Raw genomic sequence first — 121,896 nt, forward strand, 5'->3', positions numbered from 1 at the left:
ACCTGCAATGTAGGAGACATGGGTTCTATCCCTGGGTTGGGAAGATCCCCTGGAGAAGGGAAAGACTACCCACTCCAGTACTCTGGCCTTGAGAATTGCGAAGAGTCAGACACAGCTGAGTGACTTTCACTTACTCTGAACCCAAAGGATGACTTTCGTGCATTCACTCATTCATTTGAAAATGGCTTCTTTGCTTGCCTGCCAGGTACAAGATGCTGAGGGCAATTCACATGTGAAGAAGGCAGCCCTCATGGGGACTGGCATGGCAAATGGTCACTCATTTTTCTCCTCTTTGCACAGGTTTCTGAAACAGCCATGGCAACCGTACCTGAACCCATTAATGAAGTGATGGCTTACTACAGGTCAGTGGGAAAATTGACACCAATTGTGCTAGCAGGGCTTTCCTCTCAAGAATGGATTTTTATATGTGCTTAGAGACCAGATTTGTCTCCCAAACTGCCTCTTACAGTGGCAAGCAGGGTTCCAAGTCAACCTGGTTTAAGGACTGATGTCCCACTGCAAGTCCAGCCGTGGCACCCCTAGGCCACCCAGATCCTGCTTCAGGGGCTTCCTGCAGATGGAAACAGGAAAGAAAGATTCCAAGTGGACAATCCAGGGGACCCCTTGGCAGATTTGGCTTAACTGAGGAGGAAAGCTCAGATTTTCACCAGGCTGGAAGTTAGGTCTCAGGATAAAACAGAGAGCTCAGACAGCAACGGGTACCTGCCCTCTTCCCGTTCTGTCCCATGTATACTACCGTGGCAACTACCTGCTTCAGGCAGCCCTAAGGAACACGTTGTTTGCAGTTTCCTATTGCCCAGCTTCCCAGGTGGCTCAGTGGGTAAAGAATCTGCCTGCAATGCAGGAGATGCAGGAGGCGCAGCAGACATGGGTTCGATCCTTGAGTCCAGAAGATGCCCTGGACAAGGGCATGGCAACACTCCAGTATTCTTGCCTGGAGAATCCCATGGACAGAGGAGCCTGGTGGGCTACAGGATTGCAAAGAGTTGGACACGACTGAAGCAACTTAGCACATATGCATTGATGGTGAAGATTATCATTGAGGAAGAAAAGCTAATCTTGTCCAGGAGATGTAATTGAGCAATTTTTCTGTTTTTATTACAGTGATGAGAATGAGCTGTTATTTGAGGTTGATGGCCCCAAACAGATGAAGGTGAGTCTATGGGCTTTGATCCCAACATGTTGAGGGGCTCTGACAGAGGAAAGACTCAGGGAAGTGTTCTGGGCCGGCTTGTTCCTATGGAATTTTGTGATGGAATGACTTTCTCCTCTTCCAGTGAGACAAATGGAAGCTGGCCACTCCGCAACTCCCACGCCACCAGTGTTTCGCTGAGGCTTGGTGATGCTGGCCATGCTTGCAGAGGCTTTTAGAAGGGGAATTTAAGTAGAGATAGTGCTTGCTGTCTCGTGTTAAGAAGACAGTTCAGGCTTCCAAGCAAATTTAATTCTTCTTTTAGGAGAGGTGTTCAGCTCTAAAAGTGATGAAGCTACATTAATCACTTGAACTGAACCTGACCCAGAGATGATGACCTTGGGAATGAATATGTCCGCCTCCTTTAAGGGTGGGATTGTTTTTTGCTCGCTGAAGTGGAGCTTAAAGACAACAAGTCATGATGTAAACAAAAAGTTGAGTTTGGGAGTTACGAGAAAATTATTCACTTGCCGTTGGATCTTGAGCAAGTCATTTTACCCCTTTGATCCTCGTCTGGATAATAAGGGTCATAAGCAGGATGATGTCCGAGACCCTAGCATCCTGCAATCCTTGGCTGAGATATTACCAGCAGGAGCTAAGTTTATCTCGCAGAGGACTGTTTCTTTGTATGTGTGTGCTCACTCACTCAGTAGTGTCTGACGCTTTGTGACCCAGAGAGTATTGTTGACCCTCCAGCTGTCCCTCCTCTTCTTTAAGTGTAATAGCTTCTATAATCTAATAACTCTCAGGTAGTCTAGCCATCAGCCGAGCTAGCTGGCGCAGTTGTACCAATTAGCAGGAAGCTGTTCTCTCTGATGTTTTTAGTTTGTGACAACCTCCTCCAGCCTTATCAAGCATTCCTGTCTTGTTGAAAGTTCCTTTCTTTAAAGATTTTAAAACTAGCATGGCTGGTTTTCTCCAGCCCTAGATGGAGCCCAGTTTCTCTGTCCAGCCCTCCCTCCCACAGCCTCTTGCAGTATTCTGGCTCTCTCTCATGGGGCCTCTACTCTGGGCAGAATGTCCCTCCCACTCAGCTTTCCTCTGTGTTGTTACAGGTCTCTTGAGCTGTCCTTCAAATTTTTAAACCATTATTATGTCTTGCAAGCAACTTCAGTTAAGGTTTAATGCAGTTAGTTAAACAGTTTCTCTGAATTGAGGAACTATTTCGCAATAGTCACCACTTTTTTGCAGGATGCTTATGAGGAAGCATTTGAGAAAAAGATTGTAGAGAACACTGTTGATTGGGCAGAGGCATATTGAAAATCTAATCATCATGGCCATGAAAAATGAAATACATAACATTGGTGCATTACGCTTCCAAAAAGATAAATAGTGTAAGAAGGTATAAGTTTATGGTTAGGTGGAGCGTGTATAAGAAAAGATAAGGTAAGAATGGATTTATTCTAGAAGAATGTTGTATACTGCATTAGAAAGCTTACATTATGGCTTAGGGTCTGCCTCTCACTGGCCGCTATGTTTTTGGATAAGCCACTTAACCTCTCTGGGTTGCGGAGAGATGAAAGTTTATCTTTAGAAGCTCTGTTATCTCTTCCTTGGGCTTCCCAGGTGGCTCAGTGGTAAAGAATCTGCCCATCAATGCAGGAGATGCAGCGGGTTTGATCCTTGGGTCCAGAAGACTCCCTGGAGGAGAAAATGGCAACCCACTTTAGTATTCTTGCCTGCAGAATCCCATGGATAGAGGAGCCTGGCTACAGGCCACGGGGTCTCTGAGTGTCAGACATGATTGAGTGGCTGAGCATGCATGAATCTCCTTTCTCCTCCTCTCTCGTGTCAAAACGGGAGTCGTCTGGCCCAACCACCTTCCCACACTGACTTCTTTGGTCCCTTCACAGAGCTGCACCCAACACCTGGACCTCGGCTCCATGGGAGATGGAAACATCCAGCTGCAGATTTCTCACCAGCTCTACAACAAAAGCTTCAGGCAGGTAGTGTCGGTCATCGTGGCCATGGAGAAGCTGAGGAGCCGTGCCTACGAACATGTCTTCCGTGATGATGACCTGAGGAGCATCCTTTCATTCATCTTCGAAGAAGGTACCTAATGAGAGCTGAGGGCAGACATGAGATCGCTGGTCATTTCCTTCTCAGAAGCCATAACCCAACAGTCATAACACCCCCGCCTCCCCGCCTGAGGCTGAAACCCTTTAAAAGTAGAGGGCCCAGTAATGAGAGGAAAACAGAGACACCTAGAAACCCAGTTAATCATCTCTTCAGTTGAAACTCGTCTTTTTTTCGTTTTGTCTTCCATCAGATTGATTTGCTCCCTTAAAAGATTTTTTAAGGAATTCTTCCTTAATGAAATAATGATGTAACTGACTAATCATGCTATGCATTTTAAAATTATGGAAGCTTTTCCAGAATTTACAGACCTGCATAAAATGGTACCCAAAATGTTACATTTCAATACACTACTGTATAAAAGCCAACTTGGTGATGGTTTAAGTCTCCTTTTTAGTTGTTGAAACTATTCTTAAAATAGGACCTTGGTAACTACTCATATTTGCAAAGCAGCCAACCATTCTGTATGCTTTCATTTACATTATATCCTGCGAATCTCAGAATGTCCTTGTTGGGCCACATCTGTTGCCACCACCATTTTACATAAGGGATTCCATGGCTCATCCACGGCAAGTAATAGAGCTGAAGTTTGAACCTACATCTTAGGGTGCCAGGCTCAGTGTTCTGACCCACCCCAACTTCTTCTCCACTGATGTAATCAAGCATCAGCTAGGCATGCTCAGATGTCCTCCAAGGAAACAAATTCTGCCTCCCATCATCACCTGGGCATCTCCCTAAACAAGGTTTGTGTTCCACATTTCAGAGCCTGTCATCTTCGAAACATCCTCCGATGAGCTTCTGTGTGATGCAGCCGTGCAGTCAGTAAAATGCAAACTCCAGGACAGAGAGCAAAAATCCCTGGTGCTGGATAGCCCATGTGTGCTGAAGGCTCTCCACCTCCTCTCACAGGAAATGAGCCGAGAAGGTACCTGGGGACTTTGTCTCTTTTCTTGGCCTCCTCATTGCTTACTAATTCTCTACATTTTTGACAGAGCAGACCATTAAGGAAAATGATCCATGGCAGTGAAATTGCATATAATAAAGAACATGCTGGGGCTTCCCAGATGGCTCAATGGTAAAGAATCTGCCTGTCAATGCAGGAGACACAGGTTCAATCCCTGGATCAGGAAGATCCTCTGGAGAAGGAAAATGGAAACCCACTCCAATATTCTTGCCTGGGAAATTCCATGACCTAGAGAGCAATAGTCAAAGGGTTGCAAAGAGTCAGACACGATTTAGCAACTAAATAACAACAATAAAGAAGGACATGCAAATGTTCTGTTTGGATTCTAGTGATGAGACCACATTGAGTCCCTTAGTACGTTCATTTTTCAGCAACAGAGGTGACTCTGAGAAATTAGACTACTCCAGCAAGCCCAGGACCACTGCCCAGCCAAGTCATTTAATGGCAGTGCTTCTGTTAGAAAGAGGTCATTTGATGGACATGACCTAACTGCCTGTGGGTTCTTTCTTCCGGTTGTTGGGGTTTAAACTAGAATGGTGAGGAGATAATTTGTCCCTCCTCATTCCCAACCCTGCCCCCCCACACCCCTAACATCTTTCCCATCCAAAACCAGATGGTTCCTTAGAGGGAAACCTAACTGACAAGCAGGAACTTATATCTCTCTACTGTCACTGGCAACTTTTTTCTTTTTCTTTTTTAACTTTTCTTTATTTTTGGCTGTGTGGTTCTTTGTTGCTGTGAGGGCTTTTCTCTACTTGTGGTGAGCTGGGGCTACTCTCTAGCTGTGGTGCATGGGATTCTCATTGCAGTGACTTCTGTTGCTGTGGAGCATGGGCTCTAGGGTGAGGGGGCTTCAGTAGATGGCTCATGGGCTCTAGAGTACAGTAGGGCTTGGTTGCTCTGCGGCACGTGGGATCTCCCCGGGCCAGAGATCGAGCCCATGTCTCCTGCATTGGCAGGCAGATTCTTTACCATTGAGCCACCAGGGAAGCGCATGTCACTGGCATTGTTTCAAGTCCAGGGGTGGCTCACAGGTTGCAGGAATCTGTCTGGCACTTTGCCACTGTGGCTGAACCCTGTATGCAGGGGTGTAACCAAGGGGGCAGCTGAAAGGAACAGCCAGACTGTTCTCTTCAAAGGGTGCTGACCTTGAAGAGAAGCATCCCTGAGGGAAAGCATCCCGGATCAACCAAGCCAAGACAATCCTGTTTCTTTAGAACAGTGTTGTGAGCGTGACCTTTGGGCCTCTAAGTGAGACAGCTATAACTAAAGAAGACTAAAAATGTATGTCTTTTCTTTGGAACCACTTTTCCGAGCTAAGCTTCTCCTTTCCCAGGTTCTTCCCACTTTCCTGTTTACAGTCCTGAAATAGATCCATGCCCAGTGTCTTTCAGGAGCCCAGCTTTATCTCTTTTCTCAATTTTCACGTTGATCATACTGTTCTGTTCTTGTGGACCAGTCAGGGACATGAGAGCTTTCTCCTATTTTTAAAAATTAGACCCCTGATTTTTCATTGCCACTAGGATGAGTCTTTGAGAAGCCCCCAGACCATTTGAGGGGAAAACCTGTTTCAAGAAACTGAAGCTGCTATGATCTGTGGGATTACCCTATCTGTTAGGCTGTAGGAACCTCAGTGTGGGTTGCCATAGGAACCTCAGTGTCAGTTCCCACAGAGGATGCCATACTGTATGAGTCTTGGGCTTGGGGTTCAGGGATTGGGCTGACCCTGCAGTGCCATATCCCTGACGCAAGACCCCTCTCCTCTACCTAGTGGTGTTCTGCATGAGCTTCGTACAAGGAGAGGAAAGAGACAACAAGATTCCTGTGGCCTTGGGTATCAGGGACAAGAATCTATACCTGTCTTGTGTGAAAAAAGGTGATACACCGACCCTGCAGCTGGAGGTGAGTGAATACCGGGGGCTGAAGGTCCTTCTCAGGCTCTTCTGGGGCATCCCTAGCCATCACTTACTTCAAAGACAACTAACTTTCCCCCTTCCCCAGAACCTCTGGGAGTAGATCTAAATGATAATTTTGCATAAATGGAAATTAATTTAATGTAAGTGTCAAATGCATGTAGCTTTTACTCCCATCACACAAAAAATAAATTATTCTGCAGAATTTCTTCCGTCTTGGCACCCAACAGATTATACATTGTTAGAATTCTTCAATTTGATGGGACTTCCATAGTGGCTCTTGCCTGCCAACGCAAGAGATTCCAATTAGACCTCTGGGTCGGGAAGAACCCCTGGAGTAGGAAATGGCAACTCACTCCAGTATTCTTGCCTGGAAATGCTATGGACAGAGGTGCCTGGTGGGTTACAGTCCATGGGATCGCATAAGAGTTGGACACTTCTGAGTGACTATACAACAACCATCATTTGATAGATGACACTTTGGGGACTTAATCAGTTCAAGGGACCAGTCACTGCCATCTCCACTGCACTCCCAAAATCACACCTCCTCCTCCCACCAGTTTCCCCAGCAAAAATTTCATGTCCAACTTGAAGTCATTCTAGCCAGAGCCATGAGGAAAAACACAGGATAAGTCCCTGGAAACTAGCTACACCTAGAAGCTTTTACCTAATTTTCACTTTTGAAAACATTTCCACCTATATTATACACCCTAGCATTTGATGCGAAGTTTCAGAGAAGGATAAGTGTGTCTTCTGTCACCACACAGAAGGCCAGGGTCACAAAGACAACTCAGGAGTCTGGCTCCCAGACCTGAGCCCTGCTAATCCATTTTTAAACAACCCAGAGAACAACTTTGTCCTGACCAGGGTAGAATGTCTTTTCCCTTTCCTTCTTAAAGATGTTAATTTCTGTTTTGCTGCAGGAAGTAGACCCCAAAGTCTACCCCAAGAGGAATATGGAAAAGCGATTCGTCTTCTACAAGACAGAAATCAAGAACACAGTTGAATTTGAGTCTGTCCTGTACCCTAACTGGTACATCAGCACTTCTCAAATCGAAGAAAAGCCCGTCTTCCTGGGACGTTTTAGAGGTGGCCAGGATATAACTGACTTCAGAATGGAAACCCTCTCTCCCTAAAGAAAGCCATACGCAGGGAGTCCACGTGGGCTGAATAACCCCGAGGACTGGCAGAAGGGAAGGGAAGAACACAGCCGCAGCCTGAACCTCACTGTTGTGTGATCCATGCCCAACTGCCTCCCCTGCATTAGTGCTTAGAGATCTCCCCACCAGCCGGGAGGAACAATCCCCTCCTCCCAGTGCCTATCCTCGGACCCCAGCCACTGAGCCACCCCTCTCTCACTTCTACTCACTCAAAGCCAGCCTGGCAAAGACCATGGCACACTAGAAGAAATCCCCTGTCCTTTGCACCCAGCTTCTGATGAGCAATTGCTTAACTATTTATTTATTTATTGATGGGTTAGTCTATTTAATTTAGTTCCAGGGGGCCAAGAAGCAGCCACATCTGTGAAAAATCCTAGCCTTCAATAACTATGGAACCAATTTCCTTTGGGTTAGTGCGCCATCCTTCTGTCAAGTCCTTTCACCAAGCCTGAAAGCATACAAGCTCAGATTATTTAAACAGAATTATTTATGAATAGGGAAGAATTATCAGATTGTTCAATGATTCTGAAATAAATTTCACTGAAAACAAATGTTTTTTCCACATGGTCATTGACTTGTCTCAGATCTGATGTAGAAGAGTAAAGATGAATGGAGTCATGAGTGTTCCCCTTGGGGAGTTAGAAACCCACTCCTCATCATGGAATGCAAAGCGCTTAGCAACATCACTGGCCAGCAAAGACCAGCTTGAACACCCTTCCCTTTCTCTTCTGTTATTCAACAAAAGTATATATGGTACACAAGTTTCCTCTGAAAATCAGGATCAGCTAAAGTATTATAGGGAGTAAGGGCTGGTGGTAACAGCTGCCAAGTGTTTCTCTATTCATTTATTCAACAAACACATCTTAAGCCAGTGTTATGTCCTAGGGGCTGGAGTACAGAAACCAGAAAGGTAAGGCATTCCTAGTTAGATAGGGAGTGAGTGAGTGAAGTCGCTCAGTCGTGTCCGACTCTTTGCGACCCCATGAACTGTAGCCTACCAGGCTCATCCATCCATGGGATTTTCCAGGCAAGAATACTGGAGTGGGTTGCCATTTCCTTTTCCAGGAGATCTTCCCTACCCAGGGATTGAACCCAGGTCTCCCGCATTGTAGGCAGACGCTTTACCGTCTGAGCCACCAGGGAAGGTGGATTTTTAAAAATAAGACAGCGTTTAACAAGTAGAGTCATGACAACGTATGAAAGGAGCAGCTAAGAGGGGTGACAAGACTTGCTCTGGAGACTGAGGGTCAAGTTCAGCAATGTTTGAATCAGGCCTAAAAGCATGAGCAAGAGTTCCCCACACAAAGAAAAGGAGAGAGTAGCCTAGATAGATGGACCAGTATGAACACAGGCATGGAGGATGAAAGAATGAATAGGGCCAAGAGGAAACTTTCAGGATTGCAGAAGTCACCAGTCAAAAGACAAAAACAACCCAGGGGAGAAAAAAGGAATTATAATCTCAGACAAAGAGATAATTTGCTTAATATATAGAGTTCCCACAAAACAGTAGAAAAAAAGCAATCATGAAAATCCACCAAAACAACAGGCAGAAATTTAATAAAACAGTATATTAATAGGTTGTCCTCTGAAAAGGAAATACCATTTGATCTTGGACAGAGTAAAAGATGCTCCATATTACTTAGAATAAAGTTGAATTAACAGCACTTTGAGATTACACTCTTCTATCAGATTAGCAAATACCAAAAGTTTAACATCACACCCCGTTGGGAAGACGGAGGAAATGCTCACTCCTGAACATTACAGTGCATGTATGAGGAGAATAAATGGGTTCAACTCCTACAGAGGAAAATTTGATAGTAATTACGAACATTACAAATACACATCCACCTATGGCCCAGCAATTTCACTTTTGGGGGTGTATCCTATCCTACAAACAGACATACAGTCATGTGCAATAATGATCAAAATGATTCATTGTGCATCACTTGTAACAGCAAAAGATGAGAAACAACTCAAGTTTCTATCAAAGAAGACTGGCTAAATAAATTGTGAGACATTCATAGAATGAATTATGGGACATTTGTAGAATGAATTATGGGAATCCTCTCCAAGATATTGTGAAAACTAAAATAGAACAAGAGGCAGTGTTTATAGTGTCCTAGCTTTTATGTGGACTTCCCTAAGAGCTCAGTCATTAAAGAGTCTGCCTACAATGCAGGAGACCTGAGTTCAGTTCCTAGGTTGGGGAGATCCCCTGGAAAAGGAAATGGCAACCCACTCCATTATTCTTGCCTGGAGAATCCCGTGGACAGAGAAGCCTGGCAGGCTACAGTCTATGGGGTCACAAGAGTCAGACACGACTGAGCAACTAAGAACACAGCTTTTAGGTAACAAAAGGCAGAAAAAAAATTATAAGGCAATCCTCCAGTGTATAGCACATGGAGTTCTGCTCAATGTTATGCGACAGCCTGGATGAAAGGGGAGTTTGGGGGAGAGTGGATATATGTATATGTATGGCTGAGTCCGTTTGCTGTCCACCTGAAACTGTCACAACGTTGTTAATCAGCTATACCCCAATACAAAATAAAAAGTTTAAAAAGAAATAAGGCAGTCCCTTCCAATGTCTTTTATCTGATTTCAAGAACTCTGGAAGATATATAGCAAATTTAAAAAGTAATCATGAGGGGCTGGGGAATAAGATACAAGGGGATAAGGGTGGGGACAGGATATTTCTCTCAATACTTTTTATATTGTTTGATTTTTGAATATATTAGCTACTCAAAATAGTACTAAGTTTTTAAAGCCTTCTATCAAAACAAAAAAGAGGGGAATGGCATATGACTTAGTTGGGGAAAAACAATGTGCCGATCCTCAGGGGCTCGCTCCCAACACCCTCTCCTCCTTCACAGTTCTCCAAGCCAGGGCGCAAGATGTGGATGGAACTAGACCCTGCAACTCAGCAAAGCCTCTCTCCCAGCTCAGTCTGCTGCCTAACTGCAGTGCAGAGGCTAGGATGGCTGTTAGGAGCAGGCATCTAAGTGGTACCCATCCGCAACATGGAATAGGACTCCTGGGAGGCAGGAGGCTGCTTTGGGGGAGAAAGCAGAGGTCCCCCCTGGGAGCCCCAGCAGTGGTATTGTTCCCTTTCCCTGGTTCAACTCCACTCTCAGGCCCCAAAGAGAGGACATGCCAGCAAGAAAACTGACAAACTGTGAAGGCGTCTCACTCATCTGTGTGTAGGCGCTCAGTCGCTTCAGTTGTGTCTGACTCTTTGCGGCCCCATGGACTATAGCGCACCAGGCTCCCCTGTCCATGGGATTCTCCAGGCGAGAATGCTGCAGTGGGTTGCCATGGCTTCTTCAGGGGTCTTCCCGACCCAGGGATCGAACCCAAGTCTCCTGTGTCTCTTGCATTGCAGGCAGATATTTTTTTTTAGTGCTTGAGCCATCTGCAAATCATCTATGTAAGAGTAAATTGGTACAGCCATTTTGGAGAGAAAATTGATAGTGTCTAATTTATTTTTTTTAATATTTATTTTCACATTTGTCCGTGCCAGGTCTTAGTTGCAGCATGCAGGATCTTGGAACTTCACTGTGGCATGCAGGATCTTTAGTTGTGGCACGCAGACTAGTTCCCTGACCAGGGATCAAAGCTGATCTCCTACATTGGGAGCGTGGAGTCTCAGCCAGTGGACCACCAGGGAAGTCCTGACAGTGCCTAATTGATTTTTAACATAACTTACTGTTCCACTACTGGGTGTCTTCCCTAAAGAAGCAAATTTAAGGACTTTTACTTTAGAATTGTTCAGGAAAAAGTAAACTGGAAACAAGCTAAACACCCTTTGTTAGAAAAAATCTTAAAACACAGCAAATTAAAAAGAAGAAAAGAGCACTGAAAAGAGAGAGATCCAGGTGAATCATTGTGTGTAAAAATCAGACTGCAGAACTCTAAGAACAGAATGAGATCATTCACATAAAAGAAAAAATAAACACTGCCCATCCAAAATATATAATCTGGACTTCCCTGGTGGCCCAGTGGCTAAGACTCCATGCTCCCAATGCAGGGGACCCCAGTTTGATCCCTGGTCAGGGAACTAGATTCTACATGCCTCAACTAAATATCATGCATGTGGAAACTAAAAATAAAGATCCTGCATGCCACAATGAAGATCAGAGATCCAAAATCCCTGGTGCCACAACTAAGACCCAGAACAGCCAAACAAATAAATAAATAAATTTTTTTTGAAAAAAAAAAAAAAAAAAAAAGTAAAATGCCTAACCATGAGATTCTAAGAGTATGGAAGGCAGAGAGCCCTGGAGAGTACAGACCAGACTGAAAATAGTGGGATGGGGTTGGGAGGGGGTCATCAATAGGAAGTTCAACTTTATTCATAACGTTTGAATTTTTTCAAAGAGGAATATATTCATGAATTATACAAATATATATACATATGTACTTACATTTTAATATTTTTCATTAAGATATTATAATTGTGTTTCAATTCCTGGACCTGAGACAAAGACTAAAATAGAGCCTCCAAGGGCTGTTCTATTTCTGGTTTGTGGCCAAGTTATTTCCCAAAACCAGCTTTCCTCCTCTGCACTGAGGTGCCCTTATCCTGGAAAAGAAAAATGGCCTATTTTCTGTGTGTATCATTCCATGCCTTCTTTTTTTGTTTGTTGTTCTTAATTAATTTTTTTGGAGTATAGTTGCGTTACAATGTTGTGACAGTTTCTACTGTACAGCAGTAGCCCCTTCCTTTTGGACTTTCTTCCCATTCAAGTCACCCAGACCACTGAATAGAGCTCCCTGTGCTATACAGTATGTTCTCATCAGTTATTTATCTTATACATAGTATCAATGGGGTGTAAATGAGAATCCCAACCTCCCAATCCCCCTTGATGCCCATACCTTGCTTCTCTACATACGTGTCCCTGTTTCTGCTTTGCAAATAAGATCATCTATACTATTTTTCTAGATTCTACATGTATGTGTAAAAGATAGAGGCATCCCAGTATTCACAGCCGCATTATTTACAATAGCAAGGACAGGGAAGCAACCCAAGTGTCCACCAACAGATGAATGGATAAAAAAGACACGGTATATGTATACAATGGAACGTTACTCAGCCATAAAAGGAACAAAATTGAAGACCTGGATGGACCCACATAGAGCGTGTCATACAGAGTTAAGTAAGTCAGAAAGAGGAAAACAAATGAAAATAGTCTGTTGGAAAGGAAAGGGAAAGGGTCAGGGGGTTTTAGTGAGGAGAGCTAACCCTCCCATTCACCATGAACTCAACCGGAAATACAACCGGAAGTAGGAAGTCTCTCCAATGAACTGGGAATTCAATTTGTCTGCCCCTCCAGCAGGTTGCACTCTCCAACACCACAGCTCCAACTATCTTTCAGGGAGATCCTATCTAGGTACTTGAAGAGTAGGGGGCCAGTACTTGGGGATTTTGATTTGATGTACTGGATTCTGTGTCAAGTCAACATAGGGTTAGGGCGTGGCTCATCCCGTAAGCTTAGCCTGCAGTAAGCAGGTGGCGGAAGATAAATGATACAATGGTGGATGGGAGCATGTCCGGTCTGAAAGACAGGTTAGGGGTGGGTGACTGCGCCAGCATCCCGGTCAGAGGGACAAGGGTAAGCCTGTGTGCCTTCGAGTAGACCTCCTCCACACCCATTCCCCACTCCCTGGTACCACCTTGCTGAAGTACTCAGAACCATCTGGTTGAACTGGACACCTGGGTGAGGATGATCTAGAGAACTGGTGAGATGCCCGCCCAGGGGTGTGGGACCACAGTCAGAGCCTCCTCCCAATTCCTATCACATCCCACCCACACCCTGGCTCCTAAATGGGCAGTGTGGAAGCAAGCCAAGTGACGTCCATGGGAAGTCCAGAAGTACTGCTTTTCTTATTTGCAGAAGCATGACTGTTTGCTTACACCGGTAATCATGAAAATTCACATCCCTCTCTGAGAGCAGGTCATAAAACCATGAAATGCAGGACATGGACAAGGAAAAGTAAGACTGGGAGGTACAAGGAAGGTGCCAGGGGCCTGGGACTCAGGGTATCACTGCCTCAGAGAACAATTTCCCTTCTGGAAACTGGGGCAGCTAGAGACAGAGGGGCCCAGGTGGGCTGAGACAGGAAGGAACCTCTGGAAACCAAAGTGTGAGTTATGATTGTTATTTGAGTCTGTTAAACTCAGACTTCAAGTCTTGAGTTTCCCCACAGGCTGTTTGAAAGGGCCAATGCTTCTCTTTCTCTCCAGCCCCTCACCTCCAGCCCCTGTGCCCCCATCCCACCAGCCCTGGGAGACAAAAGGTATGAAAACTTTCATCTGCCAGGGATCATACAGAAGTAACATGGGAAGTGAAGGTCACTCCAGCATCCTTCCCACCGTTCATGGGGCTGTTGCCCTGGTGCTGTGTTGCCTGGGCTGGTTGAACGATGCCAAGAGTGACAGCAGCTCATGTCAGCGTGTCAGGTGATGGCAGTGACAGCACTTATTCAAGTTCCGCTGCACAGTGATGAGGAGAAGGCTGAAGTGGGGGCCGGGGGCCACTCTGACCTCTGGCTTCTTTTCGTTCTCTGTAATGATGGGGGTGGAAGGGAGGTTGGGTCATCGGCTCTAGCATCTACACCAGTGATAGGAAAATAGCAAAGCTTTTTTAGGATAGAGAATAAAGGGTGGGTGCAATGAGAGGTGCCATTTTATGGGAGGTGGCTTGAGCAGAGATGTAAGAGGATCCCAATCTTGCAAAGATTTGGGGGGACAGCATGCCAAGGGGAGAGGACCAAGGGGAGCTGTAAATCAGTTTGGCATGAATGAGGTGTAGAGGAGGAAAAAACTTTCCTCTACCATTCTAGGGTCTTTTGAGCTGGTCCAGTAATGAAATTGACAAAAGACATCAAAAAGAGAAAAAAAAAAATCAAATTTAACTTCACACATCCAAGAGCCTCAAAGGTATATAGCTCAAAGAAGTGACCAAAGCAGGCAACTTTTATACCTGTAAGACAAAGAAAATTTGAGAAAATTTGACAAAACAGAGAGGATTTTGCTTGTGGCAGCAGACTATTGAAGTAACGAAGCTCATTTGTTTATACAACTTTCTTGGCCTTGAATTCCTTATCTCATATTCCCTATGTCTGACATCCTTCTGATGTAGGTAGGGTATCTTTCCGTGATAGATGTATTTCTGGCATTCATGGGGGCAGAGGAGGGTCAGAGCCTTCTTCTTACACTGTTTCCAAAGTAACTTTATTTCAAAAGAATCAGTACGCTTAAGTAACATACTTGAAGGTGGCCTGCTTTGAATCCCATTAAAGTAAGGTCATGTGACTGAAGCAGAAAAGGCAAAGGAGAGAGAGCTGGAGGATGTCCCTCGTGGCTCAGTAGTAAAGACTCTGCCTGCCAATGCAGGAGACACTGATTCGATCCCTGGCCCAGGAAGATCCTGCACGCCTCAGAGCCATCAAGCCCCTACTGCACTATTGAGCCTGTGCTCCAGAGCCGGGGAACTGCAACTACTGAGCCCACATCCACAACTACTGAAGCCCATGTGCCCCAGAGCCCATGGTCCGCAACAAGCCCGCACAGCACAACTAGAGAGTAGCCCCGGATTGCCACAACTAGAGAAAAGCCCTCGAGCCAGTGAAGACCGAGCACCATCAAAAATACATAAATAAATGAAATTATAAAAATAGAGAGAGAGAGAGCTGGAGAGGAGGACAGGAAGGCAGGCCAGGGCCAGGCCTCTGTGTAAGGAGGCAAAGGAGAGAGAGCCTTAGCATGTTACACAAAGCATCCTACACCCCCGGAAGGGATGACATCATAGAGGCTTTATCACTCTTGCTGTCATGTGAAGAATGGACCCTGGGGACAGAGGAGAGGATGTTAAGAGTGGAAGCAGAAAGACAAGTTGGGAGGCTGTGGCCATGAATTACAGAGGAGATAATGTTACCTTGGACTAGGGTAAAAGCAGAGAAGGTGGGAAGGGATGTGTTCTGGCGTAGTGACTACAGAACTGGCGGATGGAGTAAATGTGGGAGGTGAGGGAAAGAGTAATCAAGGGGAACTCGCAGATCTGAAAGCTGGTTAAGTGGGCAAGTGGGGGTATCTAATGGAAATGGGGAAGACTTGGGAAGGAACAAATGGTATGTCGAGGGGAGGGGTGGTCCAGAAGTCTTGTTTTGTCCAAGTTTCATTTGAGGAGTGAAAACTTCATTTCATATGAGACTTCTATGAGAATATAAAATGGGAATACTCCTTGATATTCAGATTCAGAAATAACTGGCATGTAAAGGTATGAAATGCCGGGGGTCTCATGAGAATAGCTACTAAGAGTATGTAGCTATAAAAGAGAGAGTGGGCAAAGACTGAGCCAGAGGCACTCGAAGAGAGGTGGAAAGGGAGAAATGGAGCCTTCAAAGAGAAGTATTAACTCCAATCCAGACAGGAGGCAAGATTCTATCTATTTACATTGGGTGAGGGAGAGATGAAAACAGTTAAGATAAAAACTGCATAAGGATGCCATTTGAAAGATGGCCATGGGGCTTAGATATGAAATCAACTCACAGCTCAAAAGCTTGATTTGAAGGCTTCCCATTGAGGAGGAGAAAAGACTGAGGGAAGAGAAAAATCAGGAAAAGGAAGAGAATGACAGGAGAAAAATGATTAAAGGAGGGGTCCACCAAATCCAAGGATGCTGACAGGTTGAGTACATGAGGACCTGGGCACTGGATTCAGTGAGAAAGAGGTGGTGTGTGGCCACAACACAAGAGGATAAGACTTCTCTGGTGGCTCAGTGGTCAAGAATCCCCCTGCCAATGCAGGGGACTCAGGTTCAATCCCTGCTCCAGGAAGATACCTCATGCCAAGGAGCAGCTAAGCCCGTGTACCACAACTACTGAGCCTGTGCTCCAGAGCTCAAGTACCACAACTACTGAAGCCTGTGTGTCCTAGAGTCTGTGCTCTGCAACAAGAGAAGCCACAGCAATGAGAACCTGCACACCGCAATGAAGAGTAGCCCCTACTCACCATAACCAGAGAAAACCTGCACGCAGCAGTGAAGACCCAGTGCAACCATAAATAAATAAGTAAATAAATTTTTCTTTTATTTTAGAAAAAAGCAAGGGCAAAGCTGAGGACATGGCAACCCACTCCTGTATTCTTGCCTGGAAAATTCCATGGACAGAGGAGCCTGGCAGGCTACCGTCCATGGGGTCACAAAGAGTTGGCCACAACTGAGTGACTGAGCACATTCAATAGAAGGCGAGCAAGTGAAGCCAGTGAGTAGGCGAGGCTCCTCTCAGTGGTTCTGCTGTGAAATAAAAGTGCGAGTGAGAAGGCCAGACAGATGCCGAGGCAGCTGGAGGGGGCTATGGGCTCCAAAACGATTTTTATGTTTAAGGAAAGAGCTGTTATAACACACAGGGAGATTTATATGAGTCAGTCAGTAGAGGGGAGAGAGAAAGGAGAATCACAGGAGCCAAAACCTTCAGTAGCTCACAGAGGAGGTGATGCTTGGCGCAGGTGTGTAGGCATATACATGGGTACAGCAGCAGGTAGGTCAGTCATTCCTAGGATAGAAATACGAAGCAGCTCTTTCCTGCCTTCTGAATGAGACAGCTCAGAGTGCTCAGTGATACCAGCTGTCAAGGTCCTTGTGGTCATTAGTCCTATACAGTCTGGGTTCTCCTCTCCTGGTTCCCTAAGCAGGACTATTTCACTGCCTCACTCTTACTCTCAGATCCAGCAGGCTGAGCTGCCCCGACTATGTATGTATGTTCTACTGGAGTCTCCTCTGCCAAGCCCCAAACACTATGGTGCTTTACTGTCAACCCTTTTGGGCTTCCCTGATGGCTCAGATGGAGAAGGCAATGGCACCCCACTCCAGTACTCTTGCCTGGAAAATCCCATGGACGGAGGAGCCTGGTGGGCTGTAGTCCATGGGGTCACTAAGAGTCGGGCACAACTGAGTAACTTCACTTTCGCTGTTCACTTTCATGCGTTGGAGAAGGAAATGGCAACCCACTCCACTATTCTTGCCTGGAGAATCCCAGGGAAGGGGGGAGCCTCGTGGGCTGCCGTCTATGGGGTTGCACAGAGTCAGACACGACTGAAGTGACCTAGGAGCAGCAGCAGCAGATGGCTCAGATGGTAAAGAATCTGCCCACAATGCAGGAGGCCCAGGTTCGATCCCTGGGTCAGGAAGGTCCCCTGGAGGAGGAAATGGCTACCTACTCTAGTATTCTTGCCTGAAAAATCCCATGGACAGAGGAGCCTGGGGGACTATGTTCCATGGGATCACAGAGTCAGACACGACTGAGTGACTAACGCTTTCACACTTTCACCTCCTTTAAGCTCGTACCAACTTCTAGAAGGCCCTGAAAGTCATCTCCTCTTTATTCATTATTACATGACTACTGTCAACAGTGACTTTCACAGGCAAAGGCATGAGAATGCTGAAATGTTATGTGTATGAGTATTAAAGTTCCCGTTAATCAATACAATGAGTACAGAATCTCAGTCTTCAACGAACACTTGGCGAAAAATTCAGGTAGTAAAGAAAGCTGCAACTGATAAAGCAATGAGAGATATTAACTACAATCCAAACAACAGGCAAGATTCTATCTCTACACAAGAGGTGGGGAAAAGATGAAAAACTGTTAAGATAAAAATTGCGTAAGGGTACCCTTTGAAAGACATCCATGGGGCTTAGTTGTGAAATCAATTCACAGCTAAAAAGTCTGATCCGAAGGCTTGCCACTGACTCAGCAGCCTGACTCCAACACTAAGGGTTGACTGAGTGTGTTACATTGTGGTTTGCGTCAAGAGTTATCCAAGAAGAGGTCACTAACTGGCTCAGATTTTCAAGTCAATGGTCCAAATCAAATTCCTAAATCTTTCACCCAGGAACCTCAGGGTCAGAATCTTCGACCTACACACCATCTAAGACAGTTAATCTATGATCTGTGCCCCTCTGTTAAGTGGCTTAACAACACTGAGAAAGTACTTAAAAAAAAAAGTGTAGAACTGATGATATAAATAAGACCCGTTGTTTTGTCACCTTGGTATTAAGTTTAGAAATAAGTTTTAAGATTCTCCTGGTAAACTATTTTTGTTATTTAATGTGCCCAAAACCATTAAAAAATTGAAACATTAAAGAATTTGAAATATTAATTTTGCCATTCCAGTTTGAAATGTGTAATTGATATTATGCTTCTGATTTTAATTTGAAAGATAGAAAATTTGATTATGTTTGTAAAAAGTGTTTGAATTTTTAGAACTTGGTTTACTACTTTTTGTTTTCTTTTTCTTTCTTTTTTTTTTTTTTTTGAGTTATAGAAATTGCTTCAGTGTTTAGAAATACTTTACTCACTAGATTTCTAAATCTGCCCCTGGCAGATTTTTGAAGTGTTTGAAAGAATCACTTACTAAATTTGTAGGTATATTAAATCTGTAGTTTAAAATATTTAAGGAAAACACAATTTACTATGCTAAAATAAAAGCTAAATATTTATTGAGATTTAATATTTTAAGCAGTGAAATAACTGTCTATTAATTTTAAAAATGAGAGTTATTTTCTCATTGCTCTATCAAAAATTAGCCTTATAAATAGAATAGCAAGACTTTTAATTTGAACTTATTAAGAAAAATCTTGGTTTTTAAATTTATGATGGGTATGCTGCTGCTGCTGCTGCTAAGTTGCTTCAGTCATGTCCGACTCTGTGCGACCCCATAGACAGCAACCCACGAGGCTCCCCCCTCCCTGGGATTCTCCAGGCAAGAACACTGGAGTGAGTTTCCATTTCCTTCTCCAATGCATGAAAGTGAAAAGTGAAAGTGAAGTCGCTCAGTCCTGTCCAACTTGTAGCGACCCCACGGACTGCAGCCCACCAGGCTCCTCCATCCATGGGATTTTCCAGGCAAGAGTACTGGAGTGGGTTGCCATTGCCTTCTCTGATAATGGGTATAGTTCACAGCAAATTTAGGCTCAAATAAATGCTTTTTCTAAGCACACAAATAGCTCCTTTTTTATTATTATTATTTATCTGGCTGCACTGGGTCTTAGTTGTGGCATGTGGGATCTAATTCTGTGACTAGGGATCCAACACGGGTCCCCTGCATTCAGAGTCTTAGCCACTGGACCACCAGGGAAGTTCCCACACAAGAACTCTCAAACCTTAAGAAAAAAAAACAAAAGAGTTAACTGACATCACAGGAAGTCACCCCACAAAGAGAAGCTGGTCCCCAGTGGTCTTCAGGATGCTGTGCTTCTTCTTTCTTCCCAACTTGTTAACAGCTTGAATGTTTCATTCTCACTGGCCCCGTTGAATCTCAAATGATGGGCAACTCTGCTGCCTAGTCTCAGGGCTGAGTCCCAGTAGGGAAAGCATCCACCCAACACACACACACACACACACACACACACACACACACACACACACATTTTGGCCACAAAAAGCAATTTTCAAGTAATTCAGATTTTTGGCTTATTTCCACAAACCCCATGAAAAGTTTCCATAGCCCAAGCATCACTTCTTCTTTTTCTTCCCCTCAAGATTGTTTTTGATGTGGGCCATTCTTAAAGTTTTTATTGAATTTATTACAATATTGCTTCTATTTTATGTTTTTGTATGTTGATTGTAGATCTTGTGGGATCTTAGCTCATCTACCAGGGATTGAACCCACACCCCCTTCATTGAAGGCCAAGTCTCAACCACTGGACTGCCAAGAAGTCCCTGAGTACCATTTCTTAGAATGTCCCTATCTCTTCCATCCATTTCCTTCACAGCTGCCTCCACCCTTTCTCTTACAAGCTCTCTGTTAAAATCTCTACCACATATCCTAGACGCCTTCTCTTTACCAACTGACATCATTAAAGTCTAAACAACTCGACTTACTAAGGCAGAAGTGTCCATTTAAGGCAGGCATAGAGTAAAACATTATGTTGAGAAAAGTTATCCAATGGGGAAAAGACAAAAAACTATTTGCACCTTTTCAGCATCTAACTAGCATGCCTAAAAGGCACGGCTGCTGCTGCTGCTGCTAAGTCGCTTCAGTCATATCCAATTCTGTGCGACCCCATAGATGGCAGCCCACTAGGCTCCCCCGCTTCTGGGATTCTCCAGGCAAGAATACTGGAGTGGGTTGTCATTTCCTTCTCCAATGCATGAAAGTGAAAAGTCAATGTGAAGTCGCTCAGTCATGTCCGACTCTTAGCAACCCCATGGACTACAGCCTATCAGGCTCCTCTGCCCATGGGATTTTCCAGGCAAGAGTACTGGAGTAGGGTGCCATTGCCTTCTCCCTAAAAGGCACCAGATGTTCTAAATATTTTTATTTTCTAGAAGAGTACAGATAGCAAATCTTTTATGCCTGAGAGTCATAGCATCTCCATCACAACTGGTCAACACCATTGCTTTGGCATAAAACCTATAACAAATGGACAGGCTGTGTCCCAATACATTTTTATTACAAAAACAAACAAAAGGCCAGATTAAACTCATGGGTCAGTTTGCTGAACACCTTCTCCAGAGGAAAGTGCGTGCACCCCAAGTTGCTTCACTTGTGTCTGACTCTCTGCGACTATGGATTGTAGCCCACCAGACTCCTCCATTCATGGAATTTTCCAGGCAAGAATACTGGAGTGGATTGCCATTCCCTTCACCACGGGATCTTCCCTACCCAGGGATTAAACCTGGGTCTCCTGCTTCTCCTGCCTTGTAAGTGGATTCTTAACCACTAAGCCACCAGGAAAACCTTTAGAGGAAAAGTGCTTTTGTCTAACTTACTGTTTACTACTGACCAAGGCCCAGATGGTGCTGAATTAGATCTTGATCTGCAGAAGATGGATGAGTGGTGAATCATTTTTTTCCCATAGGATAGCAAATTAACCCTGCCATAGAAAATAGTGAACTCAACTGTTATATTATTACCCTAGTTTTATCTAGCTTTGCTATATACATATTAATACTGTATAGATAATTTACATGTATATATATATAATATAATACATATTATATACATTCATTACATATATACACACATAATATATGTGATATATAGTATAGTGTGTATGTTTTAGGTAATATATATTTTACATGTATAATATCTGCTCTAAAAAGGTGTAAGATTAGACAAATCTGATGTTTTGTTACATTAGCAAGGTTACATCTATCCCCTGCTCAACCTGGCAGATTGGTTTTGTGTTCTCAGAGGAGGGAGAAGTTGCCAAAAAGCTACTTGTTGAGAGTTTCTGTGTTTCATGCTGCTTAGGAGAAGCCAAAGGCGAGCACAAGTATTGAAGGCCCCTCCCAACTAAACTTACAGACTGTAGAGCAACTCTGGGAAACCCTCCCCTACACCAGAGCTCAAGGAAGCCATGTGCAAATGAAAGGAAGAAAAAACGTGTGTGGATCTGTTCTGAAGCTCCTGGGTTGCACCATGACTTTGGGAAATTCCTGAAACAGACCAGGCGAGAAAGGAGAGGTCACACATCAGCAAATCCAAGCAGAAGCCCACAACACATAGATTCTCTGGCTGGTGAAGTCTAAGGACATTTGGATCACACCATAGTTCTCCCCCCCCCCCTCTTTTTGGCTTAAAACTCAGCATTCGAAAAACAAAGATCATAGTATCCAGTCCCATCACTTCAAGGCAAATAGATGGGGAAACAATGGAAACAGTGACAGACTTTATTTTCTTGGACTCCAAAATCACTGCAGATGGTAACTGCAGCAGTGAAATTAAAAGACACTTGCTCTTCAGAAGAAAAGCTATGACAAACTTAGACAGCATATGAAAAAGCAGAGACATTACCAACAAAGACCCATACAGTCAAAGCTAATGGTTTTTTCCAGTAGTCACATATGGATGTGAGAGTTAGACCATAAAGAAGGCAGAGCACCAAAGAAGTGATGCTTTTGAACTGTGGTGTTGGAGAAGACTCTTGAGAGTCTCTTGAACTGCAAGAAGATCCAACCCGTCTTGGAAGGACTGATGCTGAAGCTGAAGCTCCAATACTTTGGCCACCTAATGCAAAGAACCAACTCATTGGAAAAGACACTGATGTTGGGAAAGATTGAAGGCAGGAGAAGAAGGGGGTGACAGAGAATGAGATGATTGGATGGCATCAGTGACTCAATGGACGTGAGTTTGAGCAAGCTCCAGGAGATGGTGAAGGTCAGGGAAGGCTGGTGTGCTGCAGTCCATGGGGTCACAAAGAGTAATAAATGACTGAACAACTAACCAGCAACAACTTTTTGGTCACACTGAGCCACATGTGGGATCTTAGTTACCCAACCAGGGAGGGAACCCAGGCCCCCTACACTGGAATTGTGGAGTCTTAACCACTGGACCACCAGGGAAGTCCCCAGTAGTTCAATTTTAAAGGATGCAGATTTTTGTCCAGTGCTTTTTCTGCATCTATTGAGATGATTGTATGATTTGTATCTTTTATCTATTACCATGGTGTTTCACATTCACTGATTAATGTGGAAACATCCTGGCATGGCAGAAGTAAATCTCACCTGATCATAGTGTATGATCCTTTTAATGTACTGTTGAATTTGGCTTGCTAAATTTTTTTGAGAATTTTTGCATCTATATTTTTCAGGAATATTGGCCTGTAGTTTTCTTAGTAGTCTGTTGAGATAGTAGGGTAGTGCTGGCCTCATAAAATGAGTTTGAAACTGTTCCCTCCTCTTCTAAATGTTTTTTGGAAGGATTTTGGGAAGAGCTGACATTCATTTGGTAGAATTCACCAGCCATCTGGTCCTAGAATTTTCTTTGTTGAGAAGTTTTTGATTACTGATTCACAGTCCTTATTCATTATTGATCTGTTCAGATTTTCTATATCTTCATAATTCAAACTGATAGATTATACCTTGCTAGGAATTTATCCATTTCTCTAGGTTGTCCAGTTTGTTGGCTTATAATTGTTCATAGTTGTTTTTTATGCTCCTTCGTATTTCTGTGATTTGAAATCACAGTTGAAAACTCTAACTATAATTTTGTTTATTGAATCCTCTTTTTTTTTCTTTGGTACATCTAGCTAAAAGATTGTCAATTGTGATTATCTTTTAAAAAAATCAACTCAGTTTTGTCACTTTCATCTATCGTTTTCCTAATTTCTATGTCACTTATTTACTACTGTGAAATTTGTTATCTCTTTTGTTCTGCTAAATTTAGGTTTAGTTCATTCTTTTCCTAGTTTCATGAGATGTAAGGTTAGGTTGCTGCTGCTGCTGCTAAGTTGCTTCAGTCGTGTCCGACTCTGTGCGACCCCATAGACAAGAGCCCACCGGCTCCGCCATCCCTGGGATTCTCCAGGCAAGAACACTGGAGTGGGTTGCCATTTCGTTACTTATTTGCAATATTTCCTTTCTTTTAATGTAGTACTTATCACTATATACTTCCCTCTTAGCGCTTCACTATACTTCCCTCTGAAGCACTTTTGCTTCATTCCAAAAGTTTTAGTATATTGTGTTTCTTTTTTTGTTTGTTTTAAGATTTTTTTTATTTTCCTTTCTATTTCATCCTTGACTCATTTGTTGTTCCTCAGGGTATCACTTAATTTCCAGAAATTTGTGAATTTTCCTTTTTCCTCTGTTATTGATTCCTAGTTTCACAGCACTGTGATCATAAAAGTTACTAGTTATGATATCAATCTTCTAAAATCTGCTAAGAAATGATCCCCTGGAGTAGGAAATGGCAACCCACTCCAGTATTCTTGCCTGGAAAATTCCATGGACAGAGGAGCCAGGTGGGCTAGAGTCCATGGGGTCCCAAAAGTTGGACACAACTGAGCATACACAATGTGTAAGATACATTTTGTAACCTAATATAGGATCTATGCTGACAATGTTCCATGCATGCTTGAAGAAAAACATCTATTCTGCTGCTGTTGGATAGAACTCCTATATATGTCTGTTAGGTTCTTTTGCTCTAAAGCACAATTCATGTTCAATGTGTGTTTACTGCATTTCTGTATAGATGAGCTATCCATTGCTGGAAGTCCCCTACTATTATTGTACTGTTGTCTATTATTCCCTTCATGTATGTTAGTATTTGCCTATAGATTTAGGCACTCCAATGTTGAATACATACATATTTACAACTATTATATCCTCTTGATGAATTAACACCTTTATTATTAAGCAATTACCTCGTGTCTTGTTACAGCTCGTCACTTAATGACTATTTTATGTGACATAAGTGTAGTTTGTTGCCAGGTGGGGTGAAAATGAAGTGAGTCCTTCACGTAGTGCCCCAAAGGGAAGCTGGTGGCTGATCCTGCTTTCCCTTTCCCAGAAACGGGGACTCTCTCTAGCTGGGGAATTCCCTCTTGGTGCTGAGCAACGCTGGTTCGAGGGATGGGATGATGTAGGCAAAATGGAACTATTCTTCCTTCCCATTTTGTGCGGTTATTCTCAGATTTTCTCTTCCTCTCTTTTTCTCTTCCACCTTCTTGCTGATACTTTAGAAGTGGATTCCAGAGCTCTCTTGAAGGTGTTTTCATTCATAGGTAGCTGACTAACTGTTGATCCTTGTTGGGGGACAGAGAATGGGGTCTCCTGTCACCATCTTGTGACATCACCTCAGTGATCCTGTTTTAGATGAGGAAAGTAAGGCCCAGGAGGATAAAGAACATAAAGAAGTTCGCATATTCACTCAGTACTGTTTAGTGAGTACCAACCGTGTGCCAGACCCTGTTCTAGGTACTAGGAGGCAACAGGAGTCAACATTTTAATGTGAAGAGACAACAGGAACCATGTAAAAAAATTATTTAGGCCTTCCCTGGTGGTGCAGTGGATAAGAAACTGCCTGCCAATGCAGGGGACACGGGTTCAATCCTGGGTCCAGGAAGATTCTGCATGCCTTGGGGCAACTAAGCCTGTGTGCCGGAACTACAGAACGAGAACCTGCACAACCACCTGCACGCTAGAACCCACCAGCTGCAACTACCAAGCCCACGTGCTGCAACTACTGGAGCCCTGGTGCCTGGAGCCTGAGCTCTGCAACAGGGGAAGCCAACACAGTGAGAAGCCCATGCACCACAAAGAAGAGTAACCCCCGCTCGCTGCAGCTAGAGAAAGCCCACACGAAGCAATGAAGACCCAATGCAGCTGAAAGTAAAATAAACAAATAAAATTTAAAATTCATTACTTCAGTTAGAGGTAAATGCAGCAATAAAACAGAGTGACACAGTAGAATTAAGGAGGTTCATCAAGGAAGCTCATCAAGGAAGACCTCTCCCAGGAAATGACTCTGAACTAAGCTCTAAATGATAAGAACAAGCCAACCACGGAAAGGAAGAACAATCCAGACAGAGAACTATAAGTTTATATAAGCATAAAGACCCTAAGGCAGCAACCTGATGGATGAGTTCAAGTAAAAGCTAGGCCAGTGTGGCTGGAGTATCATGAGAAAGAGGAGACCCTCTGAGAGAAAACAAAAATTTGGGGGTTTTGTCATATACCAGTTTCCAAGGTGTCAATATTTCCATCATGGCCAACTTCAAGTTACCAACATGGTATCAATAAATGTAAAGTTGGAAAGCCATGCACAGAATCATCTCAGAAGCAGAAGTAAGTGGCTTCAGCACATCACTGAGAGTGGTATGAAATGAAACTGATAAGGACCACTATCTCAGGTTTTATAAATCATTTTGAGGAATTTGGAGCTATTATAAGATTATTGTAAGATGTTAAGTAAAATGTAACATTACCAGATTTACATTTTTTAAGCATTATTGTAACCATTGCATGAAAAATGGACTGGCCAGGAGCAGAAGTGGAAGCTGAGAGACCAATTAGAACGTTACTGCACCATCCAAGGAATACGGTGGCTCAGAATATGTTGCATCCAAATTTCTCTACAGGAAAACAAAGAAAGAAAAAAATGATTTTGGATACAATTCAGAGGTAGAAGTAATGGTTATCCTAGTGGATTGGATATGAGAATGAGGAAAATTAATGAATCAGATAGTTTCTTTTAAAAAAAAATAGTTTCAGGAGATTGGGATTGACATATATTCACTACTATACATAAAATAAATGACTAATAAGGGCTTAATTATTGCACAGGGAAACTATTCTGTAATGACCTGTAAATAGAATCTTAAAAAAGAGTGAATACATATGTATGTATAACTGATTCACTTTGCTGAACAGCAAAAACTAACTCAACCTTGTAAATAAACTATACTCCAATAAAAAGTTTTTTGAAAAGAGAACTTCTTAAGATTAACTAGGTAAATCTTGGTGCTATTTACTGAGGAAGACCAAGAGAGGAACAGGCTTAAAGTAGGTGATGAGTCAAAGATTCTCATTCAGGCATGTTTAGTTTGAGATGTCAATTAGACACTCAAGTGATGATGACAAAGAGTTGGGTAGATGTACAAGTCTGAAGCTCAGAGAAAATAAACACAGGCTGGAGATATAAACCTGGGAGTGGACAAACAAAGGGGAAAGGAAGCATGGGACTAAAGAAGACAGACACAAAGCTGAGCCTGGGACATGCCAATATTAAGAGGTAGGAGAGGAAGAGCCAGCAAAGGTGATTGGAAAGCGCAACCAGGGGCAGAGAAAAAGTAAGAGGGAAACCAGGAAAATTAAGTGTCACACAAACCAAAGCAAGGAAGCACTTCAAAGGCAAGGGAGCGGCCACCTGTGTCCAGTGCTGCTGATAGGTTGGGGCAGATGAGGACAGAGAACCCAGCTACAAGGTGGCGGTCGAGGAGTGGCTTTGGCATCAGGGGAGTGGCGGCCACAGAAATCACACTGGAGTAGAATGAAGAGAGGGCCGAATTACAATCCTCCAGGAAGGAGCACAGAGAAGTGAGGTGGTGGCTGAAGAGGGATGTGGGGCCAAAGAGGACTGATTCACAAGGTCAGAACTTAGGGAGAGACCTGGGAAAGAGGGAGGAATGGACGATGTAGCTGAGAAAAGGGTCCTGAATAGACCATGGGTTGGGGCATGAGGCGAGAGGTAGAAGCCAGAGTTCAAGATGACCGTTGTCCCTAGGGACACTTCGTCCACCAGAATAGAAGCAGAGATAGGTGACCTCGGTGTTTCAGGTGGACAATAAGTTCCTGCCCTACTGTTTTTGTTGTTTCAATAAAGTACAAAATGACTATTATCAGTTGGGCTTAGGGGTGAGCAAGTGAAAGCATTTCTGCCTCTATTCAGCCATCTCCCCTTTACCCTATTAGTTTGGTGCAAAAGTAATTGTGGTTTTGCACTGTTGAAATTTGCTCTTTACTATTGGAACACATTCTTAAATAAATGTGCTTATGTTATACATCATTTTCATGCTCATTCCTTGCTCTTTTTTTGCTAACAACTTATTACTTGCTGTTTATTTTATATTTGTTTTAGACTGTAGAAAGATGGTAATGATAACCCTGTATGTGAGATAGCAAAAGAGACATAGATGTATACAACAGTCTTTTGGACTCTGTGGGAGAGGGAGAGGGTGGGATGATTTGGGAGAGTGGCATTGAAACATGTATAATATCATATAAGAAATGAATAGCCAGTCTAGGTTCGATGCAGGATACAGGATGCTTGGGGCTGGTGCACTGGGATGACCCAGAGGGATGGTATGGGGAGGGAGGTGGGAGGGAGGTTCAGGATTGGGAACACGTGTACACCCATGGCAGATTCATGTTGGTGTATGGCAAAACCAATACAATATTGTAAAGTAATTAGCCTCCAATTAAAATAAATTTAAATTTTAAAAAAAGAAATGATGTTAGACAAAAAAGAAAATTTGAGGGATTCTTTTTTATTCAAGTTCAAAATGGATCATAAAGCAGCAAAGATAGCTGGCAACATACACAACACATTTGGTCCAGGAACTGCTAACATACAGTTCAGTGGTGGTTCAAGAAGTTTTTCAAATGAGATGAGAACTTTGAAGATGAGGCCCATAGTGACCAGCCAGCAGAACTTGACAATGACCAATTGAGAGCAATCATTGAAGCTCATCTTCTTATAACTACATGAGAAGTTGCCAAAGAAAAATATCGACCATTCTATGGTCATTGGGCGTCTGAAGCAAATTGGAAAGGTGAAAAAGCTCAATAAGTGGGTGCCTCATAAGCTGACCAAAAATCGAAAAAATCATCATTTTGAAGCATTGTCTTCTCTTACTCTACACAACAAAGAACCATTTCTCAATTGGATTGTGACGTGCGATGAAAAGTGGATTTTATACACCAACTGGTGATGACCAGCTCAGTGGTTGGACTGAGAAGAAGCTCCAAAGCACTTTCCCAAAGCCAAGTTTGAACCAAGAAAAAAGAAAGGTCACGGTCACTGTTTGGTGGTCTGCTGCCCATCTGATCCACTACAGCTTTCTGAATCCCAGCAAAACCATTACACCTGAGAAGTATGCTCAGTGAATTGATAAGATGCTCCAAAAACTACAATGTCTGCAGCCAGCATTGATCAACAATATGACCCCAATTCTTCTCCACGACGATGCCCAAGTGCACCTGGCACAACAAACGCTTCAAAAGTTGAGTGCATCGGGCTGTGAAGGGTTGCCTCATCTGCCATATTCACCTGATCTCCTGCCAACTGACTACCACTTCTTCAAGCATCTTGACAACTTTTTGCAGGGAAAGTGCTTCCACAAGCCGCAGGAGGCAGAAAATGCTTTCTATGAGTTCGTGGAATCCAAAAGCATGGATTTTTATGCTACAGGAATAAATAAACTCATTTCTCATTGGCAAAAATGGGTTGATTGTAATGGTTCCTATTTTGATTAATAAAGATGTGTTTGAACCTAGTTATAATGATTTAAAATTCACGGTTCTGAAACCAAATTATTTTGTACCAACCTAATTAATACACACCGTCATACTCGATACCCTGAATTCTTCCCTTCTCTTTTTGTCCTTGTCCTTCTGGTCCTGCTCTGACTCACCATGCTCCCTCTCCTGAGTAAGAAGTATACATTTTTTAAATTATTTATTTATTTATTATTTATGATTTTTGGCTGTGCTGGGCCCTCATTGCTTTGCGTGTGCTTTCTCTAGCTGCTGCAAGCGAGGGCTACTCTTCATTGCAGAGCATGGGCTTCTCATTGCAGTGGGTTCTCTTGTTGCGGAGCACAGGCTCAGGGCCCTCTAGCTTCAGTAGCTGCAGTACACAGGCTTCAGTAGCCGTGGCTTGTGGGCTTTAGCGTGCAGGCCCAGTGGCTGTGGCGCATGGGCTTAGTTACTCTGAGACATGTGGAATCTTCCTGGACCAGGGATAGAACCTGTGTCCCCTGAATTGGCAGACAGATTCTCATCCACTGTGCCACGAGCAAAGCCCAAGAAATCTACATTTTTAAAGCAAAGCATCTGGAAAGAACACATTAATCCCTCAACCCTCCAAATGCTTCTCTATTCAGAAGTATCTCAGCCTAATAGGGAAATTTTGTTTCCCCAGAGCTAGTAGGAAGGCCTTAACCTTGAACCTGATACCGCAACTATTCACAAATGATGAATGACATATGAGACTCTGGCATGTAACTCTCTGGCCTGCAGTATGGCTGCATAACTTACATTTAACCTCCCACCCTCCATCTACAGAAAGTGAGCTTTGGGTTATCTGCCCCAAAGAGGGGAGGGTTGTCCCAGAACCAGTCACAATCCTCGCCAATACCTCAGAAGTGGCAGATGGGGATTCAAATACAACCTATAGAATGTCTGCACAGCTGACACTCAGCTCTGCTTACTGTTACAAGTGGATGGAACTCAAGCCTGGATACCCACCCATTTCCCTTTCCTCCACAATGACTCCAGGGCCTACTTCCTCTGCCATCGCAAAGAACCAGTCCTCCAAGCAAAGCAGGGGTGGAGGCCGATGCCTGAAAAATAAATTATTTCACCCACAGCTTTTTTTTTTTTTTTTTTTTTTTTTGTCAACAGAAATACCTCTAGGCTGAGTTGGCAAATGAGAACCTGAGAAACGTGCAGGGAAATTCTGGTCCCTGCTGCAGCTACTGAGTAATCACTCTGAATTCATCTTGTCTCTCCCAGAACGCTGCCTCCACGTCCTTGGGAATTCCCCCAGAACAGGGAGTTTGCAATGAACTTGATGTCGTGCTGTTTATTTCTAAGGCTGCACATGGAATATTTGTGGAACTTCCTTTGCAAGAGCAAATGGTGACCTTTAAACTTTCATCGAAAGAAAAGGAAGTAAATGCTATAATAAGATTCTCTCAGCCGATACTATCTAGCAGGGCTAAAAGCCTCTTACCTTTGGAGTGACCCCAGTAGAGCCCCTGAGAGACACCTGGGCAGGGGCTCCCTAGTTTCTCAGGGCCTAAAGCCCAGAGACCCTTCCTCCTCCCAGCCACCCTCCACTCTCAGGAAGCCTTAGATTCCATTTTCTAAGATTAGGATAACAAAAATTCATCTCTAAGAACTCTGTAGTCTCCACCTGAACCTATTTCCCAAACCTGTCCCTCCACACCCACCCATTCATCAGCAACTTGGTCTTTCTGTATGAGGAAGGAACTTTCTACCTGGTCACCAAAAAAGTCCAGGCCTTCAGGCTGCTTCTCATTGGCTGAGTTCCTGCCACCTCAGAAACTCTGGGCTCTTAAATGTCTCTTCCTGGGACTTCCCTGATGATTCAGTGGTGAAGATTCCATGCTTCCACTGCAGGGGGCATAGGTTCAATCCCTGGTCAGGGAACTAAGATCCCACATGTCATGTGGCATAGCCCAAAAAATAAAAACTAAGGCTCTTCCTGGCCTCAGGCCCTGGAACCCTTTAGAAATGAAATGTTAAGTCACTCAGTCGTGTCTGACTCTTGCAACCCCATGGACTGTAGCCCACCAGGCTTCTCTGTCCATGGAATTCTCCAGGCAAGAATACTGGAGTGGAATGCCATGCCCTTCTCCAGGCAACTTTCCCACCCAGGGATTGAACCTGCATTTTAGGCAGGTTCTTTACCATCTGAGCCACCAGGGAAGCTCAGAATCCCCTTACTCAGAGGCTTATCTTAACTCCCCTCCCTTTCTCCCTCTTCTTTTCCTGGCAGGAAGACTCACCCTTAACTGACTCCTAAGGTGCCTATCTTGACCTTCACACCATCCTAAACTAAGCTGCAGGATCTCATTTGTCTTCATTTACCCTTACTCACGGCAGCCACGTTCTCCTCCTGGGAAGTTTTCCCAAATCAGCTGCTGAAGTAAAAGAAGAAAAGGAGGAATGAAGGGAGAGAGAGAGAGAGGGAAGGAAGGAGGAGAAATGAGCTTTTACTGAACAATAAACATAACTGATACATTGGGCAGTCTGAACAGCACGATTGGCAACATGAAATGATTTTGTTTTCAGCTTGTTTTTGTGTACAGTGTTAGAGAATGATCACATTTCATCCCTTTACATGTAATTATCCAGTTTTTCCAGCACCACTTATTGAAGAGACTATCTTCTCCATTAAATATTCTTGCCTGCTTTGCATAGATTGTTGTGTGTGTGTTGTGTTGTGTTGTGGTGTTGTTCTCAGTAGCCCACCAGGCTCCTTAGTCCATGGGATTCTCCAGGCAATAATACTGGAGTGGGTTGCCATTTCTTCCTCCAGGGGATCTTCCCAACTCAGGGATCAAACCTGCATCTTCTGTGTCTCTTGCATAGGCAGACAGATTTTTTAACACTAAGCCACTTGGGGAGCCTTGTCATAGATTAGCTGACATAAGTGCATGGGTTTTTTCTGGGTTTTCCAGATCTATATGTGATCTATATGTCTGGTTTTGTGCCAGTACCATACTGTTTTGATTACTGTAGCTTTGTGGTATTGTAAGGCAAAGTGATTCCTCCAACTCTGTTCTTTCTCAAGATTGTTTTGGTTATTTGGGATCTTTTTTATTTCCATACAAATTTTAAAATGACTTGTTCTAGTTATATGACAAATGCCATTGGTAATTTGATAGGAATTGTACTCTTGCCTGGAAAATCCCATGGATGGAGGAGCCTGAAAGGCTGCAGTCCATGGGGTCACTGAGGGTCAGACTCGACTGAGTGACTTCACTTCCACTTTCACTTTCGTGCATTGGAGAAGGAAAAGGCAACCCACTCCAGTGTTCTTGCCTGGAGAATCCCAGGGACGGGGGAGCCTGGTGGGCTGCCGTCTATGGGGTTGCACAGAGTCAGACCTCGACTGAAGTGACTTAGCAGTAGCAGCAGTAAATCTGTAGAGTGCCTTGGATGATAGGGTCATCTTAACAATATTGATTCTTCTCAACCAAGAATGCAGTATATCTTTTCATCTGTTTTCCTGCAGCAACTGCTTCAAACATGCTGTCAGAGCCCTCTGATGCCTCTAGCCAGTGCAGAGCTTTCTCTTGAATAATCTTCATATTTGAACAGTCTCAGATTCCAGATAAAGATGGCAGATATGAACTCTTTCACCTCTGCTATTTCTGTTCCCAAACCCACTAAAATAACATTAAAGGGGTCTTTAAAGCCACAAACCTACAAGGATGAAGAGAACAGGAAAGGAGACAGCAATAATGGGAGGGGGTGAAGACCAGACAGCTCCCTGGCATGCCCTGTGCTGAGTTCACATTCACAACAAAGATGCAAGAGTTCCCAGCCTCACACAGGAGTTTTTCAAGGGGGGAGGGGGGGGGATCAAAAGCTGGAAAGCAGTAGTTGGACAAGTAGAAGCTGACCTTAAGTGAGCAGTAGGAAAACTGAAAACCAGCCAACATCTAGTATCTCTGAAAGAGGGAGTAGAGGGTAAAATATGGAAGGTTGCTTAAAAGCTGATAAAGAGACCAAAAAAAAAGTACATCTTGTGCAATTCTATTTTCATAAAACTCTAGAAAATGTAAACTAAGTCACAGTGACAGAAAACAGATCAGTGTTTGCTGGAAATGAAAGAGGGGAGAAGGAATTATCAAGAGGCCTGCAGGAACTTATGAAGTGAAGAATGCCTTCACTATCTTGACTGTTGTGATGGTTTTGCATGGGTACATCAAAACATATGAATTGCACAATTTAAATGTGCAATTTATCATATGTTGGTTTTACCTCAGTAAAGTTGTGTTTTGTTTTGTTTTTTGAAGTGCTGACAGGGCTGTGAGGGAATTCTCATTTGTTGCTGCCTGGCTCAGTGTTTTTGAAGAGCAACATGATAGCCATTTAACATCTGCATAATAATTAAAGTGGAGAAGGATGGCAACCCACTCTATATTCTTGCCTGGGAAATCCCATGGACAGAGGAGCCTGGTGGGCTACAGTCCACGGGGAAACAAGGAGTCAGACATGACTTAGTGACTAAACAACAATAAACAATAATTAAAATTACATTAACAGGGGAAAAATTAATAAGCAGATCTATAGATAATTTTTCCCATGCTAATACAAGACAAATTGATTCTGTAAAGGCTGTAAAATAAAGTGTCATTGAACTAGGGAACACCAAGTATATCTGAAGGTGGGAGAAGTATTACAAACAGCAATTTCTTAAATTTATTTATTTATTTTTATTTTTGGTTCCACTGGATCTTCGTTGCTGCATGTGGGCTTTCTCTAGCTGCAGCGAGTGGGTTTAGTTGCTTCCTCGCAGTGCTGGGGCTTCTCATTGCTGTGGCTTCTCTTGTTGCAGAGCATGGTGTCTAGGGTGTCTGGGCTCAGTAGCTGTGGCACACGGTCTTAGTTGTGCCACAGCACGTGGACTCTTCCCAAACCAGGGATGGAACTTGTGTCCTCTGCATTAGCAAGCAGATTCTTAACCACTGGACCACCTCTGCTACAGGAAGAACCTGGGCTACTTTTCAAACTTGTCTGGATGTTTAAGGATTTTTGTGATGAGAACTGGCAGGGGAGGAGAGGAAGCAAAAATACCAATCTCACATCTAATTCCAAGTTTCTCATGGGTCCTACTCAGCCTGGCCCATGGCTCTGGGACAAGGAGGCATGTCGGTTCCTTCACTTTTTCCTCCTTGCCCTTCCTCCTCTGTCCTACCTTCCTCCCTGATTTGGAGCCTAGGAAGAAGCAGTGGGGAGTAGGGAAAGTCTTTCATGTCTGGGGTTTGCCAACCAGACCAAGCCTGCCCTGAGTGATGGGAGGGCAGGGTGGAAACCTAGGTCAAGCCAGTACTTGGAGACAGCTGGTCCAGGCAGGTCAGATGAACTGGTGGGGCAAGCAGCAGGAAGTCACTTATTGGCATGAGCTGATTTGAATGCGGGGGCAGGAGAATCTGCCCAGGAATCTGCGGTGAGGAAGCACTGTGGCATTCTTCTTTAGTAGGTGCCTCTGTTCAGGCACGGAAATCAGGAGAAGGGGCTTGGGAGAGTTATTTCATCAGAGACTCCATGAGACATGGGGGTAAAAAAGTACCAAAGACACAGAGGCAGATGGTAGGGACATGATCTGCTCTCTTCTGTCCTGATGCAGGATAGCCTTGATGCTTGTCCACAGGCAGGTCCTTAGAGGGCAGCCCCTCCTGGAGGGACTGTGCCTCCGGCCTATACATCAGCTTTCTCTGCTAATACCCGGCAGCAGGGCCAGCACCATGCCCTCAAGAAGCATCATAAGCCACTCCCAACAAAAGCAGCATCAGTGCCACGTGGAGACTGTAATTCCCAGGCCGATTTACGTATGAGATAGTGTCAAAGCTATCTCTGACTCTAAGGTAAGCTGGGTGAGACACAGGAGCAGACTCTGAGTTCTTGGCCTGAAGGAAACAGCAGTCAGGGAAACTGGAATTACGCTTTTGTAGTTTCTTTTTTTTTTTTTTATTTGTATTGGCGTGTAGTTGATTTACAATGTTGTGTTAGTTTCAGATTTATTGAATAGTGAATCATTTATACATATACACGGCAATCCACTAAAATATTCTTCCCTGGAAAATTCCATGGACAGAGGAGCCTGGCAGGCTACAGTCCATGGGGTCGCAAAGAGCTGGACACGACTGAGCATGTATGCGTGCATGCACTCATTTTTTAGATTCCTTTCCATGTTTATTTTGGTTTTTGGCCACACCGTGCAGCATGTAGAACCTTAGTTCCCTGACCTGTGAGCAAACCCATACCCCCTGCATGGGAAGCATAGTCTTAACAACTGGACTGCCAGGGAAGTCCCCATTTTCACTACAGAGTATTGAATAGAGTTTCCTGTGCTCTACAGTAGTCCTTATTTTCCAGCTTCTTTACACCCACACAGTTGTGAGACCCAGAGTACCTTTGTTTTGTCTTTTTATGTTTAGTCTTTTAACAGCTTTATTGAGATGCAACTGACCAGTTTTAAAAAATGCACGCACTGAAAGAGTACAGTCTGATCATTTTGACAAAGGCACACACCAGTGAAACTATCCTCACAATCAAGATAATGAACATTTCCATTAACCCCCAAAGTTTCTTCATGCCCCTGTGTCACCCGCCTTCCCCCGACCAGCCCCCAACACCAGACAACGACTGATGCTTACTGCCCCATAAGTCAGTTTGCATTTTCTAGAACCTTCTATAAATGAAATCATACAGCCTGTACTCTTCCATATTTGGCTTCTTTCAGCATAACTATTCTGAGATTCATCCAGATTGATGTGAATGTCATCAGTTTATTCCTTTTGGTGGCTGAGCAGTTTCCCACTGTGTGTGGATGTACTATAGTTTGTTTATCCATTCATTTATTGATGACATTGGGTTGTTGCCATTTTTAAAATATTTATCTTTATTTACTCATTTGCTTGCTTCACGTTTTATTTGTGGCACGAGGGATTTTTAGTTGCAGCATGTCAAATCTTAGTTGCAGGATGTGGGATCTAATTCCCCAGTCAGGTACTGAACCGGGCCCCCAGCACTGGGAGTGTCGAGTCTTAGCCACTGGATCACCAGGGAAGTCCCTGCCATTTTCAAATAATGACAAAGTTGCTATAAATACTCTTGTATGTGCTTTTGTATAAACATATGTTTTCATTTCCCTTAGATAAATAAAAACCTAAGTGGAAGGTCTGAGTCATATGGTAAATAAATGTTTAAATGAATTGAACTGTCACCTTGTTTCCCAAAGTGGTTGTATCATTTTTCATTCTCACCAGTACAGTATGAAAGTTCTATTCCTCTACATATTCATCAGCACTTGGTATGGTCAGTCTTTTTCATAGCAGACATTCTTATAGGTGTGGTGTGAGGTCTAAAGAGACTAGAGTTACACGGGTATCTTCTTTGGCATCAAGAACAATGCCAGTTCAGTTCAGTCACTCAGTCGTGTCCAACTCTTTGCCACCCCATGAATCGCAGCATGCCAGGCCTCCCTGTCCATCACCAACTCCCGGAGTTCACTCAGACTCACGTCCATCAAGTCAGTGATGCCATCCAGCCATCTCATCCTCTGTCGTCCCCTTCTCCTCCTGCCCTCAATCCCTCCCAGCATCAGAGTCTTTTCCAATGAGTCAACTCTTCGCAGGAGGTGGCCAAAGTACTGGAGCTTCAGCTTTAGCATCATTCCTTTCAAAGAAATCCCAGGGCTGATCTCCTTCAGAATGGACTGGTTGGATCTCCTTGCAGTCCAAGGGACTCTCAAGAGTCTTCTCCAACACCACAATTCAAAAGCATCGATTCTTCGGGAATCAGCTTTCTTCACAGTCCAACTCTCACATCCATACATGACCACAGGAAAAACCATAGCCTTGACTAGACGGACCTTAGTCGGCAAAGTAATGCCAGGCCTGGGGAAATACTTGTTGCTTGATTGATCAATCTTCTTCCAGTAAATGGAATCAGTTACTAACTGGTAGTCCTATGGGTTAAACTGTGCCTAACCAAAGGCACAGACACAGAGACAATGAGGCACAGAAGGCAGAACATCTAGTAAAACATTAGTGAAGTAGCCATGGGCAACTCACTCAACTTCCCAGGGGCTCAATTTTCCTATCTGTAAAATGGGAAACTTTAGGATAATTGATTTGCATAAGTTTATGGTTGGTCAAAATTTTATCAGTGAATAAAGTTTTCCTCTATCATGTTACAGAAATTTCATTTCTATGAGAGATGCAAATTTCCAAATATTTTAAGGACTGCATCAGATGCAAAAGCAGAGAATTTGAATATTTTTGAGTATTTTTTTTAACCAGGAAACTCACCTTTTGTGGGATTTCCACAACTACCTTATAAGGAGAGGTACACCATTTCAGATTCTAGAAAACACCAGTCTGTTAGACTCCAAAGCCCAGGTTCTCTTTCCTGCAGTAGGAAGTGAAGGAACTAGTTCTCTACAGATGCATTAATCACTCAGGACCCCTGCCTATGTGAAATCTGTCCGCCAAAGCTGAATGGAGTTGTAGTTTCCCAATAATCTCCTCAATCATTCTCAACCCAATCCTTAACACAAATAGTTTCACCAGGCCTAGAGACAAAGTTGTTGAGGATTTAAAAAAAGAAGAGTGTGTTACAAATGAATTTATATGCAACATAGAAATAGAGTCCCAGACATAGAAAATAAACTGATGGTTACCCAAAGGGAATGGGGGAAAGAGAAATAAATCAGAAGTTTGGGATTAACATATACACACTACCATATATAAAATAGGGGCTTCCTTGGCATCTCAGCTGGTAAAGAATTCACCTACAATGAAGAAGACACTGGTTCAATTCCTGGGTTGGGAAGATTCCCTGGAGAAGGGGTAGGCTACCCACTCCAGTATTCTTGGGCTTCCCCGGTGGCTCAGACAGTAAAGAATCTGCCTGCAAAGTGGGAGACCTGAGTTTGATCCCTGGGTTGGGAAGATCCCTTGGAAGAGGGCAGGGCAGCCCTCTCCAATATTCTTGCCTGGAGAATCCCCACATAGAGGAGCCTGGCATGCTGCAATCTATGGGGTGGCAAAGAGTCAGACACAACTGAGCAACTAAGCACAGCATAGCATATATAAATAAGGACCTACTGTAAAGCACAGGGAACTATACTCAGTGTTTTTTTATTTTGTCTTGGGGTATAGCCCATTAACAATATTGTGATAGCTTCAGGTGAACAGCGAAGAGATTCAACCATACATACACATGTATCCACTCTCCCCCAAACTCTCCTCCCATCCAGGCTGCCAGATAACATTGAGCAGAGTTCCCTGTACTATACAGTAGGTCTTTGTTGATGGTTATCCACTTTAAATATAGCAGTGTGTACATGTCCATACCAAAATCCCTAACTATCCCTCCCCCCACCCCTCCCCCACCCCCCAGCAACCATGAGTTCATTCTCTAAGTCTGTGAGTCTCTTTCTGTTTTGTAAGTCACTTCATTTGCATCGTTTCTTTTTAGATTCCACTTGTAAGGGATGTCATACAATATTTCTCCTTCTCTGACTTACTTCACTCAGTACAACAATCGCTAGGTCCATCCATGCTGCCGCAAATGGCATCATTTCATTGTTTTTACTGGCTGTATATGCAATGCGTTTAATAATCTATAAGGGAAAAGAATCTGAAAAAAGATAGATAGATGTATAACTGAACAACTTTGCTGTACACTTGAAAGTAACACAAAATTGTAGATTAACTGTACTTCAATAAATATAAAAAAATCCAAAAAAATTAAATTGTAATTAAAATAAAAGAAGAAGAATGTGGTTCACCTCAGCTCCATTAGACAGAGCAGAGCATGAGCAGCAGAAAGGCCAGCCCATACTGTTCTTCACACCTGGAGAACTCAGGAGTCCACCATATTTCAGGAGGGCCACAGACAAGCTGAGTCTTCACTGAGGAGAGAAACCAGCTCAGTGAGGGGTCTGAGAGACAAGCTATGTGAAGAGAACTCAGAGAAAACTTGGCGGGGGTTGGGGGGGGTGCATAAGATCAATGTCATCACCTTCCTCAAGAGCTCTGCTGTGGTGTCATAACTTCCGTGCATCTTTTCAGATATATCTTGGATCAGCAGCTGGGACTCACAGAGGTGCTTACAGGCTTTAGTTCATTCACCAAAAGCAAGAACATTCTACTAGCAGAGCTGTCCAGTTGCAGAGTGGGCGGCTTCACAAAGTTTGTTGTTGTTTGTTGTTTTAGTTGCTAAGCTCTGTCTGATTTTTTGCGACCCCATGGACTGCAGCCCTCCAGGCTCCTCTGTCCATAGGAGTTCCCAGACAGGAATACTGGAGTGAGTTGCCATTTCCTCCTCCAGGGGATCTTTCCAACCCAGGGATTGAACCCGCATCTCCTGCATTGCAGGCAGATCCTTTACCACTGAGCCATCAGGGAAGCATGCTTCACAAAGCTACAAGTACCCTCATCTCTCAAATCACCCTAGTCTTTGCAAGAAATGCAGTGAAGATACTTACTTCTACCATGAGGAAGAGTTGGACTAGGAAAACAGTTCCAAAATTCTAAGAAGTAAGGTATGGTCAATCACATACTAGGAGTTTTCTAAGGTCTCTGCTTAATGAAACTCAAGAACTGAGACAGGAAATGTCAAATTAGACATTAAGAGATTGCATTAAGACAAGGCAAGTGGATGGAAATGAAGTAATGAGTTCTAGGGCCTGGCTCAATTATAGTGATGAGGGCTGAGAAAGAAGATTTCCCAGAATGTTAAGTAAGGCTAAACATGGGCCCAGGCCAACTGGAGAGGAGTAGTCTGGAGGGACTTTTATACAATGATCTGCTACCCAAAAATCTACTAACATATCCAATGAAAAAAGGCATACCCACCCCCTTCAGAAGCCCAGAAGAGAAAAACCCCAAGGGCTGAAGGCCAGAGGAAGATCTCTTTGTAAAATTTTCATAAGCAATTGGGGAAGACTTTTCTTTAATGTTCTAAATGTTTTTCTTAGTATAACAAAAGTAATATATGTTTGTGGTTGAAATATTTTAAATAAAGAAAAGCACAAAGAAGAAAATTTAAAATATCTGTAATCCAAAATTCAGAATATTTCTGTTTGTGACATACTGGTATATATCCAGCTAGTCTTATTTGTTTTTATAACATGGGATCATAAATACTGCTCAGGAACTGAAATGCAGACCAAAAGGGAAAAAACATATTTGCTTCAATGGAGTCAATGAGTTTACATTATTATTTTATAAAGGAGTTTTAAAAAGTAATAATAGGGACTTCCCTGGTGGTCCAGTGGCTAAGACACTGTGCTTCCAATGTAGGGAGCCTAGGTTCGATCCCTAGTGAAGGAACTAGACCCCACATATCACAGCTAAGAGTTCACTAGCCCCATCTAAAGACCCTACATGCCACAACCAAGACCCAGAATTATGTAAATATCTGCCTTTACTTTCTTCTCATAATTTTATGATTTCTTTCTTTTTTAATGTCTATGCCTTTCATTTATTTGGAACTGAATTTTAATTTGAAGGCTTTCCTGGAGGCTCAGACAGTAAAGAATGTGCCTGCCAATGCAGGAGAGCCGGATTCAATCCCTGGGTTGGGAAGATCCCTTGGAAAAAAGAATGGCAACAACCCACTCCAGCATTCTTGCCTGGAGAATCCCATGGACAGGGGAGCCTGGTGGGTTATAGTCCATGGGGTCACATAGTCTGACATGACTGAGAGACTAGCACTTTTTGGCATGGAGAAGGCAACCTTTTCATTTTTTCAATGGATGATTCCTTCCTGAACCGCATTCATTCATTAACATAAGCATTCCCCCACTGCTTTTAAATACTGAAAGTTTACCTTTGACGTGGAGTCCACCACATTTCAGGCTACATTTCAGGAAATTTTTTTTCTTTTTAATTTTAGACTGAGACTCAGAAGATCCTGTCTGCTCCCTCAAGCCTATGAGACAGAGAATACGTCACTTCCTTTTTTTTCCCTTTATTTCTATGAATTCCTTCTTTGCAAACTCTACAAGGAAAGGCCACTGGTTCCGTTTTATAGAAATTCTCAGGACCACAGACAAAGCAGAACTAAGTAAAATGGGGAAATATGGGAAATGCTTTCTATAGGTGAAGCCCACCTCATGTGACTCAAACTGTCTAGCGCATAAATCATTATTTTCCTCCCCAAACCATTTCCTCCTCCAGACTTCTCCAATTCTATTGTCCAGATTGATGTCACCATAGAGTCCTCGTTCTCTCTCAAACACCCAGGACCCATCAGGGTCCATTCCTCCTGCCCCACTTGGGCCTCTCTGATCCATTTTCTCTGTCCAGTCCCATCACAGCTTCCCTCTGCCCATCCTTCTGTCACTTTTCACCTGGAGGAGCAGACTGAGCTTCTACCTTCACTCACTTCCTGTGCTAATAACTGTCAGAAATTTCCCCAATGCAGCATTGCTCTGCTCCAAACACTCCAGGGGTTCCTTCTTGGTCATAAACGGAAGTTCAGATATTATAGTTAGCGATGCCCACCACAACTTGGGAAACCCACCCACCTCGTCAGTCTCTTCTCCTTGCTCTGACACAAGCTCTCAGTTGATCTCTTCAACATTTCGTTATTTCTCTCCTCTTTTACCTTCAGTGTCAGCTGGATTTAAGGACTATTTATCCAAGTATTGAATAAAGCCTGACGGTGCCCAATGTTAATTTCTAACATTTTAAATTACATTGTACCTTAATGCTCATGTATTTACTTTTCTCAGTGGGTTAATAAGGCTTCCTAGTTGACACAGTGGTAAAGAATCTACCTGCCAATGCAGGAGATGCAAATTCCATCCCTGGTAGGGAAGATCCCCTGGAGGAGAATATGGTAACCCTCTTTGGTATTCTTGCCTGAAAAATTTCGTGGACAGAGGAGCCTGGCAAGCTATAGTCCACAGGATCAGAAAGAGTCAGACATGACTGAGCACAGCCCTGCACAGCAGTGGGTCAGTAGCCCTCACAAAGCACAGTTCTCAGGCCCAGCCTAAAACCTTGCTTTCTCCAAGCTCTTCTTTTAAGAGACATCAATATCTGCAAGGTGCACTATATTTGGTCCTGGAAATTTTGCATGGAAGATTTTATCAAATCGCTTTCCTCTAAGCCACGAAAAGGCTGGAAAGGGCTGGAACAGGTCAGAACAAGCTAGAAGGAGAATGAGTAACACCACAGGTGAGCTGATGGCTTCAGCTGCACTGTGCCCTGTTCCCTGTGGATGGACCAGAGCTGGCAGCTTCTCTGACTCCCAGGGACTCACACTGTCTATGCTTTCCCTAGTTCCTTGGCTTCCCATTTACTCTTTCCACCCTTTCCCAGGCACCTGCCTCTGACCACCAGCTGCACCTCAGAGCCTCTCACCCTTTCTCAAGGCTTGCACTGCTAAGGATTCCACATCACCGTCTCCAGCCCATTGGCTTTTTCTGAGCTGTAAACACATGGCCCCAACTCCCACTGGCCTCAGCCAGGGGCTCCCCCACTCCACAGCCTCTTTTGCAAGTCTGTTACCATTTATCTTAGAACACAGTGCTGTAGTTATTCCTCACTGCTCCTTCCGCAGTAGGGATAACTGTTAATAAAATACATCAGCCATCCGAGGGGCCATCTTCCTCACATCCCCTGTCTATCAAGTCTTGTAAGTTCTACCTTCTGTTAACCCAAATACACCCTTTCTCTCTACCTCCACTGCCAGGACCCACGTCAGAGCCATCCTCATCTCTTACTGGGAGAATTCAGTAGCTTTCTCCCCTTATTTGCTTTCTCCAGTTTAAACACAATACAGTTGTGTATTTTAAAAATACAAACCTGATTTTACCTGCTCAAAACATCTCGATACTGCCTTCAGGATAAATCTGATGTCCTTAATGTGTTTACAAGGCTACCAGTCATGACCTGGCCCTGCCAACCCCTTCACCCTCATGTCAGGCCACTTAAATTCCCCTCACTCTTTTGGCTTCTGCCAAGGTGGCCCTTTTTTCAGTTTCTCTAATACACAATAGTCCCTCTAGATTTGGGGCCAACATGCATGCTGTTCTCATTGCTCAAGATGTGAATCGCTTTCCCTACACCTACCTGGACATTCATTGGGATAAATCCTCCTCTTTCTATTCATTACATTGTTTCCCTTTAAGAATAGATTCAGTTCTCCCCTCCCCCACCTCATATATATCTCTAGCATCCCACATGACAGCTTTCTTAATAACCAGCCACAACTGTGATCATGTGTGCAAGATATGGTTTCCGGCTAGCAGAAATTATCCATGAGGTTGTTTTGGGGGGGCGGGGCAGGGGAAAGGGAGGGGTTTGGCTGTGCCATGCAGCTTGTAGCATCTCAGTTACCTGACCAAGGACTGAACATACACCGTTGGCAGTGAAAGTTCAGAGTCCTAACCACTAGATTGCCCAGGAATTCCCAGAACCATGTTTCTCTTAATCACTCTCTGGCTTCAAACAGGTTCCCAGATCAAAGATACCCAACTTCTATGAATGAATGAACTGATAACCTTTAATAATTACTCCAGCCTACTGTACCCACTCTAGACAAGCTTGCATTCAACTTAGAATTCCTTTGACTGTAACCTAATCTCTTACCAGCCACATTTGACATTCCCTGCAGCAAATCTATGCTTTCCATTCTGTGTCCAGGAGGTAATAGGGCTAGGAAAGAAAGGTCCTAATTCCATGGATGGAAGAGGCGGAATAAATCCCTAAACGGGAATAGCTTGAGCAAAGGTGGAAATGGGAGAATGTGGGACATTTGGGGAGAAGGAAAAGGAAACTAGTAGTAAACTGAACTCTCTGGAGGTGGGAGGAACCTACTGTATGGCACAAGGAACTTTACTTGGTGATAGTACTGGAGTGGGTTGCCATTTCCTTCTCCAGGGGATCTTCCCAGCCCAGGGCTCGAACCCAGGTCTGCCGCATTGTAGACAGACACTTTACCATCTGAGCCACCAGGGAAGTCTACTTAATGCACTTCAGTTCAGTTCAGTTCAGTCGCTCAGTCGTGTCTGACTCTTTGCCACCCTGTGAATCGCAGCATGCCAGGCCTCCCTGTCCATCACCAACTCCCGGAGCTCAATCAGACTCAGGTCCATGGAGTTAGTGATGCCATCCAGCCATCTCATCCTCGGTCGTCCCCTTCTCCTCCTGCCCCCAATCCCTCCCAGCATCAGAGTCTTTTCCAATGAGTCAACTCTTCTCATGAGGTGGCCAAAGTACTGGAGCTTCAGCTTTAGCATCATTCCTTCCAAAAGAAATCCCAGGGCTGATCTCCTTCAGAATGGACTGGTTGGATCTCGTTGCAGTCCAAGGGACTCTCAAGAGTCTTCTCCAACACCACAGTTCAAAAGCATCAATTTTTCGGTGCTCAGCCTTCTTCACAAGCCAACTCTCACATCCATACATGACCACAGGAAAAACCATAGCCTTGGCTAGACGGACTTTAGTCGGCAAAGTAATGCACTATGGTGACCCAAATAGGAAGGAAGTCCAAAGGGGAGGGGATATATGTGTAAGTATAGCTGATTCACTTTGCTGTATGGGGAAAAACTGACACAACATTGTAAAGCAACTACACTCCATTAAACATTAATTTTAAAAACTGATTGGTGTTTCCTGACTGCAGATGCACTAGAAATTTGAAGTTCACTGGGGAGAATGAGTAGTTTCAAGTTCTGTGTATAATAAATGACTCAATATTCCCCCTTTTAGTAGCAGAACTATACCTTAAGCTAATGTGCTAACTGAATAATAAAAATCTCAAGATAAGAGTTAAATAAATAAATAAACTGCACACTCTTACAACCTCATTTAATCTTTCCAAAATTCCTAAAGAATTACTAGCCCAGTTTTATAGATAAGGCAACTAAAGCTGTAAAAGTTAAGGAATTTGCCCAGGGCACAGTGGGCTTCCCAAGTGGCACTAGTGGTTAAGAAGCTGCCTGCCAATGCAGGAGACAAAATGCAGGATCAAACTAGTAGGTTTGATCCCCGGGTTGGGAAGATCCCCTGGAGGAGGAAATGGCAACCCACTCCAGTACTCTTGCCAAAAGAATCCCATGGACAGAGGAACCTGGCGGCTATAGTCCGTAGGGTCACAAGGAGTCAGACACAATTGAGCACACACATAGGAGGGGAGACAGATATGAAATGTCTTTATGCTTTTACTTACATTATTTCCTCAGCTTGTACTGTCCATTCTCCACTATCTAGATCTAATTCTTTGAGACACAGCTAAAATGCAGCCCTCAGAGGTCCTGAAAGTGAAAGTCGTTCAGTTGTGTCTGAGACTTTTTGTGACCCCATGGACTATATAGCCCATGGAATTCTCCAGGCCAGAATACTGGAGTGGGTAACCTTTCCCTTCTCTAGGGGATCTTCCCAACCCAGGGATCAAAGCCAGGTATCCTACACTGCAGGCAGATTCTTTACCAGCTGAGTCACAAGGGAAGCCCAAGAAAACTGGAGTGGGCAGCCTATCCCTTCTCCAGCAGATCTTCCCAACCCAGGAATCAGACCTGGGTCACCTGAATTGCAGGAGGATTCTTTACCAACTGAGCTTCAGTAACTCCTTTCCCATCTATCTGCTTCTGTCCTATTACAGCGCTTCTTTTATTCTGCTTGTCCTGTCAGCATCTGCACAGGTCTTGCCCACAAGTTCCAAGCCTGTTAAGGGCCAATGGAGTTCTTTTTCACCTCTTTCACCTCTTCCAATACAATGCCTTACACGGGATGGATCTGTGAAGCAGGTTGTCAAGAGGGCTCCAGAAAGGTTTCATGAAAGTGTGCTCCATAGAATCACCTGCTCCCCTCTGCCTCCAGGTCCTCCTGCTGAGTCCAGGCTGTCTTAGGCTGCCCCTTCCCTCCCAAGTGAGTCACAATGCTTTGAGCAGCCCTGCAGAGAATATAGTGGTCTACTGAGGACAGCACTGGATGGAAGGAGGAAATTAAGATCATATTTGTTTCTTAGATGTTCTTCTATCATTTTTCAAAATACTCCAACAATTGTCCAGCCTTTCAAGCTCAGAAACCTAAACTTCCTTTTCTTGAGGTTAATAAGGATTCAGATGGTCCTCTGTGTATACCAAGTTTTCTAGAAAACAATCCTGAGTCATCGTCACTTAACAGATAGAGTACAACTGCCATTTCCTTCCAATTTATCAGCAACTGTTATGTACTTCTGTCCTAGAAAAGGAACTTATTTCTATTTATATTCAGAGTGACAAATCAAATTTGCCATTGGAGTCATGAAAAACATACATACATATATCTCTTTGTGATTCAACTGTATGTGTGCCTGAGAAAGATTTGACCAAAGCATAGTGTGGAATGAGTCCAGTGTGGGCTCTACACAATGGAACGTAACATTTCAAGAGCACAGAGGTACCATGGTCGTGTTCAGGGTAGTCAAGAAATGTGGAATGGACAATTTGGGCTAGAAGTCTGTACAGTCATTCAGTAAAACTGCCTCCTCTTATAGATAAGGAAAGCCTGGGGAATGTGTGGTAATTGCCAAAGTTTACCAACTGGTTAGGGACAGAGTCAGAACCAAGATCTCTTGCCTCTCCCACCGCCCTGTCTGCCACACCTGCCACTCCACTCCCTGGGCCACAATTGCTCTTATCAAGGGAGCATTCTCTCCAGCTTCCATGAGTTCATACCAAAGGGAGGGAGGAGAGAATCATGTGCTGGGCATGGAACCTTTGCGATTTAACATTTGCATGCATAATAAGCTGTATTCAGTGCTTATACTGAGTTGGCCCAAAAGTTTGTTCAGGTTTTTACCATAGCATTGTACAGAAACACCCAAACAAACTTGGGCCAACTCAAAAGTTTTGTTGATGAAAAAATGCTTTGAAAAACTGTAAAGTATCATATACAGGTTAGAGTTTTAATGTAATTATTATATGCTTCGATTCTGGGATGTTAATTCAAGTTTATCATTGGCTATTTCACTTTCACAGTTAATTGATCTTTATATCTGAAGTTGAAACTCAGCCAAAATGAAAACATCTGATTACGTTCTTGATTGACCGTAGCGGAACAGTCATCTCCCAGAGGCTGAAGAATGTAAGACAGAAGAATTCTAAGACACACTTTTGTCCAAGGAGGAATTGACTGTATGAAAGAGGAGTTTTGAGGAAAAGTATATGTCATCTTGGAGAAGGCAATGGCGACCCACTCCAGTACTCTTGCCTGGAAAATCCCACGGATGGAGGAGCCTGGTAGGCTGCAGTCCATGGGGTCGCTAAGAGTCGGACACGACTGAGCGACTTCACTTTCACTCTTCACTTTCATGCATTGGAGAAGGAAATGGCAACCCACTCCAGTGTTCTTGCCTGGAGAATCCCAGGGACGGGGGAGCCTGGTGGGCTGCCGTCCATGGGGTCGCACAGAGTCAGACACGACTGAAGCGACTTAGAGTTTGTGACAGAGAAAGGAAGGATGGTCATACATAGTAGTAGTCACAATAGGTTAAGTTATACCTGGGTAACAAATAAGTCCTAAAATGTCAGTACGGTTAACACTAATGCAGACTGTTCCAATCTCAGGCTTTTTCCGCCCACACCTCATGCATCTGTGACCACACCCTCTGGAACACATGACCTCCGAAGTTGCTGCATCAGGGGAACTTGGCAATGACGGTGGTGAACACTGGCCCTTGATTGCATCAGCCTAGAGATGTGACAAGTCCTGTCTCACTTCCTGCTCACAGGGCACTGGCTAGACAAACTGTGTATCTAATCTGACTGCAAGGGAGACCAGAAAATAAAGACAGACACTTATTAATTAACCCCAGAAATGAGACAAATATTTGATGAACATGGTCTACCAAATACATATTCCCTAAATCCCAGGAAAGCAAATATGAAAGTGCTTGGAGTATCTCATTTGTATGAAACAAATAGATTCATGGCTTGAAAAAAAGAAAGACTGAAAGGAAATGCACCAAAATAGTAATAATGAATATTTCTAGTTATTCAATTCAAGAGGGGGTGTATTTTCTTCATTTTTTAAAAATTTCCCTGGCAATATTTAATCTGCATGTTTAAAAGTAATACAAGCTTTTTTTAACTGAGAAACAAGTTCAGACCAGAGATAAACATGACTACTATGAAAAAATGACTCAAAAGAAAATGAAATTACTTAAAAATGCAGTTCTAACTAGCAGTCACAATCAGCCAGAAAGAAGAAAATGAGAAACAGGCCCAAACATGTCTGTTGCCACACAGGAAGCTTTCTGATGAGCTCTGATTTCTATAGCTTGTCTGTGAAAGAGAGAAAAAGGGACACAGAGTCAAGAGAGAAGGCAAAGAGGGGACACAGGCCTATTTAGCACCACCATAAGAGAAGAATGAAAGGAAATTTAGAAACAAGAAAGCACATACATTAGGGAACAAATAAGCTTTATGCAAAGCGAGAAGATCACAGCTAAATAAGGATTTGCTGACCAATCATGAAACTGTCCCTTCCTGACTCTGACAACTTGAATTTCTCCATCTGGAGAAAGTCACAGCCACCCCTCTTCTCTCTGAGTTCTCAGAGTAACTGCCCAAAGTTTCAGTTCAGTTGAGTTCAGCTGCTTAGTTGTGTCTGACCCCATGGACTGCAACACACCAGGCTTCCCTGTCCTTCACCAACTCCCAGGGCTTGCTCAAACTTATGTCCATTGAGTCCGTGATGCCATCCAACCATCTCATCCTCTGTTTCCCCCTTGTCCTTCTGTCTTCAATTTTTCCCTGAATCAGGGTCTTCTCATCAGGTGGCCAAAGTATTGGAGCTTCAGCTTCATCATCAGTCCTTCCAATGAATATTCAGGATTGATCTCCTTTAGGATTGACTGCTTGGATCTCCCTGAAGTCCAAGGCACTCTCAAGAGTCTTCTCCAACACCACAGCTCAAAAGCATCAGTTCTTCAGTGCTCAGCTTTCTTTATGGCCCAACTCTCAGATTCATACATGACTACTGGAAAAAACATAGCTTTGAAGATACAGACCTTTGTTGGCAAAGTAATGTCTCTGCTTTTTATATGCTGTCTAGGTTGGTCATAACTTTGCTTCCAAAAAATAAGCGTCTTTTAATTTCATGGCCGCAGTCACCATCTGCAGTGATTTTGGAGCCCAAGAAAATAAAGTCTGTCACTGTTTCCATCATTTCCTCATCTATGTACCATGAAGTGATGGGATCAGATGCCATGATCTTAGTTTTTTGCTCAAAGTTTACCCAAAATTAAATGGGTAAAGAGCTTAGTGGGGCCAACACAAAGCCCTGTCTGATGGGTTCTTGCTTTCCTTCCCCTCTAATTTCACCACCTTCTTAGGTCCCTTCCCCCCATCAACTCTAGGCTCCAGCCTCAAAGCCCTACTTTCATTTCATCATTTGACCCGCCACAGCCTTTGCTCTGCCAGGAACGTTCCCTCTTCCCTCCCCCACTGAACTACCCACTTCCGATCTCAGACTAGCTCTTCTGTTCAATGCTCTCACAACACTTTTATCTCAGTTTGTATAAAGCTGAGCACCGAAGAATTGATGCTTTTGAACTGTGGTGTTGGAGAAGACTCTTGAGAGTCCCTTGCACTGCAAGGAGATCCAACCAGTCCATTCTGAAGGACAGCAGCCCTGGAATTTCTTTAGAAGAAATGATGCTAAAGCTGAAACTCCAGTACTTTGGCCACCTCATGCAAAGAACTGACTTATTGGAACAGACGCTGATGCTGGGAGGGATTGGGGGCAGAAGGGGACGACCGAGGATGAGATGGCTGGATGGCATCACTGACTTGATAGATGTGAGTTTGAGTGCACTCCAGGAGTTGGTGATGGACAGGGAGGCCTGGCGTGCTGCAATTCATGGGGTGGCAAAGACTCAGACACGACTGAGTGAATGAACTAAACTGAACTGAACTGAACTGAGGGGATTATCAATGAATGCCTTTACTGTCAGCTTCCAGGAGAGTAGAAAACATAGATGGTTTTGCTCACTGAATGGAATCTCATTTTGTTAATTCCTTTTCCACATACTGGTGAAACACCATAAAGAGATTTTTTTCTTAACCTAAACTTTCTTTATCATAGAGCCAGGGTCAGATTTCCCTAGCGGAACAGTGGATGAGAGTCTGCCTACCAATGCAGGGGATGTGGGCTGGATCTCTAGTCAGGAAAGATTCCACATGCCTCAGAGCAGCTAAGCCTGTGTGCAACAACTACTGAGCCCGTACTCTAGAGCCAGCAAGTCGCAACTAATGAGCCCACATGCCACAGCTACTGAAACCCGAACGCCTAGAGCCTGCGTTCCACAAGAAAAGTCCCCGCTCCCTGCAACTAGAGAAAGCCCACGTGCAAGTGGCAACAAAGAACCAATGCAACCAAAAATAAAATTTTAAAGAGTCAGTAGCACTAGATAGTAGGATATTTTGAACTAGAAATCAAGAAAAAGTTTTCATTTTTCCTTCCCATTCTCATAGTGAACTCTCCGTGTGACCTTGGGACTTTGATACTTTCCCTCTGAGTGACTTCCTCTTTGATTGAGTAAGAGTTTAGAGTGTCTGCAGTGCATCCTTCTCCAACGTATCTTTCTAGGTCCTTTGATAGATTAACAGGACAAAGCAGAAAAAAGTAGACATCAACAAGGGCAAAGTAAAGGAAGAGGTCACACTAAGAGAAAGAGAGTCCCTTGTGATTGAGTGAAACTCAGCTCTGGACTCTGAATTCTGTTTCAGCAATCTGGTAACCTCGAAGCCTTAGACAGACTGCTTCAAGTCTCTGGACCTTGACTTCCTCTTCTGTAAATGTGATAAGAGTACTGACCTCATACCACAGGTATGATTAGAGAATTAAAGGAGATAATGTAGTATAACACCCAGAACATCAAACACAAGGTTACCTTTTCTCTTTCCCACTAACTGGAATTTAAAAGCAGATTATAGGAGTGGGATGTGGGAGGGAGGTTCAAGAAGGAGGGAATATACATATACCTAGAGCAATGGCATATACGAGGCAATGGCATCCCATTCCAGTACTCTCGCCTGGAAAATCCTGTGGACAGAGGAGCCTGGTAGGCCACAGTCCATGGGGTCGTGAAGAGTCGGACACGACTGAGTGACTTCACTTTCACTTTTCACTTTCATGCATTGGAGAAGGAAATGGCAACCCACTCCAGTGTTCTTGACTGGAGAATCCCAGGGACGGGGGAGCCTGGTGGGCTGCCATCTGTGGGGTCGCACAGAGTCGGACACAACTGAAGTGACTTAGCAGCAGAGCTGATTCATGTTGATATATGGCAGAAGCCAACACAATACTGTAAAACTATTATCGTCCAATTAAAAATAAATTTAAATTTTTAAAAAGCAGATTACAACTACATAGGGCATCAGTTAAAACAAAAATCTCTGCATGTGATGGTTTCTGCACACTTTATTTCTCTGAAGAGGCTTTTCATCTCTTAAAAAGAAATCATTGCATTCCCCCATAATTCACAGAGAGGACTTACGTTTCTCTCTTATTCCAGAGACCCTGTTACATCCCACTATTTGCAATGATTTTAAAGTTGGTCCCCAAGATGCATATAGATGTTTCCCATCTTCATGGTACAAAGGCAAGAGCATCACTAAAGCCCCCAGCCAGACTCTACCAGGACTAGGTACTCAAGTACACTCATCACCTTCACCCCTTTGTTGTATTTCAAAGAAAAAAGTGAGATTTCACTGGAGAAGAAGAGAGGGAAGCTATTTCAAACATTTCCTTGTTTATTTTCATTTTTATTTTTTTTACAAAGAACCCCAGAATCACTGAATGATAGGCTGTTTAAAGCAGAAAAGACCTTTAAGAACAATCCATTTCAGCCCTGTCACTTGGCGTTGGTGGTGATAAGAGATAAGCGTCTATCTATATGCAGTGGGAAGAGAAGCTTGGGCTTGGAATCAGAAACTTGAGTTCGGGTGCTGCCTCTGCTGGTTTTGTGACTGTAGGTTGGTCACTTAACCTCTTTAAGAGTCCTCAGCTGTAAAAGGGGGTGGTGATCCATATCTCTCATAGGTAAAGTGAAGAGTCAGTGAGACTGCCCGGGTGAGAGCTCTTTGTGAACTATGTAAAGCAGTTTCCAAATGAAAAGCATCACCATGACTTTTTGGACCCACAGCCTTCAAGCTCGTAAAGTGTATCCACTCACCAACCAAGATACTACATCATCTATCCCACATACCTAATTTTGTGAATCATGAAAAAAATATACCGATGCCCAGCAAAATACCTGCCACAGAAGAAGTGAGCCATAAAATTTTTTAATGATGTAAGTAAATAGGACTAAAGAAGGATTGTTGAAGTCTCCTCAGAATCAAGAAATGAGTATAACAGGAAACCACCCAAAGTCCCAGTCGCAGGACAACCTCCAAACACTCTTGGGGTTCCATAGGTTTCTCTCTCTGTTTCTGAGAAAGAGGGGTTCTGATGCTGAGACTTACTCACAAGTCAAGTTTTGTTCACATTTACAGAAAAGCAGTTTCCCCAAAACAAAGCAAGGACCTCTCACTTTCTAAACCCCACCCACATTTTTGTTCTTTCTTTGAAAACTGGTTTCAAGGAAAGTCACGTCCTAGAAAAAGACTCCAACCACAATTGGCTGACTAGAAAAAATGTTCAAACCCCCCTTGAGAAATTCAACAGCCACATTTGAGGAATTTTCTACAACAGAGATGTGACATCGGCCAGGATGGGCGTTGCCACTGCCGGTACAACCAAGGGTATTTTCCTGGATTACCAAAGAGGTGGTATGTATCCCTCCCAGAAACTGGGTATCTTCAGGGTTTCAGTGGAGGCCTTCGCCCGAAAATGTCCTCCCTATCGAAGTTTCCAATTATTATTTTCATAAGAACGATATTTTCTTCAGTGAACTTAAGTGTTACAGTGATGACTATACAGGTTCCCAGGAACAGAAGCCATCATTAGCGCTGTTATTATTTTTGTTTAGTTGCATCTCCATAGCAGCCCACGTTCACAATGTGCTTTGCAATTGTTTCTTAGTAATAGTTCTCACAAGATCTGTAGGAGGCAAGAGGGGGTGATCGGAGCTAATATTTCTGTGTTGCCTGAAGGGAAGCACCTGCATGCGTGTGTGCTCAGTCATGTCCGACTCTCAGCGACCCCATGGAAGATAGCCCGCCAGGCCGTTCTGTGCATGAGACTTCCCAGGCAAGAATACTGATGTGGATTGCAATTTCCTTCTCCAGGGGATCTTTCCAACCAGGGATCAAGCCCACGTCTTCTTTACCACTGAGCCACCAGGGGATCCCAAAGGGAAGCACAGATGTAGAGAGTCGGCTGCTATCACTGTCCACAAAAGGATCCCTCCTGAGATCCCCAAGCTGGACCCCAGCCTGGTCCTACATTTACAGTGCCTGCATCCAGGATTGACTTCCCTGGTGACTCAGATAGTAAAGAATCCACCTGCAACTCAGAAGACCTGGGTTCAATCCCTGGGCTGGAAAGTTCCCCTGGAGGAGGGCGTGGCAACCCACTCTAGTATTTTTGCCTGGAGAATCCTCATGGACAGAAGAGCCTGGTGGGCTACATTCCATGGGGTCACAAAGAGTCAGAAACAACTGAGCGACTAAGCACAGCACAGCACCCAGGATACCATTTATTTCTGTGGCTCTTGTTTATAACTATTATAACACCAGATCTATGACCAGGAGGAACTGAACTGGGCTACAGATTCAGAACCAGAGACTTTGCACCTAGGACAGACCTTGATGATCACAAAATCAGCCTCATCATTTACAAGTAACAAAACCAAACATCATACCTTACTCACACTTTACTTCTGGTTCTGAGCTTTTTGTGCTTTTCAATAACATGTTGCACTTTGGTGCCTTGTCTTTCTCTCTTAAATTTTTTAAAAAATTCCTCCTTGACTCTCCCCATCCATTTCCTTTATTTAAAATTATGTGGCTTAAACTCCAACCAGGAAAACAAAGACATTTATCTGCTGAGTCTGGTGTCCTGCCACCTGAATTGGGCCATCTTCGGAATACTGAAAAAGTCTTTGATGATAACAGCCAGGCAACACTGAATCAGTTTCATGTATGAGTCCCTTCTTCCTTTCTCCCAATCTTTTTTTTTGGCCATGCCGTACGGCATGTATAATCTTAGTTCCCCAACCAGGGATCAAACCCATGGCCCCTGCTGTGGAAGCGTGGAGTCTTAAGCACTGGACCACCAGGGAGGTTCACCCAATCTCCATTCTTGAATCCAGCTACTCCCTGAGTCTCCAGCTATCCTAATATACCTTGGGTTTAACCTAGAGAAGACTAGACTTCTCTTTGGGCTCTGGTAGAAGGTAACTTTGCTGTAACATGAGCCAGGGCATAGAGTTTTCTCATAAAGCTCTGTCACTTCTGTCTGAAACAGACTGACAGTATTCAGAGGAGTAAAATGATTGACTTTTGTGGTTGACTGCCGATTTTCTGTCTTCTACCGTGCCCTAACTGGGAGCTTGCCTTCCCACACTCAGAGTGATTTATGGCTACTCAAGCAAACCTCTGCAGAAAAGATGGATCGGCTTCCCTCAAGAGCCACTCCTTAGCTGCCAGGGGCTGTCAAGTATTCCATCAATTCATACTCAGCCCCGGGGTGCAATAAACGAAATAAGCCGAAACACAAGCTGCTAAGCACCCCTCCAACTCTAACCATCTACAATTCTGCTTTGGGTTTTCCCTCCCTCCTCCACCAAATACTTTTAGAAATTTAAATTTCCTGCTCTTTTCCCCTTTTTCTAAGACCACACGTTTAAAATTGTTAACAGCAAAAGCAATAAATAAATGAATCAAGTCAGAAACTCCTGGAATCTCTAGGAATTTTTCCTGAAAACACTATATTCAAGTACACAATTTGTCATTATTTGGACCGGTATAGGTCGAATGAACTTACATACAAAACAGAAATCTTGTAAATTCCCAGTGACGCAATCGTGGCCACGCCCACTCCGAAGCAGACAAAAGGCGAAGGAGCCTGGCTCAGTTCAAGCCTCCGCGCGAAGACGAGGGAGCCAGTCATCTCATTGTTGCCAGCTCGGTTCAGGAAAGGTATCGTCCTTATCGCATCTTTGGCTCTTATAATATTTTTTGCTTTTCCTCCTTGGCTGTGATCTCTCAAATTGCCTTCTCTGAAGCTTAAGCCTCTTCGTTCCTTTGCCGTCCCTCTCTGGTTTGGCGAGTTAATTAGAATCATAGTCAGATTTCAGAAAATGATTCTCTCTCTGCTGGTGGGAAATTGAGCGACAGAGGAACTGGTTTCCTATGAGAGCATGAGATTACAGCCAAGCCTTCCTTTAGGGGTAGTCTCTGCTGTCAAAAACTATTCAGAGAAAACTGGGAATTTCTAACTCTTTCTCTCTCTTGCAACTGTATAAATTAAATATTTCATGCTTGTTGGGGTTCTTTGGTTTTGGTTTTTTACTTATTCAAATTTTCATCAAATGCCTACCAAATGCAATGCATTGGGTTGGATGCCTAAGAGATACTGAGATTCTAACAGAAGCTTACAGTCTAGCAGGGGAGGCAAATACATAGGCAGATCATTCAAAGGAATTGAAAAGAAGAATGCTGGGTGTGAGCTCACTCATTCATTAAGTGTCTTAGAAGCGCAGAAGGGAGGTGGTTCCCCTTGCAGGTGTCTTGTTCACACAATGGCCAGACTGACAGCTACTGGTGTTTTCTGTTGCAGAAGTGAAGATGGCCAAAGTCCCTGACCTCTTTGAAGACCTGAAGAACTGTTACAGGTAGGAAAGAGATTCTGTCTCTTGTGACTTAATGAGGGAAGCAAGGCACATTAGAATTCAGCTAGGAGGGATTTGCCAGGGAGTCCAGTGGCTAAGACTCTGTGCTCAAAATAAATATTTTTTAAAAAAGAAAGAATTCAGCTAGGATTACAGTAACTATCAATGGGGCAAGACCAGCAGAGGCTATAGAGATGTGTTCTACCTCTGAAGTCAGGGCAGATTCAGAGAAGTCTCAGGGAAATTAAGCATCTAGTAGGTAAACCAAGGTGAAATTTTTGACAGAGAGATGGCCATTTTAGAAAGATTACTTTTAAGGTCTCCTGACTCCTAGCAGTTCTCAACATCTACTTAGACCCAGCTTCAGTCAAATTCACATGCCCTGCTACAGTAATAGATGGTCAGAAAGAGAAACCTTTCTTAGGAAAACTTCTTGACCTCAGTCTGGAATGGGAAATGGCTTCACAGCAATTTGAGCATGTGAAACCTACGCAGTCAGTCTCATTCGGACGCAAAAGAAAGATAATAAAAAGTTTAACTTATAGAACACCTTAAGCAGATGCAGTGTTCCACATTACCTACACGCTAACACAAAGTAGACAATGGAAGTGTTGCCTGCATGTTTTGGAAAGTATAATGATTAAATCTGTTTTAATGAATACATGAAAGCAAAGTGTAACAAATAACCTATTTGATTCAAATTTAGATGAAGTGCTTCAAAAGGAATTCTCCCTGAAGTTTAAATGTTTTCCCTGAAATTCAGTTACCACTCTTCAATCCGTTAGCCAAGCCTCATTTATTTGTTTGTTTTGATGAAGGGGGAGCTAATTTAAAAAATTTTTAATTGAAGTATGGCTGACTTACAAAGTTGTGTTAGTTTCAGGTGTACAGCAAAGTGATTCAGTTATATATGTATATATGTATTTCAGATTATATTCCATTATAGGTTACAGTACCTGTGCTCTACAGTAAATTGTCCAAGCCTCATTTTTATCGATAGAGTACAAGTAAAGTTCAAGGCCTGGTCTGATGATTACTAATTTCACATTATCAGGTACAAATTACTGTATGGATGTGTATGCATAGAAGTCCTTAATTTTCAAAGATGACAATAATGGCTATGTATGTGTGTTACCCAAAGCTAGTTTGGTTATTAAAATATGTTGCCCAGGGAATGTAGTGATATAACAAACAGAATTAAATTCTCATCATCTTGTTTAACAGTGAAAATGAAGACTACAGTTCTGAAATTGACCACCTCTCTCTGAATCAGGTAAGCAAATGACTGTAATTCTTAGGAGACTGCTATCCTTACACAGTATTTTCTCTACTAGAACAGCAACAGCTGAATCTTAGATGCGTTTGTTCTGCCTTCACTGAAGTCCAGAGAGATTCATTTCTTCATGATAAGTGAGGCCAGCTCCCTCTCTAGACTAACAGCTGATGGCACCCTTCATCTCCGTGGATTTTCCCAGAACAGAGGAGAACGAACCTGAAACTCCAAGAATGAAATCTCCTGGGTCAGCCTTCGATCAGAAGGTTGCTTATGCCCTCCCTGGCCAGGCCCCCTGGGCTACTTCCCCAGGGGTTTAAATGATATGTTGTGGATATCCTCTCTAACATCAGCTCCAGAGATTAGAGATAGCTTTCTAGATCTAATAGTCTATGAAGCTGAGGTGGAGGAAGCAGGCCAACTGAAAGTAAAAAATCTGCAGTCATTCAGATGCTGTGTTATTTCGCTAAGAGACCACGAAACAGTATAGGTCCTGCTTTGTGTGTCTTTGATAGTGACTCTAAAAGCTGTATCTAGAGGAATATTCCTAAAATATTTGAGCCGTGTCAAGTAAATGTTTAACCTTCTGGAAAGAACTAACTGGAAGGCTAAATCACTCACTAGCATCACTTGAAGACCCGTCTCATCACTTCTCTCTCTCTTTTTTTTCTTAAACTGAAGTGTAGTTGATTTACAATCCTGTGTTAGCTGCAGGAGTAGAGCATGGTGATACATTTTTTTCTGATGATTTTCTAATATAGGTTATTACAAGGTACTGAATATAATTTCCTGTGTTATATAGTAAATCTTTGCTTACCTATTTTATGTATAGTAGTTTGAATTTACTAATCTCATATCCCTAGTTCATCCCTCCTAACCTTCCCTCTCCCTTTTGATAGCCATTAAGTTTGTTTTCTATGTCTGTGAGTCTATTGCTGATCTGTTTATGGGCTCCTTTGTATATTTTTTTCAAGTTATTTTTAAAATAATTCTATTTATTTATGTTTGACTGTTCTGGGTCACTGCTGCGTGGGCTTTTTTCCAGTTGCAGCGAGCAAGCGGTGGTGACTCTTTGTTGCGGTGCTTGGGCTGCTCAATGGGCTGGTTTCTCCTGCTGCAGAGCATGGGCCCTAGGGCGCATGGACTTCAATAGCTGCGGCATGTGAGCTCAGTAGCTGTGGTTCCTGGGCACTAGAGCACAGGCTCAACAGTTGTGGCGTAGGGGCTTAATTGCTCCACAGGAAGTGAGAGCTTCCCAAACTGCCTTGTTAGGGGGATTCTTTACCACTAGGCCACCAGGGAAGCCATGTATTACTTTTTAGATTCTACATGTAAGTAATATCATATAGTACTTGTCTTTCTCTGACTTACTTCACCAAGTATAACAAGGTCTCATTTTTGAGTCTGAAGAGGGATGACAAAAAACCTTGCCAAGATCACATCGTTTGAGGGAAATCCTAAAAGAAGAGGTGGGAGGTAAGAGGGAAAGGGGAGGCATACAGAGGAAAGGGGGAAGGAGAGTCGGGGGAGGGAAAGACCGATGGAACGTGGGTCGCCAAGGCCAAAATGGCCACCCTTCTCTCTAAGACAGTTGAACAAAACTCCTACTGTAAAGGAGTCTTGTTCACTGGCCTCTCAGTTCCTATTTTCCTTTATCGCAGAAGTCCTTCTATGATGCAAGCTATGAGCCACTTCGTGAGGACCACATGAATAAGTTTATGTCCCTGGATACCTCGGAAACCTCCAAGACATCCAGGCTTAGCTTCAAGGAGAATGTGGTGATGGTGACAGCCAATGGCAAGATTCTGAAGAAGAGACGGTTGAGTTTAAATCAGTTCATCACTGATGACGACCTGGAAGCCATTGCCAATGATACCGAAGAAGGTAAGGGGTCAAACAATAATATCCTTGTTTTCTGTTTTCAACAAAATGCAGACAGCAGAGTGTAGGGGGAAATAAAACCTAAAACCAGAGTAACAAGAGGGTAACCACCCATTTGTCTGATAATTATAAGAAATGAAAATTAATTTTTATCCTTCTGCAAAGGGAAGAGAGCAGTAAGTGCTTGAGCTTAGCATATGTGCTCACAGGCTTACTTGGTGGCCATATGATTAAGTCATGTGACTTCTAGCCTATTGGCAGAAAGTAATTATATACTGTTAGTGAGTGACCACTTATAGGTTATGCTATTCCACATACTGGTTATGTCTTGGGCAAGTTACTTAACCTTTCTATGTTCTGGTCTCCTCTACTGTAAATGGAGTTAATCCAAGCCCCTAATTGTTGTGAAGATTAAATGAGTCAACACTTGCTGACTTCTGAACTAAAATAATGCCTGGCACATAGAAAATACCTAATAAATGTTCGCTATTATTGTTGTTATTACTTTTGCTAATACTACAAACACTACTAACTTATTAATGATTGCATTATCTCTAACCTTCACAACAACTCTGCACTCTCATTTTATATGTGAGGAAACTAAGCTCAGTGAGATAGTGACCTGCCCCAAATCTCACAGTCTGTAAGGGTAGAGCATCAAATCATATCAGTTCTACCTGACTATAGATGTCATGAGTTTTCCCCCTTGCCTTTACTGTACAAGCCTCTTCGTGAATTATAAATCTAATATTTTTAAAGTAACAGTTGATCACACGTGTTCACCTAGAAAATTAGAAAATACAAGGAAAAAAATTAAAATTACTCATACCACCCCTCAGAGTTTACCACTGCCAGCACTACATTGCTTTCCTTACAGTCTTTTCTGTGTACATACAGAGTAACAAACATGAAGAACATTCCTAGGATCAACCATGTGCAATTTAATATGCAGCTTTCCTCATTTATCAATACATAAAGGACATTTTAGAGCACCGGTTTTTCACCAATATATGTAATGTGACAATGACTGTCTATATCAATAAATCTTGATTTCTATCATCATTTATTTCCTCAGTGATAAAACATTCCTGTAAGTAAAAGTATTCAGAGCCATGAAGATTTGTAAAGCTTCGAAACATACCACCGTTCAGAAAGGTGGTAGATAGGAAAAAAAAAAAAAAAAAAAACGAAAAAAACTTTTTTAAAGCAAAAAGATGGTAGACATTTATACTGGCACCTCAGTGACATATAAAATTTTTAGTGGATTCTTTTCTCAGGGTGCATTCATTTGAAAATGTAGTTGGAGAATACGAGGAGTCTTCCCGGTTATTTCCAAACCTCCAAACAACCAAAAAAGTTGTACATGTGATCTCTTAAAAAAAACAACAACCACCATTGCCTGAAGAATCAAAGTTTTTAGACTAAGTAACCACAGGGGTAATCCTGGAATCAATTCCGCTGATGGGGTGATTTCACTTCTATGTCAATTTCCTCACCTCCCTTGGGATATTCTTCAGGTGCCTTCAATAACTACTTTGTATGCTTGTATTAGAGCAGATACATCATCCATGTTTGTACTTGGACATTAATCTGAGCTTGTGATAATGGTTTTAGAAATCATCAAGCCCAGATCAGCACATTACAGCTTCCAGAGTAACGTGAAATACAACTTTATGAGAGTCATCCACCAGGAATGCATCCTGAACGACGCCCTCAATCAAAGTATAATTCGAGATATGTCAGGTCCATACCTGACGGCTGCTACATTAAATAATCTGGAGGAGGCAGGTAAATGGACAATTCTGTCATCTCCCCATCTTAAAAAAAAAGATTGATTTGTTTATTTTTGGCTGTGCTGGGTCTTCATTGCTGCAGGAGCTTTTCTCTAGTTGTGGGAAGCAGGGCCTGCCCTCTAGTTGCAGTGCTCTGGCTTCCCGTTATGGTAGCTTCTCTTGCTGGAGAGCATGGGGTTATGGGGGACTCAGCCTTCAGCAGCTGCAGCACAAGGGCTCAATAGTTGTGGTTCCTGGGCTCTCAAGCAGTGGCTAAATAGTTGTCCACCACATGTGAGATCTTCCCGGACCAGGGATCGAACCCTTGTCTCTCGCATTCACAGGCAGATTCTTTTACCGTTGAGCCACCAGGGAAGCCCTCTCCTCACCTTTTTATTTCTGCATTTCTTTTAAGCTTTCTGCTTTTAAAGAATAAACCTCTCTAGATTCCTGGCTTTGCACAGGAAGCACATTTTAATTAAAAAAAAAAAAAAAAAACTTCTGGGTTAGGCCAGAAACTTCAACCAAATCTGAAAGCTTTAACAAGTGTCCTAGCTCTGAAAGCACTAAGTGCAGTAGAAAGCTTTCTGAGGTATTATCTCCCTTGGTTCTCTGAGACACTCTTATCCTCATATTTTAAAGGTAAGGAAACTGAGTCTCAGAAATATATAATGACTTACCCAAATTTACTCAGAAGCCAATGAGGAGCCTTCTCATCAAACTTCCTAATAACACCAAACTAGAAAGAGTCCTTATCTTTGATAACATAATTGTGAGGCAAAGCACCCAATAATTTTAAAGAAAAAAAACAAAACTGGAAGATTTGCATGTGTTCTGAAGAATGAAATTTAGGATCCAAGAAATTCTGTTACACCAAGCCAGCTTCCATGTTGCACATATTTTTAGCTTAAGGACATGTCATCAGTAAACAAAATGATTTTCAGAGATCAAAAGAGGTTACTCTGTGCTAACAAGCAGGGCTATTTCTGATTGGATATATTTCAGCTAATATGCTTTCTACTCTATGACATTCACAAATTATCTTGTGTTCTACAAAATAAATTTTTTTCCTACTTGATATTATTTCACATAATTTTCCCATATATGGACAGAGTATATGTTATTTGCCATTTTTAATGGCCCTAGGATATTCAGTCATGTTGCTTTGCAGGTGTCCAGGGTTTCCTCTATATAATTCAGTTGCACATGTCTTTGTATGAATTATTTCTTTTCCTATGAGGGTATTTCTTTGGAGCATATTCCAAATGCTGGATTTCTAGGCATAAATAATTTTACAGCTCCTATTAAGCATTGTTCTCTAAGGAAAACTGAACTGCTTTTCACTATTCTTAGCAACATATGAATGCATCAGCTTCCCTAAATCTCCCCATTTTACTCATGACTTCACAAATTCCAAGGTCTTATCCCATTAATATAATTATAAGAGATTCAATAATAATCCACCCACAAGCATTCATTCAACACAGAGAATTCTAAAGTTATTAGGTATTTACTTGCCTAGTAAATATGGCAGACATTGTGAGGGATACAAAGATGTAACAATATAAATTCCATTTCTGAGCTTCAGGTACTTACATCATAGTTGGGGACATAACTACACACACATACACACACACAGCATCTTCATAAACACTTGATTTTATGAAAATACAATGGATTTATTTTCTTTTTTGGCTTTTCCCTTTGCCAGTGAAATTTGACATGGTTGCTTATGTATCAGAAGAGGATTCTCAGCTTCCTGTGACTCTAAGAATCTCAAAAACTCAACTGTTTGTGAGTGCTCAAAATGAAGACGAACCCGTCTTGCTAAAGGTCAGTTGTTCCCAGTCTCCAATTTACCTTCATTTATAGCCCATGCATTTGTAGGTGATCCCAAGAGGCAGACACCCCTAGCAGGATGACCCAGTTCTTTCCTTCCTACCACAGTTTCACCTGCCCACCTACCTTCCCATCCTACTTCTGACCCAATGACAGAATGTGGTCCACTGGAGAAGGGAATGGCAAGCCACTTCAGTATTCTTGCCTTGAGAACCCCATGAACAGTAGGAAAAGGCAAAATGATAGGATAGCAAAAGACGAACTCCCCAGGTCATTAGGTGATGAGATGGCTGGATGGCATTACTGACTCGATGGACGCAACTCTGAGTGAACTCTGGGAGTTGGTGATGGACAGGGAGGCCTGGCGTGCTGCGATTCATGGGGTCACAAAGAGTCAGACACAACTGAGTGACTGAACTGAACTGAACTGATCCCCAGAGGCAGTTCTAGGCAGGATCTGTGAGGCAAGATGGAGCAAGATGGCAGTGGCAAAGTACATAAAAGGGAAATTGCCTTCCTCTTGCTCTTTTCCCTACCTGATCCTTATTCACCTCCCATTCCTAGGCATCTGAACATTCCATCCTTCTTTGAGCCTTACTGACACGTACCTGACCTACGTGACTGTAGGCGTTAGGACAATGGAGTCTGCCTCTAAGAAACTCAGTAAGCCACTGAGATCAGAGAGGATGAATCACCTGTGGAAGAGCACAAAGCAAAAAGCTGCGAGCCAAGCCCCAAACCCTGGCCTTCTGACTCCATGTCCTCCCTCTCTTCATTGGTGCCAGTTTTCTGTGTCATCCCAGCCTCATGCCCACTACATGCCCACTATAGCCAAATGTTTCTCCACTGACTAGTAGATGACTCTTATTCACTAAATGTATAATTCACCACTCAGTCCCTCCCCAACTAGGATTTATGTGGGTGCATGTGTTTCTTTCCTGGATCAAGTGAGATGAAAGTGATGTCTACAGTAGGGCAGTAGCTTCATTCGTGAATTCATTCAACAAACATTGTTTATTGAGAGCCTTCTGTTTTTCAAGCAGAGTGTCAACAGCTCAGTAGACAGTAGTGAGCCAAAGTCTTATAGAACTCAATCTTCCAAGGAACACAGACGGTAGATGAGCCAAATGACCAGCAAAAAGGGCAAGATGCTGTGAAGCCAATGAACAGGGTGCTGAGATAGAGAAAATGTTTAGACAGAGCTCCCTGTGAGCTCAGAGCTGTCAACAGAAAGGAGTATACCATCAAAGGGGTGATGGGGCAAGCATTCCAAATAGAGGGGTCTGAGTGCACCTAGCCCTAGACCTTCAAGAGGTTATAGGCAAGTTTGAAAGATCAGAAGGGACACCCAAGGATCTGGAAGCTAACCCTGCAAAAGAGGAAAGATAAGTAGAGGAAAGGAATTCAAACTGAGAAGTGTCCTGGTTTTGCATATTTTTTCTAACTTGGAGAACAGACTAGAAAGGAGGCAATAGAGTCCAATTAGGATGCTGTAATAATAGTTGGGGTGAGTGAGGAGCATTGTGAGACAAGTGGAAAGGAGGAGACAGAATCTGGTTATATTTTGGAAATTGAACCAACAGGGAGGAAGAGGGGAAATCCCATTTACTGAGATGGGGGGAAAAAAACAGGAGAAAAATAGGTTGGGAAAATAAAATCCTTGTTGACATTGAAAACCCCAGGGAAACCTCAAAAGGATGTTTAGCTCTTTTAGATTAAAAGAATAGAAAAGCATCTCAAGTTAGAATTTGAATTTTGTTTTTCCATGAAAGCACTTTTAGGCTTTTCTCACACTCACAAGAGGAGGATGATCTAAAGAGATTACAACTGTCAAAAAATTGTCTTGAAAGGATTGCCTTTCAAAGGATTGCATATCAAAGGACTGCTGATATGCCTGGGAAGTTGTGTGTGTTGAGGTGGGGTGTTTTTTTAACCTTCAATTGTTGACTTAAATACAGAGATAAACATGTCTGAATTCTAAATTATTTTCCCAAAGTATGCTTTGAACATTTAGAGGTCAAAAGGTTTTCAGGTCTTAGAGTCATTAGTGCTCAGATTTGAGCACTAATTTGATAATGCTTTATGCCCGTGTTGGAGGCAATGTTTCACCCTACCTGCCAGGATACAACGAGACACTAGTGTACTTGGCAATCTTCATGATGAAATTGGATTTCTCTCCACTTAACTAAGGAAATTAATTATTATGAATAGACGGGGCCATACATCTAATAGGCATGTAATGAGCGCTTTTGGAATGAACAAATGAAGAGCTTGTATCATCATGTCACATAGTCATAGTCCTAAAGTGCTGTGTTTCTCACGAAGGCCAAATGCCAAAGGATTGAGGTCACTTCTTTTTTTAGCATCTTCTTGTTCTCTAACAGATCTTTGTTCTCTGTATCCTAGGAGATGCCTGAGACACCCAAAATCATCAAAGATGAGACCAATCTCCTCTTCTTCTGGGAAAAGCATGGGTCTATGGACTACTTCAAATCAGTTGCCCATCCAAAGTTGTTCATTGCCACAAAGCAAGAAAAACTGGTGCACATGGCAAGCGGGCCGCCCTCGATCACTGACTTTCAGATATTGGAAAAATAGCCTTGATTGTGCACTCTACTTACTTGCAAAGTGGTGACCATCCGTATGTACTATGTACATGAAGGAGTCGAATCCTTCACTGTTAGTCACTCGCTGAGCATGTGCTGAGCTTTTGTAATTCTAAATGAATGTTTACTCTCTTCGTAAGAGAGAACACAAAGTCCAGTAGAACCAACACTAACATATAATGTTGCTTGTTATTTAAAGAACACCCTATACTTTGCAAGCTACCAATCAATGTAATTATTATTCTGCACAGTAGTCTTGGGAGGACTGAGGCTACTATCTGCAGCTACAAAAGGTTTTTTCCATATTATAGATGAGTAAACTAAGGCATAAGAATACTAATACCAAAAAAAACCAGAATACTAATACCCATGACAGCAGTTGGAATAAGCCGTGGACACACGATTTCATTCCAACTGCTCAGCTTTTACTTTTAAGCCGCTATGAGCCCTTTATCAAATACTGTGTTTCTGGGGTCTCAGTTTGACCTTCTTCAAAAATCAAGGTAATGGTGACTATAGCCCTCCTACCTCAACAGTACTTTATGCCAATGAGTTCATTTAAGTAAAATTTTTCTTGAAGCTGAGCCTCAGGAAGAATGCAAAGCTTGAAATATTATTTTAAGTTATTATTTATTATTAATATAAGTTTATATTTATAAGCATTATTTCTAAGATATTATTATTTCTAACATATTATTATATTTATGGCAATTCATTGCAATATCTTACTATGACCAGGTATCGTCAATAATAGTAGACGGTGTTTTCCAGGCTGAATGAGTCTGAGGTTCAAAGTGCCTTTTGCATTGTCATGAACTTCTGTATTCCAGTACCTGAGAGCCCTGTGATTATGATAATAAATTTATATTAATTGCCTTGTTTGTCTGAGATGGTAATTGGCCAAAATCTTTCACTCCTCTGCCTTTAAACTTGATTTGGCATTCTTGCGTTATTCAGTTTCATCTGCTATCAAATCCTACTAGCTAAAATGGGATGAACTTAACTTTGGTGACCATGAATGAAGCGTTATCTAAACTTTCTTTTCTGGAACATAAGCAATGTTCCTTCTAGGTTCTAAAAGTTATCATCCAATCGTAGTGTTACATTACCATCAACAATGAGAACTGACAGATTATTATCAATCATAATTGAATAAAGCATTAAAAAAATAAATCTGGCACATTTTAACCATTAGTTTACTTCATGGTATAATTAGGAACAGATGATAAGAGTTCATAAAAATAACTATAATTAGTGTTACTTTACAAAACTAAACCCAGATTTTATGCTTTTTCTCACCTCTTTGTTACCTTGTCAGTATGCATAAATGGCATTAGGAATGATAGTATTCCCTGGTTCATTTAAAACTTGTATTAAACACAGCATGTGTGTTCATGTGTTTACAAATTCACACATTCAGAACCACATTAAAGACTAATGAATCCTTTTGGAAAACATGCATACAAAGTATGTTGAGTTGGAAAAAGTTGAAATCAAGAGATCTTGGAATTAGATGTGGGAATTAATGGGGAAGGAGTAGTTCAAGATGATTCAGTTTCCCGCTATTGGAGAATAGGTGAGCTCAGTTCAGTTCAGTTCAGTCTCTCAGTCATGTCCAACTCTTTGCCACCCCATGGACAGCAGCACACCAGTCTTCCCTGTCCATCACTAACTCCCGGAGTTTACTTAAACTCATGTCCATTGAGTTGGTGATGCCAGCCAACCATCTCATCCTCTGTCATCCCCTTCTCCTGCCTTCAATCTTTCTCAGCATCAGGGTCCTTTCAGATGAGTCACCTCTTCGCATCAGGTGGCCAAGTACTGGAGTATCAGCTTCAACATCAGTCCTTAAATGAATATTCAGGACTGATCTCCTTTAGAATGGACTGGGTGGATCTGCTTGCAGTCCAAGGGACTCTCAAGACTCTTCTCCAATATCACAGATCAAAAGCATCAATTCTTCAGCACTCAGCTCTCTTCACAGTCCAACTCTCACATCCATATATGACAACTGGAAAAACCAAAGCTTTGACTAGACGGAACTTTGTTGGCAACGTAATGTCTCTCCTTTTTAATATGCTGTCTAGGTTGGTCATAACTTTTCTTCCAAGGAGTAAGCATCTTTTAATTTCATGGCTGCAGTCACCATCTGCAGTGATTTTGGAGCCCCCCAAAATAAAGTCTGACACTGTTTCCATTGTTTCCCCATCTATTTGCCATGATGTGATGGGAGCAGATGCGATGATCTTAGTCGTCTGAGTGTTGAGCTTTAAGCCAACTTTTTCACTCTCCTCTTTCACTTTCATCAAGAGGCTCTTTAGTTCTTCCTCACTTTCTGCCATAAGGGTGGTGTCATTTGCATATCTGAGGTTATTGATATTTCTCCCAGCAATCTTGATTCCAGCTTGTGCTTCTTCCAGCCCAGCATTTCTCATGATGTACTCTGCATAGAAGTTAAATAAGCAGGCTGACAATATACAGCCTTGACGTACTCCTTTCCTGATTTGGAACAGTCTGTTCCATGTCCAGTTTGAACTGTTGCTTCCTGACCTGCATACAGATTTCTCAGGAGACAGGTCAGGTAGTCTGGTATTCCCATCTCTAAGAATTTTCCACAGTTTATTGTGGTCCACACAGTCAAAGGCTTTGGCATAGTCAATAAAGCAGAAGTAGATGTTTTTCTAGAATACTTTTGCTTTCTTAATGATCCAAGAGATGTTGGCAATTTGATCTCTGGTTCCTCTGCCTTTTCTAAATCCAGCTTGAACATCTGGAAGTTCACGGTTTACATACTGTTGAAGCCTGGCTTGGAGAATTTTGAGCACTACTTTGCTAGCATGTGAGATGAGTGCAGTTGTGTAGTAGTTTGAACATTCTTTGGCACTGCCTTTCTTTGGGATTGGAATGAAAACTGACCTTTTCCAGTCCTGTGACAACTGCTGAGTTTTCCAAATTTACTGACATATTGAGTGCAGCACTTTCACAGGATCATCTTTTAGGATTTGAAAGAGCTCAACTGGAATTCCATCACTTTCACTAGCTTTGTTCGTAATGATGCTTCCTAAGGCCCACTTGACTTCTCATTACAGGATGTCTGGCTCTAGGTGAGTGATCACACCATCGTGATTATATTTTTTGTATGGTTCTTTTGGGTATTCTTGCCACCTCTTCTTAATATCTTTTGCTTCTCTTAGGTCCATACCATTTCTGTCCTTTATTGTGCCGATCTTTGCATGAAATATTCCCTTGGTATCTCTAATTTTCTTTAAGAGATCTCTAGTCTTTCCCATTCTATTATTTTCCTCTATTTCTTTGCATTGATCACTGAGGAAGCCTTTCTTACGTCTCCTTGTTATTCTTTGAAACTCTGTATTCAAATGGGTATATCTTTCCTTTTCTCCTTTGCCTTTCACTTCTCTTCTTTTCATAGTATTTGTAAGGCCTCCTCAGACAACCATTTTGCCTTTTTGCATTTCTTTTTCTTGGGGATGGTCTTAATCACTCACTGCCTCCTGTACAGTGTCACGAACCTCTGTTCATAGTTCTTCAGGCACTCTGTCTATCAGATCTAATCCCTTAAATCTATTTCTCACTTCCGCTGTATAATTGTAAGGGATTTGATTTAGGTCATACCTGAATGATCTGATGGTTTTCCCTACTTTCTTAAATTTAAATCTGAATTTGGCAATAAGGAATTCATGATCTGAACCACAGTCAGCTTCCTGTCTTGTTTTTGCTGACTGTATAGAGCTTCAACATCTTTGGCGGCAAAGAATATAATCAATCTGATTTAAGTATTGACCATCTGATGATGTCCATGAATAGAGTCTTTTCTTGTGTTGTTGGAAGAGGGTGTTTGCTATGACCAGTGCGTTCTCTTAGCAAAACTCTATTAGCCTTTGCCCTGCTTCATTCTGTACTCGAAGGCCAAATTTGCCTTTACTCCAGGTATCTCTTGACTTCCTACTTTTGTATTCCAGTCCCCTACAATGAAAAGGACATCTTTTGGGGGTGTTAGTTCTAGAAGGTCTTATAGGTCTTCATAGAAGCATTCAATTTCAGGTTCTTCAGCATTACTGGTCAGGGAACAGACTTGGATTACTGTAATAGTGAATGGTTTGCCTTGGAAACAAACAGAGATCATTCTGTTGTTTTTGAGATTGCATCCAAGTACTGCATTTCAGACCCTTTTGTTGACTATGATGGGTACTCCATTTCTTCTAAGAGATTCTTGCACACAGTAATAGATATAATGGTCATCTGTTAAAGTCACACATTCCAGTCCATCTTAGTTCGCTGATTCCTAAAATGTCAACGTTCACTCTTGCCATCTCCTGTTTGACCACTTCCAACTTGCCTTGATTCATGGACCTAACATTCCAGGTTCCTATGCAATATTGCTCTTTATAGTACTGGACTTTACTTCCATCACCAGTCACATCCACAGCTGGGTGGTGTTGTTGCTTTGGTTCCATCTCTTCATTCTTTCTGGGGTTGTTTCTCCACTGATCTCCAGTAGCATATTGGGCACCTACCGACCTGGGGAGTTTATCTTTCAGTGTCCTATCTTTTTGCCTTTTCATACAGTTCATGGGGTTCTCAAGGCAAGAATACTGAAGTGATTTGCCATTCCCTTCTCCAATGAACCACATTTTGTCAGAGCTCTCCACCATGAGCCATCCATCTTGGGTGGCCCTACATGGCATGGCTCATAGTTTCATTGCATTAGACAAGGATATGGTCCATGTGATTAGATTGGTTAGTTTTCTGTGATTGTGGTTTTCAGTCTGTCTTCCCTCTGATGGAGAAGGATAAAAGGCTTATGGAAGCTTGCTGATGGTGGAGACTTACTGAGGGGGAAACTGGGTTTTGTCCTGATGGGGAGGACCATGCTCAGTAAATCTTTAATCCAATTTTCTCTTGATGGGTGGGGCTGTGTTCCCTTCCTTTTATCCACCTGGGGCCAAACTATGATGGAGGTAATGAAGATAATGGCGACCTCCTTCAAAAGGTCCCATGTACACATTGCCACACTGGAGCGGCAGCTGAGCAGCACTGGAGCAGTGGCTACAGGGTGCTGGAGCGATTTTGAGGAGATATCTCATGTCCAAGTGCAAAGGAACCCCAGCAAGACTGTAGGAAGGGCAAAATCACGTTTAGAATCAAATCCCACACACACTAAAGAGGCTCAGTTCAGTTCAGTTGCTCAGTCATGTCTGACTCTTTGTGACCCCATGAATTGCAGCATGCCAGGCCTCCCTGCCCATCACCAACTCCCAGAGTGCACCCAAACTCACATCCATCAAGTCAGTGATGCCATCCAACCATCTCATCCTCAGTCGTCCCCTTCTCCTTCTGCCCCCAATCCCTCCCAGCATCAAAGTCTTTTCCAATGAGTCAACTCTTTGCATGAGGTGGCCAAAGTACTAGAGTTTCAGCTTTAGCATCAGTCCTTCCAATGAACACCCAGGACTGATCTCCTTCAGAATAGACTTGTTGGATCTCCTTGCAGTCCAAGGGACTCTCAAGAGTCTTCCCCAACACCACAGTTCGAAAGCATCAATTCTTCAGTGTTCAGCTTTCTTCACAGTCCAACTTTCACATCCATACATGACTACTGGAAAAATGATAGCCTTGACTAGATGGACCTTTGTTGACACAGTAATGTCTCTGCTTTTTAATATGCTATCTAGTTTGGTCATAACTGTCCTTCCAAGGAGTGAGTGTCTGTTAGTTTCATGGCTGCAATCACCATCTGCAGTGATTTTGGAGCCCCCAAAAATAAAGTCTGACACTGATTCCACTGTTTCCCCGTCTATTTCCCATGAAGTGATGGGACCAGATGCCGTGATCTTCTTTTTCTGAATGTTGAGCTTTAAGCCAACATTTTCACTCTCCTCTTTCACTTTCATCAAGAGACTCCTTAGTTCCTCTTCACTTTCTGCCATAAGGGTGGTGTCATCTGCATATCTGAGGTTATTGATATTTCTCCTGGCAATCTTGATTCCAGCTTGTGCTTCTTCCAGCCCAGCGTTTCTCATAATGTACACTGCATAGAAGTTAAATAAGCAGAGTGACAATATACAGGCTTGACGTACTTCTTTTCCTATTTGGAACCAGTGTGTTGTTCCACGTTCAGTTCTAACTGTTGCTTCCTGACCTTCATATAGGTTTCTCAAGAGTCAGGTCAGATGGTCTGGTATTCCCATCTCTTTCAGAATTTTCCACAGTTTCTTGTGATCCACACTGTCAAAGGCTTTGGCATAGTCAATAAAGCAGAAATAGATGTTTTTCTGGAACTCTCTTGATTTTTCCATGATCCAGTGGATGTTGGCAATTTGATCTCTGGTTCCTCTGCCTTTTCTAAAACCAGCCTGAACATCTGGAAGTTCACGGTTCACGTATTGCTGAAGCCTGGCTTGGAGAATTTTGAGCATTACTGTACTAACATGTGAGATGAGTGCAATTGTGTGGTAGTTTGAGCATTCTTTGGCATTGCCTTTCTTTGGGATTGGAATGAAAACAGACACCAGCTGCGATGGACCACGTGGCGGAAGTGCACCGGCTACGACAGATCTCGCAGAAGCATTGCCGAGAGGAGCTACCCCATGTCCCAGAGATGCTCAGAGGGCTCAAAAAACCTTGTGCACACCAGGACCCAGAGACCCCACAGAGACTGAGACAGAACTGTGTTTGAGTGTTTCCTGCAGAGGTACAGGTTAGCGGTGGACTGCCACAGGGGCAGGGGCTCTGGGTAAAGCAGACCTGGGTATGGCATAAGCCCCCTTGGAAGAGATCACCATTAACCCCACAATAGGGACACCAGAACTTACGCAGGACTGGAGAAACAGACTCTTGGAGGGCACAAACAGAAACTTATGCACACCTGGACCCAGGAGAAAGGAGCTGTGACCGAAAAGAGACTGACCCAGACTTGCCCGAGTGTATCCAGGAGTCTCTTACAGAGGCATGGGTTGGCGGTGGCCTGATGCAAGGTTGTGGGCACTGAATGTAGTGGGTGAGCAGTGGTGTCTTAATCAGTATTTTTGGTGGAAATACTTCCCAGGTGGCTTAGTGGTAAAGAATCCACCTGCCAATCCGGGAGATGCAGGGCACATGAATTCGATCCCTGGATGGGGAAGATCCCCAGGAGAAAGAAATGGAAACCCACTCCAGTATTCTTACCTGGAGAATCCCATGGACAGAGGAGCCTGACAGGCTGCAGTTCACGGGGTCACAAAGGGTTGGATACAAGTGAACAACTGAGCACGCATGGAGTGCTAAGCTCCAGGATAAAACATAATAAGTACCATTTTAGACACATGAATTTAGCTAATGGCAGGACACCCAGGTACAGTGAGCATATGATGATGTGTCTAGAACTCAAGAGAAGTTAGAACTAGATACAGATTTGGAAGATGTTAGTAGGTCTATAGTAGGTAAAATCTTAAAAGTGACATCAGAGAGAGAAGAATATGACGAACACTGTTAGCAGTCCACACAATCACCGTCTTCCCTTCTTCGTTACTGACAGGACGCTAACTTCATTCAGAAGGAAATATGTCTCTTTTTTTATAAAGAGAAGTTTTAACACTATTTTTTTAATTGTAGAAACTAATGCAAGGAAAATACTGCCTGCAGTTGATAATTTGTTCATTAAACTTTGAAACAACTTCGGTATAAAGAATTACATAAATTGCAATTTGAGTTCTGCAACCACAGCAAGCCACCACATTCAAGTCAAGTGAAGAAAAATGCTTTTATAGAGGGGAGAAAGAAAGTTGGGGGAAGGGGATTGTAATAAACTGAGTCCCTGGCTTTTCACTGGCAAGTCTTTGTCAGGGAAAAGGAGTCTTTCTTCTTCTTATTGGGCTTGCTATGTTCACAGTATTCTTGCCTGGGGAATTCCATGGACAGAGGAACTTGGCAGGCTACAGTCAATGAGGTTGCAAAGAGTCAGACATGACTGAGCAACTTTCACTTATTTACTTATGGTCACAGGATATGACATCTCCCCCTGCTGGTCTCCCTAATCTACTGGGGTTTCCTATTTATTAATTTTTTCAGTTCAGTTCAGTTGCTCAGTCGTGTCCGACTCTTTGAGACCCCATGAATCACAGCACACCAGGCTTCCCTGTCCATCACCAACTCCCAGAGTTTACTCAAACTCACGTCTATCGAGTCAGTGATGCCATCCAACCATCTCATCCTCTGCCGTCCCCTTCTCCTCCTGCCCCCAATCCCTCCCAGCATCAGAGTCTTTTCCAATGAGTCAACTCTTTGCATGAGGTGGCCAAAGTATTGGAGTTTCAGCTTCAGCATCATTCCCTCCAAAGAAATCTCAGGGCTGATCTCCTTCAGAATAGACTGGTTGGATCTCCTTGCAGTCCAAGGGACTCAAGGGTCTTCTCCAACACCACAGTTCAAAAGCATCAATTCTTCGGCACTCAGCTTTCTTCACAGTCCAACTCTCACATCCATACATGACCACAGGAAAAACCATAGCCTTGACTAGATGGACCTTAGTCGGCAAAGTAACATCTCTGCTTTTTCATATGCTATCTATGTTGGTCATAACTTTCCTTCCAAGAAGTAACCCTCTTTTAATTTCATGGCTGCAATCACCATCTGCAGTGATTCTGGAGCCCCCCCACAAACAAAGTCTGACACTGTTTCCACTGTTTCCCCATCTATTTGCCATGAAGTGATGGGACCAATGGTGATAATTGTACAACACTGTAAATGTATTTAATGACACCGAATAATGGCTTAAATGGTAAGCTTTGCTTTGTATATCTTACCATAATGAAAAACAAAGAGGAGTCACCCTGCCGTACTAGGGCTTCCCAGGCGGCGCTAACAAAGAATCCTGCCAAGCAGGAGACCTAAGAGACGCGGGTTTGATCTCTAGGTGGGGATGATCCCCTGAAGGAGGAAATGGCAACCCACTCCAGTATTCTTGCCTACAGAATCTCATGGACAGTGAAGCCTGGTGGGCTACAGCCCATAGGGTTACAAAGAGTCAGACACGACTTAAGCGACTGAGCACCCAGGAACTGCTGTACTAAGAACTAAGATTATTTAACTTTAGAGACCCATAAAAAGTAGGAAGTATACTCGTGAGGTATATACTCGTATATACTCGTGGTATACTCGTGCCAAATTCATCATTTTGGTTTTATACTGTTTTTATATGAAACTTAGGATCTGAAAGGGCGGAGGAGGTGCTTTGTCTGTGGGGCCCGGGTGCAGCCCCCTGTCGCCAGTCCTGGCCACCTTTCTCGTAACTGAAAGCACAGCAACCCAGAAACCTCATCCTTAAAGGGGTGGGGAGGCTTCCGCCTCCTGCCCAACCAGCCGTCTTCAATACCAAAACGGCCCCTTTCCCTGTACATTCTTCCAATCAAATGGCCCCAGGGTGGGGCTTGAAGTGTACAGCCAACCGAAACGCATCAATTTCCTTTGGGCCAGCCCTCCCCTATTTTCGATTGGCAGGTTTCAAACCCACGGGACCCAATGAGAGCGGACGCAAGCGCGGCGCTCCAGCTTTCTCTCCAGGCGCGGCCTTTGAAGAGAAACTGTCGTTTGAGAATCATGGTGCGGCCTGGACTCTCCGCCGCCGCAGGTGAGTATGACTTCCAGCAGCTGTGTCTTACGGGTGGGGACGAAGGGAGGACCCCGAGTGAGCGGAAGTGACCCGATCGCTTGCCTGCCTGCCTGTGTCTCGCCGTGGGCGTTTTTGGTTCTGCGGGGGCTGACCCAAGCCCACGCTCCAGGCCTCGGTGAGAAAACGGGGCTGGGGGGCTGGGAGGCTGTGCGCGGGGCCACGCCTCCCAGGCACCTTCCCAGAGTCCCGCAGCAGCTCTGCAAAAAGCTGTCATTGTCACCTCGTTTGGGTAAAGAACCGAGGGTCCTTGCCCGAGATCGCACAACCAGCGGAAACCCAAGCGCTCCTGCGGCCCAGATTTGGCTTCAGGCGGAGCCGGGGTGTGGCCCTCGGGGCTACGCCGCCCGCCCGAGCGGGCTGTGACAGCTGTCAAGGCGGATCTCACCCAGACGCGGAGGTCTTCTTGCAACACGCGCGCCCTGGAGGCTGATGGGTTAAATCTGCATCGAGGCTGAGGTTCCTGGGCTCCCTGACTTTCCTAAATGTGTCTGGAGCCCTTTGTTGACTTTTTAAATATTCCTGCTCAGATACCTGTCACCTGCTCCAAAATGCAGTGTTTTGTTAATTTCTGCAATAATATCTGTTGACTGTTTCTCAGGGCCCAGGCACTGTCCTAGGCATTTTACACAACAGCCCTTAAAAATGGGCATTTCTGCCCCATTTTACCTGCTCAGCAACAGCAAGGTTTGCTACCTGGCTAGACATCATAGAACTGGGATTCTAGCCACATCTCTCAGCTCCATCAGCCCTCTCAACACAGCTGTCTCCTGGGGAAGGATCAGAACCAGATATCAAAACACAGGGCAACTCAGTTTAAATGAGGTTGAGTTGTTTTGCATCCCCTATAGCTGTTGTTTTTGTTTGGCCGATAAAGCATGTCTGACCCTTTGCGACCCCATGGACTGCAGCACGCCAAGCTTCCCTGTCCTTCACTGTCTCCTGGAGTTTGCTCAGACTCATGTCTATTGAGTCAATGTTGCCATCCAACCATCTCGTCCTCTGTCGTCCAGTTCTCCTGCCTTCAGTGTTTCCCAGCACCAGGGTCTTTTCCAATGAGTTGGTTCTTCACATCAGGTGACCAGAGTCTTGGAGCTTCAGCTTCAGCATCAGTCCTTCCAGTGATTATTCAGGGTTGATTTCCCTTAGAATTGACTGGTTTGACCTCCTTGATGTCCAAGAGACTCCCAAGGGTCTTTTTCAGCACCACAACCATCTTAATTTTAGCCTTTTCCAATCGCCCGCTCCCCTCACTCAGTTCCTGCCTCTGGACTCCCATAGTTCTTTCTTTGACCCACTTTTATCACCACTACCTGGGTGAAACTTCTCGAAGAGAGAAATATTAACTTTTCATTCCCTCACAGGTGGCTTGCTTAGAAAGTCACTGTATGGATAGATGTTTGCGATGAACCTCCAGCCTAGCCTATTTTGTCCTTAGTTCCAAAAGAAAGGGTTTGTGGGCAAAATTCATCATTCCTGTCAGAAGGGATTAATAAAACAAGCCCTAAGCTCACCAGCTCAGGTGGGCCAATAGTAGCATTTCTTCATGCAAAGTTTGATAGGTTGTAGCTGAGAACAGTGGCTATGAGCAAGGGCTCTGGGTTGAATAAACCTGGTTTCAAAATCTGGCTTTGTATACCATTTTGTTGTTGTTGTTTAATTGCTAAGCCATGTCGGACTCTTGCGACCCCATGGACTGTAGCCCACCAGGCTCCTCTCTCCATAGGATTTCCCAGGCAAGAATACTGGAGTGGGTTGCCATTTCCTTCTCCAGGGGATCCTCCTGACCCAGGGATCAAACCAGGATCTCCTGCATTGGCAAGCAGATTCTTTACTGCTTGAGCCACCAGGAAATTCCCTGTATAGCATTTATCCGTGTTTAAATTTCAGACTGTATAATACCTTATTGGATTTTTGTGCAGATTAAAGGAAGTAATGTAAGTGTAAAGAGCTTAGCATAGAATGAGACATATAAATTTTATTGTCAATGTTGATGTGGACCTGGAGGCAAGTCTGTAGGGCTAGAGACTTTAAAACATTATGGTCCAATGCCAAAATCAATACAGAAAGTGCCTTCTTTTAGAATATAAGTGAGCTTGTTAAAATCTTGAGCTAAAATTCTGTTGTTTGCTTGCCTGTTTTGCAGAAGAGCGGCAGAGAAAGCTGCAGGAGTACCTAGCAGCCAAGGGAAAACTGAAGTGCCAAAACACCAAGTGAGTCTATTATGCAAGTTCTGTTGCCCTGGTTGCTAATGGCAATTTAAAGCACTGCCAAAACATAGCCCTTTTGTTTGCAGTCTGCTCAGACTGCATTAGGATCCTAGGATTATTCAAAAAGGGCATTTTGGTGTAGGTGTGATAAAAATGTTGGCAAAGATTAAAGCATTATTATTGTGAGTCTCCCAAGGTGAGAGAGAAGGGTCTACAGTAGCATCTACAATGCAGGAAGCTTCTCCCATCTCTGCTTTGTTTGCTGGGAAAGGGATGGTCCTGGTCCCGGTGCTGCTTTCTAAAATGAAAACCAATTATGTAATCCATCCACTGTAAACTGCACATCCCTTTCCTCTAGGCTGAGAGTGTGCTTGGGTCTTCCTCTTAGCACTGACTGTGGAGGTGAACAGAATATGACAGCCTCACTTTTCTCTTTTGTTGACATCTTGTCATCTCAATGGTGTCACCACGCTTACCTTAGCACTGATATGTTTTTTTTCCCCAACGTGTTGCTAAATTTTTAGTTGAAAACAAATTTTTACAAAGTTAGCTTTCAGCCTTTGTTTTAGCTTCTTTTTACTTTGAGTTTTTCATCTTGTTTATAGTTTCCCTTGCAGTGCCAGAGCTTTTAAGTTTAGTTAGGTCCCATTTGTTTATTTTCATTTCCATTACTTCAGGAGGTGGGTCAAAAAGGATCTTGTTGAAATTTATGTCAAAGAGTATTCTGCCTGTGTTTTCCTCTAAGAGTTTATTAGTTTCTCACCTTAAATTTAGATCTTTAATCCAGTTTGAGTTTCTTCTTTTTCTTTTTTTGGCTGAGCCATATGGCATATGGGATCTTGGTTCCCCCAACCAGGAATCGTACTCACGCCCCCTGCATTGGAAGCGCAGAGTTTTAACCAGTGGACCGCCAAGGAAGTCCCTTTGAGTTTATTTTTGTGTGTAGTGTTAGGAAGTGTTCTGATTTCGTTCTTTTACATGTAGTTGTCCAGTTTTCCCAGTATCACTTATTAAAGAGGCTGCCTTTTCTCCATTGTATATTCTTGCCTTCTTTTGAGTTTTTACTTGACTTGATTTCCTTGATTAAATAAATAAACTTAATTCATTTATTCAACAATTTACTTAATACCTGTAATGTATCAATCACTCTTGGTTCTAGAGATAAGGTGCTTACCAAAACAAAGCAGTCCCTGTCCTCCTGGGATGTGCATCCAAGACCAGAGAAACAAGCATCAAGTCTTCATCAAAGTTCCTGTTTGGTAGTTTATGATCTGTGAAGTTTAAATCTAAATTCTCCTCTACTTTTCTTTTTTTTTAATTTTTTTAAGTTTTCTGTCTCACTAGCTGGTTTTCATGTGTACCTCTATGTTCTTTTGTTTATATCGCTTTCCTCGCCTACAAATTAACTAGTTGAAGACACTTAAAAAACAAACAAGTTTTTTTAAGTTGAAGTATAGCTGATTTAATACAAATGAATTTATTTGCGAAACAGACTCATACAAAACAAACACGCGTTTTAAAGAAGCACTTATTTGGCATTGAATCTCTAGTGCCTGGCACATTGCAGTGTTCAGGGAATGATGTTTAAATGAGTAAGACTATGTGGATATGAAGAAAACATATTTTATTAATATTGTTGGAATGTTGTGTCTATGTATAGCACATCTATGAAAGGATCACAGAAAAAAATAGGTAAGAGTGGTCATGGTCGCCAAGGAGTGGAATAGTAGGACTAAAGAAAGGTTGATAAGGAAACTTTTTATTAATTGTAATTTTTGAATTTTTTAACCACATGGAAATTCTAATGATTCAAAATTATAACCATAATAATTTTTAATATTTTTAATCACTGTACTCCCAAGCCTTGCTGATTCTTCTGTACTAAGAATTAATCTTATTTCATCTTTTTTAGGCCTTACCTAAAAGCCAAGAATAATTGCCCAAATCCTCCACCTTCTAAATCTGTAAGTAGAAATTTGTCTTTGCCCTTAATGCCAGGTGGGTCTGGTTACACATTCACGAAACTTACATAGTAATTATTCATCATATTACCAAACCAAAAACAGAAAGTCGTAGCTCTAGCACTGACATGTCTTTCCCTAGATAGTCAATAAATCTCTGACAAATTCTCCTCTCTAAGTAATTGCTTTCAGTGTGGATGCTGTAGCATCCTCAGTGGCCTGTTCCTGTTATTTCCCATATTAATTCTAAACACCCCTCCCTAGTTTTCAGTTTTCTGCTATCTAGTCCTCCCTTTCTTACCCAAAATTAAGTCACATGACTGAAGTATTTACTTATGAATAATGTAGAATCTAACCTTAAAACTCTGTCCTATCTTCACAGATATGACTTACTTTCTACTGAGATTTTTGATGCTTATTCAGAGCTGTCTCAAAGTATCTCAGGCCTGCCAGCATCTCCCATCACTCCATACCACTAATCTCCAGGATGAGAGAGTGTTCCTTGAGTGACACTCTGACCTTTCAAAGGCAGTGTTGTTTTAAGAGAATTAGTGTAGCAATAGAAAGTACAAGGAAGGGACTTCCCTGGTGATCCATTGGTTAAGACTCCGCACTTCCACTGCTGGGTACACCAGTTTGATCCCTAGTCAGGGAGCTAAGATCCCACTTGCCTCTCACTGCAGCCAAAAAGAAAAAAAAGAAAGAAAGAAAGTATGAGGAAGAAGTCAGGAGGTACCCTAACATAAGTTTATTATGTTTGTATCTTTCCGGAATTCCAGGAAGGATACTTCACTGGGACATAGTGAGCACTCAGCAAGTACTTGTTTGTTAAAAAGCAATTTTTGTGTGTTCACTGCATCTCTGCAGAATTCTGTTAGAATTCTATTAATTCTAATATATTTCTAATAGGAACTCAAGCTATAAAAGTCATCTATTAGTGAATCTTTGTTTTGTCAGGATCGATTTTCTTAAGTTATCAAAAAAATAACTAGTTGGTTTTTTTTTTTTACTTTAAAAACAATGGACTAATGTTTTTACCTTTAATTTATTTATCTTTTTAGACTATTGGACCCAAAAAGGATGTTACCAACCATGTTGCCTTGCCTGTCAAAACTACAAGATCCATCAGCATTAAACTGCCATCCAGACCTGCCAACATCACCAGGTCCCAGAGGCCAAAGTTGGAGCCACCAAAACTAGACAAAAGGCTCACTTCAGAAAGTGTTTCTTCTAACCCAAACGGTAAGCCTCCTGGCAATAGTCAACAGCTGCATGGATTTGGATCGTCCACTGCTGGAGAACAGACAAGAGAAACCATGGGATCACTTAATATACAGAAACTGAAAACTACAAAGCAGCAGGTAACAGATCAAAGAACTGCTAAAGGTACAGACCCTGTGGACAATACCCATGTTGAAAATGAATCCCTGGGTAGCTGTCTAAAAGAGATGAATAAAGAGAACTTGCCCCAAGACTTACCAGACTCAGAAAGGAAACCAAATCCTGAATCCTGGACCATAAACAAGCCCCAAACTAATCAAACCAAAAGCAGTTTGGCTCCTACTAGAAAAGTCTTGGGCAAAAGCTCAGTGAACAGTGCTGCTCTGAAAGAGAGAGTTACTAAACCATTTGTTGAAGAAACACAAATCAGGGTTCCACCAGGCAAGTCTCAGAAACTCTCTAGAGGAGCAGACCTTATAAGAGCAGGGGGAAAACCCCCCAAGGCCCTCCCTTCTCACTTTGTCCAGACACTTAATAGGACTCAAGCCACAAAGAAAACAGTGGTTAAGGACATAAAGTCTATAAAGGTTAATAGAAGTAAGTATGAAAGACCAAATGAAACGAAGTTACAGTCATACACTGTTACTGAGCAGAAAGTAAAACACAGCAAACCCAGTACACACCCCAGTGTGCTTCAAGGGGGATGTAACCACAGACATCCAAACATTAAGCAAGATCTTAAACCTACTCAGGCTTGTTGTAGACCTCAGACATCGCATGCACTGCAGAAATCAAAAGCCATAAGCCAACGGCCAAATTTGACTGTTGGCAGCTTTAACTCCATCATTCCAAGTACCCCTAGCATAAGAGCAAATGGAGCCACTGGGAATAAATACAACAACAGCTGTCAACAAAGAGCACGGACTCTGGACTCCAAGTTCAAAAGCGCTCCTCCCCAGAACTGTTTTCTAAACAAGACAGCTCCCCGGACTCAAGCTGGTGGCCCAACCGTAAGTGGAAGAGAAGTCCCGGATGGGGCCCAAACTAATCCATGTAAGATCGCAGCAGAGGATCGAAGGTACTTTATTTTAATTCCAGAGTTTAGCAAATTAAGATGGCTAGGCAAATTGACTATCAGGAGTGCTAAAGTCAGGAAATGGGTCATAAATAATGGCTCCTGGGTAATTTTTAGCTATAACTCTTAAAACTTCAAAGCAAATATTAAGACTTGATAGAACTGGGTGGAGATTGTTCTCTGTAATCTTCTGTATGCTTGAAATAATTTATTTTTTATTTTTCTTTTTATGTTTTTTTTTTAAAGAAATTCAAGCAAAATAGTTGACCGAGAAGTAGGGGTTGCAGAGGCAGACGATTCATGCAGGAAGTGCCCGACAGGACGGAACAGAGGCAGGGTGGGAGGAGCCAGAGTAGTGAACTTGCATAGATAGGAAGTGCAGAGATGGGAGTCCCTCATCAAGCCAACTAGTGTGTAAAGCCAGAAAGGTTACCAGGGAAGAAGGAGCAGGAAACTTCTGTGAGTCTGAGCAGGCCAAGTTTTGGAAAGTAAACTGAAGCAGAGAGAAGTACGCAGTTCACATAGAGTTCAGATGGTAGAAATCAGGACCTCAGGCATTAACATAGGTGATGCTTGAAACTGAGCCAAAGGACTTCATACACTTTCTGCACAGGACCATATATAGTCTCACGATGCGGTGAACATCCCAGAAGCACCTCAGTACACTTGGTTGGAGTAGAAAATAAGGAGATTCCTGACAAGGGCCAAAGGACCACATAAAATAAGATGGTAGCTAAAAAGGTGTAGCAGAGTGAAGTGAGGGCAGGATTTATTTTCTAATACAGCCCTGAACACAACTGACAAGCTCTCTGCCCCCTGAAGAAACAGAAAATAAACAACTTGATTCAGGGTGAGGTGATTGAGAGAGGCAGGCCGGGATGATTTTTTTAGATAAAGGGGTCAGGGAAGGTACTTTCAACAGTGACAACTGGGCTGGGAAAAGGACAGTGACCAGAAGAAAGACAAGTCTTAACAGAGAGAAAACTGAATGTAAAGACCGGAGCTGGTGAACAAGGAGGCCAGGCTCCCTACCCTGGAGCTCCAGTCTAGACCACGTAACCTACCGTGGATCGTAAGATAGTCTGATTACAATTGGCCGGCACTGAGGACCAGAAGAGGAGGCGTCTGTAGAGGGAACAGATCTGCACTCATCCCTAGAGTGTTCCTTCAGCACCTACCATGTGTCAGGCACTGAGAGATACAGTGGTGTGCACACAGTCGCAGTCTACTCTTAGGGAACGGTTTTTTTCTGGTGTGTATATGGAAAGTACTGGAATAATAAATCTGTGGCTTTCAAGTCCTGGGAATGAGTTGACTTTAGAAAAGGCAGGTTCTAAGAGCGTTAATAGTTGTTGATTTTCTGGCAAAAGCAAAATGATAAGGACAGCAAACAGATCCGTGATTGCTGGGAACTGGACATGGGTGGCATGGCTGACCACCAAGAAACATCAGGGAATCTTTAAGGGTGTTATGTCTTGATTGTAGTCATGGTGACATTTTCATGCATTTGTCGACATGCACAGAACTGTGTGCCAGAAAAGGTGAAATTTACAGTAATTAAACACTTAACGTGTTCCAAACACCATGGTAGGCACTAAGCCATCCAAGGTTTCCATCTTCACAGACCTTGCATTCCAGTGCAGAAGATATTAATAGAAAATCAACACATTGATTAAATAAGATTAATTACAGAAAATTACCCCTTCAAGGAGGTATCATTTGAGTAGAGGACCAAAGATTGATAATACAAGGCCCTGAGACAGGAATGAGCTTAGGTCAGGTTACTGGAAGGAAGCCAGGGCTCCTGGATGGCAGGGATTGAGCAGGAGAGTGGTGAGACGTGAGTCTGGAGTAGGCAGGGGGTACGTTGCTCTGCACCTCTGGTCATGGAGAACATTTTGAATTTTACACCAAGAGCCATGAGAAGTCCCTGGCAGTGACTCTGGTTTATGGTGTAAAGATCACCAGCAGCTGTGCACAGGATAAATTTGAAAAGGATTAGAGTGGAAGCAAGGAGGTGACTTAGGAGGCTTGCTGCAGCATTCCAGGCAGAAGGTGATGGTGCACTGGACCAAGAATGGTAGTAGAGACAGAAGCAGTACTGACTATACGATGATGTGTCAGATGTGAGGAAAGAAAGGACTGCTCACGACAACTAGTTTTAGGCCCTAGCAGCTGGGTAAAGTTGGGAGAGTATTTACCAATGTAGGGAAGGCTTTTTGGGAAAAGATTTAGAGATGAAAATCGAGAGCTTTGTTTTGGACGATACTAAATTTTAAATACCTGCCAGATATCAAGTAACAGATATCAGTTAGGCAGAGGGATTTGCAAAGTTTGGGGCCCTAGGGAATGATCTGGGCTGAAATGTGCATTTGTGAGTCATAAAAGTGTAGTTGTGATTTAGAGAAGCTGAAGAGCCTACACGCAGATGCTTGGGTCCTCATGTTTTGGTGCCACCCCAACAGTCATCTGTGGACCGCCTCAAAGCAGGAGTGCAGAGTGGGAACGGTATGGGGAAGGTATGGCCTAGGACTTGGTGCCGTCAGAGACTAGCTACCTAAGAAAAGAGCCCTGAAATTATCGCCCTTGTTAGGGGAAGCAGGGGTCCTATGTCATGAGGAGAGGGTTAAGGAACTTGGCCAAGTGGGTCACTTTGAGTGGCCAAGATCCTACTGAGTGCAGAATATAGGTTTGGTTCATCTGATTGAATGGCAGATATAGAGCTTATGAGAAGAGAAATGGAGTGCTGAGTTAGTGATCTCGAAGATGGAGGGATGTCTTAAGAAAGCAATTGTCAGAAGTAGTATACAGGTGAAATAAAAATGTTCAGGGAATAATATTGAAGAATAATCAGGGAATTATTGAGATAGAGAAGGGCTCGGAAGCCTGGCATGCTGCAGTCTGGGTCACAAAGAGTCAGACGTGACTTAGCAACTAATAACAATCAGGAAATTAAGGAATTTGAAGATGGAGATGCTAACCACATGTTGTAATCCTAGTACTCCATCTGGCATCTACCTTCTGACGGGTGGGAGCAACCAGTGCCTCCGAAGCAAATAGTAAATTGTTTTTAAAACATTCTCCCGACTTTGCAGTTGAAGGTATGCAGTGCTAATCTATGCTCGTCGTACTTTAGAATCTTAACCAGGCACCGGAAAAAAACCCTAAACCCGTTCCCTGTTTTAATTGTATAACAGGAAACAATTAGAAGAATGGCGGAAATCTAAGGGGAAAATCTATAAACGGCCTCCTATGGAGCTTAAAACAAAAAGAAAAATAATAGAGGAAATGAATATTTCATTTTGGAAGAGTATGGAGAAAGAAGAGGAAGAAAAGAAAGCACAACTTGAACTGTCCAATAAAATTAACAACACTCTGACAGAATGTCTGCAGCTCATTGAAAGGGTGAGTGAGAACGATAATCTTCCAAAGCTTTGCCAAGTCTTAAGGTTTTTAAACACTTTTCTTAAGTATAGTTTCGGGGAGACAACCTCTGTCTAAGCAGAAATTTAGCTACTCCTTTGAATAGGGAGGAGTGATAGTAATAATAATAATGATACATACTTAAATAATGGCTCCTGGTATGCCAGGTACTGTTCTAAGCACTTCACTTATATTATCTCATATAACTATCATAACAACTATTACTATATTCACTTTATAAATGAAGCTAAGGCCCAGAGAAGTTGGGAAATTAACCCAAGCAGTCTGGATCCAGAATGATCCAAAAGGAACTTTGCCTTCTTTGTGTATCAAGGTCCAAAGAGTTCACATTTAACATTTGGAGGTAAAAGCTATAGTCAAAAGGCAAGGCCTAGCCTCCGAATTTAGCTTTGGTCTTATCCTTCAGGTTTGACTAGGTAATGTTTCATATCAGTTAAGAGTCAAGTCAGGAAAACAGAAAGACAAGCAATCTCGGTAGAAAGAATGTAGTAGGAAGATCACTTTCACAGTGTCTTATGTGAGTTTCCTAGAAGCAGACCCTAAGAGGAGAATTTGTGTGGAAGTAGTTTACTAGGAAGAGGCTCCAAGGGACAACTGGGAGGGGAGTTGGGGATGTGGGACCAGGAGGGGAAAGAGGGCAGGCAAGGCGTGGTCTCAAGGAGAGTTCATGGAGGGTCACTGCGGCACAGTCCCACCCGGGAGCTCCAGAGACAGTGCCGGTCTCATCTCAGAGCTGTCCTGATCGGAGCAAGGAAACTGTGGCATTAGTCATTCCATGGTCATTGAGTAATGGCTGCCCTTGGGGGTCAAAAATGCCCAGTCCCTTCTGACTCTATGGACACATTACAAAGAGGCACAGATGCTGCCTGTAAAGTACTTTGTGAGCCTATATGCACAGAAATGATAAAAGAATCACCAAAGGAGATAGGGGTGCCACACACAGAACTGACAGCAGAAATGAATCTCAAGTAACAGTGGCAATAATTGCAGAGAGCAGCTAGCAGCATCCACTGGGTATAGGGGAACAAAGAGAGGCTGGGGATGTCAGAACCTAGAAGCTGGGAGAGACAAACCCTGGTGTAAATGGGACTCCAGCTCTAAGGATGCTGGTGCCACAGGAGCTGCAGGAGGGTCCTTCTGGGGCTGGGATTCAGACCTGGAGGAAAGGATGCTAACTATCCGGTTGGGGCTTTTGCCTCTTAAGGAGCACAGTGAGGCAGGATCCGTGCATGCCAGTGTAAAACAGGTAGAGGCTAGAACCAACTGCTGCTTCCAGAGTGAAGGACCATTACTGGGGTGATGAAAGCAAACGAGAAAGAGGAAGTCCCCTCTCTTCTCCAGCCTGCAGCCTTCCTCTGCTGCCCCACACTGGCTGAGCCCATCAAGGAACTGCTGTCAAAACAGAAAGTGATTTATAGACTTACAGCATTCTGTACAACAAAGCAGAAGATAAAAGGTGGGTTTAGAGCTAAGACACCGAAGCTCAATAACTAACACATTCTCATTTGTTGCTAGTTTGATATTTCCATTTTGAGATCTTCAACCCAGAAGTTACCTTAGAAGAGTATCTTTTAACTTCCAGATAAGTCGTTGGTTTTGTTGGTGTCTGGTTTTTTTGTTCGTTTTTGTTTTTCTGGCTACCTGTCAGTTTTTAATTTTATTGCATTGTGGTTGGTGAATGTAGCCTGTGTGTGTTCTGCTTGATGGAATTTGTTGAAATTGTTGATCTTAATGTCTGATCAGCCTTGGTGAATGTTCCAAAAGTGTTTGAAAAGTATATGTATTCTCTGTTGAATAGAAAATTCTACATGGATATCCATTAGATCAAACTTAGAAATTTTAAATAGCACAATTATTTTTTAGTTCATTCACTTGCTTTTTTTTTTTTTTTTGCTCTCTGAAAAAAATATACCAAAATCTTTTACTGGCACTGTGATTTCATAATGTCACTTTGTCCTCCTATCAATGTTTACTTTCTGTTTTTCAAAGTTACGTTGTTAAGTGCATAAAGATTCATGACTTGCTCTGATTTTTCTTTTGTCTGATATTAACCTTGCCACACCTGCTTTGCTGTTGTTACAATTTGTCTGATAAATCTTTCCCTATCTCTCTATTTTTAAAGGTATGTCTCATATGAATACGTAGTTTAATTTCTCTAAACAAAATATGGAAAACTCTCTGCTTTTAAAAAGTGCATTTAGCCCATGTACATTTATTGTAATTACATATATGTTTAACTTTATTTCTGCCATTTTATTTAGTAACTCAATTTACATGCAGTATTTTTTGGTTTATTTTTCTTCATGCCTTTGTTTGATCCAGCTTTCATTTCATAAAGAAAGCATATAAATTGAAATCACAAAAGAAAGTGCTAAGTATGAGTTCAAACATGGTGTGCAATTATATATCATATTCTTCTTGTGGCTATTTTTGTTTCAAGTCTTCCGGTTGAATTCTAAATTCATTTACTAATAACTTTATGGTTTTTGAATGGTAAACTTTCTGAGTTGTTATGCTTCTAAAAATGTCATCATTTCATCCTCATGTTGGATTCATAGTTTGACTGGGGGAAATTTCTAAATTCAGATGGTTTTTCCTGGAAGATATGAAAGTTACTGTTTCGTTTTCTTTCTTGCATCTGGAATTGTTGATTTATTAAAGTCTCGTGTCAAGCTCTCATTCCTCTGTAGGTAATCTTGTTTTTTTTCCCCTCTCTGGAAGAATTTAAGATTTTCTTTTCATTCTTGGTTTTCTAAGTATGGGTCTTTTTCCATCCATCTTGCTTAGCTCTCTGGGGACCTTGCAGTCTGAACATTTGTCTCTCTGTTCAGTCCTTGGGAATTTTCTTCTATAACTGCAATGCATATTCAGCTTTGTTCTTTCTCTGTGTCTTTGAAGAAATTCTATTACATGGATGTTGGAATATATCCAATATAGATGTATCTAATAAATATATCCAATATAGAGTATAGATGTGTCCTCCAGAACTCTTTTATGTACTTCATTTCTTTGTTCTGTTTCACTGGGTTCTGGAAGAATTCCACAGCTGGATTTTCAGCTCACTGATTTATTCTTCAACAGTGCCACTGTTCTGCCCATCTATTGATTCTTTTTCATAACATTGATTCTAGTTTTATGATGGTAGTATTTTATCACTCTGAAGGTATTGACTACAACACTCTTAAAATTTATTCCTCTTTGCGCCCTCAGCTATTTGCACCAGTGTTCATTCTTCTGGTTGTTGAGTTTTATGCCTCTTTCATGAAGTGTTGGTTTCCTCAGACATTAGTGATTCTTGACTGTGAGCTTACCCCTGTGTCTTTCCCATCTCAGGAAGAGTAGGAGGTGCTACTTGGTTCAGTGTGCCACTACCTGGATTTCTGAGCATAGTAGCTCCCATTTTCCTTCTAGTCCATGTCACTGCACTGTTCTTGGTACAAGGCAGAAAGGGTCCAAACCTATGAAGCCATTATAAAGTTCCTTTGTATGTGATTTAACCTTCTTTATATATTCCTGCAAAGAGTTGGACACGACTGAATGACTCACACACACACACACACACACACACACACACACACACACACACACACACACACACACACACACACACACACGTTCATGGATCCCCAACACATACACATGTACATCCATGACCCTTTCACACCTACGCATCCTTAGGCTTCTGTTAGTTAAGCAGAAATTCTGGTCACTATTCAACGTTCATGTTATTATGACTATGTAAAAAATACATGGAAGGTGGATTACTCTAGGGTTGGGTTTGGTTTTGGTTTTGCATAAACAGGTAGAACAATTTCTTACTTTGAGCTACGATAAGCATTTTTCTATTTGGTCTCTTAACTCTTAAAATTTAATGATCAGTGCAAAAACTCTTTGAAACTATTTAAATAGGTTCATTTTATTATATAAACTACTTCAGTGAAATTGATTTTTTTTTTTTAATTTTTTTTTTATTTTAAAATCTTTAATTCTTACATGCGTTCCCAAACATGAACCCCCCTACCACCTTCCTCCCCATAAAATCTCTCTGGGTCATCCCCATGCACCAGCCCCAAGCATGCTGTATCCTGCGTCAGACATAGACTGGCGATTCAATTCTTACATGATAGTATACATGTTAGAATGCCATTCTCCCAAATCATCAAAAATACTTATCACACTGATTTCTGCATACCTGCTATGGTAAGTATTAGGAGATGTGAAAATAACAGCAAGTAACAATTACCTCTGGGTACTTTTCTTTTTTTCAGGGTGTACTTTCTAATGAAGTATTTGCCATTTTGTCCAGTATTCCTAAGGCTGAAAAATTTGCTAAATTTTGGATCTGCAAAGCAAAGTTGTTGGCAAGCAAAGGCACCTTTGATGTTATTGGGCTCTACGAAGAGGCCATTAGAAGTGGGGCCACAGTAAGTATCTGTCTTGAATGGGTGACTTCTTAAAACTCCTCTTTCATATGAGTTCTCTGTTGTTTGCAAAATGGCAGTTATATAATATAATGTTAAATGTTCTAATTTACTTCATAAAGTTATATGCAAAATATGAAGTACATTATGTCCTTTGTGAACATTTTAATTTAAATATTTATTTTCTAGAAAATAGTGTCACATGTAAACAAATAGAGTCACTTTCTTGTCAAGTGAATCAGTTCAGTTGCTTAGTCATGTCCGACTCTTGGCAACCCCATGAATCACAGCACACCAGGCCTCCCTCTCCATCACCAACTCCCGGAGTCTACCCAAACCCATGTCCACTGAATCCATGATGCCATCCAGCCATCTCATCCTCCGTCATCCCCTTCTCCTCCTGGCCCCAGTCCTTCCCAGCATTAGGGTCTTTTCCAATGAGTCAACTCTTTGCATGAGGTGGCCAAACTATTGGGGTTTCATCTTCAACATCAGTCCTTCCAATGAACACCCAGAACTGATCTCCTTTAGGATGGACTGGTTGGATCTCCTTGCAGTCCAAGGGACTCTCAAGAGTCTTCTCCAACACCTCAGTTCAAAAGCATCAATTCTTTGGAGCTCAGCTTTCTTCACTGTCCAACTCTCACATCCATACATGACTACTGGAAAAACCATAGCCTTGACTAGATGGACCTTTGTTGGCAAAGTAATGTCTCTGCTTTTGAATATGCTATCTAGGTTGGTCATAACTTTCCTTCCAAGGAGTAAGCGTCTTTTAATGTCATGGCTGCAATCACCATCTGCAGTGATTTTGGAGCCCAAAATAATAAAGTCTGACACTGTTTCCACTGTTTCCCCATCTATTTGCCATGAAGTGATGGGACCAAATGCCATGATTGTAATTTCCTGAATGTTGAGCTTTAAGCCAACTTTTTCACTCTCCTCTTTCACTTTCATCAAGAGGCTTTTTAGTTCCTCTTCACTTTCTGCCATAAGGGTGGTGTCAAGTGAATATGTCTCACTTAAAACTCATTGCAGAAATGTACACTTATGGAAAGCAATAGCATAGAAAATTATAGTATAACATCAATATCCAATACTTAGAAATTCATACCTCACCATAAAGAACCTAAAAATATATTAAACCCAATACATCAATATCCATAGATCATTCAGAGCCATTTCATGAAATAACTTGTAATTCTAAAACCTAGTAAAACCACTGTCTCTATAGAATTTAACAAAGACTCCATCAAATAGTTTTAAAACTCTTTTCCCTATAGTATCACTTTCTATGTCATTGTATGTTCTACCATACCTTTTCCATGATTGTTCAAAATCAGAGTTTTACATGGTCATAGTTTAAATAAATAGTTTGATAAAGCCTATACCATAAGACCTATTTCCTTCCCCTCCCATTTCCCACTGACAGCAAACTGAGTATTTTGTTACCTTGATAATTTCAGATAATGTGCTAATATTACTACTTCTTGATTTTTCTCTTTAGACATGATTTGTAGACTTCCGACTCTGTAGGATGAGGATCTAACTCTCTTTTTCACACACACCTTCACAGATCCTCAGCACACACACACAGACACCCCATCACCCCCGTAGACTTCACTGTCCTCCCTATTTTCATTAGAATCATACAGACATTCTGATCACTGTCCAGTGCTCACATTGTCATAAATAGGTGAGAAGTATACACTGATCCATGTAGTACATGCTATGGTTACTTTGCCTTTTAAGTATGGTTTTCTAATTTTCCTGCAATTATTTTCTTGTTTTCCCTTTGCTTAGTATTTCCAAACTCTTCTATAATTATCTATACTTTTCAATACTTTCAAAACATTACATTCTGTTGATTTCTTTTCCTCAGGTTATTCTTCTTTTGGGGGGGAGGGGTGCTATGCTAGGTCTTCACTGCTGCACTGCCGGGCTGTCTCTGGTTGCGGTGAGTGGCCAACTGGTGGTTCTTCACCCCCATCTTTATCAGTTGTCATTCTGGGATCTCCTCTCACCAGAACTATCAAGTTACCTTTTCTTCCTGCACTGCCTGATTCTTCTCCAATGCTTTTTCTTCTCTCGTCTCCTTTTTTTGAAGGAAGAGTTGGGTGTTTGGTTGGTTGTATTCTCTATTGTTCATTAGAGGCTTTACTCAGATGCTGGTGAAACTGGACCGTTTGTATGTCTATGAAGTAGGTTTTAAAACCTTATTAAAAACTGGTCACAGATGAGGCTTTACTATAGAGTGGCTGAGATCTGGCTGAATCAGCTGATTGAGGAACCCCCAGTTTCAGTACCTTCTGATCTTTCCTCTAAGGCTGGTCATATTCTCTGAAGAAGGCTCATTTATCCTCCTTCCCAAGAACCAGGAACCAGGCTACCAGTTCCCCTTTATTGGAGAAAAGGGAGCTGGGAGTCTCAACCTTCAGCATGGAAACTTTCATTTATCCCTTTTTTCAGCAGACACTCCCACCCTCAGTCTTGCATGATATCATCCAGAGACTTGGAGCATATGTGCCTGGTGCTCTGTTGGGATGAAGGTGGGTGGGACACAGCTACCAGTCTGCATGGAGTTCAGGGATGCAGGGTGGATTTGGAGGTCTGATGGTTTTATTGACTGATTGGCCAACCACCATCTTTGGGGATCTTCCCTGACCAGGGATGGAATCCAGGCCTGGCAGTGAAAACACCAAGTCCTAATCCCTGGACCGCCAGGCAATTCCCAGGTGTGACTGCTTTTTGACAGATGCTCTAGAGCCCTCCAGCAATTCCTGAGCCTTTCAGAGGCTTTGGGGTTGAATCAGATTCTTTCTCAGCTAAACTGCCAGCATAGAATTTGACTCTTTCGTTGGTCAAGCTAGTTACCTCTTCCTTCTACATTCTTATTGCTATTTCATCTATTCTCTGTGGCTATTGCCTCCTTTTAACCCCCTTTTAAAATCATTTCAGAAGAGTTTCAAGAGGGATTAGGCATATTTGCATACTCAATCTATCATCTTTAACTAGAAACTTATGAAAATATATACTTAATGAGTGTTTTATATAATTAAGATGCTTTGCCATGTATTCTGTACATTTATTCCCATTTCCTTAAGCATTTAGCTCTTAAGCATTTTAGCTTTTGTAAAAATGTATAGACAGCTTTGCTTTTATGCTCTGTTTTCAGTTTATATCTGTTATTTATGTGATACAGGGTCCCAGATCAGGAAGCCCAGCCCCCAAATACTGTGGTCCTATGAGAGAGTACAGTTCATTAGTGATGTGCTGTTTCATGGCATCGTTTGCATACTTTAGAAAGGAAGGGGGAAAGAAAGGAAGACTATCTCAGATAATTTTATCAGAAAATTACTTTTCTGTGATAGCTTTTAGTTTAATGTTTTTTATATTATGTTACCAAATAAAAGAATTAAAGGAAAAGCTGGGGGGAAATTGTCTAAAATGCTAACTAAAGGTTATATTTAAATGATGGGATTATGGGTAGTTTTCCCTTTTAACTTTGACCTATTGTTCAGTTGTCTTTATAGACATATATGACTTTCATGATAAAAACAAAAATTCAGTTAAGACAACACTGAAAACATATATCAGATTTTCTGTATAGCTTAGTTATATATCTTTGGATTAGAGTCTTTATATGGGAATATGTCTTTGATGGGATCATGTCAGTCAATAAAAAACCTAATTTGATTTAAAGAAATTTTAAAAAATAAAAATTAAAAAAAAAATTGTATTACAGACAACACTCCATAAATTCATCTCTTCATTAAAGTCAAGCATGCCAGAATTTAACCAGTATTTTTTCTCTTCCTTTATTTTTCCTGTAAAGCTAAAACTGAAGCCTTTTAAATGTTACTTATAGTTAGACAAGAGATTAAAAAGGGAAACATTCTTGTTATGAAAAGTCTATTTGATATTAAACAACATCATAAATTCCTTAGATCATTTTTCCATGAATGTTTTTAATATATCATTCGTGTATTTTCTTCCTTCTAGCCAATCCAAGAGTTGCGGGAAGTTGTCTTTAATATTTTGCAAGACCGAAACAGAACCACAGAAGGTACTGCTATTTTGTGTTTAAATTCATTCCCTCTAGCTACTGAAGTAAAGGTCACTGAGGAACACGTATAGGGAAAGAAGAATTTTAAGTTCCCTGAAATGCCTCTCGCTTCTTGGTTTCCCTGGTGTGGACCTTTCAGCTTTCATCATCAGCTGATTGATTTCTATACTGCTCCAACACCAAACAAAGGTTTCCACCAGAGCATCCTAGACCAGGGTGACTTGCTTCCCTAGAGAGAAGACAAGAGTGAGACTGAGCCAGAGAGGAGAGGTGCTTTAGTTTAAGGTGTTTAGTTGTTACATGCCCACCAACCCGGATACATCCAAATTCATGGTCTACCTTTAAAACATAGCCATCTCAGGAATCATTTCACATAGTTCACCGTTGCTGTCATTGGCCAAAACCTTTAGAGAACTCTTCTATGAAAAATGTGCCAAATAAAGCGAGTGGCGCATTATGTATAATTATATTTGTGATATGAACAGGGTTACAGGGAAGACACCTTGAGAAAATAAAATGGATTACTTTTATAATCTTAAAACGTGACAAATCTTTTTCCGCTAAGAGTAGATTGAACTTTGGGGAACAATCAAGCCGTGTGGAATTATAGCCAACTAACCCATTACTTTTAGGAATAAGGTTGTAGTATATATATACTCAATGGTACTCTTACTGAGAACGATGCTATAATTCAGATATTTGTTTATAATTTATGGCAGTGTTCTTTAAAGAATTAAAAAAGAGAGAGAGAGACAGGAATTCATGCCTTTTCCACATGTTGTCCTCTCTTGGGGGTCTCAGCCTCCAGCCAGAGTATATCTATCTGTCTCAGTCAAATTTCCTTCCTTTCATTTTGGTTGCTGTGCTGGTTAGGCTATGATGCACATTGTGTTAACACAAGACATTTACATCTACGTCCAAGGTGAGAGCCATATGGTCATCCCTGGGTTGGAGGGGATCAGAAGGTCAAGTGGGTTAACCCTAATGAGTTAGGATAATTGACCCAAGGTGTGAAATGAGGGTAACAGGCCAATGACTAGTCACCAGGGCAGCTCCCTCAAGAGTGAATAAGAGGCTGGGAATATATTCAGAATGTTGAAAGGGTAGCAGGGATCCATTCTCACAGGCCCAAAGGTTGTGTGGAGGACTGGTTAGGAGAAGGTTTAATGCAGCAGGGTGTTACTACAAAGCTTAGTGGGAAAAACTAGTTGTAAGTCCCACTCCAAATCAGTTACTCTTTATTTAGCATGTGGAATCCATAAGGATCACTAAGAAGTCATGGAGATATTCCTGTTTCACTTTATTGATTTTTTTAGCTTCAGTATTGAATTGCTAAGTCTTTCCTTTTGACCTTGTATACATAGGAATTACCACTAACTCCTTAGTTGCTGAAACCAATATAACATCAGTAGAAGAGCTGGCCAAGAAGACGGAATCTGGGGCATCTTGCCTTTCCCCAAAAGAGAGCGAACAGATGTCAGTAACACCCCAAATAACAAAGTCAGAACAGGATGGTCATCCCGGTATCAAATTACAGATCGCCCCAATCCCTCGGTAAGCACACTGTAAAGCTTTTGTGTTCGCAGGTCTAAATTAAGTCCAGTTGTCAGCTTCTCCTCCAAAGATCCAGAATACCAGCAGATTAGTGACATGAATACTTCCTGCCTCATATGAGGACTAGGTGATCTAATCGATCTTTGGTGTTAAGGGAAAGAGGGGGAGGGGAGGGGTGGAGCCCATGCCAGGGAGACCGTCCTTTCTCTGTACACACACCCCCACCGCCCCAGACACAGCACCTCCAAGGAGATCTGACCTTCCTGTGAGCAAGGAGCTGCCAGACTCAGGAGGGCTGTTGGAGTGGAGTCACCCCTTCCTCCTGAAATCAGTCCTCCCCCTTCACCCTTGTTTGTCCTGCAATGGCAGATCCCATCCACCTTTCCTGGGGGTCAGGAGTGGGGTGCTGCACTAATTGCTAAGCAAGGGCAACCTCTGGAGCTATGGGAAGGAATGGGCCGTGGATAACCTGTAAGAACAAGGAGGGTGGTCAGGACTGTACGGCTGCTCATGTATCAAGTGTCTGGTTTTGAAACAAGTGGAAGTTTAAGACAGAATCCATAATAATTTAAGGAACTGTATCAGGGTATCAATGTCATTGTTCATGCTCTTGAAAGGAAAATTTCAAACAAAAGCACCAAGACCACAGTTCTTTGTCTTACTTTCCTGGGGAGCACGGCTGGGCTTCTTCCACTCTAAACACCTCTCTCAGATGTGTCATTTCCCCACTATACTCCGCTCATGGGTGGGTGAAGTTAAGCTGCTGATGTGAAAGCCACCTCTTACTGGCTCAGGAATTTTTAGGAGCATTTTCAGCAGACTGGCCTTGAGTTTTATAAGACTAATGTAATCTGTGATTTTGTATCCTGTGGCCAAGATTCACTCCGTGGAAAGTCTCTGCAGCTTATCTTTCAGGCTATTACAGGAATGCATTAAAGCCCTTACCAGGAAGATGCCCAATTTGCTCCAGTCTCCATCTGTGGTTTGGTCCACCATCTTAAAAGATGTTTTCGATTTTACTGTCAAAGCTAGAAAGTGTCTTTGAAGTCTTTAGTCCAGCCCTTTTTGGTGTTAGGCCCAATTTCCCCAAAGGATGTCAACTCTGTGGAAGTTTATGGAATAAACATACACCAACTGCCAAGTAGCTGACTTCAAACAAAACCACACTTAGCACTTCATTCAATGAAATCCCTCTGCTGACACCATCTGAGAACAGATGGTGGAGTCCACCCAGTTCATTCTAACACTTAGGGGACGTCCATCTTAGGATGAGAGCTGCCCTAGACATATCTCTTGTATCAGCCAACATTGAAATTCTCTCATGTTTTATTAGAGAACAAGAAGAAAATAATAAGTAGAATTTTGAAAGGAGCTACAGGGTTTTAAATGCACCTCTTGCTCTCTTAGGATAAATGGGATGCCAGAGGTGCAGGACATGAAGCTGATCACACCCGTGAGGCGTTCGGCCAGGATCGAACGAGCCGTGTCCCGCTACCCGGAAATGCTGCAGGAACACGACCTCGTGGTGGCTTCTCTCAACGAGCTCTTAGAAGTGGAAGAGACCGAGTACTTTATATTCCGCAAAAATGAGGCTTTGCCTGTAACGTTAGGGTTTCAAGTCTCTGAATCATAATTTCTCAGTGCTTTCTTTTTTAAGAAACATTTCAGAGCCTCCATGAGACAAGAAATGCACTTACCTAGGAGACCTGGGAGAGACTACAATGGAAAGGCATTGTGGATGCAGGCCATGGGCCCCTGGAACTTGAAAAGTAATTCACTGGGACCGACTGTCAAATTTTATATCCCTGCAGGAAAGGCTGGTTTATTTAAGACTGGAGTTGGCCACAGTTTTACAGCATACATAAATTTCCAACTTTTGAAAATTAGTTTATCACACAAGTACAGAAAATTTTTGAATTTTACTGACCTACCTTAATCCTACCATAGTTACTTTTTATATCAGGAGGTCAGATCCACAATACAATAAACTTTACTTCCTGCATCCACCCTAGCAGAGAGGGCAGGTCCTCGCAGCCTGAAAGCCCTGAGCATAGACACTGGCCTTCCCGACTTAGATGGAATGTAACCCACCATCTGGTCAAATGCCCTCATTTAGCTGATGAGTTTACGCCAGCCGTTCCTTGGCTCAGAGATCACAAATGACTTTTCTGTGTGATCTTTGACTTCCCTCACAGATCCCTGGAGATGAGGGGTAATTCCCATCCTCTCTGTGTCTGGTTTCCTGTAATGATACACAATCCTGAATTGGGGTGGTCATTAAGCTTTTTATGTTCAAAACCTAGTTTGCATTTATTATTCAGAAATGCTTCAGATAAAAGCAAAAGGGAGTAGCAGAGAGCAGTAGGGAGAGGACCCTTGCCTCTTCAGTTCTATGCTCTGTAGGGGACATTGGCCTGAGAAGACCACCTAAGCCCCAGAGACTCCCCATTTGCCTTTCCCAATCAGAATCACTGTGTAAATATAATGTATAGAAGGACCTAGTCGATGTATTTTAGATTTGTTTTCTTAATATTTATATTATCTTAAAAAAAAATTAACCTTTGTTCACTCCTGCTTATTTATCTTATTTATTACAGAAAACTGTGGTGGTAGCTTGACCTAGAGAATTAAGGGTGTGCCTGTGGAAACAGTGGTTTCCCAGATAGCTCAGTGGTAAAGAATCTCCCTGACAAGTAGGAGACTTGGGTTCTATCCCTGAGTCAAGAAGATCTCCTGGAAGAAGAAATGGCAACTCACTCTAATATTCTTGCCTGGGAAATCCCATGGACAATGGAGCCTGGCAGGCTATAGTCCATGGGGACCCAAACGGTCAGACACAACTTAGCGACTGAACAACTTCAACTGGGATACACCAGTAGGCCTCACGGGGAACACCCACTACCCTGGAGAACTCATCTTGATCTGACCCCTAGCCTCACCCAGGATGCAGATGTTCCCACTGTGAGGCAAGCAGAGCCATCTCTAAGATTTATAAAAACAAGATTCATAAAACTGAGCTATAAAACCCTGAAGCTAATAGACTAACTCTCAATGAGAAATAGACTGTCACCACAACGAAAATGCAGGAATCCATGCAGCCAGCCCTTTCCTCCCCTGATAGACAGACTCACCTGATCTGTGAGGCCAAATAATGCTTAGAAGGCACAGAAGCTGAAAATGGGACTGGGAGAAATCAAATATTCAAAATCAGCAGACAACAGGAGTTAACCACATCCCTCCTGGTTCTCAAAAGAGCAACTTCACTATTGCCAGTTCTTAGAAGGATGTCTCGGTACCATTCTGGGTTCTGACAATGCAGAATGAATTATTGGCATCTAATAATGTGTAGTTTTCAAACTGACAAATTAGAGGTTTTAAACAGCCTGATTAGACTAAGTAGCATCTTCAAGATCTAAAAGGATGTGGAAATGATAGTGGATGGTACAGCAGCTGCAGAAAACTACACCCTGAATCTGAAGCTCTTTGTAGGTTCTCAGTAGCCCTCTTGTTCAGTAAATAACTGTTCCTAGAAACCAGAGCAGGCGGGAAGGAAAGAAGGCAGGCTGTTAATCACTTGGCAGGAAGATTCACAGGGAATTGTAGTGGAGATACAGGCTTTAAACAGAATTAAGTCTAATGTGTAGGGACAACTTCTTAGGAGAGGGGAGTGTGAGTATTGAAGATAAATAGGGAGGGTTATGTGCTGACATCAGGTGCAGAATGCCTGGGAACCAGAAGACAAGGAAGGGAGAAGGTATGACGGTAATTACTGTTTACTAGGTACCAGTTGCTCCTACTATAAAAGACATCCACTGTGTCTGCCGGGCATGAAGTCCTAATAAAAACACCCTAGGGACTTCCCTGGTGGTCCAGCAGTTAAGACTCCACACTCCCAATACAGAGGTCCCGGGTTTGATCCTACATACCACAACTAAGACCTGGAGCAACCAAATAAAAATAGATAAATATCTTTTAAAAAGAGCACCTTAATTTCCTGAGGACCACCTGTTTCCTGTGCACAGTCTGTAGCTTAAGAGAAATGGACTACCCACCAGAGCATATGACCCAGGTCAGGCCGACCAGCACCCAGTATCTCGTGGCTAATAACATTGACTGGATGATGGGGTTGTGTCTCACACAAAACCAGTGAGACTTTTCCCTTAGAGTTACCAAAGAAATAGGATGGGAATCCGTAAATCTACTAAACCCATGGGGAAAAAAACCTACCTGAGAATGGCACTAAAATGGAATAAGCCTGAGAGCTGGAGAAAGTGTGGTGACATCCAGTGACATCATTTGATCCCCGGGCTAAAGCCTAGAGCCAGCCAAACCCTGTACTTTCCAATATGAGACAAGTGATTCTCTTTTTGTTTTTTAATTGGAGAAGGCAATGGCAACCCACTCCAGTACTCTTCCCTGGCAAATCCCATGGATGGAGGAGGCTGGTAGGCTATAGTCCATGGGGTCACTAGGAGTCGGACTCGACTGAGCAGCTTCACTTTCACTTTTCACTTTCATGCATTGGAGAAGGAAATGGCAACCCACTCCAGTGTTCTTGCCTGGAGAATCTCAGGGACAGGGGAGCCTGGTGGGCTGCTGTCTCTGGGGACACACAGAGTCAGACATGACTGAAGCAACTTAGCAGCAGCAGGCAAAAGCTAACAGAGTTTTGCCAAGAGAATGCACTGGTCATAGCAAACACCCTCTTCCAACAACACAAGAGAAGACTCTACACATGGACATCACCAGATGGCCAACACCGAAATCAGACTGATTATATTCTTTGTAGCCAAAGATGGAGAAGCTCTATACAGTCAGCAAAAACAAGACTGGGAGCTGACTGTGGCTCAGATCATGAACTCCTTATTGCCAAATTCAAACTTAAATTGAAGAAAGTAGGGAAAACCGCTAGACCATTCAGGTATGACCTAAATCAAATCCCTTATGATTATACAGTGGAAGTGAGAAATAGATTTAAGGGACCAGGTTTGATAGAGGGCCTGATGAACTGTGGATGGAGGTTTGTGACATTGTATAGGACTCAGGGATTAAGAACAAGAAAAAGAAATGCAAAATGGCTGTCCAAGGAAGCCTTACAAATAGCTGTGAAAAGAAGAGAAGCCAAAAGCAAAGGAAAAAAGCAAAGATATATACCCACTTGAATGCAGAGCTCCAAAGAACAGCAAGGAGAGATGAGAAAGCCTTCCTCAGTGATCAATGGAAAGAAATAGAGGAAAACAATAGAATGGGAAAGACTAGAGATCTCTTCAAGAAAATTAGAGATACCAAGGGAACATTTCATGCAAAGATGGGCTCAATAAAGGACAAAAATGGTATGGACCTAACAGAAGCAGAAGATATTAAGAAGAGGTGGCAAGAATACACAGAAGAACTGTACAAGAAAGATCTTCATGACCCAGATAATCATGATGGTGTGATCACCCACCTAGAACCAGACATCCTGGAATGTGAAGTCAAGTGGGCCTTAGGAAGCATCACTACAAACAAAGCTACTGGAGGTGATAGAATTCCAGTTGAGCTATTTCAAATCCTAAAAGATCATGTTGTGAAAGTGCTGCACTCAACATGTCAGTAAATTTGGAAAACTCAGCAGTGGCCACAGGATTGGAAAAGGTCAGTTTTCATTCCAGTCCCAAAGAAAGGCAGTGCCAAAGAATGTTCAAACTACCACACAGTTGCCCTCACTCACACAATTCTCCAAGCCAGGCTTCAGCAATACGTGAATTGTGAAATTCCAGCTGTTCAAGCTAGTGTTACAAAAGGCAGAGGAACCAGAGATCAAATTGCCAACATCCGCTGGATCATCGAAAAAGCAAGAGAGTTCCAGGAAAACAATGACTATGCCAAAGCCTTTGACTGTGAGGATCACAATAAACTGTGGAAAATTCTGAAAGAGATGGGAATACCAGACCACCCGACCTGCCTCTTGAGAAACCTGTATGCAGGTCAGGAAGCAACAGTTAGAACTGAACATGGAACAACAGACTGGTTCCAAATAGGAAAAGGGGTACATCAAGGCTGTACATTGCCACCCTGCTTATTTAACTTATATGCAGAGTACATCATGAGAAACACTGGGCTGGATGAAGCACAAGCTAGAATGAAGATTGCTGGGAGAAATATCAATAACCTCAGATATGCAGATGATACCACCCTTATGGCAGAAAGTGAAGAAGAACTAAAGAGCCTTTTGATGAAAGTGGAGAGTGAAAATGTTGGCTTAAAGCGCAACATTCAGAAAACGAAGATCATAGCATCCGGTCCCATCACTTCATGGCAGATAGATGGGGAAACAGTGGCTGACTTGATCCCACCTCTCTAGGTCATCGCCGAGTTATCACAAAGAATCAAGCTGAGCTCCCTGTGCTATACAGCAGGTTCCCACTAGCTGTCTATTAATATTTACACATGATAGCATGTATATGTCGACGGTAGTTTCAGCACATGGGCTTAGTTGCCGCATGACATATGGGATCTTAGTTCCCCAACAGGGATTGAAGCTGCACTCCCTCCATTGAAAGGTGGAATCTTAACCACTGGACGACCAGAGAAGTCCTGTCATAATGTTTTTTTAAAACACACGCACAGAAAAACACTGCATCAAATGAACAACCCCCAGATAGAAATACAGATGACTTCCTAGGAGTTGAGCAGAGTTCTAATCCAAAGCTGTTAGCCTTCCCCACTTCCTCTAGTCTTTATGATACAACTGTAGCCCCACTCTTTTCCCTGCATTTCTACATGCCGACCCAGAGTAATAATAAATCAGGTCACATGGCTCATGCAACAAAACATACAGGACACTGGACACCAGAGATACAATGGGGACCCAAATGACCTGTCCCCGTGGAGCCACAAGTCTAGTGGGGACACATGTTAGAGCATCACAAATGTCAGAGTGTGATGATCCTGAGAAAGAGGATGAGGGAGGTAGGTGGGAGGCCCCTGAGACCTGAGGGAGGAGCAGAGGTGAGATAGAAGCACAGGAAGGGGTCTTGACCACCTCTCCTTTCTGCAGGTCTGCCCTCCTCCTCCCCCCCCCCCCCCCCCCCCCTCCCCCCCCTTCCCCTCCCTGTGCCTCATCTCTTCCTCAGACCCCTTAAGGATCTTCTGCCAGGCCGCTTATCCCCCAGGCCATTTCTGTATTCTCTCTGCCCTAGGAGGGAATTCTAAGTGTTCATTTTTATAGTATTAACAAAATACTTTTAGTAATGCTACTGGATTTCAAAGAAAAGCATGCGCCCTAGGGTCTGAGCAGTTTTCCTAGTAAAATACTATCCTCTAAGCTTTTAATAAGAGTCAAGTGTTTAAAGACACAAGGCCAGGGACTTCTTTGGGAGCCCAATGGCTAAGACTGCATTCTCAATGCAGGAGGCCCGGGTTCCATCCCACATGCCGTAACTAAGAGTTTGCATGCTGCATCTAAGACCAGGTGCAGCCAAATAAATATTTTAAAAGACTGAAAACAGAGCTAAAAATATACTTTCTGTTTCTTTAAAAAATAAAGACACAAGGTCAGGGGTACCTAGTCCTTTCCTGGAAAACTTGCCCCTGGTGACTCTGAGGCCCAAAAGTCAACACAGGAAGAAGAATGAAAGGTCTGGAAGCTTCTGAAATGTACAGGAGATGTCAAAAAATGTGAACTCTTAGCACAGGGCCTGTTGTCCCTTATTTATCCTCAGATATTCCAAATGTTTCCCCTATTTACCCACAGAAAATAAAACTAGTGAACTGGATCACATGCTTTCATTTCAAACATATAGATATACTCCTTCTAAGCCTCCACTGAGGGCAGGAGGAGAACGAGGTGACAGAGAATGGTATGTTTGGATGGCATGAACTGGCGCAAACTCCAGGAGACAGAGTGAAGGACAGGGAGGCCTGGCATGCTGTGGTCCATGCAAAGAGACACGACTGAGAGCCTGAACAACAACAGAATCCTCCAGATGATACCATTAACAAGAAAAGTGAACTCAAATTCAGTAAAGGGTGAGGGCTTAACACCATGGAGGAGCTCCAACTAGAATGAAGAATCAAGTTTTAAAATCACAAGTAGGACTTTTTATAGATTTTCATGCATGTATATACATCAAGTTCAAAGATTATCTCGCTGTCTTTCACAGTGACTGGAAAGAACAGTTAATGAAGTCATCGATAACCATTGTCATTACTAGTAACCAAATCAAAAGTGCACAGAAACACTATTTTTAAAAAGAAATTCATAGAAATAAAAATGGATGAGAAAGGATACACTCAGGGAAAGTGGGTTAAATAGTTCCACTTGGTACACACAAATGGCCCAGCGGCCAGGGAGAACAGGCCTCCTTCCTCCTCCCTAAAAGAAGGGCTCTTGGGCTCCAGATCTGTTATATTTAGATTTCAATATGGTTGCTTTCTCTCTCTCCCGTATTTTTCCTGTTATCTGAAAAATATCTCATAGAAGAGGATGGGGATGCCAGCTGTGTCCTGGATTCAGTCTGCCTCCATGCAGCCCTCCTGGTCCTTCTCTCTTTGCCCGCAGCCTTACAAGAAACAAAGAAAGCTGGTTACGGAACCTTCCCAGGTTCACACAGTGACTCCCAGCCAGGGGAAGAAAATGTGTCCAAATGCCTTAATCTGTGCTGGGATGGAGATGAGAGGATAGAGTAACCACCACATCCCCAGAGAACCCACAGTTACAGAGGGGAGTGGGTCTAGTCCGCTGGTGGGTTGGGAGGGAAAAAATAGTTGCAAACCACTGGTTTAAGATTTGAAATAGCTCAGCTGGAATTCCGTTATCTCCACTAGCTTTGTTCAAAGTGATGCTTCCTAAGGCCCACTTGACTTCACACTCCAGGATGTCTGGCACTAGGTGAGTGACCATACCATCATGGTTATCTGGGTCATTAAGACCTTCAGTTCTTCTTTTGCTTCTGTTAGGTCCTTGCCATTTAATATTATCGATGTACTTGAATGTTGAGCTTCTCCTGGGCAGGAGTAAAGTGGCTCATAATTCAGTTTCTACTATGTCAGGCATATGGGAGGCACCTGGTGAAAAACACTGGCGGAAAGAATGTACACTGAGCCTGGAGCCACCACACTAAAGGGAACTGATAAGTTGGGCATTTTGAAAATCAAGCCTTGGGAACACCAGGGTAGAAACAGGAAGCCTCCTGCAGAGCTCAGGGCTGCAGAACTAGGTGAGGAGCCGAGCCTGCCACTCAGGAAAGCTTGGGTCTCCACTCAGAGGGCAGAGTCATAGAGCGGGCGAAGAAGGAGCCCCTCCACACTGTATCCATAAAAGTTGCCTGCTGAGGAAGCCCGGGTGGGGAGAGTCTGTGTTGTCACCTCTCCCAGAATGAAGATGGATCTGTCAGAGGAATGATCCAGAAGAGATGCAGGGAGATATGGGCCCCCATTCAGTTAGTCGAGCAGGACCTGTGAGTCTGACAGCCAGTGGTTCTTGGCCCTCTCAGAGCCCCTGCCTCGTCTTAAAACCAGGTATTTTCTAACACAACACTGCAAATCAACTATACTTCAATTAAAAAATAAATAAATATTTTCATTTGCTCATTTGATTCTGAATTGAGATTCATAGACAATATGATTATCTCTATAATCTTAACAATCAATATCATACCTTAACTATACTATAACAAACGAGAAATGAAAAGTAGCGTATAATAAAATTATATGTATTCCTACATGAATATTCAGGAATGATTGCGCTGGAAGACAAAATAGCTCCCGCAGACCTCCCAAATAACCCCTCAGGTTGATACTGCTCCACTGGGACCCCTGCTCTAGCCCAAGAGGAGCCCCCAAGTCTCTGAGCTCCCCAGCCAGTCAGCTGGCAGCCCTCATTTTCCAGTAACTCACCCTCTGGCTGCAAGAGAAGAAGCTGAAGGTGGGAACCAGACCGGCCCTTTCTTGCTCCACTGCTGTCTCATGGGGCATCTGTAGGGACCAACACAGGAGGTGGAGGAGTGCCATTGGTGCTGAGGCCTTCCAGAGTCCCCAGTTACACATCAGTACCCCCCAACGCCATCCTCTGCCCACAGCTGCCAGCTTCCTGCCCAGTGATGCTACAGAAAAGGGAGCCCAAGAGGGTCAGCAGGAGGAGGAAGTTTCTGGCAGATGGACTTCACTTCCTCAAAAATCCCAGGCAGCACTGCTGGGTAAGTTCAGGTTTCTTTAGCTCTTTCACCTGCGCACTCCAGATGCTTGTCTCTACTTTAGCAATGGTGTCTAACTGCACGGTAACGCCTCAGACCCCCCATTTTGCCTACAGGAATCCTCCAGCCTGCTCTTTTAAAAGCCCAGAGATGAGATGGGGCTGCACAGTGAAAGCTCAGTGTGGCAGTGTGGTGCAGGGGACAAAGTGGCCCTGGATTCAAATCCTGACTCTGCAGTCTACCTAGCAGCAGTCTGAACCTGAGTAATTTAGGTTCTCTGCACTTCCAGTTCACTGGTGGTAAAATGAGGAGAAAAAAACCTACTTTTCGGAGTTATATTAAGCATTAAGCAGAATCAATTAAAAAAAAACACCCAGCCCAGAAACATAAAATGGTTTCTCTTGCTCTCAATTATCAGGAAGGCAGCTGAGAGTGCAAGAAAAATAAGGTTTACGGAGCCCCAGAGAACTAGCTTCAAGTCTAGATCCTTGACTGCAGACGGTACATCATCTAAGATGGAAATAATGACCGCTCGTTGGGAGAAGGGACATGCGTGCCCTGCGGAGCTCTGCACTGGTCAGACTCATGGCCCCCATGAACCCTGTGGCATCACTGTCGCCTTCACTTCCCTGCTCTTGACTGAGAAGCATTGCAGGTCTTCCAGAGGAAAACCGGCTGGAGTGTTTACTATGCAGTCTGCTGTTCCCTGCGATCACTGTACTGCGATTACTGAGGGTAGGGGGACCACAGCCTTCCTCCTTGAAAGCGGTATCATGTGTACTAGGAAGATAATGCAGTCTCAGTTTAAACCAGGAGTTAAAATTGAGCAGGAGGAAAACTTCCCAGCAGAGGCGTCTTATCTGTAGAACCATAACCCCTCCAGAGCATCCTTTATGAGGCAGACAGTTATCTGCAAGGGTTTGGCCCGTTTGTGCCTGGAGATGGGAGAAGGGGGTCTGGTGACCTCAAATGCTCTTGGCAGGGCCAAGCACCCATGGGTCCTTCTGGGACGGAGGTTCAGGGATGCTCGGGAGGTTCCGCAGGGACATACCAGCTCCCAGGCTGCCCGGTACAGCGAGCTGAGTGGGTGGTACAGGAAACTGAGGCAGGTGGCTGTGTAGAGGTCAGCGTAGCGCATCAGTTGGCTGGAGAAGAGTGTCTGGCGGAAGCCACACCAGAACAAGCTGCCCGTCACACTGTAGCACAGGTCCAGCTCCCGGCTGACTCTCTGGAGAGGGGCAGCTCACTGATTTGAGATCCCATTCCCACCCACGCCCAGGACCTGCATCACCCACAAGCAAGCCTGTCTGCCAGGGTCAGGCCCAGCTCTGCCCTCCTGGGAAACAGTCCCCTAAGGACATTGAGGCCCTTGCCCACCACAGGGAAGGAGCTGCCATGGCGCTCAGCCAGCCCGGGCTTTGGGAGGTGGGGCAGCTCTCTCTGCTTGGCCCCAGGCCCCACTCCTTGCTTTCCTGCCTGGCCCTGGAGAGCAACCAGCCTGCTCTACACTCAGCATCACTGACTTTCTGGTAAGACCCACACACCCAGCCCCACTCCTGCCCCACCCCCCTAGCAGGCCCCCGCCTCATTACAGGCCCTGCTTTCAGAATCTAGAACAGCATTCCATTCCCTCGTAGTTCAGTGGTTAAAAGTCTGCCTGCCAGTGCAGGGGACACGGGCTCCATCCCTGCTCCAGGAAGGTCCCACATGCCTCAGGGACAACTAAGCCTGTGTACCACGACTGAGCCTGTGCTCCGCGGCAAGAGAAGCCACCACAGAACGAAGCCCCCGTGCCACAACCAGAAAAAGTCCACGCACAACAGTGAAGACTCAGGTCAAAACAATAAATAGTTCTTTTAAAAAAATAAAAGTGGTCCACTGTTACTCCCAGAGTGACCAAGGACATCCTTGTTACCCTCTCTGTGCCTCAGTTTCCCCATCTGTAAAATAAGGGTGACAATCCCTGTCCAGTCCCCCTCAAGGGGCTGTGGGAGGACTATATGGCATGAAAGCACTGATTTCCCTACAAGAGGTTCAGCCAAGATCCTGCACTATTGATCCCCACTGGGCCTGGGAAGGTCGAGTGGCCTGAACCCCTGTGGGACTCTCCCACTTCTAGTGACTGGTCAGGAATGACACTAGGGAGCGTGGCCTTTCCTTACCCAGACACACCAGCACATCCACCCTAAATCCTGTCTTCTCAGGCCCTTTGTCTGGCTGACCCCAGACTCGGGCCAGGCAGTTGGTCACATGAGGACCCAATCCAGGAGGCAGGTGGTTCTCAAGGTTAATTGTGGAGATGGAAGAACCTCAACCCTTCAAGAGCACACTGCTGTCATTCAGCATGAGTGCCAGCAGAGGGCACAGGCTGACAAGGCCCAGTGGTACTCCTGGAGACGGGGGGAGTCATAACTGGGCACTGGAGACCTGGGAAAGAGCTAATCCAGACAGGCAACCTGGAGTCACACTCCTCACCCTCTGCCCCGCCAGGCCCATCCCCTCCTCCTCAGCACCCTGCTCTTACCTGAATCTCCCTCTCGGTGGAGTTGATGAGTTGCAGGCCGTAACCACTCCCATCTGTGTGCCTGGTGCAAAAATGGTCACTTGACCCAGGAGGAGAGGAGCTGGGGGCTCCAGAGTCTCCAGGTACAACCTCCCCAGATAGCATGGGGTGGGAGGCATTCTGCGGGCACGCAGTGGGGGTGCTGAGCTGGGTGTGTGCCCATGTGTGAGAGGGTCAGTGGTTCAGGAGGAAGGGCCTAGCGGTCAGTGTGAGCATCTCAAGGGGGTCAGAGTCCAGTTTAGTAGGGAAGCCCAGCCTGAAACAGATCGTGATTTCCTGAGCAACCAGGCATGGACCCTGCTGCCAGGCATGGACATGGACCACCACCCTCCATCCTGCTCCCCTCCCAGGAGAGGGGGTCACAGGTCAGGGCTCTCACTGGTACAGGTCTGCTAGATGCGCGTCCAGCCTCTTCAGCATCTCCATTCGCTCTGAAAAGCAGACAGGTGACGGGGGCATGACAGCCCAGCCTACTTTGTCCTGGGCCTAGCTCAGCTAGTGAGGTCAGGGTGGAAAGATCACTGGAGTCTAACTCCACTCCCCTGCCCCGGGCCAAGCTGTGTGCATAACATTCTCGGCCTGCTCCTTACGTTGAGGGAGACTCCGCCCAGGGCAGAGCAGGGAGAGCCCTGTGGGACAGATGCCTTCAGGCTGTGTGACTTTGGGCAAGACACTTAACCTCTCTGGGTCTCTGTTTCCTCATGAAAAAACAGATCCACTCTCATAAACCACAGAGCAGACAGTATGATCATGGTCAGTATTGACCCCACATAGAGAGGGGACGATGACCATGGTGCAGGCTTTAGCGTCACTGGCCAGTGCCCCCTGCTCGTCTGCCCCCTACAACTCATCCTTCTCTCGGGCCCAGATGCCCAGCTCCCGGGACAGCTCAGGAACCACCAGACAAGTCTGCTAGCCTTGCAGCTTCTTGGACTTGAGGATGTCCCCAAAGATGTGATCGCTGACGTATAGGATGTCCTTCCCCCGCACCCCAAGCAGCTCACATACCACGTCCGATGACCCTGCCAGACCAGGGGAGGACAGGCCCACTCACAGTCCTTCCTGTCCTAGCGAGCAGACTGGGGACAGGGGCTTCTAGTCCCGTCCTGGCAGGTAGGCCTGGGACGTGGGCTTCTAGTTGAAGGCGGGTTGCTAAGGAGGAATGGGAGGGAGGAGGGGGAAGGGGGAGCTGGTTCCTCCAGAGTAGACGGCACAGTGCTGGTGGGGGCTGGTGTAGGTACCAACACAGAGCTTGCCCATGTACTGGAGGGGGCAGAGGGGTGTCCTGGTCAGAGATGGTGGGGGGTTGGGCATGGCGGGGGTAGCTATGGGGTGAGGAGACAAGGGGGACACAGAGGGCCCTGAAAGAGTCCCCTCCCTGGATCCCTGCCTCTAGGGACAGAGAGCAGAGCAGCCACCACCAAGGGCAGGTCAAGCCTGAGAGGCGGGCTCCCTCCCCACAGTGCAGTCCATGGGTCAAAGAGGACAGGCCTCGACCCCTGCACTACCATACTGACCTGTCTCAGCACTGTGGCCTCCACAAAGAAGTGGGGCTTCCGTGTGTCCACCACGATCAGATCAAAGTAGGACCTCCAGGGCCTGGCTGCAGCCTCAGCCTGCAGGCGGGAGGACGAGACGTGGCGGGGCACATGGCGAGGCACATGCCAACACACGCGCTCAGCCTGGAAAATCTGATTCAGGCTCTCAGCCAGGTCCTCATCCACAGCTGCCCCACCCACACCTGGCCGGGATGCCTGGCTCTGGACCGGTGAAAACTCACCAGCTCCCCCATCTCAGCCTTGGCCTCTCAGCCAGATGGGACATACCGGGGCTCAGGAAAAGGGGCCTCTGACCACCCAGCATCCCCAGCCATGCTGGCAGGAAGTGCTCAAAAGGTATTGGCAGAGGCCAGTGTTGGATGTCTAGTGGGCTGTGTCAGCCCCTGGAGTCCCTCATAACACAGAGTCAGAGACCCAGAGACACAGGATGAGAGCACAGGTTCCTCCCCACCCCACCCCCCAGCTGGAGCCCTGCTTATGCATTAGCCGCCAGGTCCCCACAAGATATGTCACACTCCCCACCCCCAGGCCTGCCAAAGCCACTTCTCACCCCCTCCCTCACCCCCTTCTGCCCCATCCAGCCCCTCCCCAAAATATCTAGTCACTTTTCCAAGGTCTCCCCACCCCTCCAGGCTCCTCCCATAGCCTGGCTGAAATCACCAGTCTCTCACCCACTGGGGAAGTTCCAGCACCCACTGGGGAGATTTCAATGGGCCCACTCAGGTGAAATGATCCTTCCCATACCCTTGGATCCTCCTGGAGGAGAGAGCTGGACATGGGAGGGACCTGCAGCAAGGTGGCCTGGCCTCCCTGCCCTAGGGAGGCCTCCACCAGCCAGGCCCATGGCACTCACCTCTCCAGCATCTAACAGGTAGGTCATGATGGCCTGGCAAGGACAAGGCAGGAGTTAGGGCACCTAGCTGGGTCGGACCAGGGGCTGCCAAGGCCCTCAGCCCACAGGTCACACCGGGCACCACAAGAGCACTATGGAGGGGAAATAGATAATTTCACAGAGACCCTAGGCCTCCCTGGTGGCTCAGGGGTAAAGAATCAGCCTGCAGTGCAGAAGAGGCAGGTTTGATCTCTGGGTCAGGAAGATCCCCTGGAGAAGGAAATGGCAACCCACTCCAGTGTTCTTGCCTGGGAAATCCCATGGACAGAGAAGCCTGGCTACAGTCCATGGGGTCACAAAAAGTTAGACACGACTGAGTGACTAACATTTCACTGAGACCTTAAAAGGCCAAGAAACAGAACCCAAGATACCAACCAGGCAGTGAGGGTTTCACCCCTACTGCTTTTCCACTCCCTCAGTTTCTGCAGGGCCTCAGTTTCCCCAGAGCCAGAAAGGAAAGTTCTCTGGCCCAGAGGCTGAGCTCCACCCCTCCAACCACCTCCATTTACACACTCACATCTCTGTAGTTGTAGCTGCTGTTCGTGGCCAGGAACACTTTTCCCACCTCCTTCATCTTGTCCAGCAGGACAGGGATTCATGCCTGGGGCAGAGAGAGAAGCTATCTCCAGCACTGGGGCCTCCCCGGAGCTGCCCTGGGAGCCTGTTCTCAGGTTTCAGCCCCATGGCTGGGCAGGGGGCCCCAGGTCAGGCAGGAAGGCAAGGAATAAGGCCAGGGTGCAAAGCTCTGTCTACATCTTGAAGAAGGAGCCAGAGAAAGGCAGAGCATCCCCACTGCCCTGGGGGAGGAGGGGACAAGGGGGACAAGGCTTAGTCATGACCTTAGTCTAAGGCCACTCACATCCTTCTCCAGGTATTTCTCTAAGTCCTCCAGGGTCTTCTTGAGACAGCCCTGCAGGAGGGAGCAGAGCTGTCTGTGAGTTCACATGCTCATGTGTGTATGTTTGTGTGTGCACACGGGCATGCGTGCACATGTCTACATCCAAGATGGAGGAACCCAGACCACCATCCTCAACCAGAAGCAGAGTGAAACCTTATGGGGTCTGGGGACCTGGATGTGGCCTGGGGTCCTGGGACACTCACCGAAAGGTGGACATAATCCATGGCATCCGTCACATCTTGGAAGAGGCTTCGGAAGGACATGAAGAGGTCCCCGTGCTGATAGCCCGTGTCACAGCTGAGTCAAGCCAAGAGGGAGGCTGATAAGGGCCCCTGAGGTGACCACCACCCTGGAGCCCTACCAGCGGGACTCCTTCCATCCACAGTGAGCAGGACGCTGGGTCCATGTCCCAGCCCTCTTGGGAGGGGTGTCACCCTGCGCTGAGGGTCACCCCTTGGGGATATCGGTTATAGAGTTGGGGGCTCCCACATCTAAGGCCTTCCCACTGAGTTCTTGTAGCCCTTGGAACCCCTCAGGAAGAGCCGCTGCCTCTTGCTGGGGCCCCCACTTCAGGGCTTGGCCCCTAAGGGGAGCAGTATCCTGCTGGGTCACCCCGGCCTGGGGGAGGGAAAGGGCTCAGAACGCACTTGATGTAGGGAGCAGCCAGAGAAGAAGTCTTTCAGGCAGGCAGAGAGGTAGGTTTCCGGGAGTGGGGAGAGCGGTCAGTCTCTGGTCCAAGGATCCAGGCCAGAGCCGGAATTACCTCACCATCAGCCCTCACCAGGCAGGCTGAAGAGCGTGTTGAGGATGTGAAACCGCTGCAGATCATCCCCCTTAATGAACTTGCTGGGGTAGAAGCTCCAGACCTCCGCCCTGGGGAGGGAGTGAGCACTGTGCCCTGATGGTTCCTCCACAGCGCCCCCCCAGTGGTTGGCCAGGCCCTGCCACTCCTTCGCCCCTCTCCCCATCTTCCTGTCCCTCTTGCTGGCATTGCCGAGCCCCTGCTGTGTGCTTGACTCAGCCCCCAGCCCCACCGTCTTTCCTGCAGCATCCTTGCCCCCGAGCCGGTGCCTTACTCCGAGAAGGAGGAGAAGCCGTGGGTGCCCAGCAGCACGTTTCCGTGGGCATCCACCTTCAGCAGGTTTCCGTAGAGTGCGTCGAATACCAGCCCCCTGGGTGAGGGCACAGAGGCTGTGAATGGGGTGCCGGGCCGGAACTCGGCTCAGCATCCCGCTCCATGGGCCCTGCTCACCTGGTGGGGAAGGTGGGATCGTAGGTGTAGCGCAGGATCTCGTGCGGGTACCCTATGCACATCAGGTGCTCCAGCAGCATCTCGAAGGCCAGTGTCTCGTAAGCCGGGGACTTGTAAGCTGCAGGCCGAGCAGACCCAGGCCCATTGGTGCCCATTCCCCAGCCGGCACCCCTGGCCACCAATTCCTCACTCGCTACTCCCACCCCTCCCCCTCTCCGCTACCAGCCAGAGTGTAGTCCATGTCAAAGCCAGAGCAGCCAGTCTTCCCCATCGCCAGGCTGCGGTTGACAAAAATCCTGGAAAGGGGAGGGTGTCCTCAAACTCCAAGGGCCAGGGCTTCCCTGGGCCTGCGTGTGCCTGAGCACATGTGTGTATCTGAACACGTGTGCCAGTGTGTGCAGGGCTCCTCTCACCGTGGCAGTGTGCTGGGGGCATCCCCAAGAGCAAGGATGTGCCCTGGTCAGTGGGGGTGTCACTTTCCTGATCGAGGTCACTGTGTCCAAGCTCAGAGATGTTGCGTTTGTCCCAGGTGGGCAGCACAAAGCACCAGGTCTGGGGGTGGGGGAGGGTGGAGAGCCCCTCCCCCCACTGAGTGTACACAGTCAGTTTTCTATGTGGTCAGCCACTGCCCACCTACAGGAGGATGTTCCCTTTCGAGAGCAGGGGCTTGCCTGTGTTTTGAGTGTCATCATCTCTGGGTATTTGAAGGAGTCAGTCCCGGGGCTGCTGTGTTGTGTGGGGTGTGTCAGGAAATGGGGTGTTTATCATGATCCCCTCAGCTCCCCCATCCATCTCACCACTGATGCCAGTCTGGCTCCAGGGCCTGCGGCTCCCCTCAGGGCTCCCTTGGCTCTCCCCCGTCCACACTGGCCATCGCCGCCAGGAGTGAGAAGGCAGTGGTTCCTTCTGCTGTCACCTGCCCACCATCAGTGGTGTCCAGCAGCTCCCCTGTCCCTCACACCTTCAGACACCACTGCTGGCCCTGCTGGCCCCACCCTGGGCCCCATCTCCTCCTCGTCTGAGGGAGGAGTCAGCCAGGACAGTCTCTGGTGTCCCTTCTGTTCCTTAAGTGCCTGTGCCTGGGTGCTCAGTTCTGTCCGACTCTTTGAGACTCCAGGGACTGTAGCCCTCCAGGCTCCTCTGTCCATGGGCTTTCCCAGGCAAGAATACTGGAGTGGGCTGCCATTTCCTCCTTCAGGAAATTTTCCCAACTCAGGTATCGAACCCACATCTCTTGTATCTTTTGCACTGGCAGACTAGTTCTTTACCAGCTGAGCCATCAGGAAAGCCCCTGTTTTTTAAGAGAGAAAGCAGTAATAAGGAAGAACAATTCATCTATATTATACTGTCTTCACTTCTTGGATTTATGCATCCAAGGACCACAACGACCTAGAATGCAGCAGAGAACTCAGAGTGCAACAAACATGGGGTTGCCAAGGCAGGAGACTCATGTGCTTTAAAAATAAAGGACTGTCCCATGCCAGAGGGTGCCAGAGAGAAGCATTTTAAGGGCTTTGAGGTACTATTCTGAGAATATCTTTCTGTTCCTGAGTAGTGTGGTCCACTGTTAGAACACTTAGAGTTTCTTTACCGTAGCTCCAGGTTACTGTGCTGAACTCTGCGAATTTTCCCTTGGAGTATCATCTGCATATCAAGTTTGCTTGCCACATTTGTGGCTTCCTCAAACCAAAATTCATGATAAACTTTGATATTTTCCATCACTTCACTTACTGAATGCAGCATGACAGTCAAGCTCTTGGCTGCACAGAAGACATGACTGTGTCTACTGCCTCATCTTGAGTTACAAGAATAACCTAGAAAACCTAAAAATATAAGTGTTCTGTGGTTTACCTAGGAATAATACACAAAATATTGTGGCTATTTTTAGTGAAGAAAATCCATTTTGCATAGTTAATTTCAACCTAAATAGAATGTGAATTTTGTTTTTTAAAAAATTCTTAATACATAAATAAAAGTGTCTAATAAAGAAAAAAAAAGGGCTTGAATTCTTGTTTTACAAACAATTCTAGCATGTTGGGTTATCAATCTTCCTAGCCCGAGGCCATTTAAAGAAGTAATTTCTGGAGACTTCCTTGGTGGCTCAGGGGTTAAAAATCCACCTTGAGATGCAGGTGACCTGCCCAGGGAACTAAGAACCCGCATGCCATGGAGTAACTGAGCCCACTACTGAGTCATGCGTTCTGGAGACCGAGCACAAGGAGAGGTCCTGCAGGACGCAACCAAGATCCCTCCTGTCACAGCCAAGACCCGACACAACCAAGTAAATAAATATAAATTGTAAAAAGAAAAAAAGAATCGCTAGAAGTGTGCCTAGTTGCTCGGTCGTGTCTGACTCTTTGCAACCACATGGACTGTAGCCTGCCAGGTTCCCCTGTCCATGGAATTCTCCAGGCAAAAATACTGGAGTGGGTTGCTACTTCCTTCTCCAGAGGATCTTCCTGACCCACGGATCAAACCCACATCTCCTGTGTCTCCTGCCCTGCAGGTGGATTCTTTACCCGCAGAACTATCAGGGAAGCCCTAGAAGTGGAGCTATACAAAATGGAGCTATAAGAAATGGCAGATGATTAGAATCTCAGAATCAGGAAAAAAAAAAAGTACAAAAATGAGTGCCCAAGAGCAGAGTAATTGTGATCATTTAGAGCAGAGCTGTAAACAGGCCCTGTGCTGTGCTGTGCTTAGTCCCTCAGTCATGTCCGACTCTTTGGGACTCCATGAACTGTAGCCCACCAGTCTCCTCTGTCCATGGAGAATCCCCAGGTAAGAACACTGTGGTGGCTTACCATGCCCTCCTCCAAGGTATCTTCTCAACCCAGGGATCGAACCCAGGTATCCCGCCTTGCCGGTGGATTCTTTACCGTCTGAACCACCAGGGAAACCCAAACAGGCCCTAAGGGTCCATAATTGCTGGTTTTGCAACAAAGCACGATGATTTCCATTTAGAGTTTTGACCTGGATCATCCAGAAAAACTTAAAGGATATAGCATGTCCTCTTTTAAAAAGGAACACAAGTTTATGATACATTTGATAAAATGTTCTCTCCAAAATGGCCAAACTAAATGAAGTTAGGCACTGTTGAAGGGATAGAAATTATCTGGGGGGAAGAGAATATTTCAGTGAAATAGTCCCATCCTTGGTAATTGCAAATGAACAACGGTTAGATGGTGAAACAAGAGTATGGAGGCTGCAGGAGGTACGTTAGCTCATTTTCACCCACCTCTGCCTAGAGCCCTCACCAAGACCCTGGACTTTGCAACAGCGTGGAAGACAAAGGCAGAGGGAATGTTTCAGAGGAGGAGGCTAAAGAGACATGCCAACTAATTGCAGTATCTACTCTCAGATATTCAATCAGGGAAGGGGATTTAACCCAAGGACATAATAAGGTCAACGAATAAGACTAGACGATCAACGGCAGCTTAAAGCACTGGCTCAAGGTCAATTTCTAAAGTTGACACCACAAGAAAAATATTCTTGGAAAATACCAAAGTATTCAGGGTGAAGGTCATGACATGTCTAACTTACCTTCGGATTGTTTTGGGAAAAAATTAGGCATGCATACGTGTGTGTGTGTGTCCATTTGTGTGTGTACATACTGGCAGGGACAGATGATAAAACGATAAAACAAATGGAGTAAAATGTTAGCAATAGGAAAATCTTTTTTATTTTCGGTGGTGGGGAGGCACACAGTTTGTGGAATTTTAGTTCCTGCACCAGGGATTAAACCTGGGGACTCGACAGTGAAAAATGAGGAGTCCTAACCACTGGGAACTTCCCTGCTGGCTTAGCAGTAAAGAATCCGCCTGCGATACAGGAAACGCAGGAGACTCAGATTCAATCCCTGGGTCGGTAAGATCCCCTGGAGAAGGAAATGGCTATCCACTCCAGTAACCTTGCCTGGAAAATTCCACAGACAGAGGAGCCTGGCAGGCTACGGTCCATGGGATCACAAAAAGTCGGACACAGCTGAAGTCACTAAACACCACCACCACCACTGGACTGCCAGGGAATTCCCAACAATAGGTAAATCTTGGCAAAAAGAATAAAGATGTTCTTTGAATTATGTTTTATTTTTACAACTTTTCATAAACTTTTGGAATTATTTCCAAATTTTAAATATATATTTTTTAATTAAGGAGGTCCAAGGTGCCCACATTACCACCTAGAATGGTCACTTCTGCTCCCACTTTCCTCTGAGCTCCCAGCTGGGCCCTTCCCATCCACCCAGAGGCAGCGTAAACAGGACCATTCAGCCTGCAATCCTGTTGACTGTCACACCCAGGCTGTGCCTGTTTGGAAGGTGTCCAGACCCAGCATGTGATGGCTTTGTTCCCCATGGCCACCTGACACTCAGAAAGGTGGCCAGATCTGGGGCGCCCAGGGCGTGGATTAGGGCAGTCACCGCTCACACTTCACCTCCACCTTCAGCCGGAGGCATTATTCCAGATCACACAGTTGGTCCACTGCAGTACAGAGTTTGAGGGGCCTTTTGTTCCCCTTTTGTTTTTTGGAGAAGGAAATGGCAACCCATTCCAGTATTCTTGTCTGGAGAATCCCATGGATGGAGGAGCTTGGTGAGCTACAGTCCACGGGTCGCAAAGAGTCGGACACGACTGAGCGACTTTGCTTTCACTTGTTCCCCTGAGTTTGGAGAAACCCTCTCAAAATCACCAGAAACTTCCCACAGACTGGGCTTCCTCACACAGGGGTGGCTGGTACATGGAGGGATCGAGATGGGAAGTGGAGCAATACATCAGGAAGGCCTTTTTTCTGTTTTAACAAGAAAGTAGGATTTATTGGTGAGTGTGATAAGAAGGGGACAGCGCCAAGGCTCTCCTGAGCACAAGGCCCACCATTTGCCCAGGGGCCACCACTAGGAATGTATTTGACCACACAGTCATCTGGGGTGAGCCACTTTTCTGTCACTATGTTTTCAAATTCATCTACATTAAACTTAGTAAGTCCCAGGACTACTCCAATGGTCCAGCAGCTAAGACTCGGCGCTCCAAAGACAGGGGACCTGGGTTCAATCCCTGGTCAGGGAACTGAGATCCCACATAACACAGCTAACAGTTCACATGCTACAACTAAAGATCTCGAATGCCACAACTAAGACCTGTCCGACTCAGGCAGATTTTATTTTTAATAAATAATAAACTCAGTAAACCCCCACTTCTTGGAGACATGGATCTTCTGGTGGCCAGGGAACTTGAATCTGGCCATGAATAGGGTCTCAGGGCTTCCCTGGTGGCTCAGCAGCAAAGAATCTGCCTGCAAAGCAGAAGCCACGGGAGACACAGGTTTGATCCCTGGCTGGGGAAGATCCCCTGGAGATCTTCTGGAGAAGAACATGGCAACCCACTGTAGTATTCTTGCCTAGAGAATGGACAGAGGATCCCGGCAGGCTACAGTCCATGGGGTCACAAAGATTTGGACACATCTGAGCAACTTAGCACACACCAGGGCCTCAATCACATGCTCCTTGCTCTGCAGCTTGGTACAGATGGACATTATAATTTGGCCAGTGTGGACCCTGGTCACTGGGTCCTGGGACTTTCCAAAGGCACCGTGCATACCTGTCTGGAGTATATCAGAGCCTAAGAGCACAGAACAGCATCTTGTTGATGCAGGTGATGTGAAGGGGTAGAGCCACACTTGGATGTGAAAGCTATCTTTGCCACAGCTTTTCATTTTGGCACACATACAGGCAGCCTCTGGGGCCTCAGAGGACAGCTGCCTATCCTCATCAGACACTGTGTGCCCATAGAGTGGGAACTCATCCACTTTTGCCTTCTTCTACCCCAGGTCGAAGATGCGGATCTTGGCATCAGGGACATTTCAGCAAAAGTGAGACTGGATTCGGCTTGTTTTCACGATACCAGTAACACCAGGCAGGGCAGAAGCTAGTGGCAACAGCAGGATCTTCAGTGGGAGTGCCAAAGGGAAAGAGCCATCAGGAAGACTTTTTTGTTCGTTTGTTTGCTTTTCTTGGCAGCACGTGGGATTTTTCATGCAGCATGTGGGATCTTAGTTTGCTGAGCAAGGATTGAATCCGCTCCCCCTACATTGGAAGCATGTAATCTTAACCCCTGGACCACCAGGGAAATCCCAGGAAGGTTTTTTGTTTTGTTTTGTTTTTTAACAAGGGGCATCCTGAATGAGATCTTCTGGAAATGTAGGATTTGCATTAGTTTAGAAGAGAAAGAGATTTCATGTAGCCCACAGTGTGCCCAGTGCTGCGGGGCTGGAAGGAAATTGACCCACAAGGACAGTAGAGGCTGGGCACTGCCTACAGGCCATTGGCCATGGGAGCCCAGGCTGGCCCAAGGGGGCTCCTCCCCTCTGATGTGGCCACAACAGCCAAAGGACATGTCACCCGTCACCTGGGTGAATAAGGAGGGATGTGACTCCGGAGGGATGTGACTCCAATTGCAAGAAGGGCTGGGGCTGAGTCAGGGCCCACATACAATTCTGCCCCAATCCTTCCCCACCCAGGGCAAAGGCCAGTCCCCTAAATGGGTGGGGGACCATGGAGGGAGAGATTTGCAGTAAGAGGTTAGGAAACTTGCGAGATCCTGTCTCTCTCACCATCAAAATAAAGGAAGTGTCTGGGAGTTTGTGGTGTGGGTGTGAGTGCAGATGTGAAAGTGGGTGTGAGTGTATGCGTGTGTACTGACTGGGCACTTGGCCATCCTGACCATCCTACAAGAGCACAGGATGGGGGAAGGGAGGCGAGGGGCCCACATTCCCCCTCAGGACGTCATACAGCACTTTGGGGCCCCTCTTTCAGGTAAAATTGGCCCCTGAGGGAGTGAGGTGAGGCCTCATTTACCCCTAACACAATCTTGCAGACCCAGGGTCCCCACAGGATCTGAGGCTGGCAGGAGGTAGAAGAAGCTACAGCCTGGGAGACAGTGCCCTCCTGTCCCTAAACGGATGAGGCAGTCTGAGCCCGGGGTGGAAAAGAATTTCCAGACAAAGAGCATTTTGGAAGGGAAGGAGTTTAAAAAGAATAAAGGGCAGAGATAACGAGGGCACTGCAAGCGCAGCGGTCCGACCTCCTGACAGACCAGGAAGAGTCCACAGTTTTTGTGGGTTAATTGCCAATTTTTATAGCCTCAAGACAAAGAAAATTCCTGCCAGAAGGTTGACGTTAGGTGATTGGTTAGGATAACCCACTCCGGTATTCTTGACTGAGGGACAGAGGAACCTGGCGGGCTATAGTCCATGAGGTCGCAAAGAGTCAGACATGAATGAAGCAACTTAGTATGCAGGGTGATTACTGGAGTGGGCATCTTTGCCTAATTTTCATCATAAAGCTTGTTGGTGGTGATCAGGGCTTTTGGCAAGAGTTACAAAGGGGCTCATTTAGCTTCAGAGGTGACCTTGGTTCTGAGCTCCGCTTCTTGGCCGTGGTACAAGGCCTCGCACCTGTGGCCTTGGGGCAAGACTCAATATAAACCATGTAGCCTGGTGATCCTGATGGGCAGAGGGTGAGGTGCTACAGGAGGGCCCCAAGACAGGTCTGGGGCAGGTTTGTTGCTCAGTTGCTCAATCACGTCCAACTCTTTATTACCCCATGGACTGCAGCACCCCTGGCTTCCCTGTCCATCACCAACTCCTGGAGCTTGCTCAGACGCATGTCCATCGAGTCGGTGATGCCATCCAACCAACTCATCCTCTGTCATCCCCTCCTCCTGCCTTCAATCTTTCCCAGCATCAGGGTCTTTCCCAATGAGTCAGTCCTTTGTATCAGGGGGCCAAAGTATTGGAGTTTCAGCTTTAGCATCAGTCCTTCCAATGAATATTCAGGGTTGATTTCCATTAGGATTGACTGTTTTGATCTCCTTACAGTCCAAGGGACTCTCACGAGTCCCCTCCAACACCACAGTTCAAAAGCATTGCTTCTTCAGCACTCAGCCTTCTTTATGGTCTAGCTCTTATATTCATACATGACTACTGGAAAAACCATAGCTTTGACTAAATGGAGCTTTGTTGGCAAAGTAATGTCTCTGCTTTTTAATATACTGTCTAGGTTTGTCATAGCTTTTTTTCCAAGCAAGCATCTTTTAATATCATGGCTGCAAAACACCATCTGCAAGAAAATAGTCTGTCACTGTTTCGTTTGTTTCCCGATCTATTTGCCATGAAGTGATGAGACCGGATGCTCTGACCTTAGTTTTCTGAGTGTTGAGTTTTAAGCCAGCTTTTTCACTCTCTTCTTTCATCTTCATGAATAGGCTCTTTAATTACTCTTTGCTTTAGGTCATAGGGGTGGTGTCATCCTGGAGCATATTGGAAGGGCATCTGAGACCTGCCAGACATGCCTGAGGCTGGGTCACAGAGCTTGAGAGCCACAGGCAAGGGCAGGCTTCACCCCTGACAGAGACCCACACCTCTCCTTGCTGTGATCTGGAGAGACAGGAGGGGGCTAGGCAGGATGAGTGCTGGCTTGCACAGAGGGTCAGGGCAAAGGGAAGCTGCATGAGAGTCAGAGATATGGTGCATTTCAGTATTACGAGCCATATTTTCTTGCACATAAATCCATCTAGTCAGACACCGTGCATTCATTAAGTGTCTACTTCATGCCAAGCTTCTAGACGCTGGATTTAAAACTATGAAGAGGACTTCTTTGGTGATCCAGTGCTCAAGAATCCACCTGCCAATGCAAGGGACACAAGTTCAATCCCTGGTCCAGGAAGATCCCACATGCCACAGAGCAACTAAGCCTGAGCATTGTTAACTACTGCAGCCCTTGTGGCCTAGAGGCTAAGAATCGCAGCAAGAGAAGCCCTCTGCAATGAGAAGCCCTCATACCTCAACTAGAGATTAGACCTGCTCTCAGCAACTAGAGAAAGCCCACGCACAGCAATGAAGACTCAGTGTAGCCAGAAATACAATAAAAATTTTAGAAAAACTATGTAGTGTTACCTGCCCTTAAGTAGCTGACAGTCCAAGAAAGAAGACAGACTACACTCATTAATAGGAAACAGTGAAATGAGAAACTTGCTGGCTCAGTGGTAAAGAATCCAACTGCAATGTCAGAGACTTGGCTTTGATCCCTGGGTCAGGAAGATCCCCAGTGGAAATGGAAATAGCTACCCACTCCAGTATTCTTATCTGGGAAATTCCATGGACAGAGGAGCCTGGCTGGTTGCAGTCCATGGGGTCACAAAAGAGTAGGACACAACTTAGTGACTAGACATACCCAGAGAACCCAGGGGAGGTTAGGGAAAGCTTCCTGTAGGAGGAGTTAGCCACATAAGGGCTGCCTCCAAGGGTGCTAATCGGTAGCCTGGCAAGCATGTGGGCGTCACAGACATGCTTGGTTGGGGTACAGAGCTGGGGTATCAGCTGGGGCTCACTGTGGCCAGCTTTCCAGGCCACACTAACAGGTGGAGACTTTCTCTGGGAGGTGATGAGAATGAAGGAGTGTAAGAGAAGAATGACCCGGTCCCGGGCACCCAGGGGAGGATCACCACGGCTCAGGGTGGAGGAGGACACGTGAGAGGGGTCAGCCAGGAGTCAGAGGCCAGTTCAGTGCTTCTCAAACTTCAACATGCACGTGAATCGTCCAGGAGTCTAGTTAAAATGCAACTTCTAGTGGGGAGGTGGTTCAGGATGGGGAATACCTGTATACCCATGACTGATTCATGTCAGTGGCAAAAACACTA

General features: G+C 44.1%; 5 protein-coding genes and 1 pseudogene across 9 annotated transcripts in view; 3 read left to right on the top strand and 3 right to left on the bottom strand.

Annotated features, from left to right (window-relative positions):
• The window catches only part of IL1B (interleukin 1 beta), a 7,766-nt gene extending 319 nt beyond the window's left edge, over positions 1 to 7,447 (top strand). The window contains 6 exon segments of the mRNA NM_001009465.2: positions 301 to 362; positions 1,126 to 1,174; positions 3,067 to 3,265; positions 4,053 to 4,214; positions 6,025 to 6,155; positions 7,090 to 7,447. Coding sequence (NP_001009465.2) covers positions 316 to 362; positions 1,126 to 1,174; positions 3,067 to 3,265; positions 4,053 to 4,214; positions 6,025 to 6,155; positions 7,090 to 7,302 — 801 coding nt within the window. The 5' untranslated portion in view covers positions 301 to 315 and the 3' untranslated portion in view covers positions 7,303 to 7,447.
• Positions 7,448 to 55,124: 47,677 nt separating this feature from the next.
• Positions 55,125 to 66,124, top strand: IL1A (interleukin 1 alpha). 3 transcript variants are annotated; one of them, XM_012159802.4, is made up of 7 exons: positions 55,125 to 55,186; positions 55,827 to 55,881; positions 57,103 to 57,151; positions 58,813 to 59,035; positions 60,647 to 60,820; positions 62,516 to 62,637; positions 65,050 to 66,124. In XM_012159802.4, exons 2-7 carry the CDS (start codon positions 55,835 to 55,837, stop codon positions 65,239 to 65,241), a joined length of 807 nt encoding a protein of 268 aa, XP_012015192.2. In that variant the 5' UTR covers positions 55,125 to 55,186; positions 55,827 to 55,834; the 3' UTR covers positions 65,242 to 66,124.
• An 8,694-nt stretch (positions 66,125 to 74,818) lies between these two features.
• CKAP2L (cytoskeleton associated protein 2 like) lies at positions 74,819 to 97,433 on the top strand. Of its 3 annotated transcripts, XM_004005909.5 has the most exons (9): positions 74,819 to 74,874; positions 77,060 to 77,126; positions 79,036 to 79,087; positions 80,146 to 81,383; positions 84,578 to 84,785; positions 89,093 to 89,248; positions 93,248 to 93,311; positions 94,676 to 94,865; positions 96,273 to 97,433. In XM_004005909.5, exons 1-9 carry the CDS (start codon positions 74,844 to 74,846, stop codon positions 96,496 to 96,498), a joined length of 2,232 nt encoding a protein of 743 aa, XP_004005958.2. In that variant the 5' UTR covers positions 74,819 to 74,843; the 3' UTR covers positions 96,499 to 97,433. The 3 variants fall into 3 exon arrangements, with proteins under 3 accessions (XP_004005958.2, XP_012025601.2, XP_060268101.1); XM_012170211.5 differs by lacking the exon at positions 79,036 to 79,087; XM_060412118.1 differs by lacking the exon at positions 77,060 to 77,126.
• Positions 97,434 to 102,924: 5,491 nt separating this feature from the next.
• Positions 102,925 to 106,570, bottom strand: LOC132659402 (cytosolic purine 5'-nucleotidase-like). Its single transcript, XM_060412120.1, has 3 exons — positions 106,092 to 106,570; positions 104,745 to 104,822; positions 102,925 to 103,408 (listed from the first exon to the last, which is right to left on the bottom strand). Exons 1-3 carry the CDS (start codon positions 106,176 to 106,178, stop codon positions 103,259 to 103,261), a joined length of 315 nt encoding a protein of 104 aa, XP_060268103.1. The 5' UTR covers positions 106,179 to 106,570; the 3' UTR covers positions 102,925 to 103,258.
• An 876-nt stretch (positions 106,571 to 107,446) lies between these two features.
• Positions 107,447 to 113,078, bottom strand: NT5DC4 (5'-nucleotidase domain containing 4). The gene is given in 17 exon segments (XM_060413654.1): positions 107,447 to 107,467; positions 107,565 to 107,625; positions 107,983 to 108,036; positions 108,457 to 108,625; positions 108,794 to 108,866; positions 109,112 to 109,219; positions 110,016 to 110,048; positions 110,572 to 110,655; positions 110,914 to 110,964; positions 111,156 to 111,249; positions 111,598 to 111,679; positions 111,743 to 111,825; positions 112,029 to 112,124; positions 112,205 to 112,322; positions 112,427 to 112,519; positions 112,618 to 112,756; positions 113,070 to 113,078. Coding segments are annotated over 17 exon segments (1,368 nt in total).
• A 2,785-nt stretch (positions 113,079 to 115,863) lies between these two features.
• On the bottom strand, positions 115,864 to 119,687 carry LOC121819161 (large ribosomal subunit protein uL16-like; annotated as a pseudogene).
• Positions 119,688 to 121,896: the final 2,209 nt, after the last annotated feature.

This window comes from Ovis aries, chromosome 3 (genome assembly GCF_016772045.2).
Source record: "Ovis aries strain OAR_USU_Benz2616 breed Rambouillet chromosome 3, ARS-UI_Ramb_v3.0, whole genome shotgun sequence".
Taxonomy (NCBI): Eukaryota; Metazoa; Chordata; class Mammalia; order Artiodactyla; family Bovidae; genus Ovis; species Ovis aries.

Bases quoted from the DNA above. Each gene is read 5' to 3' on its own strand.
- IL1A (XM_012159802.4), top strand. From the start codon at position 55,835: ATGGCCAAAGTCCCTGACCTCTTTGAAGACCTGAAGAACTGTTACAG. The intron at 55,882-57,102 runs GTAGGAAAGAGA...CTTGTTTAACAG, and splicing joins GACCTGAAGAACTGTTACAG to TGAAAATGAAGACTACAGTT. The intron at 59,036-60,646 runs GTAAGGGGTCAA...TAATGGTTTTAG, and splicing joins TGCCAATGATACCGAAGAAG to AAATCATCAAGCCCAGATCA.
- CKAP2L (XM_004005909.5), top strand. From the start codon at position 74,844: ATGGTGCGGCCTGGACTCTCCGCCGCCGCAG. The intron at 74,875-77,059 runs GTGAGTATGACT...CCTGTTTTGCAG, and splicing joins TGGACTCTCCGCCGCCGCAG to AAGAGCGGCAGAGAAAGCTG. The intron at 77,127-79,035 runs GTGAGTCTATTA...CATCTTTTTTAG, and splicing joins CTGAAGTGCCAAAACACCAA to GCCTTACCTAAAAGCCAAGA.
- LOC132659402 (XM_060412120.1), bottom strand. From the start codon at position 106,178: ATGCGCTACGCTGACCTCTACACAGCCACCTGCCTCAGTTTCCTGTAC. The intron at 104,823-106,091 runs GTATGTCCCTGC...TGGTCCCTACAG, and splicing joins ACCGGGCAGCCTGGGAGCTG to ATGCCCCATGAGACAGCAGT. The intron at 103,409-104,744 runs GTGAGTTACTGG...GTTTCTTGTAAG, and splicing joins TCTTCTCTTGCAGCCAGAGG to GCTGCGGGCAAAGAGAGAAG.